Raw genomic sequence first — 137,267 nt, 5'->3', positions numbered from 1 at the left:
AATTCAATATTTTCGTAGGGACCCATAGATTTTGAGAAAAATTCAAAAAAAATAAAATTCTATTTTAATGCATAGTTGCATCCTTCACTAACATATGATGAAGGTCAAAGAGGTTTGAAACCTTTGTTGTCTCCGTTTTTCTAGAGAATAGCGATTTTATAGTGGTTAGTCAACCAATTTGGGAGTATTATGAAGTTTTACTAAATTAATTACAAAAAATTTAAACAATGCCCATGTACCATGAAAGAGAGTTTACTATACATTAATACAAATGTAGAATGTGTTTAGAAATTTTAAAACAACACTAAAGATCATAGGCTTCAGTATATAGTGCATTTACCGAAAAAATCAATATTTGCGTAGGGGTTAACCCATAGATTTTGAGAAAATTTCAAAAAAATGAAAATTCTATTTTAATGCATAGTTTCATCCTTCACTAACATATGATGAAGGTCAAACAGGTTTGAAACCTTTGTTGTCTCCGTTTTTCTAGAGAATAACAATTTTATAGTGGTTAGTCAACCAATATGGGAGTATTATGAAGTCTTACTAGATTAACTGACAAAAAAAATAATCGATACCCATGTACCATGAAAGAGAGTTTAATATACATTAATACAAATGTAGAATGTGTTTAGCAATTTTAAAACAACACTAAAAATCATAGACTTCATTATATAGAGCATTTACCGAAAATTCAATATTTTCGTAGGGGTTAGTTAACACATAGATTTTGAGAAAAATTCAAAAAAATGAAAATTCTATTTTAATGCATAGTTGCATCCTTCACTAACATATGATGAAGGTCAAAGAGGTTTGAAACCTTTGTTGTCTCCGTTTTTCTAGAAAATAACAATTTTATAGTGGTTAGTCAACCAATATGGGAGTATTATGAAGTTTTACTAAATTAACTGACAAAAAAATTAATCGTACCCATGTACCATGAAAGAGAGTTTAATATACATTAATACAGATGTAGAATGTGTTTAGCAATTTTAAAACAACACTAAAAATCTTAGGCTTTTATATAGAGCATTTACCGAAAAAATCAATATTTTCGTAGGGGTTAACCCACAGATTTTGAGAAAAATTCAAAAAAAATGAAAATTCTATTTTAATGCATAGTTGCATCCTTCACTAACATATGATGAAGTTCAAAGAGGTTTCGAACCTTTGTTGTCTCCGTTTTCTAAAGAATAGCGATTTATAGTGCTTACTTAACCAATTTAGGGAGTATTATGAAGGTTTACTAAATTAATTAACAAAAAATTTAAACGATGCCCATGTACCATGAAAGGGAGTTTAATATACATTAATACAAATGTAGAATGTGTTTAGATATTTTAAAACAATACTAAATATCATAGGCTTCATTATATAGAGCATTTCTCGAAAAATTCTATATTTTCGTAGGGGTTAACACATAGATTTTGAGAAAAATTCAAAAAAATGAAAATTATATTTTAATGCATAGTTGCATCATTCACTAACATTTGATGAACGTCAAAGAGGTTTGAAATCTTTGTTGTCTCTGTTTTTCTAGAGAATAGTGATTTTATAGTTGTTAATCAACCAATTTGGGGAGTATTATGAAGTTTTCCTAAATTAATTGGCAAAAAAATTAAACGATGCCCATGTACCATGAAAGAGAGTTTAATATACATTAATACGAATGTAGAATGTGGTTAGAAATTTTCAAACAACACTAAAGATCATAGGCTTCATTATATAGAGCATTTACCGAAAAATTCAATATTTTCGTAGGGACCCATAGATTTTGAGAAAAATTCAAAAAAAATAAAATTCTATTTTAATGCATAGTTGCATCCTTCACTAACATTTGATGAAGGTCAAAGAGGTTTGAAACCTTTGGTGTCTCCGTTTTTCTAGAGAATAGCGATTTTATAGTGGTTAGTCAACCAATTTGGGAGTATTATGAAGTTTTACTAAATTAATTTACAAAAAATTTAAACAATGCCCATGTACCATGAAAGAGAGTTTACTATACATTAATACAAATGTAGAATGTGTTTAGAAATTTTAAAACAACACTAAAGATCATAGGCTTCAGTATATAGTGCATTTACCGAAAAACTCAATATTTGCGTAGGGGTTAACCCATAGATTTTGAGAAAATTTCAAAAAAAATGAAAATTCTATTTTAATGCATAGTTTCATCCTTCACTAACATATGATGAAGGTCAAACAGGTTTGAAACCTTTGTTGTCTCCGTTTTTCTAGAGAATAACAATTTTATAGTGGTTAGTCAACCAATATGGGAGTATTATGAAGTCTTACTAGATTAACTGACAAAAAAAATAATCGATACCCATGTACCATGAAAGAGAGTTTAATATACATTAATACAAATGTAGAATGTGTTTAGCAATTTTAAAACAACACTAAAAATCATAGACTTCATTATATAGAGCATTTACCGAAAATTCAATATTTTCGTAGGGGTTAGTTAACACATAGATTTTGAGAAAAATTCAAAAAAAATGAAAATTCTATTTTAATGCATAGTTGCATCCTTCACTAACATATGATGAAGGTCAAAGAGGTTTGAAACCTTTGTTGTCTCCGTTTTTCTAGAAAATAACAATTTTATAGTGGTTAGTCAACCAATATGGGAGTATTATGAAGTTTTACTAAATTAACTGACAAAAAAATTAATCGTACCCATGTACCATGAAAGAGAGTTTAATATACATTAATACAGATGTAGAATGTGTTTAGCAATTTTAAAACAACACTAAAAATCTTAGGCTTTTATATAGAGCATTTACCGAAAAAATCAATATTTTCGTAGGGGTTAACCCACAGATTTTGAGAAAAATTCAAAAAAAATAAAAATTCTATTTTAATGCATAGTTTCATCCTTCACTAACATATGATGAAGTTCAAAGAGGTTTCGAACCTTTGTTGTCTCCGTTTTCTAAAGAATAGCGATTTATAGTGCTTACTTAACCAATTTAGGGAGTATTATGAAGGTTTACTAAATTAATTAACAAAAAATTTAAACGATGCCCATGTACCATGAAAGGGAGTTTAATATACATTAATACAAATGTAGAATGTGTTTAGATATTTTAAAACAATACTAAATATCATAGGCTTCATTATATAGAGCATTTCTCGAAAAATTCTATATTTTCGTAGGGGTTAACACATAGATTTTGAGAAAAATTCAAAAAAATGAAAATTATATTTTAATGCATAGTTGCATCATTCACTAACATTTGATGAACGTCAAAGAGGTTTGAAATCTTTGTTGTCTCTGTTTTTCTAGAGAATAGTGATTTTATAGTTGTTAGTCAACCAATTTGGGGAGTATTATGAAGTTTTCCTAAATTAATTGGCAAACAAATTAAACGATGCCCATGTACCATGAAAGAGAGTTTAATATACATTAATACAAATGTATAATGTTCTTAGAAATTTTAAAACAACACTAAAGATCATTGGCTTCAGTATATAGATCATTTACCGAAAAATTAAATATTTTCGTAGGGGTTAACCCATAGATTTTGAGAAAAATTCAAAAAAAAAATGAAAATTCTATTTTAATGCATAGTTGCTTCCTTAACTAACATATGATGAAGGTCAAAGAGGTTTGGAACCTTTGTTTCTCCGTTTTTCTAGAGAATAATGATTTTGTAGTGGTTAGTCAACCAAATATGGGAGTATTATGAAGTTTTACTAAATTAACTGACAAAAAATTTAATCGATACCCATGTACCATGAAAGAGAGTTTAATATACATAAATACAAATGTAGAATGTGTTTAGCAATTTTAAAACAACACTAAAAATCATAGACTTCATTATATAGAGCATTTACCAAAAATTCAATATTTTCGTAGGGGGGTTAACACATAGATTTTGAGAAAAATTCAAAAAAATGAAAATTCTATTTTAATGCATAGTTGCATCCTTCACTAACATATGATGAAGGTCAAAGAGGTTTGAAACCTTTGTTGTCTCCGTTTTTCTAGAGAATAGCAATTTTTTAGTGGTTAGTCAACCAATATGGGAGTATTATGAAGTTTTACTAAATTAACTGACAAAACTTTTAATCGATACCCATGTACCATGAAAGAGAGTTTAATATACATTAATACAGATGTAGAATGTGTTTAGCAATTTTAAAACAACACTAAAAATCTTAGGCTTTTATATAGAGCATTTACCGAAAAATTATATATTTTCGTAGGGGTTAACACATAGATTTTGAGAAAAATTCAAAAAAATGAAAATTAAATTTTAATGCATAGTTGCATCCTTCACTAACATATGATGAAGGTCAAAGAGGTTTGAAATCTTTTTTTGTCTCTGTTTTTCTAGAGAATAGCGATTTTATTGTTGTTAATCAACCAATTTGTGGAGTATTATGAAGTTTTCCTAAATTTATTGGCAAAAAAATTAAACGATGCCCATGTACCATGAAAGAGAGTTTAATATACATTAATACGAATGTAGAATGTGGTTAGAAATTTTAAAACAACACTAAAGATCATAGGCTTCATTATATAGAGCATTTACCGAAAAATTCAATATTTTCGTAGGGACCCATAGATTTTGAGAAAAATTCAAAAAAAATAAAAATTCTATTTTAATGCATAGTTGCATCCTTCACTAACATATGATGAAGGTCAAAGAGGTTTGAAATCTTTGTTGTCTCTGTTTTTCTTGAGAATAGCGACTTTATTGTTGTTAATCAACCAATTTGGGGAGTATTATGAAGTTTTCCTAAATTAATTGGCAAAAAAATTAAACGATGCCCATGTACCATGAAAGAGAGTTTAATATACATTAATACGAATGTAGAATGTGGTTAGAAATTTTCAAACAACACTAAAGATCATAGGCTTCATTATATAGAGCATTTACCGAAAAATTCAATATTTTCGTAGGGACCCATAGATTTTGAGAAAAATTCAAAAAAAATAAAATTCTATTTTAATGCATAGTTGCATCCTTCACTAACATTTGATGAAGGTCAAAGAGGTTTGAAACCTTTGGTGTCTCCGTTTTTCTAGAGAATAGCGATTTTATAGTGGTTAGTCAACCAATTTGGGAGTATTATGAAGTTTTACTAAATTAATTTACAAAAAATTTAAACAATGCCCATGTACCATGAAAGAGAGTTTACTATACATTAATACAAATGTAGAATGTGTTTAGAAATTTTAAAACAACACTAAAGATCATAGGCTTCAGTATATAGTGCATTTACCGAAAAAATCAATATTTGCGTAGGGGTTAACCCATAGATTTTGAGAAAATTTCAAAAAAAATGAAAATTCTATTTTAATGCATAGTTGCATCCTTCACTAACATATGATGAAGGTCAAACAGGTTTGAAACCTTTGTTGTCTCCGTTTTTCTAGAGAATAGCAATTTTATAGTGGTTAGTCAACCAATATGGGAGTATTATGAAGTCTTACAAAATTAAGTGAGAAAAAAAATAATCGATACCCATGTACCATGAAAGAGAGTTTAATATACATTAATACAAATGTAGAATGTGTTTAGCAATTTTAAAACAACACTAAAAATCATAGACTTCATTATATAGAGCATTTACCAAAAATTCAATATTTTCGTAGGGGTTAACACATAGATTTTGAGAAAAAATCAAAAAAATGAAAATTCTATTTTAATGCATAGTTGCATCCTTCACTAACATATGATGAAGGTCAAAGAGGTTTGAAACCTTTGTTGTCTCCGTTTTTCTAGAAAATAGCAATTTTATTGTGGTTAGTCAACCAATATGGGAGTATTATGAAGTTTTACTAAATTAACTGACAAAAAATTTAATCGATACCCATGTACCATGAAAGAGAGTTTAATATACATTAATACAGATGTAGAATGTGTTTAGCAATTTTAAAACAACACTAAAAATCATAGGCTTCATTATATAGAGCATTTACCTAGAAATTCAATATTTTCGTAAGGGTTAACCCACAGATTTTGAGAAAAATTCAAAAAAAATGAAAATTCTATTTTAATGCATAGTTGCATCCTTCACTAACATATGATGAAGGTCAAAGAGGTTTCGAACCTTTGTTGTCTCCGTTTTCTAAAGAATAGCGATTTATAGTGCTTACTTAACCAATTTAGGGAGTATTATGAAGTTTTATTAAATTAATTAACAAAAAAATTAAACGATGCCCATGTACCTTGAAAGGGAGTTTAATATACATTAATACAAATGTAGAATGTGTTTAGATATTTTAAAACAATACTAAATATCATAGGCTTCATTATATAGAGCATTTCTCGAAAAATTATATATTTTCGTAGAGGTTAACACATAGATTTTGAGAAAAATTCAAAAAAATGAAAATTATATTTTAATGCATAGTTTCATCATTCACTAACATTTGATGAAGGTCAAAGAGGTTTGAAATCTTTGTTGTCTCTGTTTTTCTAGAGAGTAGCGATTTTATAGTTGTTAGTCAACCAATTTGAGGAGTATTATGAAGTTTTCCTAAATTAATTGGCAAACAAATTAAACGATGCCCATGTACCATGAAAGAGAGTTTAATATACATTAATACGAATGTAGAATGTGGTTAGAAATTTTAAAACAACACTAAAGATCATAGGCTTCATTATATAGAGTATTTACTGAAAAATTTAATATTTTCGTAGGGGTTAACCCATAGATTTTGAGAAAAATTCAAAAAAAATAAAATTCTATTTTAATGGATAGTTGCATCCTTAACTAACATATGATGAAGGTCAAAGAGGTTTGGAACCTTTGTTGTCTCCGTTTTCTAAAGAATAGCGATTTATAGTGGTTACGCAACCAATTTAAGGAGTATTATGAAGTTTTACTAAATTAATTGACAAAAAATTTAAACGATGCCCATGTACCATGAAAGAGAGTTTAATATACATTAATACAAATGTATAATGTCCTTAGAAATTTTAAAACAACACTAAAGATCATTGGCTTCAGTATATAGATCATTTACCGAAAAATTAAATATTTTTGTAGGGGTTAACCCATAGATTTTGAGAAAAATTCAAAAAAAATGAAAATTCTATTTTAATGCATAGTTGCTTCCTTAACTAACATATGATGAAGGTCAAAGAGGTTTGAATCCTTTGTTTCTCTGTTTTTCTAGAGAATAACGATTTTGTAGTTGTTAGTCAACCAATTTGGGGAGTATTATGAAGTTTTACTTAATTAATTGACAAAAAATTTAAACGATGCCCATATACCATGAAAGAGAGTTTAATATACATTAATACAAATATAGAATGTGTTTAGAAATTTTTAAACAACACTAAAAATCATAGGCTTCATTATATAGAGCATTTACCTAGAAATTCAATATTTTCGTAAGGGTTAACACATAGATTTTGAGAAAATTTCAAAAAAATGAAAATTCTATTTTAATGCATAGTTGCATTTTTCACTAACATATGATGAAGGTCAAAGAGGTTTGAAACCTTTGTTGTCTCCGTTTTCTAAAGAATAGCGATTTATAGTGGTTACTCAACCAATTTAGGGAGTATTATGAAGTTTTACTAAATTAATTGAAAAAAAAATTAAACGATGCCCATGCACCATGAAGAAAGAGTTAAATATACATTAATACAAATGTAGAATGTGTTTAGAAATTTTAAAACAACACTAAAGATAATAGGTGGGGGAATATTGAATTTTTCGGTAAATATTCTATATACTATAGCCTATGATCTTTTGTGTTGTTTTAAAACTTCTAAACACATTCTATAATTTTATTAATGTATATTAAACTCTCTTTTATGGTACATAGGCGTCGTTTTAATTTTTTGTCAATTAATTTAGTAAAACTTCATAATACTCCGTAAATTGGTGGAGTAACCTTTATAAAATCGCTATTTTCTAGAGAAACAGAGACAATAAAAGTTTCAAACCTTTTTAACCTTCATCATATGTTAGTAAAGGATGCACTATGCATTAAAACAGTATTTTTATATATTTGAATTTTTCTCAAAATTGATGTGTAAAAAACATCAGTTTATATCTCTGTAAAAAACACCAGTTTATATTGGTTTGTGGACTAACCAATATTTTCGTAGGGTTCAAATATTTGTTAATTACAGAGATATAGGTTCAAATAGCAGACTCCGAAATAGTCTGGTGAAAAGTAAACTCATATTGTATTTTACATACAAGTAGTGAAGGATACATCATTCTATGAGGCTATGAGCTAATCTTCATTCACCTTTCTCTCAAAACAGTTTGTATATGTGTAGATTCATATTTTATTATGTTACGTTTATAAAATGTTGAAAAATCTAAAATTATATTTTATTCTGAATCAATTCTTTTGACATTTACTTTTATTCCGTTTATTCAAGCACACAACTTAAACTTTAAATTATAAACGTTATATATTTGAACTCCAAACTCTGCAGTCTGAAAAGTGCCATTGAACATTAGTCAGTCACAATGCTCGGGTTCGGTTCGGGTTTTCGGGTTCGGTTTATTTGCCCAGCCCTACTCGACATATATGTTCTATTGTTTACTTAAGAATTAATATCTAAAATGTAATCCTGCAAATGATAAGTAAAGTGTATAGTATGTTTATTAATTAATCAGTGATGATGTTTTTCTCATCAACTAAACAAACATAAAGAAAGACATAGACAACAGAACAAATAAATAAAAAGACCACCTCGTTTCCTACCTACACCAACTCATACCTCATTTATATAACAAACAATAATGGTACATATATTTAACAAACAAGAAAAATCTCATGCCTTACCTCTCTTGCAACTTCTTTTGTGATCACTTTGTCTACAAGGTTCTTCATGTGGCCCATTAGGCTAATATAGTCCAAATTCTCTTTCGATTTCTCTTTTTTTTCTATAATTAGATTAATGCACACCATACACTACATATTCATTGTCGATTCTTATACTCCATATATGGTTCCACTAAGGATCTGTTAATTTATATTTAATTGTATTTAATCTTAAACCGTCATATTAGTCAATTACTTTGGCTAATCATGCAAAAGATTTGGTTATGGCCCGCAATTTCTATTACAAAACTTATGAAAGAAGATGTATCCACGTCCATATAAGAACCTGAGTAGGTCAAAACTTCAGTGGAATATAAAGAGAAATATTAGAGGAGTTTTTTTCATACATCAACTTGTGAGAACATCCAATTTTTTAAACACTTATATTGATTAAGAACATCCAAGTTTGACCGTATGTATCCCTAAACTTAATGTTAAGTGCCTTAATATGTATAGGAACATAACTATCATTTGAATAAAATTTTCAAATTTTGCTCCCTAATTCAAGTCCAGTGTTAACGCTGAATATAGTTATAATATAGGAAAGCAAATAATCAGGGCTGCAGTCACTTGATCTCCAAGCAAACATATCATAATTTTCAAAAAAATTAAAATAATCAGAGAGACATTCGAATTATGACGAGATCATAATGATAACAGCGTCCTTTCCCAAAGCTTTTGAGGAAACATTCCATAAACATCATTACCATAAAATTCATAATTATCGTAGTGGGTCAAAAGCAGTGTGAGTGACCAGTCTCACGTGACAGAAGGCCCATTTCTTCTCACAAGCACGTAAGGTACACGAACATGCATCACGCGTGGAGATTGCTCAAGTAGCTTGTATACCAAGCTATGAAACCATTAATAGGATGGTTTAGACCAAACCGAACTACGCCAAGTGTCGATAGTCTAGCTCACAGATCAGAGAAGTGGCTAGTCGTTTGAAGCGCCACTAATCTCTCTCTTAATGACTACTACTACTTAAAAGCCATTTTTAATACTGTACTAATAGAAAACATAATTATGACATTTCCAAATAAAATATTGAAAAAGTTTTTACATTCTCGGAAATTTCACAATAAAAAAATGAAATCTTCCAAAATCAAAAAGGAAAGTAAGTAAAAATTTAAAATTTAAAAATGGAAAAAGCAATAAATAAGGCGTGACTATATTTAAAAAGGGATGTTACTAACGAACGGCGATTTATTCGTAGCCTTTTTGACTCTTCCTTCTTCGTAACTGTTAATCCAAAATCTACTCTCTCTCTCTCTCTCTCTCTCTCTCTCTCTCTCCCTTGTTAGTGTGTATTCTTCTTCTCCGATCTCTAAGAGAAATGAAAAGCCGAGAGAGAAATGTTAAGTACACGGTTCACCGGAAGCTTACATCACTCAGCCCAAAGGTTGTGAAAATCACAGTGACCGATCCATGCGCTACCGATTCCTCCAGCGACGAAGAAAACGACGACAGGTTCGTGTCTCCCGCCAAGAGAGTGAAACGTTACGTGGAAGTAATCAGGTTCTGCGACGCTGCAAAACGCAAGAAACCGACGAACAAGGCGGCGGAGCCAGTCAAGTACAGAGGAGTGAGACGGCGGCCGTGGGGGAAGTACGCGGCGGAGATTCGCGATCCTTCGAAACGCGCTCGAGTCTGGCTCGGAACGTTTGACACGGCGGAGGAAGCTGCCATCGGTTACGACAAGGCCGCGATTCGGATCAAAGGACGTCACGCTTTGACGAATATTCTCACTCCTCCGTCAAGTCCGCCGGCGATCGACCTCGAAACGGTCTCTCGCTGCGACGACTCGGCGGTGGAGGAGTCTCAGTCTAGTAGCATCATGCGTTCTCCTACTTCTGTTCTCCGTTTTAGCGCAGGGCCCATTAACCTCTCCTCGGCCCATCAAGAAGCTCCGGCGGGTTTCGCCTCGCCCGATCCGTTTTTCTTGCCTCCCGAACTGTTTCCCGCGAGAGACTGTTTCTGGGATTCCGAAATTGCCCCTGATCCTTTGTTTCTAGACGAGTTCCAGTTATTACCGAACAGCAGTACAGTCTCGAAGTTGTCGGAGAGTTTTCCATTAGGCGTGATCGGGGATTTGAGCTCTTGCTCGTGGGATGTGGATGAGTTTTTCAAGGATCATTTATTCTGATTAAATGAGAAAAAAAACATTTTTCGGTTTTTTCGAGTGATGAGTGTTTGGTGATGCATCTTGGTCGTCCGTTTTCCCTTTTTTTTTTCAGTTCGACCAAGGTGTACGGCTCCGATCAGTTGGAAGAAGGAGGGGAATCCCGGAGAAGCGTAACGGATTCTTAATTTATTATTCGTAATTTTTAAATTTATGTTTGCGAGTAAATATAATAGTATTAGATTTTTATGTTGCGAGTAAATATAGTACTAGATTTTAAATTGTGAGTTTTGAATTGGGGATTTTGGGGAGGTTTGTGTTGTTTTGATATTTTTATGTTTGTCACTATGCAAGGAAGCAAAATTATTAATTCTAGTAGTATATCTTATAATAAATGTAAATCTTTGTCTTTTGTTCCTTCCCATGAATCTCACCAAGTGGGGGTTGTTTGTGTGACATGTCACATTTTTCTTATTATACATGAAAACATCAAATCAAACTATTCTCCTAAGTTCTAGCAATAAATAATATCCAACATATCTAAGACCAAATCAACTAAAAATCTAATTTAAACATTCTATCAAAAGATAACAGGTTGTTTTATTTTGTATCTGCATATATACTCAAATGTAACTTTTTGGCATTGTGTCAGAGCAACAATGCCCATTAATGTGAAGAACCAACTTATTGAATCATATCTAACACAGCAAATTGTCTTCACTTTAACACCATTATCAATTTCAAAGACAACCACTTACAACACGTTTTACTTCTTGTATCCAAAATTCACGTCTATGCAAATAGTTAATTTGATTGGACATAAACAGCAAAACTAAACTATACAAAGTTTGGTATACATCAATCTTTTAAGGAGAGGAAGTGAGTAGATAAAAGCAATGAAACAGTGTTAATAAGAGAAGGACAATGTATTGGGACATGAAATTTAAAGGAAAGACCACAGAGTCTTCTGTTTTGGAAATGGAAATTTAAAGGAAAGAGTCTTCCAATGAAGATGAAGACTTCTCATGATCTTGTCGTTGACCTTAGTCCCCCACTATGATTTATTTAATTATTTTTTCCAATGTATCAAACTTTAGATTACGACGTTTCCTAATATCATTACAGAAACATCTTGTAAACTTGTCATTAATTTATTCACATGGTTTAAACCTGTCACTCTCTTCCTACTTTTGGAAATGTTTTATATTAGATTGTAGACTTTTCTTGCATTTCTACTAACTATGTTTTTTCATCATCATTTTTCTCCAATTGTGACGAGAGTGTAATCAAAATAGACATGCCAAAAAGAAAAGAAATCGTATTTGAGAAACTCAAAATAATAGAAAGGGGTCTGTGAACTGTGATGTTTTAGAAATAAAAAAGGACCATTCACCAAAAACAGCAATGACAACAACAGTATTGGTCCGTTCGAGGTTTAATTTGACCAATTGAATAGATTTGTCTCTTTCGTGTGTTTTAAAAACTGGACCAGACCATTTTCACTTCCCGAAGTACGACTAGACTACGGAGAGACCTTCTGCTCGCAATGAAGCAACGCTCCACTCATCTACTAGGAGGAATTCTATATAATTATTCTGAAATTTTAACTTAATGCGAATGGTAGGAGATGCTCTGTTAATAGTCTTTTAATCAATGACAGGCAAACAAAAAAAAGTTTTAAAACAATATCAACCAATCGTTTTTCCGCAGTAAAATTCAAAAGACTTTAATTTGTAATATATATATCTCACATAGATGAGCAATAAATAAAGTGGGTCTAAGCCCATGTAGAGAACCACGTTGGAAAAGGTAATGTCTTTATCAGACAGAGGTTGGCCCAAATCAAATTGAGAGGTGAGACAAGTTGCCTACAAAATCTCTGTACCAATGAGATTAAATTGGGTCCCATAAGATCTTCTTTTAAGTAAATACCTTCTCAAAACGCTTTACACTTAGATCTCACCTGGTTTAACGTCGGTTCTCTTGTAAATACAAAGCTGGTAAACCAAGTAAGATGCTAGTGAAATATCAGCTGTTATATCAAAGATTCAAAAGCTTGTCATCATGTTGTCAATTTAGGTAACAATGCAAAAAACAAAGAATAAAGGCACAAAGTGTTTTGTTTTCCTACAACTTGTTCACTTAAACAATATTACATTTGAATGTGAAAGAAACTTGTGTAAATTCAAATTTTATAACATAACGACTGTAATTTGTAGAGATTGATTTAGCATTTTTTGTAACTTACATCTTTCGACTCATGATTATAAGTTTTGAACGGTTTGGACAAGATTTTTCTTCCTCAGCCAACAGTATAAAACATTATGATTATAACCCACGTCAAGAGGTGTAGGTTATGGCTTGAGCTACTTTAGTTTTGTTTCTCCCTTTTTTTTCAATTCAAAACAAGTTAAATGCATATTGAATGTGGCCGGAAGTTAAACTCTTTTTTCCATGTTGCACCTACTCGAATCCGGGTCCAACATGACACTCATTTCTGCAGCTGTTTGAGCCAATAGAGGTTAGACTTGGATGCATCAACATCACTAATTCAGTGATGGATGATTTGTCTTTATAATATGCCAAAACCCTTGGTTTGTTTTCTCTAATAATAGTAAACAATAATAGTGTTAGGTATCGTAGCTATTAGTACCTAGTTGGTGAAATGCTCATAGTGATATTGGGCCAATATAAAGATACCACTTATTACTATTGGTTTCGCCAGCTTGGTTCTCAACTTATCGTGTTTTAATTGTCTTCACAAAACATTATAGCCCCTATTCTTGTTGATGAATAGACCGTTTTCAAGGAAAAAAGAGAACATTTTGTTTAAATTAATGGAATCGGACACACTGACACGAAGTTTACAACAATAAAGTAAACACATAGACGGTTTTGAATCGAAATAAACACCTTTAGGACAGGTTACGTTATTGAACAGAATCTAGTTTGGTATTGCCTTGTTACTCTCAGTCCATGAATAAGATTCTGCTTATGTAATAGACATTCTCTCCAAGATCAAACATTTGAAGTGAGCGGGTACAAGGAGAGTAATACATTTAAGGGCTATAACACAGCCTCTGTTTCTTTTGCCTCTTCTTAGGTGTACTCTTGGGAATGTGAACCAAGCTTGGAGCATAAGTGATGATATGTGGCCAATCGAAAGTAGATATCTTAGCTTCATAAACTTGTTTCTCCATATACTCGTCAGAAATGTAGATTCTGGTCACAAATTTACGACGCAATTCTGCTGCACAAGACAGTACCACCACTTTATTCTCTTCGTCGAACAAGAAACTTTCGATGCGGTTCACGGAGTAGCCAAGAAGAGGAAAGGAATCATCAAGAACCCTCCACGAATCAGAGCTAAAATCATTACATCTCACCCAACACCACTTTCTTGTCGTTTTGACTATAAAAACGCCTCAGGATTTTGTAGCTACGATGACCACCACTAGAAGAAGTGGTGTATCCTAAAGCATATGCATCGTAGTTACAGTAACAAGTCGTGGGTTCGATCTTCCTAATTTGACCGGTACATGGGTTCCAAACCACAAGTTCACTCTTCACTGAGCATAACATTAAACCATCGCACTGAAATATCTCAGAGATGTTCAAATCTTTTGAACCTTTTAGACATGTGAGTTACTGCCACTATAGTTTTATTCGAAGGCCCAACAAGTTTATTATTATCAAAGCCCATTAGTTCATTTGGCGAAAGAGGCCCATAGTGTGAACAAAGATTAGTCAAAAACGGCAAGCAGTGCGGTCAAAAGGTTTGAAAACGTCGGCATCTTGGCGTGTCTGCTTCATTTTTTTTTTTTATCATCATCAGTGGGCAACAACGTCGCAACGAATCATTTTCTTTCCTTTTTTTTGAGATTCCCCATGCAAAATTGGAAAGCCCTAGAGATCACCATAACGCAATCTGATTGAGTAACGGCAGAACCTGAGTTTGCTCAAGGATTTGAAATTGAATTGATTTCTGATGGTGGTGGAAGAAGAAGCGAAATTTGATTCAAAATCGAAACCGATGGTGGCAAATGAGAATTTGAGATTCGGAGAGAGAGCTTTGTCAGCCGGCGGCGCCGCTTTTATATCGGCGGTTATAGTGAATCCTCTCGATGTCGTCAAGGTTTCAACTTTCCACACTTTTAGTCTGTTATTGAGACAATCTGATTGAGTTTTGTTTTGTTTTGTTTGTAATAAGCAGACAAGGTTACAAGCTCAGGCTGCAGGTGTTCCGTACCAAGGCTCATGTCGTCTTGGTTGTTTCGAACCCAATTCCACGGTATGGCTTGATAAGCAGCTTTGAAATGGATTCTCGAGGCATTGGTTACATTTTCTTCTGTTTATTGCACAGGTGGCACATGATTTGAGACCTAGTAGCTCTCCGGGGGTGTGTCGTATCACTGGCTCTGCAACTGTATGTTCAGATCATCAGTACAAGGGAACACTTGATGTCTTCATCAAAATCATCCGTCAGGTTAGACCATTTTGCGTTATCTTGTCTTGGCTGGTACAGTGTGATGTGTAGATTCTTTATTCTCTAATTGTCATGTGAAGGATACTACATCTTGTGCTAGTTTCTGGTATAGTGTAACTACAATCTTGTTGTGGTGGTTCACTATTTACTCATTGGTAGAGTTTCACAGGAACGACTTTATGCAGGAAGGGTTTTCTAGGCTTTGGAGAGGTACTAACGCTAGTTTAGCCTTGGCCGTTCCAACCGTGAGTCCTCTCTTTTTTTTTGGTAAAGATGTTTGCTTTCTGCAACCTATTATTGATCATGGTTTGATTAGGTTGGGATCTACATGCCTTTTTATGATTATTTCCGCAATGTAATGGAGGATTTCACGGCGGAGAAGTCTCCATCTTTGACGCCTTATGTCCCACTTGTTGCCGGGACTATAGCACGCTCCTTAGCTTGTATCTCTATCTATCCTGTTGAGTTGGCAAGGACGCGTATGCAGGTAATAAAAATCTTACTTTGTTTCATTAGGTGTTAGACTATTAACGAGCAGAGACTAGTAGAGATAGCCAGCTGAAATTAATATCCTTATAAGTGAGATTAGACAAAGAGAACCAATGTATACTTTTGGTTTTTTTTTAGGCATTTAAGGGAACGCAAAGAGGTGTGAAACTTCCTGGCGTTTGGAAGACGTTAGTTGACGCTGTGAATCCAGTCAAAGGTTCTTCAAGTAATGGACAAAACTACAGGATGTTGTGGACTGGTCTCGGTGCTCAACTTGCTAGGGACGTTCCGTTTTCTGCAATCTGCTGGTCGATACTTGAGCCTGTGAGTAAAATTCTGTCTCTGAATAAAAAAGCATTCAGAATCTTCCATTGTGTGTTATATATACACTGGTTCCTCACGACTGTTTCTTATTAGACACGGAGAAGCATTCTCTCTTTCGTGGGTGAAGAACCAAGGGCGGGGAGTATAATAGGAGCAAACTTCACTGCTGGTTTTGTTGCTGGGGCGGTTGCTGCTGCTGCTACTTGCCCACTTGATGTTGCAAAGACTCGGCGTCAAATAGAGGTAAATTTAACTAACTAATTTCATGTTCCATTATTTACTCTAGAAATTAGAATTTATGAGCAGGTTTTGCATTCAGGTTCTTAAATGTTGTTTGGTGTTTGCAGAAGGATAGAGATAGAGCTATGAAAATGACCACAAGACAAACCTTGGCTGAGATTTGGAGGTATGCACTAGTAGAAAGAGATCCATTAGTCAGTTTCCTTGTTGATATTAGCAGAGAGTTAAGATCTGTATGTTGGGGGTTTATGTATAGGGATGGAGGAATGAGAGGGATGTTTAGTGGAGCAGGGGCTAGAGTTGGAAGGGCAGGACCATCTGTAGCCATTGTGGTTTCCTTTTACGAAGTGGTCAAGTACGGACTCCACCACTTTCACCAACAGTAGTAACACGTTTTGTAGTTACTACAAAGATTACATTTGGATGCTGGAGCTAGAGAAGTCCTTGGCATCTACACTCAATAAGAAGTGTTCTTACTACACGGCAAAAAAGAAAAATAATTCCTTTTTTTTTTCTAAGTCGAATATTATTTATTTGATTTATTTTAGGACACGAGATTCTTGTCCGAGGATAATACAATAACTCCAGGGTCAAGGAGGGTGTATGCAACATGTGAAATGTCATAAATAATTGGAGAGTGATTCAATATGATTTTGGTCAATATATTATTTCGTAAACTTTATTGACAATGGCAATTAGAAATGTGCTAATTTTAGGCTTCGAATGTTACGAACCGTTCCGTTTTGCACCGCAGTTAACAGTAATAAAAATCTCTATATATACCATATATCTATACGTTTTTATAACTGTTAAAACCGCACCACAGTTAAACCGCTTGTCCCGCACCATTTAAACCGCAGTTACGATTCGGAGCCTTAGTTTTGTTCAAAGTTAGTAATTGTCAAAGTTTCTGGTAATGTCATTTGAAAATTATACAACACAACAGACATATATGAATAAGAATAAATTAAATATAAAAGAGGATAAACAAACAAACAAACAATATGATTGATTCAATCCCCGAAAATCATCATCATCATCATCATAATAATCAAGACAGAAGAAGCACAAATCATGAGAGACTGTTTGTTATCCACAATAATAGCGCTCAAAATGAAACTAAAAAAATAATCAGAAGAAGCTGAGGGAAGAAGATGCATCGAGAGGATGGATTAGGTAAGTCAGCACGAGCGCCACCACCATCAGCAAATACGCTATCCCTTGATCTATCGATGTCCCTGTTTATCAAACCAATCAAAAAACCAAATTCAAATGTCAATTAAACCAAATTCAAATGTCAATTAAACCAAATTCAAATTAGAGATCGAGATCGGTTATTCCAGATTCCACGGGGATTCAGATCTGGAAGGGGAAATGCGATGAGAGTTACCATCACTGGTGGGAGCAGGAGCGGGAGATAGAGTTTGAGCGCCGGCGAGAGACGAGAAGACGGCGAATACGAATGTGACTAGCGCGAATCCGGCTACGGAGTTTCTCGACGCCATTGAATAAGATCGTGAGCTCTGCAGGTGAAATGAAAACTCGTGCGAGAGAGAGAGAGAGAGAGTTATCTGCAGAGACGGAGATGAAATGAGAAGGCCTGTGAAGAAGATGATGATGTATGGAGACAAGTTGTGTAGGTGTGTGTTTATATAGCAGGTGAACCCGGTTCGTGATTTCCGGTTATATCCGGTATTTCGCCCGGTCAAATCTATTTACCAGTCAACTAAGCATGATTTTTCCGAGATTGTTCCTTTTTTTTCTAGTTTCCTTCCTTGTCAAAATTGACATTTGATTATTCAATCAATGACATTTGATATGTTTCTAGAATTATTTATTTGTCACTGGTGAAAATTTCGTGAGAGAAAAATGATTTTTTTTAACAGAAATTAAAAATAATTAAAGCTTAAAAAAAATTGTAACGAAAGTAGACAAAAACAAAAATTATTTAATTAATTTTGGCGGCTAGTTTAGTAAACGTTACAGCAACGAAGGCCATGTGATGTGATTATATCTTTTTTCTGTAATTTTTTGTTTGTTAGTTATTTTGTTTAAATAATAATAAAAGTATCTCTTTTTGTTAGTGTAGTGGTGGGGCGGAATGACAGATTGGCAGCCAAACTGGACCTATAATAGGTCATGACTACACCAGTGTCTCCAATTTCTTTGTTTCTTTGCTTTTTAACCGATGATTCGATTCTCTTTCTATGCAACGTTGTTTTTCCTTTTTTCTTGATTAATTTAACGGCTAGTAGGTGGTGATCAGCTTTGATTAACGCTTCATTCATCAATGTTTATGTCACACCCGGTTTTTTCAAAAATATATAAATGCGAAAAATAACAAAATAATAAATACTGAATAATAATAATCTTCATATCATAATATAAAAGTCGATATGATACCATAAGGCCTAAAAGCCCAACATCGATAACATCCGAAATATAAAATACGACATAAACCGAAAGTCTGAAATAGGAAATAACACAAACGATAAAGTCCAAAGGCCTAAAGGCCCGATAAAGATAAAAAGCGATAAAAGCGATAGAAGCCCAAAAGCCCAATAGCACCGGTCCGATAATCACTCCTGCTCGTCGGTCTCACCTGGAAAGGAGAAAAGTGAGGGGTGAGCGACAGGTGAGTCGCCCAATGAGGTATGGGGGATGCTACCCCGAAGTCCATGGACTCGGACATAACACTCCGAATAAATATAATTTAATTCTAATACATGTCAAACACGGCACCTAAAGTACCCAAGCAACAAGCAATGATCCTAGCGAGGCGCGCACTCGCCGCCCACTAACAGGCCAAAAACATAACACAACTCGAGATAGTGCTCGGACACCGCCCGTGGACGATTTATCGACACTTCCAGGCTACAGCTCAACCGGTCGACTATAGTTGGCCATAACCTCATACAATCCGGCATACAGAAGTCCGTCTCTGTATCCGTCTCCACTCAAAAACAATCCTAGCTAAGCATTTACATTAAGTGAAGCAATCAATGTTGAATCCTCTAACAACCTAGTTCCGGTTTAAGCAAAGAACCTAATAACTAAACAAGCAATGACAGACTCGATTTCAAGCAGACGGAACATATTAGAAATAAGTTATACTTATTCGAAGTCCTAAACCGTGTAAGAGGAGTTCGGGAATAGCCCCTCACCTTAGCAATAGGGAAATGTGGTATCTATGAACTCCAGCTGCTCAAATAGACTCTAAATCTGAAATCAGGGCGAAATTCTAAGTCAGAACGGCTTTCGAATGGTTTAAAACGGGTTTAGTCAAGGTTTACGGAGAAGTCAACACGCTGGTCAAAGGTCAACCCGGTCAACTCTGACCCAAGCCGGTCAACCCTTGACCAGATTGGAATTGATTTAAACCAACCGGTTTAACTCAACCGAAATCGATTCCAATTGGACCATCCGGTTTACCTTAACCATCAATTGATTAATTAATTAAATAATCTATCTAACCGGTTTATCCTAACCGAAATCCAATTGATTTTAACCGGCGGTTTAACCTAACCAACCCTAAATCAAATTAAACCAGTCAAACCACCGGTTGACCGAGTGACCGAGTTGACTCACCGCGTCGACTCGGCCGAGTTGGCGAGTCGCCGGCGAATCACCGGCACTAGTCCCGGCGGCAACGGCGAAGGGTGGCGGCGGCTTACCGGAAAATCAGCGGCGGCGACGGCGGCGAGGCGGCGACGCGGCGGCAGCTTCACGGCGGCGGACGGACGGCGGTCGATCACGGCGGCTCCGGCGAACGGCGGTCGGAGACGGCGGCGAGTGGCCGGAATGCGCGGTGGCTCCGGCGGACGGCGACGGCGCGTGCGTTTCACGCCTGCGCAGAGGCGAAACTTCGGGAGGCTCTAGCGGCTTCGTCCGGGATCCGATTGCGGTGTGGTTGGTGTCTACGGCTTCGTCTCGACGAGAGGAACACGATGGTGGTCTAGGGTGTTGATCGGGGGTGACGAGCTGAACGTGATCACGGCACACGGTTGCTCCGGCGACGAGCTCCGGCGACCCACTCACTGCAAAATGATCACACTTCTTCTTCTTAGTTCACTCTCTCTCTAACTCTTCTTTATTTTCTGAAGTTTCTGAGAAAACAAGGTGGAGGTGATGGTTATTTAAGGCAAAATACCTTGGGCTTCTGGAAATGGTTTTGGGCTTCGCTGAATGTCAGATGGGCCTGGGTTTGGGTCATGACAACTCTCCCCCACTAATAAGGAATTCGACCCCGAATTCGAGTCACCAAACTCTCCAATGACACCCCAAAACAGGTCTGGATAATCAATCCTCATTTGGGGCTCGGACTCCCAGGTCTCCTCCTGAATCCCGTCTCTCTCCCAACGAACCTTGACCAACATTGTCATCATACCATGATCTGCTTTCACTTGGCGATCCAATATCTCTACTGGCTGGCACAACCCACGTAAACTTTTGCCAAGGTCTCTAGGTGGCTGCTGCAAAATGAGCTCTGGCTCTCTCACTACTTTCCTCAAAACGGAAACATGGAACACATCATGGAAATCTGATAACTCTCCTGATAAATCCAATCGGTAAGCAACTGCTCCAATCCGCTCCAGAATAGGATATGGTCCCATATATCTCGGTTTAAGCTTCTTTAGCTTCCGAGTCTTAGATCCTCCCTGAAATGTCCTCATTTTCAGGTATACCAGGTCGCCAACCTGGAACTCCAAATCCTTACGCCGCTTATCTGCATAACTCTTCTGACGGTCATGGGCTTCCTTAAGCCGCATCTTGAGCATCTCAACCTGCTCGACTGTCTCTTGAACCATGGCTGGTTCTATCTCACGTCGCTCTCCCACTTCCGTCCAACAAAGTGGTGTGCGACAAGGCCTACCATATAGAGCCTCATATGGTGCCATCCCAATGCTCGAATGATAGCTGTTGTTGTAGGCAAACTCGGCTAGAGGTAGATACTTCACCCAACTACCTTCCCAATCTAAAACACAAGCTCTAAGCATATCCTCCAAAGTCTGAATTGTCCTCTCTGACTGACCATCTGTCTGCGGGTGATACGCCGTACTCATATGAACCTTTATTCCAAGTGCCTTCTGGAAGGCCCTCCAAAACTCAGACGTGAACTTTGTATCCCGATCCGATACAATGCTGACAGGAACTCCATGCAATCTCACAATCTCGCTGATGAAAGTCTGTGCTAGCTGATCAGCTCTGTCTGTCTTCTTAACCGCTAGAAAATGGGCTGACTTCGTAAGTCTATCCACGATTACCCATATGGCATTCTTTCCTCCTGATGTAGTCGGCAAACCCGTCACAAAATCCATAGTTACCATGTCCCATTTCCACTCCGGTAATGGAAGGTTTTGCAATAACCCGCTAGGAACCTGATGCTCGGCCTTAACCATCTGACACGTCTGACATTGCGATACAAATGAAGCAACATCTCTCTTCATACCAGGCCAATGGTAATATCGCTTCAGATCCCTGTACATCTTGGTATTTCCTGGATGAATGGAGAAACTCGAGTGGTGTGCTTGCCGTAAGATCTCCTTTCTTAACAGCTCATCATTGGGCACACAAACCCGGTTTCGGTACATGAACATCCCGCTGGAGGCTGTATGATAACCAATACTCTCCATCTCGATCTGCTTACGCAAAGCCTCATCACCATCTTGAGATTTGCGTATCCTCCATAGTAAGTCTGCCCGCTCTAAAGCCTCAGCGCCAACTGACTCTCCTTCTACAGTAATTGCACATAATCTGAGACTAGCAAGTGTCCCAGTAAGCTCTTGGACCTCTTTGGTTCCCGATACATCGCTTCTACGCCTACTCAAGGCATCCGCCACATGATTAGCCTTTCCCAGATGATATGCGATCTCCAAGTTGTAGTCTGCTAACAACTCCATCCATCTACGCTGCCTCAAATTCAAGTCCGCCTGCGTAAATACGTACTTCAGACTCTGGTGGTCCGTGAAAATCTTCACTTTCTCTCCATACAAGTATGACCTCCAGATCTTTAATGCAAATACAACTGCTGCCAACTCCAAATCATGCGTAGGATAATTGACTTCGTGAGGCCTCAATTGTCGTGATGCATAGGCAATGACCTGACCCTCCTGCATCAGTACACATCCCAATCCGGTGCCTGAAGCATCAGTGTAAACATCATATGGTATCCCTGGCCTCGGGAGTACCAAAACTGGCGCATGGGTCAGCTGCCGCATTGCCCCTCCTCGGACAATCTCTGATGAAGTGACCTGGCTGACCACAGCCAAAACAGACCTGTGCCGCTGCTGGTGCTGCTGGTGCTGCAATCTGTCTGACTGGTGGTGTATCCAATGGCTTAACCCGACAAAACTTCGCAATGTGTCCAATCTTACCGCAAATAAGACACCTCATACACTGCCCACTGTGACTGCGATGGCAACGAGGACATATCGGTAATCCTGACGGGTCCCCTGCTCTCCTCTGAGACTCTGGAGCTTTTCCAGACTTAACATGAACTGCTTTGGTAAGTTTCTGCTCCTCTGCCAAACCTGCCTCCTGCTCGGCAGCTTTCTCCACCAAATCTCCCAATCTATGGTAAGTGACTACCCGACACCTGTTGCGAATCTCCACTCGCATCCCACTCAAAAACTTCCTGATCATGTCTTCCACTGAAATGCCCACTCCAGCAAATCTGCGAAGTTGGTTGAACACAACCTCATACTCCCTGATAGACATCTCTCCCTGGCTTACATGCTCGAACTCGCACTTCTTCCTGTCCATAGCTTCCTTCGGAAAGTATTTCCTATCAAACTCTCGAATGAAGTCAGCGAAGGTAAGCCTCTCTGGCCCAAAATGACTCAATCGTATTCCCTCCCACCATATAAGAGCATCTCCACGAAGATACTGCATAGTCAATCTGAGCGACAACTCTGGTGGACACTCAATAATCTCCAGCTTCCGCTGCAAGGCTAACTTCCAATCATGTGCAGCTACAGCATCCACTGTCCCGCTAAAATGCTCCATATCCATGTTCCTCATCTGACATGTCAGCCTGTAGAACCTCTCATCATAAACTGGGTAAACATGAGGTCGCGGTGGTGGTGGCGGTAGATCCTGAACACCATGAGCAAACTGCTGAGCTGGATCCTGCTGCAGTGGAACCTGAGGAAGGGGAACCTGCTGAACGGGATCCTGATGATCATGCTGATCCTGCTGAACCTGAACCGGTGGAACTTGCTGAACCCGAATCTGTGGACCCTGCTGCACCTGAACCTGAGGACCCTGTTGAACGGCAGCCATCTGACGAGCAACCTCCTGAGCAGCTACTCGGGCAGCCTCTTGAGCGGCCTGCCTGGCTGTCTCCTGGGCAATCTGCTGAAGTGCCTCCTGAGCTGCCTGTCTAGCGGCATCCTGAACCATCTGTCTCAATGCATCCTGATCAACTGGTGGAGCCGCGGGTGGCGGAACTGCGGGCTGCTCATGCTCATCTACATTGTCTCTAACAGCTCTGGCGGTCTGGGCACGGGTGGTTCTTCTCCTTGGCGGCATCTGAAAGGAAAGCGAAATGTTAACTTACGCTCAACTTTTGATACCAACATTTAAGGAGAAGTGATATCGAACGGAAAGGTGCTATTTATTTTCGTTTACAAAATTCCCAAATCCCCGAAAATATTTCGAAATCGTCTAAAACCGTCAAAACCGATTAAAACCGAATAAAACCAGGTCTCCAAAAATCGCCATCCCGGGTCGGAGCCGGGACGGAACCCCGCTCTGATACCAAAAATTGTCACACCCGGTTTTTTCAAAAATATATAAATGCGAAAAATAACAAAATAATAAATACTGAATAATAATAATCTTCATATCATAATATAAAAGTCGATATGATACCATAAGGCCTAAAAGCCCAACATCGATAACATCCGAAATATAAAATACGACATAAACCGAAAGTCTGAAATAGGAAATAACACAAACGATAAAGTCCAAAGGCCTAAAGGCCCGATAAAGATAAAAAGCGATAAAAGCGATAGAAGCCCAAAAGCCCAATAGCACCGGTCCGATAATCACTCCTGCTCGTCGGTCTCACCTGGAAAGGAGAAAAGTGAGGGGTGAGCGACAGGTGAGTCGCCCAATGAGGTATGGGGGATGCTACCCCGAAGTCCATGGACTCGGACATAACACTCCGAATAAATATAATTTAATTCTAATACATGTCAAACACGGCACCTAAAGTACCCAAGCAACAAGCAATGATCCTAGCGAGGCGCGCACTCGCCGCCCACTAACAGGCCAAAAACATAACACAACTCGAGATAGTGCTCGGACACCGCCCGTGGACGATTTATCGACACTTCCAGGCTACAGCTCAACCGGTCGACTATAGTTGGCCATAACCTCATACAATCCGGCATACAGAAGTCCGTCTCTGTATCCGTCTCCACTCAAAAACAATCCTAGCTAAGCATTTACATTAAGTGAAGCAATCAATGTTGAATCCTCTAACAACCTAGTTCCGGTTTAAGCAAAGAACCTAATAACTAAACAAGCAATGACAGACTCGATTTCAAGCAGACGGAACATATTAGAAATAAGTTATACTTATTCGAAGTCCTAAACCGTGTAAGAGGAGTTCGGGAATAGCCCCTCACCTTAGCAATAGGGAAATGTGGTATCTATGAACTCCAGCTGCTCAAATAGACTCTAAATCTGAAATCAGGGCGAAATTCTAAGTCAGAACGGCTTTCGAATGGTTTAAAACGGGTTTAGTCAAGGTTTACGGAGAAGTCAACACGCTGGTCAAAGGTCAACCCGGTCAACTCTGACCCAAGCCGGTCAACCCTTGACCAGATTGGAATTGATTTAAACCAACCGGTTTAACTCAACCGAAATCGATTCCAATTGGACCATCCGGTTTACCTTAACCATCAATTGATTAATTAATTAAATAATCTATCTAACCGGTTTATCCTAACCGAAATCCAATTGATTTTAACCGGCGGTTTAACCTAACCAACCCTAAATCAAATTAAACCAGTCAAACCACCGGTTGACCGAGTGACCGAGTTGACTCACCGCGTCGACTCGGCCGAGTTGGCGAGTCGCCGGCGAATCACCGGCACTAGTCCCGGCGGCAACGGCGAAGGGTGGCGGCGGCTTACCGGAAAATCAGCGGCGGCGACGGCGGCGAGGCGGCGACGCGGCGGCAGCTTCACGGCGGCGGACGGACGGCGGTCGATCACGGCGGCTCCGGCGAACGGCGGTCGGAGACGGCGGCGAGTGGCCGGAATGCGCGGTGGCTCCGGCGGACGGCGACGGCGCGTGCGTTTCACGCCTGCGCAGAGGCGAAACTTCGGGAGGCTCTAGCGGCTTCGTCCGGGATCCGATTGCGGTGTGGTTGGTGTCTACGGCTTCGTCTCGACGAGAGGAACACGATGGTGGTCTAGGGTGTTGATCGGGGGTGACGAGCTGAACGTGATCACGGCACACGGTTGCTCCGGCGACGAGCTCCGGCGACCCACTCACTGCAAAATGATCACACTTCTTCTTCTTAGTTCACTCTCTCTCTAACTCTTCTTTATTTTCTGAAGTTTCTGAGAAAACAAGGTGGAGGTGATGGTTATTTAAGGCAAAATACCTTGGGCTTCTGGAAATGGTTTTGGGCTTCGCTGAATGTCAGATGGGCCTGGGTTTGGGTCATGACAGTTTAATTGTTTAGGTAGAGCGTAGTTTCAGTTTACATAAACATAAAAATTAGTTAAGCTCGGTTTACTTGGCATTGATATAATTGTTTCGATCATTTTATTGAGTTTCTTTTATCAACTTACAATGTCACTCTATGCCACATAATTTATAATTATTTTGACGAGTATATTATTATACTTGGCTTATATTAATTTGGAGTACGTCGGCTGTTGAATGTAAAATATGAATAATCTGCTGTACAATTATAATTATTGTTTAATGATTGGTGTAATCTTTATTAGGTGACTATTTGACAAACTCGTTAGAGGTATTAGCCGTTGGATCATTAACATCAATCATTTTATATGTTTCAGATATAATAATCTTTTAAATATTAGGCGAACATGCATGTTGCAGTTGGAAATAATGTTGGGTTATTACCTTTTCAAAAACTTAGAAAATTCGAATTTGAACATCGTGAAACGTTCTGAAGTTGTATTTTTCAAGGGTAACTAAAAACATACAAAAAGCTTCATACAACATGTGATACAGTATACAGAAGGAAAGATACACACAACATGTGAGGTGAATAGTTGAATGACCCATGCCCCTCTGACTTATTCAATCATGATACTCGACTAGATTTTCGAATTGGTACTTGAAGGGTGTGGAGACAAACACATTTGCGTATTAATTTTATAGACTAATACTTGTTATTCTAAAAATAAATTATTAAAAAGCAGAGAGCTTAATTAGTGAATGTAATTAGTGGGCAACTTTAACTTGGCATAGTTGCATAGTATTTTCTTCTTTTTCTACCGTCTATAGATTTATATATGACGAGTAAACATTATATCTCGTAAGCTCTTTCATAATATGTGGCCTATAAATCAGTGTTTTACATACCAACATTTGGGTAATGAACGTAGATGCATAAATCATTTCAAGACAATAAATCATGGAATATATCTATCTTATTAAAACTCAAGTACAAATTAGGTTTGTTTGGAAACATGTATAGCAATATTTAAAAAAAGTTTGTTTGGAAAGATAGATTGTAGTTTTAAAAAAAGTTTGTTTGGAAACATGGATTGCAGTTTTAAAAATGAGGTTTGATTGGAAACATAGATTGTAGTTTAAAAAAATAGGTTTGTTTGAAAACATGGATAACAATATATTAAGAAAAAAAAAAGTAATGGGCTTATACTTTTAAAAAAATTTGGAAGTCCATTATATTGTGAGAAATTATTTATCTGGTACATAATCGGGTTCGGTTCAGGTCTGTTTGAGTTTTGGATCTCCGGGATCAAAGATTTCAGCCTCATTCTAATATTTCTAAATTTCTGTTTGGGTTCATTTAGGATTTTTGCGGGTTCGGTTCGGTTCAGATATAATTATAAATTACTTTTAAAATTATAAAATTCATTATATATTTATATACTTTAAATTTATCAAAAAGTATAAACAAAATAATATATTAAATATAAATTTGAATAACATATGTCAGAATACCTAAAGGTAACATATAAATTACTTTAGTTCAAATATTTGGATAGAGAATCAATAATTATTTTAAGTATTTTTGGTGTTTTAAGTATACTTTTACTATTTTATATATTTACTATTGATTATTTGTATATATTTTCAAGTATTTAAACCAACTTAAAAGTATCATATATATTCTATATGTTTTATATATATTAAATCTAAAAATAATTAATATATATATAAGTATATAAATCTATTTCGTATACATTCGGGTACCCGAAATACTTCGGTTCGGATCGAATTTGGTTTTGGTTCTCTAAAAACTAAAATTTTAAATAAGTCAGATATTTACTCAATTTCGGTTTGGGTTTGATACTACTTTTTCGGATCGAGATCGGTTCGGTTCTTCAGATTCGGGTATTTTGCATAGCCCTTATATTATTGACATGAAAAACAAATAGAAACATAATTTTGAAAAATATACCCGCGCGGACGCGCGGGTCAAATTCTAGTATTTTCTTATTAGAGAAAGAAATTAACGATTAGCACAAAGAGCTTGAAATAGAGGGACAATGAAAAGGATGCAGTAACGGACTTGTCAAGCAGCCATGTGCCCTGTTAACCCAACCTGCCTCTTATGGTTCCAATTCTATTACCAATGTTTGGTCACGTATTTTGCAAGATAAATAATATAATGTATATAGATACATCAGAACAAAGGTGAAAGATACAACTGCTAGTGTCATGATGAACAAGTGTCCAAAATGATATTATGCCAATTCACTGTCGAATTTATGCTGTTTCGTTTTCTATTGAATCCACAAAGCCATCCTCTTCTTTATTTTTGTTCGTCCGGACTTGTTGCAAGATGAACATTCAAAAGATTCTTACCTGGCTAATGTGAAACATGACTTGCAAGAGATGGATAGGACCAAATGGTTGTAAGATTTTGCTTCCAAGGAAAGAATAATGTTTTGAGTTTTTGGAAAGCCAACAAGAGGATGTGATTTTCTATTCTAATGTTTTTTTTTGTCTAAATTGCAAACCAAAATTATGATTTTTAACGATATATATATATTTTTGGTTTTGAATGAATTGTAACAAGGGTTTTTGCATCGTATGACTACGTTAACTTATTATATTAGGTAAATGGCTATGCTTCTGTTCACATTTTCATAATGACGAAAATAGGCCTATTATTATAAAATATTGATACTTAGGGTTTAGGCAAAAAAAGTTTTTGGGTCTGACACACCGCGGAGCTAGCCGGTAAAACTCCCTTGCAATTAATGATTATGCGCGTGACAACTGTTACTGAATAAACTTGCAGACATTTGCAAAGAATTTTATTGTTTCTTTTTCTTTTTTCATTGGCTTTTCGTCTTTCGAAGATCTTTGTGTGTTCTATTCACCTTCCCAAAAAAGTTTCACTACAAAATTCCAAGGCGATGAATCCGTCTGTTCAATTTCCTGAAGATCAAGTCGAAGAAACAAGGATGAATCTGCCTGGTATGATGTTCGCCGACGGCGAGGAGCCCGTGGGAGTTAGGGTTCTTACATACCAGTCTTCTCACGCAATTAACTCCATTTTGAGTGCTCTCGATGAAGAGGAGATTCAGTTTATCCGACAATCTTCTTTTGGTAAGCTAGTCGATATTGGTGACAAACCCGGCTTCTCAGGTAGATTTGCCCGATTCCTTCTTTCGAGGCAACTTAAAGTTGAGAAGAAATATGAAGATTGGTTCCGATTTGTTGGGAAGCCCATTAGATTTTCCCTCTGAGAGTTTGCTATCGTCACCGGGCTTCCATGTGGCGAGTTTCCCAAAAAACAGAAGCTGAAGAAGAAGAAAAAGATTAACGACAAACCCTACTGGCCTGAGCTCTTCGGAAGTGTCGAAGAGCTGCGTGTGTCGAAGGCGGTTAAGATGCTGCGAAAAAAAACCGTCACCGACAAAGATATCCGGATTAAATTGGCTTGTCTAGCAATTGTATCATCTGTAATGGAAAACGTGGACAGTGGCCTTCTCCTTTATAAATAGGATGTCATTATTAGAACCACACCTGTTGATTATATTGGAAACGAAACCTATTTAACATGTGGTGTTATATACAACCCAAACACGTATGACCTTCTCAAACTGTAAACTAGATAATTCAACTAAAACTATAACCGGTTGCAGGTTTTTGGCTACTAGATAAGATTTTCTGCCATGAGGGCAAATAAGTCATTCCACCGCTGTCGAAGTACAAGTTCACCAATTATTAAAAATAAAGCTCACTTGTGCAATTTAGAATCTCCATATGTATATTGAGCAAAATGGGCCTTGTAACAATCATTGGGAAAATGACGAAGGCCAATCCAAAACCCATGTGCGCCTCATCAACGCCATACTCTAGTACACTTGTTTTTCTAGGGACTTGATCACACTACCAAACATCGTATGCACATGGAGATGAAGTCACAAATCAATGCGATTCTCTCAACTTTCTCTATATTTAGAAACACTTTACAATTCTTGCAGAAATTAAGACAATGTCCTTACCGTTTCTATCATCAGTATTTGGAAATATTGAATTATGATTTCTCACCATTTCGTGGTCTCAGAAAATAACATTAAACAACTTTTTTTGTGAGTGCAATATAGTGTAGCTTGCGAGTGTCATCTACTTCAGCCATAAAAACATAAGACTTACGTTTGGTAAGTGGATTGTAAATTGTTTTTTTCAGATAGCATTACTAAATAAATTGATGAAATTATGAAATGAAAACGAGAAAGTAACCATGAATGAATGATTTAATCAACAGAGAAATAATAAATCAGAGACCTCTTTTCTCGCTTTATTATCTCTAGCAGTAATATCCAACAACAACAATTACATAAATAAGCTATGCGAACACACTTGTACAGATTATATACCTCTAATCATTACACATTGAGCCGAACTTGTTTGTGCAAGACCAAATCTGAGTCACTTTCCGAAGAATCTGAGAACTTTCATCTCATATACAGTTACATATGAAGAAGAATCATATATTATCAAAGACATAGACAGCTTTTTTTTTGCTTCAACTTCTCTGAGATTTGGTTGCCAACCATAACCTGTCACGGTCATATAGGGATCAACGTTTTCCAGGACAAAAACGTAGGTTCAAGTCAAACTGTTGTCTTAGATACAGACTTGAGAGATTTGTTTTCCAAAAGAACTCACTCGCCCACAAATGTCAAACCAGTTTTAGTAGCTTCATGTTTCCAGTAGAATTCGCAGCTACAAGCATATTCGATTTCTTTCTCCAACAGACGCTCGACACAAACTGTCCATTGTCATCAAAGTATTCGTTTCCAGATATGGGATCCACTGATCCAAACTTGTATGAAGTCATTGGCATTGGTAAGGATCTATAGTAACTATATACCTGAAAAGGAAACAACATCCAAGTAGAAAACGTTTTTTTAATAAGTTGAGAGGCAAACCATTAAGTATCCTAAAGGATGTGTGTTATGCTAATGTAATAAATACCTCATTGGTCTCTGAACCACAGGCAATGTATCCATCCAAGACCGATAATCCGACAAAGTTCTGTATTCCGGTAAAAGATTAAGACATCAGAACTAACTTAATAAAGGAGAAAGTTAAGGTAAAATAGAATAAAGTTTTTAGGGGTAACCTTTTGATTTGTATGTCCTTTATACGTCATTGAACAAGCACCAGTAGACAAACCAGTGGAGTTTGTCTTGTTGAGATTCCAAAGCTTGAGAGAGTTATCAGTGGAAGCAGTGACAATGGTCTCTGAATCCATGAATTTAACATAGCTAACAGCTTTCTCGTGGCCAGCCAATGTGCACCAAGGAGTTTTGACGTAACGAAGATCATAGCAATAGACCTTGTAATCAGCTGAACCAAATGCCAGTAAATGATTGGAATATGCAGAGAATTGCACGCAACACACATTTGCTGGACTCCAGATTGTTCCTAATGACCGTTTCTGCATAGCCACCAGAAAAGAATATAATTTTACTTTTTGGATAGTCATAAAGTTCCATTACTTTCTGGAGCTATATTATAATTTGGACATAAAAATAAAAATTCTAGCAGTATTATGAGATCTAAGGGAAAGAACCGTACCTCATTGACGCTCCAAAGCTTTACTGAACAGTCATCACTTCCACTGACAAATTTTGTAGGGTCAGATGGAGAAAAATCAACTGACCAGGCTCTCTTCTGGTGTTCTGTGTATTGGGAAAATCCTTGTCCAGTCCCAGCATCCCATATCTGCATTCACCACACAGTAAGAAAATGTCAGCTAAAAACCAGGACCAATGCATTTTCACGGTTACTCAGACAGCTCTTTATCTAATATTATCACATGATTAACATTTATAAAGAGTACATGAGCTTAGTCCTACAGATCCTACCGCGTAACATAGACAGGAGAAACCATAAATTTCCATACGCACCTGGACTACACCATCATAGTCAGTCGAGGCCAAGTAGTTTTTGATGTAACTATTCCAGCAAACGCAGCTTAATTTCGATTTGTTGACCATCTCTACTAGTGGATAATGAACACCGACAGATTCATTCATAAATGCGTTGAAGTCAAAAATCTTGATTTTCTTTGATATCCCAGCAGCTGCTATGTGTTCCTCATCAGGGTCAAAACTCAATGAGCAGACCACACTGGCGGAGTTTAAAAGGTCTCCACTTCTGATTGTTCCACAGGTTTCGAACTTGCTATACCGAGCAAATTTGCACAGCCCCTCGAAAAACACTTCAAGTTGATCTGACGATTTTCCTTTGGTTCTTGCATCCTGATCCTTATTTTGGTTTTCAGACCACTTGTCCTTGTCCTTTAGAAGGCTTTTGTCAGAACGGGCACTAGCCGCAGAATCCGATAACTTCATTTGTGACCTCATGAAGAAATATGCCTCTTCAAGTTGACGAATATTACTCATCAGCCTGTCTGTATTAGCAGTTGGTACAAACAAGGCGCCAGAAGTAGTTGTACAGCGCTCGCCTATGGGAGATGATTGCACTTTGCTTTCAATAATTTCATGAGATCTCACCAGCGATGCTTTTGAAGAATATCTTCGCTCGGCCTCTTTGATATCATCCTCCAAGGTTTGGATGTCTTGCAAAAGCTTAGATGCATTTTTCTTCTTCTGCTTTTCAAGTGAAGACAAAAAATGAAGTAACAGCTCAGATATCTCCTCGTCAGCCGCAGTCGATTTAACTGGATCCTCCACACATATCAACTCAGACTTCAGTATTTCTCTGTCAAAGAAAAAGAAGCGACTGAGAATATAAAAAGAAACAAGAAGATAATCACAGTGCCACGACAGTGAATCTTCACAATAATGAGGGAAAACATTGAATAAAGTTGAAGGCATCCAGGAAAGAAATCTTATAGACGGCTAAAGACTCTTTGAAAATTGAATAAATTGAATAAATCTTATATATATTTAAGGTAGTAAAAATATATATAAAAGAAAACTCAAGTAGCATTCATCTATATACCTAGCTGTTGGTCGGGAGGAGGGCTCAGGATGTAGAAGCCAAAGACAAAATCCAGCTTCCTTTGGGTATCTTGAGAGAAATGCTGGCGGGAGAATACGATGACGTAAATCTGCCATCATTGCAGCATGCATTTCACTGGACTCACAATGGCATAGAAGCTGAAACAACCATGGTCAAGCTAGAGCTATCAGTAAGCATCTTCACATGTAAGGGTCAAACAAGCAAACTAAAGACTGACAAGTTACACAGCAAATACTAGCTCCGGGGTTCAAAACGACAAGCTAGACTAAGCAATTTCACGATTACGAGAAGACTGACAAATGAAATGGAAACTACCCAAAGCCTAAACCGCTAGCACACAGACAGAAAATGAAAGAAAGTAAAACACATAAGCACTAAAATTCATATCACAACAATTATAAAACCAGTATATGTCCTTACCTCAAATAGAAGAACACCAAGAGCATATATATTCGACTTTTCTCCGATATCTTCTCCATTTATTTCCTCTGGACAAGTATACCATTGCTCTTCTAGCCAAGTGGACATGGACTGTTTTCTCGTCACTGAAGGCACGCCTAAATTTTTCATATAGCTTTGCTGTTGAAGTTCACAACTGTCTGGATTACGTACATCAACCACGTTTAAATCAATCAAGGGACTTTTCCTTTTGCAAGGTCTCCCAGTCAAAGTGGCCTGAAGAAGTTGATTCCCTGGAGCGTTCAAGTCCATTCTTCTCTTCTTCAAATCCCTACCCACAACAGATGATTCATGAACCACGTGCCTCTTCCTATTCAAATCTTCGTCAACATCCGACTCTACATTGCTCTTTCCAAAAGTACCATTATATCTAAGTTTCTTCGACGGGACCAAAGCGAAAAGCGATGGTCTCAGTTCCAGCAAAAACAATCCTTGTGAATGAGCTGAGCCAATCAGCTCCACCAGCTGCCTAAATAGAGAAAGGCTGTGTCGTTTCTCTCGTTTACCATAACTCGATCTAATAAACTCCCTCAAACTGATTCCACCAGAAGAAGAGTTATTAGTATGATTCCCTTGACCATGCGATACAATCCCATTACCTTTCGGGATTGGTTCTTGAGCAACAGGCGACTTGCTGCTATTATCAAACTCAGGAGGGGGAGCATCCTGGTGTTTACCAACCACGCCTTTCCCCTTCATAGCTCTTTTGAGTATCAGCTGAGAAAAACTGGAAGAACTCAACGGAGTCATTTTCAACTGGACACCGTCGCTGATCCACGCAGGCCCCACGCTGTTCTCTCCACCAGCTGCTCTCAGACGCTCGGAGAAAGCCTCGAGATTCTGATCGCTCCTCTTGTTCACAAAAGGCTTCACCAAGTTCTGCCTCTCGGAAGGAGCCCCCGCGAGCTGCTGCCTGATCCTCGACAACATCTGATCCACATCACGTGGCTGAGAATCAACATCTCCTCCCCTAAACGCAGAAGAGCCGAGACGGTAGAGATGCTCAAACTTGCCAGCGGGCCTAGAACTCTCCATATGATTATGACTAGTCCCTTGAACAGCAGCTCTATAAGTCAGCTCTTCAACGGAGATCTTATCCCCTGGAGGAGCTGAGCTTCCAGGACAATCGCTCCTCCCAGCATCTGATTCACTATGAAGCGCAGTGCAAGGAACATCATCAACTCTTCCTCCTTTCAATTGCACGTTGTTACTCCCTACTGTTTCTTCACCCACTCTTTCCATAACATTCATCCACACACACTCATCACCTAATCATCAACAATCGACATCAATTGCATGTTCAAATTCAAAAACGTATCATAACCTAAATCTCTAGCAGCTACCACACGAACGATTGTACAGCAAAACGTAAAACACTAATCATGAGAATCCACACGAAAATCGAAATCGGTTACCAGATACGGAGAGAGATTCACAATCAGATCATAGAGCGAATCGGTGAGGCTATGAACTTGGAGAAACCAAAATGAATCTCTCTTCTCTACAACACTAGAATCATTCCTTCTTCATCTTCTTCGTTTCGTTTATATTTTTTTAAATTATTATTTTAATGATTAATTTAGGCTTGAAGCCACATATTTTAATGATATGCTTTTCCTTTTTTCTGGCGGAGGATTTTCCCCCACATTATTTTATATTACTTTACGAGAAAAAAGAGAAAGATTTTTTTTCGTCTGGCTGCCCAATTATTTAAACAAGTGTGATTAAAGAGACTAACAACACACGGGATTACGTGTGATTAGTGACTTAAGCTAAAGAGACGGTGCTGGTTTTCGGTGTTATTTACGGGGAATGCCACTCTCGGGTTTCCTCTTTAGGAAGCATTAGGGCTGGTCGTAGGGGTAGAGTGGTAAATAGCGAGAAAAGGCGAGGGTATTAAGAATGTTTTGCATGGAGGCAGGATATTTGTTTAAGAGGAGGAGATTAAAACACGTCAACGTCGCTTAATCTATTCTCCATTTCGAGAGAGGGGTCTCACGTGAAAGGTGTGGAGATTAACAAGGCCACGATATACTACTGACGAATAAATTTGAATAAATACTCCAAGGCTAATATAGTTTTATGGGCTCTGGGCAGTTTAGACAATGAATAGGTCGATTCTCGTTGTTATAAGCAAGGCCATTCTCATGGCCCATTATATTTAGGAAAACATAACAATTTACATATATATTTGTCTATCTTTTTTTTTTTTTTTGGTCAAAATATATTTGTCTATCTACAATCTAAATTTTAATGGGAAAATGGTCATTTAAATAGACCACTTAAAACACTAGTTTATCTTGAATAACCAATTTAAACCTCAACTTAATTTGACTAAACCAAATTTACCTCGTGTAACGGATTGATTTAACAGAGTTAACCATTATTTCCAATTTCCGTTAAATCCCTGAAACAAAGTCGTTTTAGAATTTTTCTAAAAAATGTATTTGAAAATAATTGAATCCATGACCAAAGCTACACTTATTGTTGAGAAGAAAAGTTTTAACTGATTAAATTGTGAGCTTTCACGGAAAAGGAGGAGGAGAAAACTAAACAGATTTGGACAAGAAGAATAATATCTATTGGTATTTATTCAAGCTAATAAAATTGTAAGTGGTCTAGTGGTTTGAGTTTACAACAAGTGTAGCTTTGGTCATGAATTCAGTTCCTTTCAAATTTAATTTTTTTTAAAAAAATCAAAACGACGTAATTTTGAGAGATTTAACGAAAATTGGAAACGGTGGTTAACTCTGTTAAATCAGTCCCTTACACGAAGTAAATTTGGTTTAGTCAAATTAAGTTGAGGTTTAAATTGGTTATTTAAGATAAATTGGTGCTTTAAATGATTTAAGGACAAATTCATGTTTTTTTTTAAATGAGGATTTAAATGACCATTTTCCCAAATTTTAATCTAGCAGAAAAGAAGAGAGAAGGTTAAAAGAATGATGATCTCTACGAAAGTTTTACTTGCAAAGAAAAAAATATCTTCGAAAAGTTTTGGTTGTAATCATACAATAAGTAAAAGGAGGATATCCTCATCGTTTAGACCATTCACGTCGGATAAAATATTTAGCCAATGGCGTCGCGTGTTTCTTCCACGTCGGAATCGATTGGGCCTCGATGTTTATTTTGATACAGAGTTGGCCCGTAAACCCGTTACTTTACGTAAAACAGAGAGGACCTTCCTCTAGCCGTCTCGACGATCTCTAGCTTCTTCTTCTCTTGCGCAGACAACGATCTGATTCCTTCTATCCTTTCCACTTCTTCCGTTTATCGGTTCACGTCTGTTCAATCAATCCTCCATCAAATCTGCCTTAAACCTCCATTTAAAACGTACATGTATGTTGAGAAAGCATGTACGGCGTTACGTAGTTTTTTTCTTGTTGAAATTTGGTGCACGGCGTTATGTAGTTGACTGCATGATAATGAACATTAATTATACTTACAATGATAATACTATAAGGCTTTGGTGCTAAATTATAAAGTTTTCTATTTTCAAATTTTTATATAAGTTTTGGCATCTAAAAGTAGTACTTTATGAACTTTTTGGCTCATGATCAGCTCTGTAAAAAAAACATTCGGTTCTAATCGCTAGTTGCTCACCGGTCTGTTGTCTAACAAATTTTAGAAGCTTTACTTCTCTTCCATCAAATCTCCAAGGGGAAAAAATACAATAGCCACACAATAAAACTGCAAATTGATTCATGTAGTTGTGTAGCCATATATCATTAACTTAGTTACTTACTATAATAAGCCACATAAAGAGAGAAGTCTTTTGTCCTAAAGACGGCTAATCCTTGGGACGAAAAGTTCCAAAATAACTGTATTCTTTCTGTTTGACTTCTTTTCGGGTTATGGATTCATCTCGTGAAGCTAAACACGATCAGGAGGAGGAGAGAAGAGAAGATGAAGCAGCTGCTTCTTTGGTGGATGTAAATCTCATGGTGGTGCTTCTCTCTCAGCTTTGTACGAAGGACGATGAAGATGATAAGAATTTGGAGAAAGAGAGAAAAGATCATGTTGCGCATGAGATTCGTGAATCCAGAGCACGTGCAAACAAGAGGTTTATGAAGGAACCAAAGCTCATGGAGAAAAGAACACATGTGCTTCAACCCATGGCTAAGGAATTCAGGTGAATATAACTTTCTTTAGATTATTGTACAGCTCCTTTTGTTAATGTTTAACATTACCATTGTTTATGTCCATGATGCACAGGTCCAGGAGAATGTGAAAGGTCACCATGACCGGTGATCTTGTACGTGATTGCCCTAGAAGCTGAAAGCAATCATCATATTTTTTTAATTGCAATCAAAATTTTGGTATTGAGCATTATGAGAAGATGGAAAAGATGAAGAGAGTTTTCCCATCAATGTAATATTTTTAAGTATTTACTTTGTAAAGAACATATATTATTTGTATCACTACAGCTAAGATGCAATTTTCTTTTTAACCTAACATGGAAAATAGGTCACACATCACAAGTGAGAATTTGAAGAAACAAACAAAAATGTACACACCAACATATATTCAAGACATTTAAGAAATTTTTATTTCTTAATATGGTTTTCCATATATTTTGGAAAATTCATTTTTTGTTTACTTATAAAAACTAAAAAATCTAAAAATATAATATACTGAAAGTTTTGTGTTTATGAAATAATGTAAGAGACTCTTTATCTCAATACTATATTAGTATAATAAAAATTTCAATCAGTGATATGAAATAAATCCTAAAAGCATATGACATAACCTTAACTAAAAATATATGACTTATAATAAATTTAACCTTACATTTTTCTGTTAAAATACAAATTAAGTTACCAATAACTCCTTTAGGTTCATTATTGAAAAAAACATCCTACCATCCAGTTATGCAATATACTGGCCCCAAAAACCCAGTCAAATAAACCTCAGATACGAACAATAGGCCCAAACACAAGACGACTACGTGTGTAATCTTCTCCAGGGTCGGTAGGTGACCTAAAAATAACATGTAACCATGATTAACAGCCAGTAACACGTACCTAATCTCCCTTAATCAATCATTGTAAATTAATAACTTTACGTCCATAACCTAACCCACAATCTTTTTAACTTTTTTTTCTCACAACTTGAGACCATTAGTTATGTTAAACTTGAATTAATAAATAATTGAACTCACATGAGATTGTCGGATCGGCAGTTCGGCACTGACCTTGGTCGACACATCACACAAGTCGTGAGGTAAATTCGGAAATAAAACCAAAACTCGCCAGCCTACATAGTCTTTAGTATTAAAACTTTCAAAAGTAGTTTAATACGGTCGGTCGAATATTCCACACTATCATGAACATTAAAATACATGATACAGCTACATATAATTATGGTTTTAAATCTTTATAAATTTCGGCTAGCCGTCGAATGTAAAAGGTGTTCACACGATATGGGTCTTTCATCGACATGGAGAAGATTGCTTTAAAACAAACAAAAGGTGATGATAAGCGATGATTAACAAACAAAAGTGGCTGGAAACGAAATTGCATACTAAATGAGGGGTCGTTTTCGCAAAAGCCATTTTTAGTGACTGTACAAGAAAGAAGTTAGGGTTTGTCACTTAAGTGATGAGTAGTGACTATGAGCAATGGAGTCATGAGTCATGTCATGACAGGGTCTCCATTTTTTTTTTTTTTGAACTTAACCTCAAGTTACTAAAAAACTTACTTTACCTCCAAACAACTCTTTAAATAAAAAAAGGGTCTCCATTATTATGACATTCATTTGTTTAATTTTCTAGAAAATATTATGTATGCATGAGTCATATAAATCAATGTGAAATAAAGTATATAGTTTATCAAGTTATGATTCGAATTATATTTTTAAAATCTATATTTTTAAAAATCGGAGATGTTTAATATAAGTCACAATTTTAGATAACGGGGCAATAACGTTCGTAACCACTAGAATATGATCGATTGATTTTATAGAATAAAGAGGAAACTGATAAAAATGTCAATTGTCAAATATAGTGAGTGACCAATCATTTGATACGTACGTGAACTTCATGAGCTTCTTATCTTTGTTAAATGTACTTTATCGTTTAATTCATGAAACTTTTGCTTACAAACGTACGTCTCACCTTTTTCTCAGTTATTTGATTGCGTTATTGAGCTAGTACGACCATTTTTGTAATGAGTTTACGTGTAATTAGACTTTTGTAGTGTGTTTTTTTCTTCAATGTTATTGATGTCTATTTAAATTTTCTAAATTGTACATGCGAGCAATCATTTTTTTGCTTTCGATTTATTTTTTGATTTTGTAGGTTTTGGTAATTTCAAGAATTTGGTTTAATAATATCACTTTATATTAGCAGTTATATATTTATTTATTTAATTAGATAATTTATTATAAATTAATATAAAATTTTGTTTAAAGATAATAACATATTTTAAATAATAAAATATTGACATTGTTATCTAAATAATGTCTTTAAATTAATAAAATTTCAAAATTAAAAAACTGAAAGATTCAAAAAATGTTATAAATTTAGTTTTTGACTTGCAATTTTTTTATTTTTGAATTTAATAGTACATTTATTAATAAATAATTATAAAATAATTATGCTCGCATGTGCGGAAAAAACTAGTTATGCTGTTAAAGTTGATCAGTAGTTACACAATTATACTAGTACAAACCAAAATAATGGTACTGTATATTCAACTCATTTTCATAGATAATTAGGAACTAGTTTCGTTGGTTACTTGGTTGTAGCATCTAATTGTAAATAATAAGTTATAATTATATTGCTGGATCTATCCGAAATCTAATGTGTGCTTCCATTGGGTAATTGTGAAGGTAAACAAACATATAATAATATCTGCAAGTAAAGCGAGGCAACATAATATAATCCATGCCTCCTGGGACCACTATGGTCAAAAATATTCGATTAGCTAATGACAAATGAATAGAGACATCAATATGTATGGTTATTAGAATATATATCAATGCTTATTGAAGAACTGTGTGTCGTTTACTCATTCATCTTATCATGATCACTTTGTATGTTAGCCTCTTTATTGAAGAAATGTGTGTCCTTTACTCATTCGTCTTATCATAATCACTTTGTATCTAATGTATTAAAAGCGAGTATCGAGTGCGCTTACTTATTCGAACAACTCAAAATTCTGAAATACTGTAAACATAATATATAAAAAGTTACAATGTTATAATCGAACTTAATGAAGGTGAATGATAGTCATAAGACTCGCACCTTAAACAAATACAATATCTTTAAGCCAATAATGTAAGCAGCAGTAAGAAAAAGAAAACTTAAATATTTTAATGCGTCAGTGGGTCTCTGGTAATATTTGTGGTCTGTTATTGGATCTTGCTAATTTTTGTTATTTTAGGAAAAGCGTATTTAGGTCCACGTAAAACAAGGCATTTTTCGTAGAGTCTGAGTGATGACTATTATAAAAACATTAAAAATGAATAAAATAATAATAATAAAATTAGTTTTCATCAATTTTAATGAAAAATAAATTTATTCTATATTTCTACAGAACGAAAAGAATGAGAATTGATGAAAAAGAAAAACTATTTTTTATAAATGATAAAAAATGCATTATTTTCTTTCAACCTTGGTCACCGGTTACATCCGTAATTTCAACAAAAATATTTGAGGCGAAACTAAGGAAAACGTAAAGAATGAGACCCACAAAAATTAATAGGAGACGAGGCGAAATAACTGGACGGCACTTGCAACATGTAATAAGTTAAGGGAGCGCACTTTAGTCTTACTAAATGCGTTCCAGAGGGACATTTTCTTCTGGTCTATAATTATTATAATCCCTCCAAACTAATCAAATTAAAAGTGCACCAAAATATTCGATTTCTATTCAAGATTTTAATATAATTAGATGTCGTTGTAACTTATATTTTTCTGACGTGTGGAATCATTTTACCTCGTAACTTCATTGACATCTGTTATTTTAATTTCCACCTAATCATGTTCATACGTATTTTCCAACTAGTATGATTTCTTTTGTTGTGGAACCAGAACCAAAATGTAATTAAAGCATAAAAATATTTTTGTTCAGAAATACACCAGCTGTGTCATCACGCATGTATAGTATAACCAATGTATCAACATTTATTGTTGATTTGTCATGCATGTATAAACATTTTATTGTTGATTTGCCATGCATGTATAATACTCCAATGTATCAACTTCTGATTTTAGCTCTAAACATTTATTGTTGATTTGTCATGCATAATATAACCAATGTTTATATTTGTTTGCTTCTTTTTTTTTGAACATCTGATTTGTATTAGATAAAAGCTCAGTGAGCAAAGATTACAGGACGTAAAGGAACTACCCCGAAGATGGCTAACCCATACAAAGAATGACCCCATTTACAACAAAACAGCTAATATCTAAAATTATATGCAATCTAAATCATCCCATCGGAGGCATAAGATATCTCGAGTTGAAAAGAGAAGATAGCCATAAAGGAAACCCTGCTGCCACATATGAGTTCCTGTCCCTCAGATTGAGCATACTCTTAGCAATGAGAAAAGAGCCTCTATTGGATGAAGGAGATTCTGGCTGAACCATCCACGAAGGATTTTTTTTTTTGTTTGCTTATATGTTTAAACGTCTTCGAGATGATTTTTTTTTTTACAGATATTAGTCAAAGCATGATTTCTTCGTAGAAAGTATGAAAGAATTGTTGTTGAAAAGTTTAGTAAGAAAAAGTATGGAAAAACTGATAATGCAAAAATGCGATTTTCTAGTTTTAATATACTTAAAATTGGATACCTATGTTATACTATTGAGTAAACCAAACTAAACTTGTTTTTCAGCTTTGTTTTTAATTAATTTGTAAACAAAGGGAAGTTTAATTTATATCCGTGGAAACCATATAATATTGTGCTTTGAAGCACAGAAGAAAACAGAAAAACGTATGGTTCTGTCGAGATATTTAAACACTCGATGTAATATGTTGACCAAAATGCGAATATTTTTTGGTGTCTTGTAACATGAAAGTCGGAGTCCCCAAGGAAGTTATATTATAGTAGTAGTAAATAAACTAAAGAAGAATAGGTCCCAGAGAACCAGCCCGGTTAAAAAGAAAAAGTTGGCGTTACATTTTTTTTTTTTGAGCAACGAAGTTGGCGTTACATATGAATGTACTTTAATGGGATTGGACCGAAATAAAACAAAATTTTGGTCGGAAGGAAGAAAATAAAAAAAAATTAAATACCGTCGGCAAAGTGTTGGCAACACTCAGAAAAGAAAAAAAAAACGTAAGTAACGTCTTTCACTGATTCATCATCGACTTCAAATATCAAACTTCTTCTTCTTTTCCACTCTATAAATTCCACAGATTCTCTGACTTTTCTACAATCACTCTTCTCTCTCTCTCCTAAATCTTTCTTTCTCTCTCTCTGTACTCCACCAAGCTACAGAGCTCACAACAGGCAGGTAGTCTCTCTCTCTCTCTCTCTCTCTCTTTCTCTCTATCACTCCTTCATGTAATTCGTTTCTTCTCATCGGGGGAAAATAACAGTTTCTCCGGCTCCAACTCGTTGACTTTTTGCTCTCTTTCTCTCTCTACTTTTATTCAGATAGATTCCAAAGTTCTATTCTCTTTTACCAATCTAATAGATTCCGACATGGGTTCTGATTGTAAACTCTAGAAAACTACTGGGTTCCTCGATTATTGATTCCTCGTCCTTAAAGTATTGATCTTTCTCAAGATCATCATCAGAGTCCTGTGTTCATTCTGTTTTTTGATTTTTATCACAAAGAGTATCATATCGTTTAGGTTCCAGAGAACCGTTTCTCCACTTTTTTTAAAAAAGAAAATCTGCTAAAAAGTTCTTTTAATTTATCCCTTTTCTTTAAAAACTTTCCCTTTATGTATTATCAGATACATAAACAGCTTTAAAGTTTGTTCCTTCCTTAATTACTCTGTTTCTTCTCTTAGCTATCTGCAACTCTGTCAGAACCTAACCTCCCTTTGCTAAATTTTAGAATCTGCTATAGATTGTCTCTGATCATTTTATTTCCTCACTTTTTTTTTAGGATGTTGGAGAAAAAGGCTGAGACTTTCAACATGAACAGAGTCATCGACGACTTCGATGAAATGACGAGAAACGCTGACCAAGTCCAGAAACAAACCTTGAAAGAGATTCTCCACAAGAACAAATCCGCCATTTACTTGCGAAACTTCGGGATCAACGGAGACACCACGACAGACCCAGAAGAAGATTTCAAAGCATTGGTTCCGTTAGTCACTGATTCTGAGTTGGAGCCTTACATCAAGAGAATGGTCGATGGCGACACGTCACCTATCCTCACTGGCCATCCCGTTCCAGCTATCTCCTTAAGGTTTTCGTTCTTACAAAAACCCATTTCTAAAAATGATCTCTTTTGATGATTATGTTACTCAAAAGTCTCTCTGTTTGGTAATGAACAGCTCTGGAACTAGTCAAGGCCGTCCAAAGTTTGTTCCTTTCACTGATGAGCTGATGGAGAACACACTACAGCTGTTTCGTACTGCTTTTGCCTTCAGGAACAGGTATAGCTAGTGGTCATGTTCCCCACATTCTCACACCTTTTTTTTATGTATCCATCCATTTACATGAAGAACTACTAACTGTCCTAAAAACCGGTATACGCCTGTCTGAACAAAACATTTAAAAAAAAAAAAATCTGTCTACGTCCAAAATATCCATTAATATCGGTTAGGCGCCTGCCTAAACAATAATCTTCAATAAAGTGGTTAGCTATTATTTCTTGAATTGCAACTACTAATTATTAAAAAAAAAACTACTAATTGTTGTTTATATTTTGTACAGAGAGTTCCCTATTGATGACAATGGGAGAGCGTTGCAGTTTATCTTCAGCAGCAAGCAATACATATCAACAGGAGGTGTACCTATTGGAACCGCAACCACTAACGTGTACCGTAACCCCAACTTCAAAGCCGGGATGAGATCGATAATGTCTCTTTGTTGTAGTCCCGACGAAGTTATCTTCAGTCCTGATGTTCACCAAGCACTGTACTGCCATCTCTTGTCCGGGATCCTCTTCAGAGACCAGGTCCAGTACGTCTTCGCCCCCTTCGCTCACGGTCTAGTCCACGCGTTTAGGACCTTTGAACATGTTTGGGAAGAGATCGTTACCGATATTAAACACGGTGTCTTGAGTAGTCGTATCACCGTCCCTTCGGTCCGCGCCGCAATGTCGAAGCTCATCACGGCACCTAACCCTGAGCTAGCGGAGACGATACGCGACAAGTGTTTGAGTTTGAGCAACTGGTACGGGTTGATCCCTGCGCTGTTCCCGAACGCGAAGTATGTTTATGGGATCATGACTGGCTCCATGGAGCCTTATGTGAAGAAGCTGAGGCATTACGCTGGTGATCTGCCTCTTGTGAGTCATGATTACGGTAGCTCGGAGGGGTGGATTGCTGCTAACGTTACGCCGAGATTGTCTCCTGAGGAAGCTACGTTCGCTGTGATTCCTAATCTTGGTTACTTTGAGTTTTTACCTGTGTCTGAAACAGGGGAAGGAGAGCAGGAACCGGTTGGTTTAACTGAGGTTAAGGTCGGACAAGAGTACGAGGTTGTCTTAACAAACTATGCAGGTACAAAGAGTTTACGTACTGCTTAACTCATTGTTAAGTAATTATTATTTTTTTTAATTAAAAAAACTTGACACATCATCAGTTTTTTTTTTACTTGATGAGTATGTCAGATCGGAAGTTTTTTTGTGATACAAATATTACTTTAATGGTTAAAAATGTTAGTCGGAAAAATGTATGATTTAAAGTGTTAGGGAGTGTTAACTTTCAGAGATTTTTTCTATAATATATTTGAAGTGAAATATGTTCCACATTGCGCAGGATTGTATCGATACCGTCTTGGAGATGTAGTAAAGATCATGAGTTTCTACAACAAGACTCCACAACTCAAGTTCGTGTGCAGGAGAAACCTAATCCTCTCCATCAACATCGACAAGAACACTGAAAGAGACCTTCAGCTTTCAGTGGAATCAGCAGCAAAGAGACTCTCAGAAGAAAAGATCGAAGTCATAGACTTCTCGAGCCATGTAGATCTCTCTACAGAGCCAGGACATTACGTTATATTCTGGGAGATCTCAGGTGAGACAAACGAAGATGTTCTTCAAGACTGCTGCAACTGTTTAGACAAAGGGTTCATCGATGCGGGTTACATGAGTTCAAGAAAATGCAAGACTATTGGAGCTTTGGAGCTGAGAGTTCTCGAGAAAGGAACTTTCAAGAAGATTCAGGAGCATTTTCTTGGCCTTGGTTCATCTGCTGGACAGTTTAAGATGCCAAGATGTGTGAAGCCAAGTAATGCTAAGGTTCTGCAGATTCTGTGTGAGAATGTGGTGAGTAGATTCTTCAGTACAGCTTTTGAGTGAAATGTTGTGAAATTAAGAAAAGAAAAGTTGTTTGTTATTTTTATTGTTGATAGATAAGTTTTACTTTTGTTATTAAATTCAGTGTAAGGAACAAAAAAAAACTTTTTTTATCTTTATGTAGAAGAAATATGTATTAATCATAGTGGTTTTACTTTGCATTTTGTGCAATCAGAGATGTGATTGTTGAATGAATCTGATCTAGACATGTCTTTTTCAAGAACAATAATCATTTACGCAATAGAGTAAGTGCAGATAAAACTATAGTGGTGTGGTTAGCAGCTATCCGTGATTATGACATCATTGGTAGGACCTAGTAATGTTGATGTCTAAAAGCATATTGTCGTTAATGAGCTGATTAGCACTAAGCAGATTTATAATCTGAATACCTTTAGGCTTTGCATGTAAACCTTAAAGTAACTTTTGATAATTATAACTCTCCTAAGTAACGTTATCGTTTCCTGATACGTATGCTTTTTAGGATATCATATAACAATACTAGGATCGACCCGCCCTACGGACGGGATACACTTTATTTATAATTTATATTATTATTTTTTGTATGATTTTGTGGAGGCTGTTTTTAGTTTACATTTGAAAGAGATGTATATGATAATGACTTTTGTCTTTTAGAAAATTTTATGTGAGAAAAGATTATATGTGATAACATATATTTTGCTTATTTGCAATAGTTATGACAATATTATGTTGTGTGGGCTTCAAATGGTCTTTATATTGTTACCTTTTATAAAAAAAATTGATTTCGTATTTGGTGTGTTATTTGTGATTTGTAATATTTAGATTCAGAAGGATTAAGTTGTGAATGAATTTTGTATATGTTATAAAAATAATTGTCCTTTATGTTGAAATCATAGTTTTGTGTAAAATTATATAAATAAACTAATAGTACAAATTTACATTAATATTTTATTTATTTTAACTAAAACTGGGATTGACATTCAGAATTTTCTTTAAAAAATATTAACAATTTATTTTACGATACATTTTTAAAATATAGTTTAGTAAAGTGGATTTAGTAGAGTGAATTAAAATTTGTTTAATGAATTAAAATTTGTTATATATTTTTCTTAAAACTAATGATATACACGATATAAAAGAAATTATGTATTTATTATAGCTAATTATATTTTAAGAAAAATAGATAATATGAAACTTCGAACAAAAGAAAGATAGTATGAAACTATCATTATTATTTGTACATATACATGTTGTTATAGATCTAAATAATTGATTATAATTTTAACTGACTAACTTATAAAATATAATCCTTACAATAGTTTTATCACACATAGTAGATGTAGATGATGAAGACGTTTGTTAATGAATTTATATTTAGTTAAAAAGCAAATTTGGAAATATGAGAAATATAAATTTTATGAGATTTATTATTTGTTGGGATTTATGATAAAAAGGCTGTTTCAAATTTATTTAAAATATTTAATAAGCAGATTTAATTTTAAGTATAAAATAAATAATTAAATAATTTAATATATCATTATATTGAGGTAATAATTTTCACTTTTAATTATACTAGAGCTGTTCCCGGGCTTCGCCCGGGTTATTTTTGTATGAAAATGTGAAAGCAGAATATCATAAAAGTTTAATATATTTTTGTCAAAATTATTTTAAATGTAAAATAGTGTTAGGGTTAAAGTAATCATTGAATATAAGAAAAAGGCCAGTTGAGAGGGAATAGTACTAACTCTTATTAATATACATGTTTTTTCCTTATTAATACTAACTCTTATAAAATAGAAATAGTCATATATGATAATTCCAGGTTCTATTATATGTAGTTAATAAAAAGATAGTAAAATACAATGCTTTCTATAGCATACAAATAAGTCTATCGAAAATAATTTATGTTTTTTAATAATTGATTACTAATCTTACCAAGTTTTAACATATTTGTGGGGCCCAGTTGCATCCTATCTATAATTCAGTTCTAAATTTTATAGTCTATATGTAATTATACTATAATATGATTGAATTCTATTTTATTACTTTAGTAAAACTGTATCTGAGTTTTGAATTTAAGAATATTTGTGCCATTAATAGTTTTTTTCTCATTAATATGGTTTTAGTAGAACCATCTAATAATAGTATAATACACCCCAAATTCTCCAAGCTCTTTAGATTTTTTTAACAGTTTAGAAAACATTTATTTGTTTTAGAAAAAAAAAACAATTATCAAGCTTACCAACGTTAGGTTTTTTATTTAATGGCAGTTTTGTGGTAAGATTTCTGTGGCATGATTTGAATCACATAATTGATAAGTTTGGAGTTTTGATTACTCGGAGGATCTAGGCTTAGTTTGAAAGTTTTCTTCATCCTTTTGTAATCTTGATTTTAGAAAAGCTCCGATTGTGTGTTAGAGATCTAGATTATACGTACGTAGGAGAGCTTAGAAGAAGGTTCTGATATTGTGGTTTGAGTCTTGATTTTGAAGATGGGAGAGATGAAGTTGGGTTTTTTATTTAATCGTATATGCCTCAATGATTCTCTGAGCAGTATCACAATAATGGAAAATGATTAAGCTTAGCGTATATGAAGGAGAATTAGAAATTTATTGGCTTGTATATCAGAATATTTTGTTATGTTAGTGGAAGGAAACAACATTAACTTCCTCGGTTTGACTTGCCAAAACGGTGGCGTTGAAAATTATGGCCATATCTTATACTATCATTTTTTTTTAATATTTGGAATGGAGAGTAATGTACATATGCGGACAATCACGTAATAACGGTGACTATCTTATAATATTACTCATGCATTAACAGTCCAGACATTTGCGGAATTCATGCTTTGTTCCTCATACCTATATAATTGTAAACAGCATAGAATTCTAAATGAATAACTCAGCAAAGTAATCTTGAAGGAGAAAAGTAATAGTGCACAGCTCATGGTTTCATAATCATTCGAAGTAGATAAAATGTTGGAAAGAAAGAAAACTCTGAAAGTTAAACTGAAAGGAAAACATGAGTAAAAAACGAAACTGAGAAAAAAACACTTAAACTGCAATGAACCTTGCAAGTTTAGGAGACGTACTGAACCTTTAATTCCCACGTTTATGGCATTTAGCTTCTTCTATCTCATCACTGTCACAAGTCCTCTTACTCCCCTCTGCAGAATCCACACGGCTTTTGAATGTTTCCTCCGAAGTTGCAGTCGTGTTGTTTCCTTCCGAGGATACTGTTGCTGGCTGTGTCTAGAGGGAGGATCTTGGTCACAGTAAGGGACTGGGTCTTGCCTGATAAATTGTGCTCTGTCACTTTGACACAAAACTTATGTCTTTGCCCGATTGTGCTGATTAGAGCTTCCGGGACAGCCGAAGTAATCGATAGTAGGTTGGACATCGTATTTCATAACTACACGCGAGGAGGACATTGGTGCCAAGGCAAGAGTACCTATGGTATCAAGGAGAATCCAGTTAAGAACACAAACTGCAGATATGCAACTGTAAGAAACCTATATTAAAGATAAAAAATTAACCTCCGAGAGTCTTCGTGTTTACGGTCGTGACCAGTAACACGGTGGGTGTATTTTCGTATGAATTGAACTTTTTGCAGAATTTTCTTGCAGCCTGATCCCAAAGGTAAAGCTTCATCACGGGTCCACTGAAAAAAAACGATAATGAATGGTTAAGAGGAAAAAAAGAGAATTGGTGTTTAAGAAACAATTGAAACCTACTCATGTGACTGGATATGAACCAGCAGACGCCTCGCCTTTGCTATCTCCACTTCGTCAAGCACGGGGAACTTATTGATACTCTGACTATCAACCAACTTCATGTGGCCCACAACATCTATTCCATTAATCATCAAGAGTGTTAGTAAGATGACCCCAAATAAATAGTTCACTATTTTGTGACCACATAGAATCTAGAAACACATCACAATACTCAACATAAACAATTTATACAATCCTACACTATGATGATCAATAAAATCCAAGAGCCGAGAGTAATAAGTTATGATATCTAACGTTACAAATCGAACAAATGAATTTCATTTATCAGAATTTGCTTCTTTGAAGACTGACTTCAGAGAATGAGTAAGACAACCCTAAACCCTCATACTTTAACTTCACTGATCCACATATACCACTTGACCCAGTTAATTCAGACAATGATTATGAAAAACCGAAAACATTGATTCAGCTAAGTCGAGTTTTCTGTATCTAAGCAGCAACAAAGTCTATATACTACATTTAATCATCTAGCAATGCGACTAAAACATTATATGGGGAATTACAGAGCTTACCGAAGAGATCTCCCTTGAGATCAGAGTTAGCTTGAAACTCTTCATACGAATGAAACCGGAAACTGTCTTCATCAAAAGGGGTGCGACAGTCTCGAAGAACCGACAGTTTTGAGTCCCATGAGAACGACACGGTTGCGGTATGATCAGCAACCCGAAACACAGACTTGTTTCTGGATCCATAGAAGTTGTTGAGTTTGTAAACAGATCCTCACTTCATGTCAGGCAAGTATTTTTCAATACGTCATGGGGAAATAAATCCTTGAATAACAGCTCCCTGCAAAGAAAAACATAAGCAAAACAAAAATAAGTAATCGAAGAACATCTTGAAATAATTAAACTATATACAGGTACGGTAGGTTATACTGGAAACTATATAATGTCGCAACCAAACACAACATCAATCAAGTAGTTTAGGAATAAACATAACCGTGAAAATAACTGTCTCTTTGAACTTCTAAAGAAACAATGACTTAAACTTATTTCTTAAAGATTAGTGGAAATTATATCAAGCCGAAAGAAAACATATTCATCAATAAAGTAGTTTAGGGAAAAAAAAAACAAAAAAAAAAACCAAAAACAATTGTAGAACAAACCCGTAGTCAAATCTACATTTGTTGGCACCCAGATACCGTACCTGTTCATCGATGAGTAGCATCTCCAGGCCGATAAACGTCTTCTTTACTGGGTTCCAAGCCTCCCAAAAATGGATGAGGCGAAATCGCAACTGAGCTTCGTGGTGACCCAGCGAGACATCTTTGAAGAACATGACTTTCTCATCGTAACCAGAGGAGACAATTGACTTCCCATTCGGTTTCATCGCCATGAATCTAGGTTAGAGCAGATCAGGGGTTTTGATTTTTTCAAACGAAAGTAAATCAGTATATAAAGGATGAGGAATAGAGGAAACTGAAACGAAATCATTAAGAAGAAATTGATTGATTGAGAAGAAGAGGAGTTATGATTGAGAAGAAGTGGATCGATGGAGGACTCTAGGGTTTGAAGCAGAGAAGACGATAAGGTGAAAGAGAAGCTCTCGTGACTAATCCTCGTGAACAAAGCCCAGACTCTAAATAAAAAGAAAACGTGAAGCCCAGAAAAAACTTAAACCTGTATGACGTGTCCAAACGAAATATTGTGATTGGAGGAATATTTTTAGTGACGTGGACAGCTTAGAATTTCAGGATATCTGGCTTTTAGTAGTGTTAGATAACACCAAAACGGCAAAACTTACTCAACTCAATCTGTTTGACATTACCTACTAAAAATCATGAACGTAAACAATTCAATATATATTCTAACGTTTTTGAAGGTATTGATATAATTCTAGAAATTATGATTGAACATTTTTGAAAATAGGTTACTATCGTGTAAATCTATTAAGTACATCTTTATTTATATGATAACAAATATAAGTATTGTTAATAACACCTATGATACGCGCTATGTTTCCGGAACAAAAGCTAGTATAAGAAAAAAGTGTCACTACTTTTACCAAAAAAAAAGTGTCACTACTTACGATAACATCCAATGGAATTATGCTCTGTTCATCTCATGAAAACATCACCATTTCAACAATTCAATAAGAATATTCAAGGAAGACATATAAAACCAACGATGTAAGTATTGTCTCCTCCGGCTCGTGAGTCATGACCACCGTTAGAACACCCCCTGCTCAATGCTCATGCACTGCTGTTCCCTTTCGAACAATATCGAGAATCACAGTTAACTATTCTAAACCAAAGAGTAAATATCCACCACTTTCGCCACAAATTTCACAACTGGTAGCCAGATCTCGACAATCAAATGGCTTTATGTTGCGTTTCCATCACCAGATACTTTAACATATTACTTCGCTCTCAAGCTAGGCATATACTTTATTGCAGAGTATTGTGATGTGAAACATAGAACCAAATTTTAGCAAAAAAAAAAAGAGAAAACATACAATATACGATATTTAAAACTAATACATTCTATATTGTTTCACCAAAGCATTACAATTTAACCAACACCAATTTTTATATCAAATGATAAATAATATCTCATACGTCGTACTTGGCAGGTAGGATACTCTGCTCATTTGTAAATAGTTCCCAAGATCGACAAAAGTTTTGATCTTTACTAATCGGCTGAATCTGTTGCTAAAATACTTTCTCTAATACACCTATCCTTCTTTGTTATTACTCGCACGTGATCAACTATGTATTTGTAGGCTGCTTGCTTACAAAACCAGGTCATAAGACTGAATCACTTTAATATAATTCTAGAAACTCTTCTCTATCTCTGCAGCAAACAATTATTCCCAGTTAATATATGTATTAAATCTTGAAAAGCTTATTTCGGTACGGGAACGGTGTTGCTTCCTCTTTAATCTCCCCATATTCCTGCGTAAGGATTGAAAACTAATCGGAGCTTCCCCAGATCAGTTATCTTCATAAACACAGACTCAACCCAATCTAAGAATCTCAGTTGTGATGTAGTCTACTCTATTTTTTTCTTTCCTAAGCTTCCCCCGATTTTTCTCTTTCAGAGCCAAGATCCTGATATATAAAAAAAAAAATTAGGATCAGTCTTAGCCGACTGAAACCAAGTCATATATGTACAATTCAAAACTAATTCATGACACTCCTTACGAAGCAGGGAACAACGTCATGATCTGCTAAAGAGCAGAGCCATCATGGAGGCTCTCCTTTTTTTTTCTTCCCGTCAGCGGTGGAATCAGCATCCTCACAAACGAATTATTACAGTCGACTGAGATGGAACCTTGTAGCAGCGTCAACTGTCAGTAAGAACATTGCAGAAGTAGGTCAAGGTAATTTTTGCGTTTTTACCTAAAAATAAGAAGTTATTTTTGTGAGTAGTAAAGAAGAAGAAGATAAATGCGTGCCTTTCCATTAACCAAGAGTAAGTCAAACCCCATGAGTTCCACTTTTCTTGATGTTCTGCCAACCAAAAATGCAGAACCCGCGTCAAAACCATCTTAAAAGCACCCCCGATATTCAGATGGAAAACGGGATTGGAGAGGTTACCATCTTTGAAAGATCTATTGGTAAAGGAGTAGTATAAATAATACGGTGAATGTAGCAGCAAAATATTCATAGCAAAGTAACTTAGTGTAAACATATATTCTAAAGCCAATAATCGTTTGAAATTACTGATCTTATCATACTTACATATGCTAAAATAAAAAAGACGATCGAATCAGCATAGATATGAACTAAATTTTAAGTCTGAAAGTAATAAGAGTGTTTGGTTGCTGGAATTACCTTTTTCATCCAAAAGTATCATGTCGAACCCTTTAAGCGCGACGCTTTTCTTCACATCACGGGGGTCCCAAAATCTTAGTTAAGGGACTTCGACAGTGTTGCTACAACGTCCGGCTTTCAAGTCCGCGTGCAGAAAGGAGGAGGTTTCCATAGTTGTTTATGGGTGAGTGAGGATTACAATGATTGAAGGGAGAAAGTGATGAATTTCAACAAAAAGAACTCCCATATTTATAGGTGAAGATTCATAATATGGAAGGACAGGGAGATGCATTGAACGATACGTATCGGCAGGAGTGGGTTGGTGGCGTTAATTAGAGTGTTAATGAGGTTGTTTAAATGTAATCGTTTACCGTTACGGTGCCAGATCTTCAGAGATGGTTTGTTGAACATCAATCGACATTACGGTGGCTTCGTCTTAATATAGAGGTTGATTGAATGCAAACGTACACTGTAATGGCGACCAATCTTCAAAACAGGTGGTTTGAACAGCAATGGACACCATGGTGGCGTAGTCTTTCCATAGAAAATCAGAAACAGAGTCAGGTGGACGAAGAAAACAATTTTGGGCTTGGGTGTGAAAAGTTTAATTGGGTCAATTTGAAAATAGTGCAAAACATTTGGAGTTAAACTAAAAAGCCCGTAACTTATGAATTCGACTAACTTTTGGACATAGACGTGTAACAAAATAAGCCCAAATCCGAGAGATTTCCGACTTTAATGAAACGTTGCGTTTCATACGTGGCACAACAGTATCACTCGAATTTGTGACCTGTCATCCTAGGTGGATAGCTTGGGAGGGATTCAAACTGTCTTTTATATATAAAGATGTTTACGGCGAGAGATTTTCACAGGTAAATTTGTAGAGAAATGTTTCATCAGCATATATTATACATTAATGTTTTATGCATATATTCTCGTCCGATCTATCTAAGTCCATCTCTGAAAGTGAATTATTATAATATTTTGGACTAATGTGTATATTTCACGTTATCAACAAATATGTACTGACGGATATCAAATAGGCGGCCGTGTCCAAATTATTATAGATTAATATGGACACACTTATATTAGATCAAAGTTAAATGGGTTCAAATGGACAAGTCTAATTGGGATTTGGGTTCATGGGTAACCGGACAAGACCATCTCGACATTAGGTAGTCCAAATAGCTAAAATATCTAGGTCTAGAAAATTAAGAAAAAAATATAATTTTACTTTGTCTTACTAAAACATAAAATCGAGTTTTGGTCAAAACTGAAAAAATCATATTTTTCCGTAAAAATTACATTTTCTCCATCAAAACCATAAAATCGTGTTTTCCGCCAAAATTGCAAAATTATAATTTTCCGTTAAAATTTTATCTTTTTCGGCTAAAATCTCAAAATCATGTTTTCCTCAAACTGAAAGTCATATTTCTCATCAAAATCATAAAAACTTCAAAATCAAATTTTCTCGTCAAAAATTCAAATGCAAAATATAAAGTTTAAGTCTATAATATATACGAAATTTAGTATACTTCCATCTTTTACAATAAAAATTAAGTTTTAATCTTAAGTATAATAAAATGTGACAGCCTAACTTGTCCATTTGACATTCCTAACTGTATATTTCAAATCAAAACACTCATCAAACAGTTATAATCTTAAATATAATAAAAATGCGACAACCAAACTACGTTGATTCAAGCAGTAAAAAAGTTGCAGCTGGAACTTTCTCCGATCATAAAAAAAATGTGACGATATTTTAAAATGATAAACTGGTAAATAAGTTATTTTCATATATATTAGTATATTACACATGTGTTTCTTTTTCTTTTCTGCTTTATACGATAATATGATGATGAATATATTTTTTTCCAAAATAAGATGATGAATATCTTATGCCTTATCGCTTTTTCATTGGACAGCATATATACAACACACCCAGGTTCATGCATGCCCTCTTTTTTTTCCCCACACCAAACTATTTACTCTTTGGCACATTAAGTTCTCATGAACAAAATAGATGATAAATAATAATAAAGCGTACCATATCTTTTCATTTAGGAAAAATAATTATATTTTTTTAGAAAAGAATCCACAATAATACAAATGGAAGTATCAATTTTGGAATGTGGCATATTTAGATCTTTTTCCTCTATTTGTAAAATGATAGCTGGAAATTATTAATTGTACAGGAACGTTCACATACCAGCATGCAGCACATACACATATACACATATCGCTACGTCGAGTACCGAATGGTATTAAGTAAATAATAGAACCGCCTCACAATTTATTACTACGTAAAAACACACACTCAACCCACAAAATTCTATCTAGCCAGCTCAGATTTTCAATCCTTATATAAACAACACACTTCGACCGAGACACAACTCAGACAAAGCTATAGTTTATTTGTTGCTGTCAGAAAATAAGATAGCGAAGAAACTCTCAAGTCTTTCAGTTATGTCAAACACACAACTCCATGGAAGAACCTATAACTCACAAAACACAGTATTAACTGATGGTCGTGCTCACAAAATATGGGACTGTGAGAGTCCACTCTACGATTCTTACGAGCTCGCCTCTTTTGCTCACATCATCGAACGCAAACTGCTGCCTTTCTCTCCAGCTCACGTTCGGCCGCCCCGTTTGAGTCTACAAGCTGTGATGGCAAAAGATAAAGACAACAACAATGCATATGCTTCTTCTAAGACGATCACAAGTTCTAGTCAACGGAGGAAATCTTGGTGGAATAGAAAGAAGAATTACGAAATTAAGAAAGAAATCAAGAAGATAATGTTGCCTGGTTGCATTTTTAGAACTACTTTGACTAATTAAAATGTGACAAAAAAAATTCTTCTTTTTTTTTAACCTGTTTATGTTATGAAAAAAATTGTTCTAAAGATTTTCTGAAGAAAAATCACATGGTTCTCTTTATTGACCACTTCATACGTAGTTTAGAGATATCTGGGATTAATCAAGCCATCAAGGTAATGGCCCGAGCTTCACCTCGGCTATTTACCTATTGCGTAATACAATACAGGTCGTGAAGATTACGAATGAGCCCATATAGGCCCATATTCAGTGTTGGAAATTTCCTAGTTCAATAACAATTTTTTTTTTCAACAACAAATTTGATTGATTGATTCGAAGTGAGTTCGAAACTGTAAAAGATAGTTTGCTTTACCTTTAGTTTTGTACTTTAAATCTTATTCCTATGTAGGATATATATCCTTCGACCATATCTGTTTTTTTTTCCTGCTTTAATTTGTTTTTTTTTCGTTGTCTCAAATGAATTGGAATAAGTTTGGTTCCTCTCCCTCCTTCAATCTTTTGAAATTTTACTAACTGTAACTCTCTCTTTTTTTCAAAAGTTAAAAATGTTAGATAGAAAGTTCACACGGTTTGTTTATTTAACAAAAAGATATTGAAACATTCAATAAAAATGCAGTAAGGTCTTCAAAAGTCAAGTACATGATGAAAATATATACAAAAAAATCAAAATCAGTACAAGTGAATTAGAAAATTAAATGAGAAATAGACATTTAACTACTCACTTCATCAATTTAATGTTTTCTTTATTGTCTCAAAACCAGCTTTAGCTTTTGACCATTTCTCCCTCTTTGATATTTTGTGAGCTCAACTTACATACTAGTACTATATTCCAACTGTATTTTACTAATTATCTAAATATATAATGAAATTTTTTATTGTTAAGTAAAATATTAATTTGCAAATTTTAGCAGTAATAAGAAAATTTCCGGATTTCCAACAAAAAAGTTTAAAAAGCAAAAATAATCTTTAAATTTATTCCTTGGCGATTTCAAAAATAAAGAAGAAACAGAAAATGAAGAAATGGCCCACTTTGTAGACTGTCCCGCCCATAATAAATCGATTATGAGTTCACTTTATCAGTCGTTTTCTTTAATGTGTGGAAAAAAGAACCAAATATGAAATATGGACTTTTGACATAACCATCAAAGCCTAACTAAACCTTTAAATTCTTTTAAACCGTTTCTCCTAAAGAGCAAAGAGCAAAATCATTAAGCTGTTTTAATTCTTCGGTTCTGTTGCTTACTGCTGCCTGTGTAAAGGTCTAAGGAAAGAAACTACAGTCTGCAGAGCCTGTCTCTCTCTATCTCTCTGACTTACTCTTCTTCAAATTTACTTTTGTGGGGGAAAATGAAGGTTTTAGGTGAAAGAGTAACGAATAGAACCATAAGGTTCTTCACAGATTCCACCTTCCTCATCTCTCTAGAGACCTAACAAAGCTCACTAAAGAAAAAGCAAAAAGAAAAACTTCACCTCTCTGTCTTTGCTTCAAGAAGAAGCAGTCTTCTTTGGTCTTTCTTCTTATATTGTTTGTTGAGTATTTCTCTTCTCAGCTCAGTGTTTTAACTAATGGCCGAGTCTACGATAGAAGTGAAGCTAGTTCGTTGTCCAAAGTGCAAGAATCTCTTACCAGAGCCTAAAGACTGTTCCTTCTTCCAGTGCGGTGGTTGTGGAACCGTTCTTTGCGGTTAGTTTCTTGTTTTACAATCTTCTCTTTTAGATGAAGAACTGAAGATTACTGATAGTTTTTTTATTTTTTTTCTATGTAAAGCCAAAAAGAAGGACAGTGAAGCAGATCCAGCCCCGGACAAGTCAGTGAAAACCAGACTTAAAGAAACTGAAGTTAACTCTTGTTCAAGCGAAGAAGAATCTGATTCAGATGATGATTCATCAAGACACAACCAAACTGGTCAAACAGATGTTCCTTGTTCAAAACTGAATGTTGTTAGCGGTTCTCAACCTGGTTTGGATCGGTCGTTCAGATTCTCTGCTCCTAACTACTTTCAAGATTCTGTGTCTAGTGATGAAGCAATCCAGCAAGACAGAGCTGAGCTTGTGAAAAAACTGGATAAGCTAAAAGAACAGCTTCATCAACCTAAAGAGCAACAGATCCCAAGGTCATCCAAAAAGCCTCCACTGCGGTTTCCAAGCTCTGGTAAACACCTTGCAGGTCCTTATTACCATCAAACTCATCACCACTACTCTAGACAGTATACTAGCAACAACGGTCATGATTTGTTTAACACACACCAGAGAAATGGAATGATGCTTCACCACTCAACTTGCTCTTGTTCACACTGCTATGATCCATACCATAGAGCTTCAGGCTCAGTTTATCCTCCCTCAGGGCTCCCTGATGCTCTTCATAACATCGGTTTCTACCCTTACGAGAGAAGCAATGCGTTTCCTTCTCCATTGGATAGTCCTAGAGCCTTTATACCTCCTCACCCTCCTGCTTCTCAATCTCGTGGTCCCAATGAACTTGTGGACGCGTTAAAGAATGCTATATCTCGTGTCCGCCTCTCTAAAGCTGCATCATCTTCAGGTTGTTCTCGCTTAGTCCACCCTGTAGCTGGTGGTGCACCATTCATAAACTGTAAAAAGTGCTCCAAGATTCTGAAACTGCCAGACAAAACAGATTCATCTACGAGAAAGCAACAGAGAATGCGCTGCGGAGTGTGTTCTTGTTTGATAGATTTCTCCTTTGCTAATAATAAGAAACTCATCCTCTCAACTGATCATGCTTCAGCAAGAGGAGAAGAAGAAGAAGAAGAAACTCTCAGTAGGCTGCATTGGTTAACTGCTCTTGACATCTCTTCTGATGCAACGGATAGAGGACCAGACTATGTATCAACTGGTCCTGCTTCTTCTAGCTTCTCTGAAGACGAGCTAAGTTCAGACAGGAAACTCATTCCAGATTTTCCCTTTGACTACTCTTCCATCAATGCAAGGGACCGGTCTGGTGCAAGGAGCCAAAGCTCTCGTTCAGAACAGAACAGGGTGACACTAAGCAAGACAGTCAAGAGACAGAACTCTATGAAAGAAGCTTCGGTTCTAATCGAGATGGATGTTAATGACTACTCTCACAACAATGGAGTGTCTCAAGACTCTGCAGATGAATATATAGAAGAGGATGGAAGAACCAGGAAGGGTGGATTCGCGAGTATGGTGAAAAGTAGCTTCAAGGATCTAAAGAAGTCAATGCAGAACGAAGGGGGAAGTGATGTTTTGGTGAATGAGCACCTTGTAGCTGAACGTCTGGTGAAAATGGCGGAGAAGCAAGCTGGACCAATCCGGCCTGGAAACTACTGGTACACGAGGTCCCTCCAATCTCGTGAACTCTAGTCATTTACTAAGCTATCTTCTGCTCCTTGGTATCAGGTATGACTACAGAGCTGGATTCTGGGGAGTAATGGGAGGTCCATGTCTTGGAATATTACCGGTAAACATCAGTCTTCAGTCTCTCTACAGCTTCTTCTTCTTAACGTTGGCGTGACTCCTTTTCTTACAGCCTTTTATTGAAGAGCTCAACTACCCAATGCCAGAGAACTGTGCTGGAGGAAACACACGAGTGTTTGTGAACGGAAGAGAGCTTCACGAGAAAGACCTGCGCTTGCTGATTGCCAGAGGTCTCCCTAGGGACAGAGATCGATCCTACACTGTTTACATCACAGGGAGAGTCATAGACGAAGATACAGGTGAAGAGCTAAAGAGTCTTGGCAAACTCGCCCCAACGTAAGCTTTCCACAATAGTCTTATCTCTTTTGCCTTTAACTTTATATGTTATCTGAGGTTGATGCTTACATGGTCTCAGGGTTGATAAGCTAAAACGTGGGTTCGGGATGAGAGTTCCAAGAAGATATGCATGAAGAAATGTTCACAAGCATTCTAAGTTTAAAACTTTGTACTTACTCTAGAGAGCCTTGTTATCAATCAATGTGCAAAATGAATTATTATTATTATTAGCAACAAGAAACTTAAAACGGACACAAAATGATATCTGTGTGTTCAAAAGCTTACAAAAAGCATTATTGAGCTTACAACAAACACTCCATGAACTAAAAAACGTTTCAACTCACACTTGTGTAGTGTAGCGTCTTCTTCTCATTATCCATGATCTCATTTGTTTGGTGAAACGTTCTTCTTTTGCTCCCCTTTCGTAACCTAATCATTAAAAAAATCAAATCTTTGGACCAACAGAGATCAAAGGACGTTCCTTTCAATTACTAGCTAATCAAGATATAGATCTAACGGACTGTTACGGATCTCTGTTATAAAAAAAAACGATCCAAACAAAAAGAGATGGAGCAGGAATATACGTTCTGTAAGACGATGCCGACGGCGATCGCGGCAACTACAGCTCCGCCGAGGATAACCGGTGGACCGGAAAGCAAACTCCACTTTCGGTATATCATCCTTCTTCTTCTTCGTAAGTTTCGTTGTGCGTCTGTCTCCTCCGGGTATCTACCAGATTCTAACGACTTCTCTCTGTTATTAATATGAGATTGGGCTGTTATTTTTCTTATTGGGCTCAGGCCCATTGTACCTAAGATATGATCAGTTAAATTATTTATTTTTACTGTCTGAAACTCTCTTTTTTCTACTTCCTAATTGCATTTCTTTGGTTTACAAAACATTATACGACCAATTTGGTCCGCAACTTAGAGCACGTTTTTTTTTTATAACGCTGATTTATTATGATCTTACAATTATGATATAAGAAATATTACATAGACGATTCGACAACCGACAATACTACCTGCCTTATGAAGACCTACGCCTAACTGCATCACCTGAGCCGTCCTATGAAGATCCACGCCTGGCCAGATTTACTTGCACCATGTTGAAGATCCCTTGCAAGCCTTTCCTCTATAGTCTGCATAATTGTTTAATAAACCGCTCTCTCCGGGACTTGAAACCTGGATTTCCTGTAATCTGCAATAAATTGCATAGTCTGGGATTTGAACCTCAGACCTGGATGTAGAAGCCTTTAAACCTTAACCAATAGGCTACGGTGCTTCCACGACTTAGAGCACGTTTATCGGGGGATTATAAGAGAGGTTTTAACGCGTGGGTCTCACCCCAGAGGCAAAAATCGGTAACAAAAGATATGAAATAAGGATCGATAATTTGTGGGTTATTGCACTTTTCGCGGGCCTTACCGACACATGACGTTCTGCGATTGGCTCGTTTTTAATTTTTTTTTTTAATAAAGCAGATAAGACAAAAAAAAAAATTTAGAAACCGGATAAACATGGTCTTACATTATAATGAATGATTCAGTGTTTAAAACAAAACATTATAATTTTTATCTCCAAAATGATCAATTTGTAAACTTTAATAGTAACATTTTATTTATTAATTTATCATCAAGAACCATTAAACTTCAATGAGAATCAACAAACCCCTCCCTATTGATTAAAGCCAGTCTATATCCATCAGCAAAAAATATAAATCTAATCCTAATATTACACTCATCTATTTAATTACTACCACCACATTAATATCACATTCACCAATTCAAAACGTCACACGACAGCAACCAATCCGGTCCAAAGTCGATAATATTGTCCAAAGACGAGAAATACGAATCTGCAGTCTCCGAGTTCTCAACGGAAGCAGGAGCTGTTGCAACCTCGCTGGTGATTCCAGACCCTGACGTAGTCGCAGCAGGAGACAGCTGATCCTCATGGAAGAGGTTGCCTTTCCAACCACCACCAGCATTCTCAATCTCGTAGTTGGAGAAAGAAAACGTTCTGAAAATGTTCTTAGTGCTCTCGAGATCTTCAAGACTCATCATCGCTTCCTCTGTTTTCGTCGGTTTGATGTCTTCTTGTTGGAACATCGAAATAGAGAAGTTCGGTGTCTTTGGGGACGTAGTAGTGTTGTTACAAGTGTGGCTCCCGACATACTTCACTTCGAAAATGGAAGGATCTCTGTCTGATTTTTGGACTTGCTTCACTGCTAAACAGTTCTGTGTGAATCGATGCGTGCATCTGAAATATCCTCTGTAAATAACAGAAAACAGAATACGTTAGCAAATCTTCAAGAAAATACAAAAAAATAAATTAAATTTTTTTGCTAAGACAAAAAAATTTAAAATTAAATGATGATAATTGATGATTAATAATAATACCTTGGATTAATGGATCCATGAATCTCTTTTTGACCGTACTTTCTCCAGCAATAACCATCATCAATGGAACCCTTTTCTTGTCCTGCTCCGACAAAGAAACTAACTTTCTCTGTCTTCTTCTCAAACACTTGCCTGCAAATCACAAAGAAAAACACACATGAGATCTCAATTTTGAAACACAAACACATACAAAAAAAATAACTCTTTTGAACTCTGTTTACCTCTTTTTTATCACGTTCTTAGAATCTTTGTCATCGATCTCACGGCTACGTTTAAGGACCTTCTTGTCGTCTAACATGGAAATAGCATTCTGGTAGATACTGAGGATCTCAGAGATCAAGTTCTTGCTGGATTCGATTGAGGAAGTGTCTTTGAGATTGCTCATCAAACGTTGGGCAAGCTCTCTCCCTTGTTCCAGTTCGTTGATCACGAGTTTCTCTTCCATCACCATCTTTGCTTTCACTTACAAGAATCTTTTCTTTTTTTTTGAATTCTCTGTATTTCTTTTTTTGAGTGAGTTTGATGATATGTGAGTTTCGTGTGTATTTATATAAACGAATGATGATAAGAATCTATTGTGATGTGGCTTTATGTCCTTCTGCTTGCCCAATAAGTTTTGTTTTCTTTTTGTTATTTTTTTTTCTTTTTTTTGTTTTTAAGCTTAGTCAAGAAGAAGCTGTGTGGAAAAGACAAAGGATCTTGTAGAGAAATTGACAAAAAAGGTAACTACAATTATTCTCAAAATGCTAATAAAGAAAAAGAACGGATGAAGTTGTGGTTACTAGTATCTGATTTTTATTTAGAAACACAAATCATCTACTTACTAAACTTAACATATATAAGTGTAAATTTTAGATTTATAATCTTTTTGGATTCAACTATTGATCATATGAGTTACATATAATATGTAATCAATAAAGTGTCAACTATCTCTCCCTGATCACAATAGAACCCATGTTTGATGAAGTCTCACTCAATCAGTTTATCTAATTTTATTATATTTCTTTTAAAATGAATTTTTTATAATTCAATTATTTGGTTATTATTTGGTGGCTATAAATTTTCAGCCGAGTAAACCAATAAACAATCATCTTCAAAGTGATGCCAAAAAAAATCATCTTCAATAAGTCTTACCGCGTTACATATCCGGTTCAATTTATTAATTTTGGTTTCCAGTGACATAAGGACGGGTGATGTCATGCCAATTTGATCACTTATAGTCATAGTTTTACATTCTAGTTATTCGATTAATTAAAATAATATAAGACATTGTACGTATGATGTTGATTATGTAACTACTTATGCTTCTTTTTAGCCAAAAGCTAATTATGTTTTTGTAGGTGGGTCAAAGATCAAGACTATATTACCCTAAAAGTAAATTCAAGAATCTATGGAGTATGGATCAAATCTAACCATGCAGGTGTGGATTAGAGAATATACTAATGCGCCTCTCTCCCTTTCACACGATTAACAGCGACGTATTGCTTTTTGTTCTTAATGATCCATCCTCCATGTGTTATAAAAATCACCAATCTCTACCATTTGAATACATATAACTGAACAAAATGATACAAAACAAAATTAAATGCTAGGTACTTTATTGAGTATGGCTTTATGCATTTGGCATGTTCATCGTACAGTATAATATGTGTATACGATGAATAGTAGAAACTATTAATATAACCACATTACTGTATATTCTATGGTTCTCGGTTATCAACCTTGTAGCTTTCTGAGTCAAAAGTAAACTAATGATTTAGAGCGCATTGCTGGACTGGTGGGTCATCCGAAGTTTCTACACCCTATGACAGCGAACAAAACTAACTTAGAGGTCGCCAAGGTGTTCACTATCATCGATCCTAGGAAGCCCCTCCCCGAAGCAGTCAACGTACAGTTCGACTCGGGAGAAATCAGTAGGGTGCTGGTCTCCAGCCCTTGGATGCCTCCAGTATGCGACATCTGTAAAGAAATTGGGCACGCAACGAGACGTTGTCCGAAAGCTCCAAAGACCTGTACATTATGCGGCTCGACTGAGCATGTGCGTGCGAAATGTACTCAAAAATCAAAGCAAGAGAGACATGTCAGACACGACAATCAAGAGACACAGGAGCCTAAAGGTAAGAAAACAAGGAGAGGGAGGTCTAAAGACAAGATGAATTGGGTCCTGGTTAATCCACCAAATGCTGCACCGGTCCCTTCAAAGGACCTCCCTGCTGAACAGTCTTCACCAGTGATTCCTCCTCAGCCAAATCAAACGCTGACGCCGATGCGGGAGTTTCCACATCAAACCAAGCTGGGCACTACTAAGGACATAGTCAGGGGGGAGACCAGCGCCTCGGCGAGCTACCTTCTTCCTTCAATCAATAGAAGTAACTCAGGTATCTCCAGGTCCTCTCACTCAGACGTTCAGCCTGATTCATCGGATGTTGAGTCCACTGACTCAGAGTTGGAAGAGGGTGAATTCAGCAGACTCGAACCTGATTTTGAGGTTGTGCGAAACAAGAAACGTTTTTCAGGGAAGAAAGGAAACCGGGGCAGGGGCCCCAAAACAAATTAGTTTTTATGTCGACTGATCTTTTTTGCTGGAACATACGCGGTTTAAATAAATACAGTCACCGCAGCGGATTACGAAGATGGTTTAGGAAGAACTCTCCTCTTTTTGGTGCTTTGCTTGAGACGCATGTGAAGCAGCTCAAGTTAAATAAGTTTGTTTCGGATATATTCCCAGGATGGTCTGCTGATCACAACTATGATTTCTCGCCGTTGGGTAAAATTTGGATCATTTGGCATCCCTCGATTTTGGTAACTGTTATCTCCAAATCTCTTCAGATGATCACTGTCGAGATTAATTGGGCCTCCTCTCAATCAAATTTTATTATCTCTGTCATTTATGCTTCTAATGATGTTGATGAGCGTACTAATCTTTGGGCAGAAATCTCTTCCTTAGCTTCTTCGCAGGCCGTGAGCTCCAAGCCTTGGATGATCATGGGAGACTTTAACCAAATTAGAGAACCTGCAGAGCACTCTAAACCGCTGTCACTGAACCTGGATAAGAGAATGCGGGACTTCAGCCAGTGCCTGTTAAATGCTAATGTCGAAGACCTTAACTTCAGAGGCACTTCATTTACTTGGTGGAACAAGCAGAAGAATTCACCTATCGCAAAAAAGCTCGACAGATGCCTGGTGAATGACGACTGGTACTTCAATTTTCCCTCCTCGGTTGCCTTCTTCGGTAGCCCGGAGTTCTCAGATCATGCAGTCATCTCAATCTCACTCGATCCAGAGCGCGCTAGAGCTAAGAAACCTTTCAGATTTTACAACTTCCTTATAAAGAGCCCGGGGTTCAGGGAAATGGTCTGCGTCAACTGGTTCTCTTTCAGCGTCACCGGTTCTGCAATGTACAGAGTCTCCAAAAAGCTTAAACTACTCAAGAAGTGCATCAAGGATTTCAGTCGTCTAAACTACTCCGGTATTGAGAAGAAAACGGCTGAAGCTCATGAAAAGCTTATCCAAGCGCAAGAAATCTTGTTATCTTCCCCCTCAACGATGAATGCTTCTGCTGAAATTCAGGCTTTAAAAGAATGGGAGGATCTGTCTTCTGCTGAAGCAGCGTTCTTTTTCCAGAGGTCAAGGATAAATTGGTTGGCTTTTGGAGATGGAAACTCCAGGCTCTTTCACAGGTATGCAGCGACCAGACAAGCCATAAATCATATCCATTTCCTGAATTCAGACGTAGGGGAACGAATTGAGTCGCAGGAGGGTATTCAGCAGCTCTGTGTTGATTACTTCTCGAAGCTTTTGGGAAGTGAAGCCTCTCAATCGATGTTTATTCAAAGTGATCTTGATCTCCTATTCGATTTTAGATGTTCTGAGGAGCAGGTTGCTGGGTTTGATAAACAGTTTACTAAAGAGGACATCAAAGAGGCCTTCTACTCACTGCCCAGAAACAAAACCGGTGGACCCGACGGTTACTCTGCAGAATTCTTTATAGCTACGTGGGAGATAATTGGCCCGGAGGTGACTGAAGCAATTCTAGAATTCTTCAACTCTGGCTGCCTTCTTAAACAGTGGAACTCAGCAGCTCTTGCCCTTATCCCTAAGATCCCCAATGCGTCCCATCCCTCAGAATTCAGGCCCATCTCTTGCTTAAATACGGTCTATAAAGTAATCTCGAAGCTGCTCGCCTCTAGACTCAAAGAGATACTTCCCCTGATGATTTCTAAGTCGCAATCAGCTTTCCTCCCTGGAAGACTCTTGGCTGAGAATGTATTGCTTGCCACCGATTTGGTTAATGGATACAACACGCGAAACATCTCACCTCGTGGCATGTTAAAAGTCGACCTCAGGAAAGCTTTCGATTGTGTGCGATGGGATTTTATCCTTGCAACTCTTCGTGCTCTGGCCATCCCTGAAAGCTACATCAGATTAATTGAGGAATGCCTCTCCACTGCATCTTTCTCCATTTCCATAAATGGCGCTCTAGGTGGATTTTTTAACAGCACTAAAGGAATAAGACAGGGGGATCCTTTGTCCCCATATCTCTTCGTTCTTGCTATGGAATGTCTTTCAAGGCTTCTCACTGCTAGATTTGATGCTGGTAATATTGGCTACCATCCGCGAACAGAGAATGTGAAGATATCTCACCTAATGTTTGCTGATGATGTTATGATCTTCTTTGACGGAAGCAGTAACAGCCTACATGGTATAGCTGAATGCTTGGATGACTTTGCTTCATGGTCGGGCTTGTCCATGAACACTACAAAGACGGAGCTATTCACCGCGGGTTTGGACCAAAGGGAATCCTCTTCTCTAGTGGACTATGGATTCCCATCTGGTGCTTTCCCCATCCGCTATCTTGGGCTCCCGTTGATGTCACGTAAGCTTAAAATTTCGGAGTATTCTCCGCTTGTCAACAAAGTCACGAAGTGCTTCCGGGCGTGGTCTGTCAAGACCCTCTCCTTTGCGGGAAGACTACAACTGTTGAGAACGGTAATATTTGGTATCATCAACTTCTGGTGCTCAGCCTTCATGCTTCCTAAGGGTTGCATTAAGATCATTGAATCGCTTTGTTCCCGTTTCCTCTGGTCTGGAAACATTGAAAGGAGAGGCATTGCAAAGGTTGCGTGGTCAACTGTATGTTTACCTAAGCAGGAAGGCGGGTTGGGTCTTCGTAATCTCTCTGTCTGGAACCAAGTATTGTGTCTAAAATTCATCTGGATACTGCTCTCTAATTCCTCTTCGCTCTGGGCTGACTGGCACCGCGACATCCATTTATCTTCACAGTCTTTTTGGTCTATTGAAGCAGTCCAGACTGACTCATGGGCATGGAAGAGATTGCTAAAGCTCAGACCTCTCGCGATAAGATTCTGCAAACCTGTGATTGGTAACGGTCAAGCAACAAGTTTCTGGTTTGATGCGTGGACACCTTTGGGTCAGTTGATCACGCACCTAGGTCCTCTTGGTCCAAGAGCTTTAAGAGTCAGGATAGAGGCGGTAGTAGCTGATGTTGCCAGAGGCTTAACATGGTCTCTCCCTCATCCTCGATCTCAACAGGAAGTTGATCTACACTCATATCTTACTACTATAGAACTTCCTTTGTCTCATGATATTGATGATGGCTATGAATGGATTGCTGATGATTCTCCTTCTCATGTTTTCAGCTCCTCTGCCACTTGGGAAGCTTTGAGGCCACGGCAGATGATTCAAAATTGGCACGATGTCGTCTGGTTCAAGGGATCAGTTCCGAAGCATGCATTCACAATGTGGACTGCCAATTATGATAGGCTGCCAACAAAGGCAAGGCTTAGTACGTGGGGACTCCCAATCTCACCTCTATGTTCCTTCTGCTCAAAAGATCCCGAAACCAGGGAGCATTTATTTTTGACCTGCGAGTACAGTCTTGATGTGTGGAGAAACGTCTTCCATAGATGCCACCCACCTACTTCTCCATTCAGTGACTGGGCTGAGCTGCTCTCTTGGATCCGAGCCCCTGCATCAATGAGACTATCTCTGCTCAGGAAGCTAGCAACGCAAACGGTGGTATTTCATCTCTGGAAACAGCGGAATAACTTGATTCATAATCAGACTTCTCTACCCGCAGAGGCAGTCTTCAGAAGTATTGATAAGGAATTGAGAAATGTGATCTCTTCGAGGAGGGAGAACAAGAAATTCAGAGATCTTATGGCTATGTGGATTAGATGAGTCCCTAGTCTCTAGTTAGTTTGTTGAACCAGCTTGTTTTTTCTTTCTTTTTGCCAAGTTGGTTAAGACCAAAGATGATACTTTTGTAAAATCTTTTCTTCATTTATGATATTTACAGTTTAGCATAAGTAAACTAATGATTTTTTTGAAAGTTAGCGATTAGAGGCTGCTGGTAGATAGAGGCTCACTAAATAAGATTACATTTATATCTCAACTGGATGTTTAATCTATGCAACGCGTCTACTCTTTTTCCTACGCGTCTGATCAAACGAATAGATAATAATCTCATATCATTTAAGTAAACTGATCGTGGAGAGACACATATACGTGCACATGGACTAATTACTTTATTCATAATTATAAATTAACTAATCAAACACAAATGGACTATATGACTAGTGGTTTAAAGTATTCAAGCTGTGCGTTGTTGTTACTTGGGATTGATAACATCCAACGAGTATAAACAACAAGACATGATTTAAACTTAGTCTCAATGCAGTGGTTCCTAATTATATATATGCTTGTGTTCGTTTAATATTACCTTTTTAATGAATTCATCCACCAGGTTGTAGCTTACTTAACATCCATATTATATGATTGATTCATATTTATGTAATTGATTAGAAGATAGTTTCAAGTTTTAAAGTATTTTAGCCATAAATCAATGTTCATTAAATTAACTTATCTTCAACTTGAAAGGGAACGATTCGAGTATCGATATGTCGTCATGGTCAAGGACTGGCACTCATACAGAAATGATGATCCAAAGTTGGAAGACCTCAAACCAAATTTATATCTGTTAATTATGCTGCGTGCGACAATTTGGTAAACCACACAAAATGCGCCAAATTAAATGTGTAATTTTAGTGATGGTTTCTTTAAGAAAACGGAACTTCCAAACACAATATTTTCATATCAACAGAGAGGATAAGAATCAAGAGACATTTGAAATTCAGAATAGACGGAGATCCACGTAAAAATGGTATTTGATAAGGATAATATGTACAAAAAGAACTGAAATTTCAGTGAAATTTTGTAAAGTACCTGGTAATTTCCAAGAAATGCCTTATCGGTGCGTGAACCTACCCTTTTAAACCCCACACGGTCACATCACATCGATCAAAATATCATATGTACACAGTACATAAGAGCAGCTTGAACTTGTTTGATAATGGAAGATCTATAGTTTTCGTTTTTATATCTTTTGTTTTAACTTTTTAATCTTTTCCAAAACACTGCTTTATATTTTATAATGATGAAAAACGTGTTTAAGTGTGTTATGAAACAACTTTAGTTTTAGTGATTGATAAAGTAAATATGTAGATTTTTTTTTGTTTCCTTTGGTTTTTACCACGGATAAGGTTCTACTTTGGAGAAGTTTTTATTTATTTTTGCTTAAAAGTTTAAACTATGAATAATTGTTAAAAACAGTTATATCATTTCAAAAATTACAGGTCAAACCCATAGGAGAGTATTGGAACTTTATTTACAAATCAAATCCACAGATCAAATTTGTTGATTACCCAACGAGGTGACAAACTGAAATCATATATTCCGTTAGTTCACGGATTAGTCAATTTAAAATAATAGTACCAATAATACCAACAAACCACTATAATTCAGCAGTGTTAGCCACGCCAAGTGTGAACACACAGAGTCTTTTTCGATAAGCACGTGGGGAAAACATCTTAACACTTTAATTGTATTTGTCTAAAGATTAAAGGTTGTCGGGTTTTTCAGCATCGCTATGGGCAATAATCAGCATTAAATCTACACGGTCACATAATTATATAGATTTTTTAATATATAGAAGCACACTCTACTTGTAGAAAGTAATAAGATGTATGAGAATTTTCGGTATAAAATCATAAAGTACTACATTTTTATATAGTTTTGAATCATTTGACAAATCCAGTTTATACAAAAATTAGACTGATCAAAAGGAATCTTCAAAAGGAATCTTTGCATTTTTATTCGACTTATGCCACTGAATTAATGTTCTTTTTGTTAAGGGAGGCTACACCTATAATTGCTGTGAATCAAATATTCAAACGGCATGCATGTCTACTGCTGTGAAATTGCGTGTCTGAGAAGTCTTAACTGGGGAATGGGCTTCATTTCGGCCCTGAGGTATGGTTTCCTCTTTGAGACAGAGTAATGGGCTTACGAACTAGCCCATATTTTCTAGCTTATCCAAAATTTCCGTCCACTACAAATAATACGAATAGTAGTTTAAACTTTGAAGGGTGGTTCAATTAAAGAATTCGCCTATGCAGAAATGTTGTTGAAACTCATTTTAGGGATGTCAATCGATGATTAAAAAATTATTGAAGCTCCTAAGAATTTTTTTTAATATATAGAAATTAATTATACATTAAAAACTAGTGAATTAAAACAACATCTGCTTTTAGTTTTTCCTTGTCATGCGAATATTCAAAAGATGACAAATGTTTTAATTAATACAAAAATCATCTTCTAAGAAATTCTCTTCGTTTGTTGGCAAAAACAACACCGTGTTTCATAAGCCAATATCTTTCGATCTCCTCCGGCGTCCGCCCAGGAATCCTTCCGGCTATCAATTCCCACCTACACATATAGACCATCAAAAAGTTTTACAAAAACTACACAACCAAACTTTTTAATCTGGTTTAACATATCTGGACCAAACCGAAATTCTGTGGACAATCTCAATTATTTACAAACATTCCCGTTATCAAAATCAAACTGAACCAAACCAAATTTGACGAAACATTTTGAATTCCATTATAGACTATAAGTAAGAATGTGTGTTTGCTAAACAATCTGAATCAACACTGAGGCTGGACATAGTCATGTTACGATCCAATAATATAATACTAGAAGAAGTAATAAAAGATTCATATAGAAACGAACAGCTTACCTGTCTCCGACGAGTTTATACATCCGAGAAATGAGATCTTCTTCTTCCTCCGACATCTTCACAGCTTCCCATTCGATGCTACTTACTTCTGCTAACGATCAAACATCAGACTCGAACCAGAGAAAGACAGAGATATAATCAGAGAGAGAAAGATGTTCACCTTCGGAACACGAAGCTTTGGCCTTGCTGTGTCTCCGACGTCGTCTATCCATTTTCCCGTCTTGTCGGAACAACAAAGATCAAACAATATGTCGTCTTCGACACAAACACAAAGAGAGGTTATTAATAGCTCTTTCTTGTGTTCCTCGAAGGAAAGAGTGAGAGAGAGGGGATCGAAAAAGAATTGAAAACTAGACAGGTTATTTTATAACTGCGCATGTCTGATTAATTCCTAGAATAATTATTTATTACTATTACCATACTCAATTATTCAAATATACTGTTTAATAATTAATTTAATGCGATGAGTAGGAAAAAACGAATCTGTAGACTGTAGTTTTGCACTGTGTGTTGCTTCAACGGCCTCGTTCATCAGAGAGAAGAACGACAGATACAACCATAAATATTTCTAAAATATTTGTTTGTATTCAATAAACATCTTTAAACCTTTGACTTGCGGTTGTAAATTTGGTCTTTTACAGACAGTTGGATGAAGGAAGGAGCTTCCCTGTGTTTGACTTTGGAAAAGACTAATATGCATCTACCAATATGTTATTCTTATATGCTATAATAATCTTGGGTTTAAATGAATTAATATTTACAACTTACATTAAGAAATAGGCGAATACAAAGATTTTCTTATATAAATAGTGCATGAAATTGAAAAATTTAAAACAACACTTAGTTGATGATAGTTGATAATAATAACACTAGGGATTCTTGTCCAACCAAATTCTCAGACATTCCATTTGAAAGTTTGATATAAGAGGAAAGTTTGGTGGAACAAAACACCAAACTAAAGAATAGTATTATAATCAAATAAGAGAGGAAAAAGAACAGGAAAAGGGAGTAAAGAGAATTATAGCTAGTTCACGAGAACAAATCTTCTGTATTTTTCATATATTCTTTTGGTCTGATGGCATGAAAAGTGGGCACGGCACTGAATGGTTGTGACTTGTGAGTTCTTTGCGTGGTCCTATGTGATTCTGTAACGTATTTATTTTTGTTAATTAATTGAACATAATATTGATTACAAATATGCGCGTTAACCGCATCTCGAGATCGGACTAATTCTATATTTTCAAGGGTTTTATCTCTTTATTATTATGTCACATATGGAATTAGACCAAATGGAGTGAGATGCGGAGAAAAGAAGCACATTATAGTTTCTATATAAATATTTGATTCTAAAAAGGCATGAATCAGACAAGTATCTAACAACAAATATTGATCACATGTGGGGTTATATGATATCTAATCAAAATCAAAAGGTCTATTGAAGAATAGTATATGAGATAAAATGCGTTTTCATTTTTTTTTTCAGAATGCGTATAAGAGATGAAGTGTCTATAAAGATGAATAGCTGCTCTAGCTACGATCTGTCATTTTTCAATGCATGATCCAAAACATTATAGAGATGACTTGAAAACCGAAAACGAAACATGCCAAACATTGATGAGTGTATGTACCTCGTATTTAATAGTTAAACTGTTTATGGTTTGACCCAAAAAAAACTGTCTATGGTAAATGTTGTGTGTCACAACTCACAAGCATATGGTTTTTTCCTTAACGAAGTTATATGTTGGCCTTATAAATACATGGGCCAAACATTGATGAGTGTATGTACCTCGTATTTAAATGACAAGTTAAACTGTTTATGGTTTGACCCAAAAAAAAACTGTATGGTAAATGTTGTGTGTCACAAGCTATATGTTTTTTTCCTTAACGAAGTTATATGTTGGCCTTATAAATACATGGGTCTTTATGTTTGTTTAGAAGTGCTATCGACCCTTCTGTGCAGCTGAGCCCATACTAAAAAGCCCATTAGTGTTTAGGTGAAAGGAGGTCTCTCATTGAGTATGACACTGACATCTACTGGATTATGCATTATAGTGCAAGATATAAAGACATTTACATGTTTCCTTGCTTAGATTTTATATTAAAAATAAGAGTAATAATATTGGGTCCGTCCATGGGATGCCTATCAATTTGAGTTGTCTTTGTTAAGGTAAATTCTCTGTAGACAAGGACAAAACTTTAGCTAGAAGGTCCTCTCGATCGGTTCCTCCCTTTCCACTCCATTATTTTCAGGTTCCATCATGCCCATGCATGCCCTCCTTTTGTTTCGTATATAAAGCTTTAATTTATATTATATAGGTCTCCATGTGGGGAAGTAAAATTAATGTAAACACCACCTCGCAGTGTTAGCAACAAGTTCATTACGATATTATAAGACTGCTATAATATAGTTTTCTTGTATACACTACATTCATATCGTCCGATGACATATATATCAAGGTGAACTTGTTGTATATAATATTATACTATTATTAACTAATATCCCAAGTTTTGGAAAAGATACTTTATGTCTCTATAACAGGATCTTTAGGTGCTTAAACCATACACGTATCAATCAATCACTCTTTAATTATTTTTATTGGACGGTTTAAAGAAAGTGTTTACGTGGTTAGAAGAACTAACACAGACTCCGTTTACGTAAAGGAAAAAAATTATCAAAGTGTTGACTTGTCTTACCAATTTAACCCTTTAAAAAGTCTCAAATCCCAAGGCGATAAATGGTCAAGCACACTCCACGCTCTTCCTCTCCTTTACTGCCACGTGTCAGTGACCGCTCTCTTCCGAGTTTGTCAGCATATATATGCCACGCGGCGGCCAGCTTCTCCGACGTTAACTTCTCCGGCAAACGCATTACACGTGTCGTGTTATTAATGGATCATGACCTTAAGCAAAAAAAAAAACTTTCCGTGACGAAACTTAATTTTTATTTGGTGGGTCCAGCGGATTAATGGAACTGAGCGTAATTGGTGAAGCGAATGTGTCTGTTTCATTAACTTCATGCGTTTTTGTTAAACTAGTTACATTGTTTTTAATTGGGTTCACGTGGGTCAAGTGCGTGGCTCGTGACGGCTCCTTAGCCGGCGTCAGTTGTAATGCTCGAAATTATTAGAAATAATAATTCAACTTTTATTGAATAAATGCCAAAAACAATCAATACCGACTTGCTGATAACTACAAAGTCACAAGTTACAAGCGATAAGTGTCTTCAAAAGAGTACAAATTAATTTGAAACGTTTCAAAAGTTAAATACTACTGAGAAAATTAAGATATAGACAAGGTTCTAGATTTGAAATTTATCTCAATACATCTATGTTGAAAACTAAAGTCCTGCACATGTATTTTTTTATACATAAGCACATATTTAGTATCTCCAAAAGCTTTGGTATTTATAATATAACTAAATCTCTTAATAGTAATTTTATACCAAATAAGAGCACCCACTAGTGAAAAGGGGATACTTTATGATAGCATATGTATAATGACATAAAAACATAGGTGAAGACAACTATTCAAGCAGAATTATATAAGTCACTAGGAAAAATTAACATAACGTGGACATGCATGTCTGTATATCATTTACAAACAAAAAAGAAAGAAAATAATACCATAAGCTCGCAATCAAGAGATCTTGTGTATGATATGATATAATATTTCTTCTGATTCTTTTCAACATTTTCTTGTTAGAAAATTACAAAAAATAATAAAAAGTGGTCCTAAAGAGATATACAATAAAAACAGAGAAAGAAAGAGATGCTATTCCCGGAGACTGAGAGTATAGTACAGTGGGGAGGTCCATGCCATCTCGTAACATCCAACACCTCACCAGCTTAGCAATTACCTTTCACTAGCTTGTTATACATATTACATTTCTTGTACCGTTTAAACTTAACTGGAATTAGATGCATTTTAAAACATTATAGCAAAATAAATACTAACCAGGATGCATCATTTTATAAAACGCTATCTCGAGTATTGTGAGACACACTGCCTGGTGTGAAAGAGTATTGGCTACTTTTTCACCGTTACAACCAAAAATTTGTTTTCTTATAATTCATAAGCAAATTTACAAAAAAAAAAAAAAAAAAAATTCATAAGCATCGTTACAACAGTAAATTTATAATTCCATTTTTTTTGGTCAGTGAAGAAGCCGAGCCAAGCTACCCTTGGAAGCCGTAATTTTTTCTTCTATTTTTCACTGACTATTTAAAGCTTAGTTAAAAGTTAAAAAAAAGAAAGAAGACAATATGTAGTAATTAGTGGGTCGTAAGTGGTAACTAATAAAGACTATAAATGAAATTAATTATGGTGAGATTCTCTTTTCCCTTTCTCTCTCGCGGTTCTCTTCTTGTTCTACTGCTCCCTTGCCTCCTTCTTCTCCTTGAGGGTTGTTGAGTTCAGCTTATTATCTGTAATGGCGTAGAATCGAAATCTCTCGCTGTCTCTTTCTCTTTGGTGTTTCTTCTTTTATCTTCTCCCTCTCAGAAAACACGCCCAGATCTTTGCTTGAAACGAACTTCTCCAGACTCCTCTTTAAAATCAGGTTCAGATTTCGTTATCTCCTTCGAGAGAACTTCTTCCCAGTCTCAAAAACTCGTCGATAAAACCTCTGTCGGAAGTGTTACCATTTTGGTTTGAGTTCGGTCTGAATATTAAGGTGAGGAGAAGACTTTGTTGGTTCTTGTCGGATAATCTTGGTCGTGTTTCTTTGTTTTTTTCTTTTACACTTTGTTTTTTTAAGGTATCAAAACAAGAAACAAACAAAAAGCTGAGAAAATCAGCAACTCTACTAGATCTGTTTGGTTTCTTAGATTCGTTAAACTCATGCTTTTGGTAACAATCTATTAGGGTTTACATTCACACTAACTTGCAGATTGCGATTTGCTGTCTGAATAGTAAAGTTTCGTTCTTTATTAGAGTTGATGATTCCAAAAGCAAGAGACCTTTTGTTTTTGTGTGTACTTGTAGTTTGAAGCCAGTTAGGTGTATCTGTGTTTGACTGTATGAATTATTTTATTATTTTACTTAAGATTCTGTAGTGTGTGGGTGTCTAGATTCCTATTAAACAATGCTTAATTACTCACTTTTTTCCATGCTCCTTATCATTAGCAGTTTCAAAGATGCGTTTTTTAATCATTCTTTTATAAGATAACGAATTAACTATACAGTTTATAATCAGTCCAGGTTTATATTTTGCCAAAACCCATTAGAAACATCCTTGCCCAGATGTTGCTTGTTGTGAACATTGTTAAGGAGAATAGATTTTTAATTAAGGATGAGTGTGCGTTGCCTAAGTGGCATTTAGATTACTATTAAACAATGTTTAAAGAACTCACCTTTTCATGCTTTATTTTTCTAATCATTCTTTTCTTACATCTTGATATTTAACTAAACAGTTTATGTCAATACAGGTTTTGTATTTTGGTCAAGCATACATCAGAAACATGCTTGTCCAGATGGAACATTGTTAAGGAGAATAGTTGTTAGTTACTGAATAGTTTATATTCAACTCTAATGAAGAACGGTCAGGTTCGTCTACCACCTTCTTTTTCTTTATTGTTATAATGTTTTCTTTGTCTTTAGTGTATTCTCTGTTGAAAACTGTGAGTAGTTTTTGCATCTATCTCTATTTTGCTCTTTCCTTTTTTTATGAGATGTTTCCCAATTGAAAGATTATTTTTATGTCTCTAAACAGTAATAAAATCTCAGGATTAGGTCAATGCTTACATATATAGGAAGTTGGACCAACATATAAAGAAAGGTTGTAGCTAGCTACTTCAGCATTGATAAACATACTTTGGATTAAGAGAAAGGTTTTATTGGGATTTGCAGAGCACGCAGGAGATGCAGTCCTCTACACAAGTATCACATGACTCCCAAGGCGAACAGAAAAATAACCAGTCATTAGAAGCTCCTATACAAGACTCTGGCTCTGTCTCTGCCTCAAGTAATGACGGTAGGAAAGTTTCAAGGCAAGATATTGAACTCGTAAGTGAAACTTTGACTCACCTTCCTTTGCTTATAAACATACTTGTGTGTGTGTGTCTGTTCATGTGATCTTCTTCTTGTGTAGGTCCAAAATTTGATCGAGAGATGTCTTCAGCTGTACATGAACAGAGATGAGGTCGTCAAGACCCTCTTGACCCGTGCAAGAATTGACCCTGGATTCACAACTTTAGTATGGCAGAAACTGGAAGAAGAGAACGCTGATTTTTTCAGAGCTTATTACATCAGACTGAAACTGAAGAAGCAGATCATTGTGTTCAATCACTTGCTTGAGCACCAGTATCACCTCATGAAGTATCCTGTTCATCCTAAAGTCCCATTGGTCCCTATGCAGAATGGGATTCATCCTATGGCCCCTGGTAAGTCTGACTCACTTCTATCACTCACGAACATCTTTTTATTACTCCTTCTCTCTCTCTTAATGAGAGTCGTTGCACACGAATTAAGATCTATTTTACTCCTATTTAATATAATTTTTTGTTTGGTTTTACTAATCAGTGAATTAAAAATAAGAGTAAAATTTGGAAAAATTGTTTAAAATATGCATTGGAAATGTAAAACGATAAACAAAATTTAAAAGTTAAAACGACACTTAAATGTAAGAGGGAGTATTTGTGTTTCACTGTTATTTAACACTAGAGGTTTGTAGCGCAGTTAACAACATGCCAATGGGATACCCAGTACTACAACATCCTCAAATGCATGTTCCAGGCCATCCTCATATTGATGCAATGGGGATGTCAAGCTGCCACGTGGTTAATGGAGTCCCTGCACCTGGGAACTTCCAACCTATGAGGATGAACTCAGGGAATGAGTAAGAACCAACATTAACTTAGTCTTAGCAAGTCTTTGTTTCTGATTCCTTATTGTTGTGTTTTGGTGCTTGTTGTGTAGTATGGTAATAGATACAACTGCGGCTGATCCAACTCCTCCAATGATTCCACCAAACAATGGTATGTCATCAGTGTCGGAGATGCCGGTGAGTCCAGCTTCCGTGGCGTCAAGTGGACACTTCCCTTTTGCTGCTTCAGACATGTCAGGGATGGGGATGGACACGTCAGCTCTTGATTCTGCTTTCACATCTGATGTGGGGACTTCGGTGGGGTTACAGCTTGGACCTGATGGAGGAGCTGGTAATTCCAGAGACAATCTGAGGCCTTTTGATCAGATTCCTTGGAACTTTAGCCTCTCTGATCTCACTGCTGATTTGTCAAATCTTGGAGGTATGTATATGTTCTTTCTACATATAGAAACATAGTTAATGCAAGTAGCTGCATTGATGTTTAGTGTCTGATTAATGGTGATCTTGTGATTTACAGATTTAGGAGCGTTAGGAAACTATCCTGGTTCCCCATTTCTTCCATCTGATTCAGAGATTTTACTTGATTCTCCGGAACAAGAGGACATAGGTAATAACACATCAAATCTAAATCTGTTTCTTTCATTTTATATGATCATTCACTAACAAATCTTGTTCGTTTCCCCCACTGTATTGTGTAGAGGAGTTCTTTGTGGATTCGATCCCAGGGCCTTCATGTCCTCAGTCAGATGAAGACAAGCCTTAGTTACTGTAATCTCAAGTCTTAATCAAGCCATGATAATCTGATCAACTGGAAGCAAGCAAGGAAGGTGTTACTGGTTCCTAGCGTTTCAGAATATTATAGAAAACCTCCAAAAATGAATCATAGGGGTTTCATGATCTCTGTTGAAGGCTAATAAATTAGACTAAAAGATTAATTGGTTAGTAGTGGTCAGCTTTTTAAGTTGTATTTGCACCTTTTTTTTATTTTGAGAATGTGTAAGCATTGTAGAGACCATTATCATTGTATAATATGTCTCAGTTATCTATATCAATTTCCTCCATTTTCCTGTGGACCGTTCATAATGCAATTTAGTATGCAACTACGCATCACTGAGTATCTCATCTCTTTCCTCTTTACTAGTTTTGTTTTTTTAGAGGAGAAAATGACGTCTTACTTACCCCAAAAAAGATTGAAAAGTCTCCTCAAGTGTACTAAACCTCAAACCCTGAGGTTTTAAAATAATTGATTCTTTCTTGGAATATATGTAGACTAAACTAATCAACGTTTGTGGCTTCAAGAATTTAGATACAAAGTTCATAAAATTAATCCCACGACCAAGACTGAAAATGCATAACAAAAATATCCACAGAATGCAATAAAGAAAATAGAGAATTAGAGAGTACTACTATAGCCATTCTTCATCATGGCTCATGAGTGTGTGTTGTACGCCCAGAAATGATGAGTTGGTGTGTGTACAACATCCAAACAATAACTACGTAAATAATCATTGACAAAAAAAAAAAAACGTAAATAATGATCATACTATATATAGATATGATATTTAATTTTCTCTAGAAGTAGGAATACCCTTTATTCGTCTCAAGAAAAACCAATTTGGAATTGTTTTGTTATTTTTTATTTTTGTTTTTGGGGGTTGACTGACTGAGTCTTCGTCAAAAGTCATCTCATCTTTTCATTTTCCTACATTTATCACTATTATATACCTCTGTCATTTCTATGTGTTCCACATCCAGACTCGGATCTTCATCAGCTCTTTAGTTTTCAAACAATGTATAACTCTGCATAAACTCAAACTAGTACTACTATATCATCATCACCTCGACTAAATTAGAACATCATTATCCTCAACCCCTTCTCTTTACTTTCTTCCATTTCAGGAAATAGATGTAATCCTTCTTCCTTTTTTAATATTTCTGTCGGCTAATCTTTAAGCTCATCCTCCAAGAACCACATCAGTTTGGTGAATAAACACTATAGATCCCTCCTCTTAAATCAAGGTTTGCTTGCTATTATCTTGGAGTTTCTTTCTTTTGGTCAAATTACTCTGTTTATTTTACTGGGTCTTTATTAGTTACTGGAGTTTCAAAACGGAGTAATAATCAAAGAAAAATGGATAATATTTTTTATTTTTATTTTCACAGGTTTGAGAATCTTTTGAAGAAGACAAGAGTAGATGGAGATGATGAATCTCAAAAGAAACACGTTTGTAAAGTATGTATCAGTTGGATTTGTTGTTAGTCTTGTTAATTAAGAGTTAATATGTAGTAATCTTGATTTAATTTTTTTTTTCTGTAACAGGTTTACTGAAAATGAAGATTCTTGGAACAGACCTTCAGTAACTTCTGTTATTAAAAAAACAGTTAGACGTAGCTTTGAGAAAGGCTCAGAGAAGATCAGAACCTTTAAGCAGCAGCCATTAACGTTTCATTCTCAAAAGAAGAATGAGAACAAGAAAAAGATAATACGAGTGATGAATCCTAACGACTCTTATCTTCAAAACTGGAACAAGATTTTCTTGCTCCTTTGTGTTGTAGCGTTAGCATTTGATCCTCTTTTTTTCTTCATCCCCGTGGTGGATCCAGACAGATTCTGTCTTAAACTAGACAAGAAACTCGAGGCAGTGGCTTGTGTTTTCCGCACTTTCATCGACACTTTCTATTTGGTTCACATGTTGTTTCAGTTTAATACTGGCTTCATTGCTCCTTCTTCTCGTGGTTTTGGAAGAGGAGAGCTTGTTCAGAGTTCTAAAAAAATCGCTGTGAGATACCTCAAGTCATACTTTATAATCGATGTTCTTTCTATTCTCCCTATTCCTCAGGTACAGCTACTTTCTCAAATCTTACTTCTTCAAGATGTTGGTTGAATCTAAAACTTTCATTGCTTTTATAGGTAGTTGTTCTAGCTGTTGTTCCATCGATGAGTCGACCTGCGTCACTGGTAACAAAAGAGCTATTGAAATGGGCAATATTTTGTCAGTATGTTCCGAGGATTGCACGAATCTATCCGCTTTTTAAAGAAGTAACAAGAACGTCCGGTTTGGTAACTGAGACTGCATGGGCTGGAGCTGCTTTAAACCTATTCCTCTACATGTTAGCTAGCCATGTCTTTGGATCTTTCTGGTACTTGATATCGATTGAAAGGAAAGATAGATGTTGGCGTGAAACATGTGCTAAAATAGAAGGATGTGTTCATGGGAACTTATACTGTTCGGGTGGGGAAGACAATAGCCAGTATCTAATAGGTTCTTGCCCGTTGATGGACCCAGAGGAGATAAAAAACTCGACGGTTTTCAACTTTGGTATATTCGCTGAAGCATTGCAGTCTGGAGTTGTGGAGTCAATGAACTTCCCTAAAAAGTTTTTCTATTGTTTCTGGTGGGGTCTTCGCAATCTTAGGTTTGTAACATTTATACTCTCATCTATGTTTCTCTCTTAGTGAGTTTCATAAGTATATAATGACTACATTGTGGACTAGAATGTGAGCATTTTGTTCTAACAACGTTAGATATACATATCTTGTTTCTCTTTGTGTATAGTGCTGTGGGGCAAAACTTGAAGACAAGTGACTTTGAAGGAGAGATCATTTTCGCGATCATCATTTGTATCTCTGGACTAGTTTTGTTTGCTCTTCTCATAGGAAACATGCAGGTAACTCTTCTCTAAGCATCAAACAATTTTTTTTTTTGGTTGGACAACCCATTTATTTAGATTACGTTTTGGAGGGAAATAGGGTTGTTTCGAAAATTAACTATCTATCCGACCATGCATGTCTGATTAACATGAGAAAATTTTACACTTCTTGCTCTTGTCTCTTTCGTTAAGGAGCCAGCAGAGACATCTAAGCAATTAAACAATGAATCAATATTCTGAAAAATTGTTTTTCTTTTCTTTTGTGGATTTTGTAGAAATATTTGCAATCAACTACGGTAAGAATTGAGGAAATGAGGGTGAAAAGGAGAGATGCAGAGCAATGGATGTCTCACCGTATGTTGCCAGATGATCTGAGAAAACGTGTACGTGAATACGAACAGTATAAATGGCAAGAAACCAGGGGAGTTGAGGAAGAAGCTCTTCTCTCTAGCCTTCCGAAAGATCTCAGAAAGGAAATTAAACGCCATCTTTGTTTGAATCTCCTCAAAAAGGTAAACCTTAACTGGTTATAAGTTTCTATATTAGGAATTTATATAGGTAAAATATAACGGAGTTGGACTAATATTCTACTTATCGTCAATTGGTTTTAACATATGTGACGGGTATCACTATATATTGGTAATAAAACTTAGTCAACTCTTTTGTTTTCAGGTGCCGTGGTTTAAAGCCATGGATGATCGGCTACTAGACGCACTTTGTGCACGTTTGAATACAGTTCTTTACACGGAGAACAGTTACATTGTGCGTGAAGGTGAACCGGTTGAGGATATGGTGTTTATAATGAGAGGAAAACTTATAAGTACAACTACTTATGGTGGCCAAACCGGATTCTTCAATATTGCTCATTTGGAAGCTGGTGATTTCTGTGGAGATCTTCTCACTTGGGCACTGGATCCTAACACCTCTCACTTACCTATCTCTACTAGAACCGTTCAAGCTGAGACAGAAGTCGAAGGCTTTGTCCTCTCAGCTGAAGATCTCAAATTCTTCTCTACACAGTACCGTCGCCTCCATAGCAAGCAGCTACGACACACGTACAGGCAAGACTTACCTATTGGAAAAGAGTGCTTACTTAACAAATTAGAGATAACTTGTTGAGCAATATATTTAACCCTAACTAACTTGTAACTTGTGTCTCAAGTTACCTTCTTATCCTAAATAACTTTCATTGTTTTTTCGGCATTTTTCCAGGTGTTATTCAGTGCAGTGGCAGACATGGGCAGCATGTTTTATACAAGCAGCATGGAAGAGATACTGTAGAAGGAAGCTCTCAAGGGCTTTACGTGAAGAAGAAGAAAGACTACAAAACACTCTTCAGACCACCGATGATTCAGGAGGCAACAAACTTAACTTAAGTGCTGCGATTTATGCGTCTAGGTTTGCTTCTCATGCTCTGAGGAATGTAAGGGCTAATGCAGCAGCACGCAGCTCTATGCTTCCTCATATGCTATCTTTGTTGCCTCAGAAACCAGCTGATCCTGAGTTTCCTATGGATGAAACCTAATGTTGTGTGCATATAGAAGTAAAGAATGTCTATCCTTGGAGCCAAGTACTGCTTCCATAGTGATTTCAAATAATTGTGTAACCATTTGCACATGGTCCATTTAATTTGTTAACAATTATCTTTTTCTTTAGCTTTTATGGCTCCATTTTTTAATAAACAAATATTGCAAAACAAGGCCCCAATATATAGTGTTGGCATAGACAAGAACCATGCATGGAAATCTAGAGAGGATGCTGTTTTAAAGTAAAGTCTTCACTAAGAGATAGGTTCAGAAACTAAAAACAGGTACCATAAGTTGTAAGATGAATACAGACAGTAGTCAACTATTTGAAGACTAATGCAGAGAGACCGTGAGAGCAAAAGAAGATTCACTTCTTGCCTTTCGTCTTCACCATGTCAATGAACTCCCTCATAACACTTATCATGATCCTTTGCTGCTCAGAGGCCGTTACTGGATCATATGGCATCCCCAGTGCCTTTCTCAACTTTGCCACCTGCTTATCTCTACACGCTATTTGACTAAAAAGAAAAAAGAGTTTAGTGTTTTAGATTGAACAAGAAAGACAGTGTGAGAATGAGAAGAGAAGAGGGACTTACACATGTATGTATAGAGATATTTTATCTGTAATCAAGTAAATGTAGACTGCCTGCAAAAAACAAATAAACATAAAACTGAGACGCACCACAGGATTCAAGACAATGATACAGATCAAGGCTTTGAGAGCATAGCATTACTGGTTCATATTTAAATACAGCTTGGACCACAATGAAGAAAAGGCAAAACCGAGGGAGTTCCTTCATTCTGGATAAAATATTTGTCCAGCTTATGGTGGTGGCCTATCAAAAAACAACATGTCAAAGTTAGTTTGGATTATGTGTCAAACCATTTGGATTAAACATCTCTCAGACCTGTTTTGTCAGCCAATAAGTTAAGCCTGTCACCAGAGGTAAGATGTAAAAGATGTCTGGAGTTAAAAGATCAGTAAACCCTGGGATTTTCTTCGCCATGGTATTAATCTGTTTTGAAGATAAGTATAGTGAGTAAGTAGGCAAGAGTGAGAACATTATAAATAAACTCATTCTCTTTTTTTTTTTTTTACCCCACTGATGAAGCTGATTATGATGAATGGATCAATAAGTCTTAGCCGCCGGTAAGACTTGTAACATTCTCCAAATCTGATGTAAATAATTGAACCACAAGATAGAGAAAGTCAAAGAGAGACATCCATCCAATGTTAGCTTTTAAACCGGAGATTTAAGACATTTTCAGAATTAACATATAAAGCATTGTGTAAGGAAACTCACTTTTGTGTACACTCTGCTTCCCATTTTTTGTGTTTAGCCAGACCTTTAGGATCACATGTCTGCATCACTCTCCTCACCTTCTGAATACACATACGCAAAATCTAATTTACAAAAAGAAAACATAGTTAAAGGTTCAAAAGCAAAAATGAAGTCAATGAGAAAGCACACAAGAAAAGAAAAGAAAATAACTTTTAACTCCCAAACTTGTCTCTCAATCCGCAGAGAGAGTGGAGACATGAGTCCATTAACCAGAAAGGCCGTAAGAACAATCGACATGATCCACCTTTATATTACAAGAGTAGTGACCAAACAACTGTAAGAAAAATCATCAAACAGTAACAGAACATAAAAGACCAACCAAATTTAAATAAAATGGGTACCAGTTGAAGCCGGTAAGGTCATGGATTCCATTAATCACATACTGCACGCAGTTCAGAGGGAAATATAAGTTTTCAAATGCTGCAGTGCTACATCCATCAATAGCTGCTTCCACAGACTTCTCAGGGACAAGTCCCTCAACAATATCTCCTAAGGCATCAAGCGTTATGCTCGATTCTTCTGCAGGTTTGCCGGATGAAGAGGAGATGTGTCTACATAGAAACACTCCAGAAGCACCTAATGGTTGAGCAAAAGTCATTTTCTTTCTGTCTTCAAAGAAGAACACTTGCCTGTGAAAACTACGAGAAAGAAGAATACTTGAATCCGAGAAAGTGGTGGGCTTAGTATTATAAGTTTTGACATCATGATGAAGAACAAGAGAGGGAATTGTGGAGGAGGAGGTCTTGCAGAACCATTTTGGTGAAAGCTTTCTCCTTGAAAAGCTACGAAGAGCAGCAGACGCCATTTCTAGAGCTAAAAGAAGTAAAAGCAACGGCGAGGTGGTTATGCTTGGAACAGCAAAAGCAAAAGTAAGAAAGTAACACTACGAGACAAAGGAGAAGAGTAATGAGCTTTTACCAGATTTTTTTCAACTAACTAGAGTGACAAGCACTCAAACGAAATGATCTTTCACAAATTCGTAACTCTGCTTTCCGCCATATTCGTAAAGTAGTTACCATTTTTTAAGTTTTAAGTATAGAGACACTATCTTTCACAGGTTTTTATCGCTGAAACGGTGCGTTTTGGGTAGCTTCCGACTGTCAGTCAGCTCAAGTGTGTGTGGTGATTTCAAAAACCTGTGTGTACTTGTGTCTCTCAGATTTTTTTAATAGTTTTTAATCAGGTAAGTTAAGGGACAAGGTTAACGAGATTAAATTGTTTTTTTTTTATTTGTTCTTGTTAAGTGACTAGTATTTTATGCTTCACCAAGTTCTGATACAATGATTCGTAAAGTAACAAGCTTATTAGCTCTATGTTTAGGCAGAAGTAGAGCTCATAAACATAGATGGTGTTCATTCCTTTACTGGCTTGAACTGGTATGTTTATATTTACACAGTTTCTTTTAACTCATTCTACGTATTTATCCGTGATAAGTTTCTGAAATTTTATCTGCAGGTGGGCTTCAATAGTTCTGACAACTGTGATCATTCATGGTGTTACAGTTCCTTTTCCTTTTGAAGCAACTTAAGGCTACTTACAAACTCAATATACGTTTTAGTTTTTTTGTTTGTTATCATAGATTAAGATATGCTTCTTTTGCAATTTGTGCTTTTATCTATCATGTTCTTGAAGCTTCTGAGGCCACAACTTTAGGAGTTAAGACAAGAGATGGGCACTAAGGTACAACTTGTTCCATCCTTGTCTTACTTGTTTTGCATGTGCATGTGACGCTTAGTGAGTTTGTCAATGTTCAAGGCCATCAATTAAAACACCACCTTCACGTTCATATAGAAGAAGAAGTGAGAGAGATTCCTTTTTTTTTTATGTTAAAGTTGTTTTACATGAAACTGGATGAGAGATACTAATACTATAAGAAGAAGGCAACAATCAACTCATATGGAGTATTCATATCCTATTTACATTTTATAGTTGCAGATATCATTCACATGCATGTGTTATTTATGTACATAACGAGATCCTCTTCTCTTCTTCACTCCAACAGCCTGCAGCTAGAGATGTAAGGATGCTCAAGATTGGTGTACTTTGTCCAGTAAGGCTGATACTTGCTGATCCCTAGCTCTGTCCATGGCTTCGAGTGTCCATTGAAATGTATCACAGCTGATCTCTCAATCTTCTTTACATCGATCTCTCTGTTATAACCCAATCCAAGCAAGTGCCATTTCTTCTGTAGCGGCAGAGTCAGATTATAGAACGTTATGAGCCCCGGTGGCAATGTCCCAAGCTTCCACAGCGTCCTGTTCTCATTCTACAATAACCAAAACATAACCATTTCAAACTTAAATCTACATACACACTTGGAGATGAATGATAAGTCAAGAAGAAAAAAACTAACCAGGTTCTGCCAAAAGTGATACGTCTCCGTGATGTTGTGCTTTCTCCACTCTTTGAGGTCGAAGATGTTCATCCCATAAGCCCATCCGCAGTACTCCGGATCAAACTTCTCTGAAACGTGTTGATCACTGAAGTTTAAGTAAGCCTTTAAGCGATGGAAAGTGACACCACAGGTCTCTACTGCACCATTCACTTTCCCTTTGAGATCAACCGACCACAAGGGAGCTAAGTCCTTCTGAACAACCACGTCATCGTCAAGAAACAGGATCTTATCCAGCTTTGGGAAGATCTTGGGGATGTAGAACCTCAGGTGGTTGAGCATGGAGAGGTACTTAGGGTACCGGTACTTGAGATTCTCTGCTCCTGATTCAGCAGACTCTGACCTCTCCGTCTTGAAGTAAAACTTCTTCATGGCTTCTGACTCAAGCTGTCTCAGTACTGGTGAGTAAGACGAGTTGAGCCAAGAGAAATCTTCGAACCGTTGGACATGGACCGTTGCTTCTTTAGGAGGGTTTAGGAGAAACCACATGCTCATGGCTCCGAAGTTGAGTTTATCAGTCACGATGTGGAACACGTGGAGGGAAGGATCGTTTGCGTTGGTGACTGTGGAGTTGACAACAACCGATGCAGCCAAAACATTATCAGAGAAGAGAGCGTAGTGATAGAGATCTGGATTCTCCAAGTTCTCCATTCTTGGGAAGTGTCTCATTGGTGCAGGGAGGAGAGAGTACTCTAGGTTCAAGGTCATGGTGAGGCAGTGGATAGCGTGTGGGATTGATTTGGAAGCTAGCTGGTTCAAGAAAGTAGTATGAGTTTGTGTGGAGACGAGTTCTTCTTCAGCTGTTTGGAGCATGGCTCTCAGCTTGTTTGTCACCAGGTTGCAATCATATAGCTGCTTCCTTGCTCTAGCTAAAAGCTGTCCCATGTCTCTGATGGTATCAAGAACTCTGCTACAATAAACAAAAAAAGATTACTATCTTAAGAACAGTATTAGTATTACAGCTCTCATGAGTCAATGTTGGATTAAACTTGAAGTAACTTGAGTAGCAAGTTATCACTTTCCTACTGCGTTATGTAATAGGAAAGTCCATGATGATTAGGAGTTATCTAACATCATATATCTAATGTGTTTAGGACTTATATTTATCTATATATGAAAATGTCAAAGTGTGACATAACATATGAGTTTTGAGTGAATTTTCTAAAGCAATAAGAGTTTGATTAAGAGTTTGACATTATATTACCTTTGTTGTTGATCAATATTAATTGATTCCTCTTGTTCTTCCTCCATCTTAGCTAGTTTTGCTTCAAGCTCTTTGTGCAAGGCAAGATTGTTAGTCATTTTAGCAAGGCTAGTGTAAACTCGCACCATGATGATTTGGTCTTGCATGAGACGCAACAGATCTTCAAAGTTCTTGCTCTTGTGATACTCGTTTCTCCAGATGCTGTAGTTTCCTGGTGCTACGGAGTCGATGGACCTGGAACGTTGGATGGCTGCCTTCTCAAGGGCTTGGTGATTATCTTTTTTCATTAGATCTTTTGCTCGTTTCTCTCTTCTCTCCTGTCTCATCCTCTTCCAACAACACAAGGGATCAGATTAAAGCAAACGTGTCACGCAAGCTTGAAAGGTGTTAAAAGAAAGTTACCCTTTGATACAACTTCTCTGGTGTATCGTTCAACACTTGGCCTCCTCCTTCTCTAGTCCAAGTCCCATGACCGAAGTTATTAACCATTTTATCCTGGTGAGAGATACCATAAGCATGATCAGTAACTTCTTACAGGTTAAAAACATAGAGAAGTTATCATATCTACCTCAGAACTCTCAACTTCGTCCTCTACTCTCCATGACAAAGAAGGTTCTTTCTTCCGGATTGCATCTATGCTAAAAGTATCAGAATCGGATGTTGTAGCAGTACCATTGAGAGCATCAAGCATCTGTATCAAACACTTATAGTAAGTACTCTTTTAGCAAACACAAGAAACTCCAAACACAAAAAGAGACACTTGCCTCTTTCGAGAAAAGAGATGGAAAAGATTCAAGAGCTGCCTTTTCTCTCCAGCCAAGATTCTGAAACGAAGCATCCAACACATGATGATCTCATTCCAAATCTTTCATAACCGATTAAGTACAAATGTGATGATATAACGTTACCTTGTCGATGAAGTTACTCTCTTTATTATCTGAAACGTTTAATAGAGTATATGATGAATGCAAACACTCGTGCCATTAACGTCATATAATATAAAGAAGATACAAGAAACGATCAAGAGAGAACGAACCAAAGGGTGAATGGATGTGAGGAGCGTAGAAGCCGAAGATGGAGGAGGAAACGAGAACGTAGAGAAACGCCATGATGAATGCCACTGGGAGCGAGCATAGAAAGAAGTCTCTGAACCTGTTCCTTCCCTCCACTCTCCTCGCCATCCCTAAACCTCAAACCCTGAACGATGATTCTTAGAGACGATCGATCAACAAACTGAATCGTTCTTGATCTCTCTGTCTCTCCAAGAAGCCCTCTCAACGAGTTATTTAAAAATCGGTTGTTTATATGCGCGGGGACCTGAAACGTCATCGTTTTGATTTATTAGATTATTTCTTTGACGGTTGAGCCTTACTGTTTTCTTTATTTACATATGAGCCCCAATTCTTGTCAATTAAACGTCGTAGTTTCAGCTTAACACCTTAAACAGCGTCGTTTTCAATCAATTGGCTAGAAACGACATCGTTTAATCTATGCCAGGCTGGCAACCGTTGCGCCGTCGATTAATTTAATTTAGTTAAAGTAAATGAATCACGCGTAGGTTGTAATGGGCCCAATAAAGACGCGATATTTATATAATGCCCAGACACGTTGTTAGCGCTGCTTTTATTGGGCCCATTTAATAAACACGTACACGTGATAACTAACTTATTACACACAAACAAACAAACAAACAAACCTGTCTTTATTTATATAAGTTAAAAGTTAAATCTGAGTTCCGCGAAAGACTCAGATCCTTTCTTTGTTTATCTCCGCCTGGATCTCGAAGACCAAACGATGTCCGCCGCCGACGGAATATTCCGCTGCATCTTCGAAGGCTGCATCTCCGGCCTCGACTCCGCCATCGAGCGGCGTCCCTACCACAAAAACTGCGACTGCGCGCTTCACGACGGCGCCAAGAAGAGTCAGAACCAGCGGCGGAAGCCGTGCCGACGCCACGGGAGCTCGGAGAGCATCTCGTTCCCGATCCGGAGGTCGTGGAGCGAGGGCAACATCATGGCTATGAACTTCCCGGCGGCTTCTTCGTCGTCTTCTTCGAATCTGCAGTCGCTTTCTTCGTCTTCTTCTCTCGCGACGCTGGCCGATTTGCCGGCGGAGACGGCTGCGGTGGTGGATCAGAGGAGACCTCGTCAGCTGGGATGGACGATTGATGAAGGTGAAGATGTTTGATGATATTGATTGATGATGACGATCATTTTCCACGTTTAAGGTTGTTAACTGCTAATCTCCGAGATTTAATTAATTTTCGTCATAATATGTTCTATGTAGTTTCTTCCATAAACATAATCAAAACTTTGAAGATATTTTGTGGACTCTTTTTTTTTTGTTTGTTTGTTTGTTTGCGATGTTGAGTTAATTATCATGTCTTTTATGAGTTCGTGTAACTTTTGTTCAATAGCCATAGCCTCTGTTGTTCTTTAAGATCCGTTGTCATTACACAAGGGGCACCATGTGTTGACTTGACATAGTGGATTTGAAAGTAGTCACATGTATTTTGTCTGTAACAGAGTGGATCCACAATATATGAACACAAAGAAACAACGATCAAAATATCAAAAGAAACAGAGAGTGATAATCCTTCTAGATGGAGTGTTTGATCTTAGAAATGTTTTTTACAAAGTGTTGTGGAATGAACATAGTGGGGGCAGAATGATACCGATTCCTATATGCACTCTGCTTGGGTATAAACATTTTTTTAAAAAGTTATCAGTCACTAGTCTTATAATCAAGTACAACAATCTTCACTCCATAGTAAACACTCGCACATGTATATAGACAAATTAAAAAAGTGGGCATTCATTGTAACGTTTTAACAGAATCCAACAACTAAAGCATGAATGAACCAAACACTAGTCGCCATATAAATATAACCCATGGTTTCTATCTTTATGCGCGCGAGTCTCGACAAATAGGGCATGAATCATGAATCTTGAGCCACACATCAATACATTTCAAGTGGAAGCAATGGTTACATTGTGGTATGAACCGTACAGCCTAGGAATGATCTCTATGTTTGATTTCTCTGTTCTGATGACTTGTTGAGTATGGAATAACAAAATTTGATGAAAATTACAAAGAAGAGAGCTGAGAAAACTTCTCTTTTATTCAATTCAAAGCTTAAATAGAGAGAGTCTTATTACTCCACCTCAGGAGACATACTCTTGTCTACAATCCAGGAAAGTTATTAATTCCACTTAAGCCTTATACGAACTGAATCAAACTTTGAAAACAAGAGAAACTGAAGCAACACAAGCATCAATGTTCTTATTCATAACAGAAGAAAGATAAAAACAAAAAGGAAGAGACTTTAGCTCACTATTTCATTAAACAGGTGATAGAGAGAGACCCCAAAAGATGATTCCTTTTTTTGCTCAGAAGAAAAGAAACACGACGACGTCTTTGATAACGATGATCTGGAACAACCCCAGAGAGATCACCATCAGATTCCTGGTCAGCTCTTGGTGAACGTAATCCGCCAAAACCTCCTCCATCCCCGCGTTTATGTGGAACAGAACAGGGATCTTCCGTACGAGAGACGCGTTGCTGTAGCCTCGAGAAGCCGGGAGACGAGCCAGCTGAGATTGCCCGAGAGAACGATCGGCGACGAGATTAACGGAGTCCGGTTTGAGTTTCTGGGTTAGTGAAAATGGGGTCGAGGAGATTTCTCTTCCGATCACGGCGGCGGAAGGGGAGGAGATGTTGGTGATTGGGAAAGGTGAAGACTTTGAGAGAGAGAGGTTGTGGGTTTGGCGGTGGAGGCCGAGGATGGAACGACGGAGAGACATCGCGGCGAAGGAAGGGAAGTTACTTTTTGGATCTGATCGGAGAAAAAACAAAACTAAGCAAATGAGAAATGATCAGAGGAGAGGAGAAGAAGCAGTGAAGCCAAGTTGGGCTTTTTAAGGATGGGCTTTTTATAATTTTACTAGAAGCCCAAACTTTAAAATGAGGTGAAGTAATTAACATGGAACATGGAAAAAGATGAAGTATAGGTCTACTTATATATGATTGGTTTATTAATGAGTGAATAATTATCTAAGATATGAATAATCATGTGTGAGTTATATGATTTACTTTGTCATTAGCAATCTAAACCAATTCACAGTTACTTACCTAGTGAGGTGTTCTGAAACTGGTAAGAATCTTAAGGACCAATATATCATGCTTCATGCATACATTAATAAGATATTGGACAAACATATGCTTTCAGATAGACAAAACATTAGAGATATTACACTGACATGATTCACAAATGAAGGAAAATGTCAAAATATCTTTCATATTTATTTATTTGATTTGAAAAAAAATTATATTCTCAAGATACAAATATGCGACTTAACTTATTAAATAGACTGTCACTCGAAGACTGTATTACTTTCAGTCTAACAGATGATAAGGTTAGCAAATATACTATAATTTGATTACTTTTACTCTAAGTAAGAGAAAAAAAAAAGGATTTATCTATTTCTAAGTTGAACCTCAAAGTCTTCCTATACTGAACAAGATAAGAAGCTTGAAAGCTAGATATCACCAGAGACCTGTGAAGTAGAAGATGGTAGTAATAGCTGCTGCGTCAAGCCGGTTTGCGGGTAAGCCGCTGCTATAAGCTTCTCTTTCGTCATTGGATCCGATCCGTTGTTATTCTTTACTACAAAAGTGTGAAACAGTGTCTCTTCAGCTAATGAAAGCTTAGACTCCACAACACTAACAACCTCTGAGTTTCTCATTGCTTGTATGATTCTTGATGCTGGATGTGACTCCAACGGTGAGACTACTCTCACAACAACCTCCTCTTCCCCAGCTTGAATGTCAACAACTTCTTGACTTTCTTCTGTCCCAATGGTCATTACTCCTTCAGCTTCAATGATCTTTACTCTCTCTTGAAGCTCTTTGATGTAAGAGATGGCGTCTCCAAGTAAAGAAGCTTTGTCCATTTTAGATATGTTTGGAACAACAGCTCGTAAAGCGTAGAATCTCTGGTTAAGCTTCTCACGTCTCTGCCTCTCAGCTTCCACATGGTTCAACGCCTCTTCTCTCCCGTTAGCAGGCTTCCTCCCTCGCTTCCTCGGTCTCTTCTCCTCCACAACAGCCACTCCTGGTAATAAACTCGCTGGTCTTTTCTCATTACAAGAAGTCTTCATCACCTTGTGATTAGTATCCTCTACAACAACCACATTCACATTCTCTTGCACTTGATGAGCTACCTTGTCCGAGCTATTCAGTTCTTGTCCGAAAAGCTTGTGAATCTTTCCTCCGCTCATGTTTGGTGGCTTAACTCTCCTCATGAACAAAGCTTGAACAGACCTAACCAACTCTACATTCTCAGGCAAAGGCCAAACCGAACCAAGCTCAAGAACACCAGCATCAGTAGGAACCATAACAACAGTCCTTATCCCAGCTGATTTAACCATAAAAGACCTAAAACAATAATCAGAGCCAACCGCATCCGACAACCACACGTGTCTCCCCGAAGCAAAGCACCTTCCCGGACCTCCTTCACCGTGGTTAAAGAAGAAATACATCGAAGCCAAGAAGAACATCTCAGTAGCCGTAACGTTCTCTAAGCTCAAAGCGTAGTCATCTTCATCGGATCCACCGAACATCCTGTGTAGCTTCTGAAGCACTCTCTTCCTCATGTACTGCCACCTCATCTCTTCCTCTAGGTTATAACAAACGGTTGATTCCTCTTCCTTGGGCTCGCGGCAACACCCGTCTCCCCAAGCCAAGACTTGTTGTCCGGATCTAGACACGGTCTGCTGCCAGAACACGGCGTAGTTCCAGCTGAAAGTCTCGGCGTTTGGACAGTCCACGAGGCGAGAGAGCTTCTCGTTGAGACCATCGTCGGTTCCCATGACGAGAAACAGATTCTGATTTGAGTTTGAGTTTGCTGTAAGAAACTCAGAAGCTGAGTTTCCTAACACGGCGCTGACCATGGATCTAGTATCTTCATCTTCCCATCCTACTACATCAGTTGTATTCATCTTAAACAAAACTTCAGCAGAACCAAACGGTATATGAAACCAAGAGTTTGGAGAAGAAGAAAGAGAGAGAGGGGAGTTGGGTAAGTTTTGTATGAAGAAGAAGACTCTTTTTAAAAAAACCAACCGTGGTTTACTTATGCAACGTTTTAGAGTTGGGTTATGAGCTTAACCATGGTTGAGTTTCCTAATGTTTAGAGCTACAAACCTTATTAATGTGTGAATTTAAACACGTGTATGTGTAACTACGTGAGATTCAAATATTTGTATAGATCACATCCAAAAAAATAAAATAATAATAATAATTAGGAAAATATAAAAAAGTATAGATCATCATCACATGGTCGAAAGATTTTTAAATAGATTTGTGTACCAAATAGTACTGAATATAATTGTTTATATTATTTTGTCTCAACCAATAAAAAGCAATCACATGCATAAATTAAAAACCAAAAGAAAAAATATCGTTTGAATTATCTGGTGGGGTGGTTATTTATTTCAGACATCGTTATTAACGTGGGTCCATTTAATTGGACTATCTGTTATTATTATTCTCACTAAAAGTCCTTTAATTTAATACATGTCTTTAATAAAATTACGTTTTCCTTTTAATTTTAAAAATTTGAAGAGAAATTATTTGTCGCATAAGATTTGCGTGAATCTCATGCCTAACTGTAACGTTCAACAAAAGGAGTCTCGCTCCGTGAGACCACATGTGATGACTTTAACCTAACTTTTTCTTATCTTCATGTTGTTGTAGTTTTCTTAGAGCATGTCTAACTCAATCTCAAATTTTCAAATTTTGAGATTTTGTGTCATTTTAACTCAACCTTAAATCAACTCAACCTTAAATTTTCAAATTTTAAAGTTGTGAATAGTGAAACCTCAAATTTGAGGTTTAACTATTCACAACCTCAAAACTATCTTGTATTTTTCTTTTGTCCTTATAGTTATTTATTAGTAATTTTTGTTAATATCAAAGATTATAATACAAATAAATAAATTTTTAAAGATTTTTTTTGATGATTCATGGTTGGAATAATCAATCTTAAAATCCTCATTTTGAAGTTTTACTCCTCTTAAAATGAGGTCTTGGGTTGGAGATGCCTATTGCTTTGCTCCCCTTAGATTCAAATAATTAAAATATAGTATGTATTTATTACATGATTATCTGTATATAGATTTAAAGTACTAACTGCTTGAGTTTATATCGAGTTATAAGTTATAACCAAAAACATATTTATAGTAGTAGCATTTACTAACATCGTTAAGATATTGCAATATTTTATACATCAACTTTATTCCCGTGTGAAGGAATCTTGACTCACCCGGGATGAATTTACCATCTTTGTATCATATACAAAGTGGTCATGATCTTTTGCTATACCAATATTATTAGTTTACACAGAGCTATCTTCAATAAATTTAGTTAGACGGGAGTCTTGTGACATGTGGAGAAACTTATCAACGAAAACTACTAATATATATCACAGTACCAAAAGCGAATTTGAAATCTGAAAACATGCAAAGTAAAGCCAAACACATTAGCATTGGGATATAATATTATCAGTAACAATATATATATATCGTTCATGAATCATAATAGTAATTTTGAAAATTTAATCATATGTGATTGGGCAAGATCACTTGATGGATTCTATCAGTGACATAAAATGATAGTTTTTGTTTAACGAGAAGGGTTTATGGATTATATGACAGAATTCTTGAAAAGAGTAAAAACCAATGGTAGGAGATATAGTAGTATAAATATAATAGTATAAAATACATGCAGCACCATTTTGTTTTATACAAAAATAACAATGTAAAAACATATGATGATGCTTATTCGTTTTCATCGTATCATTTTCTTATAAATCGATTATTTTTGTCTTTTTTGTTTCATTAGTAGAGCATCATTTAGGTTGCAGTAAGAAAATTAAATTATAACAATTAAAAAGCTATATGTTTTTATATCGTGTCTTTGTAAAATGCTTTCAGCGATCGAATTACATAATACAGAAGCTTGGATGTGGTTGATCCATCTTGTTTTTATTCTTTTTTGCCAAGATGTGTTCAAACTTAAGATCTTGCTTGTGTAAAATCTTTCTTTTATTTATATGATATTTACAATTTAGCAAAAAAAAAAAAAGAAAAAAAAAGAATTACATAATACAGAAGCTCAAATATTGTACATGATGTATTGTGACATGTTAAAGTTGACCCTTTTTGTAGGTTATTAATTTATTATGATAACGCCATGGTTGGTGCTCTTTGAGTAATGTGGAAGTCGCACCAACTTATAAATTCTTTTATCTTTTGATAGAGCAAAAAAAAAATCATATTTAATCGAGTATTACCCTAAATACGTGCATACGTAGATTCGTCTAATCCTATTTTCTACACGTTTAAGAGTATTTTTGGCCTGGTAACATGTTCTTGCTTCTTAAGACTAGTTACCAAAACAAATGTGAACTCAATATAGATGATAAGGTTTTATATTTTTGATGGAATAAAACAAAGTAAGCATGATGGATAAGCAGTAAGAGGATAGAGCCTACTAACGTATGGTAGAGAACGAAGAGGAGAAATGTGGGGTTATGTGGAGACACTCGTGACTACGGTGGTCTTTATTACAGACAATTACTTCTCATGTCTCACATTCCTTTTTTTTTCCACAAAACAAGTGATTATAGCAATCTTTTAAACTGTTATGTATGACAGATAATAATGATATGCGTTTAAGAAAATTTTAAAAGAGAGTTAGTAAGAAGTTACGGATAAAAGTTCGATAGGCGATTGGAGCAAAGGTACTACTAGTAATCAATAAAAAAGAATCAATTGGCTTACGCAACTCCATTTTTTTCTATCCATCACGCGTTTTTCGTGATTCAATGGTGGAGCCATATGAAATCGACATTTTAACTTTATTTTCAAATTACGACAAATACATCATGCGTCACGTGTCACTTTAGTGTGCATCATTCGTAATATAGCACGTCCCACGTGTAAGAAATGCAAGCTTAAGTACTGTACTTAACTAAAAAAGTATGAGAAACCAAACTGATCATCAGATGCCATGCTTCTTCTTATCATTACTATACTATCTTCTCTTTTGTTAATTATTCTGCTACAAAATTCTATTCGTGCTCGTGTGGAGTTTGTTATTTATTACCTTTTGGATTCAAACACCACTAAAACCACTGGAATCAAGCAGCACAAACAAACAAAAAAACGTCATCAAAGTTAATTACTAGAAGTATTATTTATTTTACAGGAAATTTTCTAAGATATCAAGTTTTTGTCACAAAAATATTTTTCAATAAAAAAAATGATCAAATTTATTTTTATTAAAAAATAAAAATACATTTATACTATGAGATTAACTAATATAGACTTAGGTTTATAGTTAATATATATGGTTTTGAAGATATGGTTTCAACTTTTTTTAAATAAAAAATAAATATTAAATTTTCAAAATAAAAAAAGTTATTTTAGTCGTTTTCTTTATTAAATGTTATTTTTGTGATAAAAACTTAAAAATAGCTATTTGATAAAATTACCCTTACTTTACTGGTAAAATACTAGTATTTGTATTATTTGACCAAAAAACTCTCTTTTTGTTTAGCAAATAGCAATACTACTTTAAATGTAGAAGACCAAAGAACGTGTTATGTTTTGGACCAGCGCCACGGACGTTGACGGGCTTTACGCCATGTTCGACGAAGTATACATTTTTTTTTTATAACCGAGTGTTTTGATTTTACTGTGGTGGTTTGGATTAGAAACCGAACTTTTTAGCGGTGCGGACGCATATCTGAGGATGGGTCATGGCCATGCAACAGTCTTCAATTTTGGGCGCCAAAATAAATCTGCATGTAAATTCTTTGGTGACTAGTGCGAGTTGAACTCAAAACCGTACTTGCAGTCGCAAGCCGTTTACCACCAGACTAACCAGTCCTCGTTAAGTATACGTCCCTTTATTATCTTATTTGCATTAATCAGTTAGTTCTATTCCATGCACAAACTTTCACATACGTCACGTAATAGGCTAATACAACACGTTTTTCTACTTGCTAATTTAATTAAATAACAATCAATACTCGGGAAACGAGAAAGTCTCACCGACAGAGATTCTTGCTCAGAAACCATAGTCGTAATGCTCGCGAGGTATCCAAGTTAGGCCCATTTAAGTCATGGGCTTAAAAATTGAACAAAGGCCCAATCGTATCTGTCTCTCGGGTACAACCCGACGAGCTCATCGAACTTTTCTCCACCGTCATGTCATCTCTTTAAAAATAAAAATCATTCTGTTTCCCTCTGAAATCAGAAACCCTAGCTACTCCTCTCTTCGCCGTCTCTTTCGCGATCGATCGATTAAACTCTATCGAACAATGGAGTGGAATCCGGAGACTCTCCAGAACCTCTCGCAGTGCTTCCTCCACACACTCTCCCCGATCCCCGAGCCTCGCCGCGCCGCCGAGAGATTTCTCTCCGAAGCCGCCGATCTACCAAACTACGGTTTAGCCGTGCTCCGTCTCGTAGCGGAGCCTTCCGTCGAGGAGCAGACTCGCCACGCCGCCGCCGTCAACTTCAAGAACCACCTCCGCTCGCGGTGGCTCCCTTCTGCAGACTCCGGCGTCGCTCCGATTATGGATTCGGAGAAGGAGCAGATCAAGACGCTCATCGTCTCCCTCATGCTCTCCTCTTCCCCGAGGATCCAGAGCCAGCTCAGCGAAGCCCTAGCCGTCATCGGGAAGCACGATTTCCCGAGAAACTGGCCTGCGTTGCTCCCGGAGCTCGTCTCCAGCCTCCAGAAGGCTGCTCTCGCCGGGGACTACGCGGCCGTTAACGGTATTCTCGGGACTGCGAATTCGATTTTCAAAAACTTTAGGCATCAGTATAGAACCGATGAGCTGTTTCTTGATATTAAGTATTGCCTTGAGATTTTCGCTCCTCCGTTGCAAGAGATATTCGTTAAAACTGATTCGTTGATTGATGCCGCTGTGAGCTCTGGTGGATCGGCTGCGAACCTTAAGCCTTTGTTTGAGTCTCAGAAGCTTTGCTGCAGGATATTCTTCTCGCTGAACTTCCAGGACTTGCCTGAGTTCTTCGAGGATAATATGGAGAAGTGGATGGGAGTGTTTAAGAAGTGTTTGTCCTCGAACTACCCCGCCTTGGAGAGCACAGAAGATGGTTTGACGCTTGTGGATGATCTCCGCGCGGCTGTTTGTGAGAACATTAACTTGTACATGGAGAAGTACGAAGAAGAGTTCCAAAAGTTTTTGGAGGGTTTTGCATCAGCCGTGTGGACGTTGCTAAGGGATGTGTCGAAGTCTCCTAGTAGGGATCAGCTAGCTACTACGGCAATCAAGTTTTTGACCACTGTGAGCACGAGTGCGCACCATGCTTTGTTTGCAGGCGAGAATGTGATTAAGGAAATCTGCCAGAGCATTGTGATTCCTAATGTTTCTTTGAGGGATGAAGATGAAGAGCTTTTTGAGATGAACTATATTGAGTTTATCCGGAGGGACATGGAGGGAAGCGATGTGGACACTAGAAGGAGGATCGCTTGTGAACTGCTTAAAGGACTTGCCACAAACTACAAAGCACAGGTGACAGAAGTGGTTTCTCATGAGATACAGAAGCTTTTGAGCTCTTTTTCATCTAATCCGGCTGTACAATGGAAAGACAAGGACTGTGCAATTTACTTGGTCGTCTCGCTGGCTACGAAGAAGGCAGGGGGTGCGTCTGTATCCACAGATCTTATTGATGTTCAAAGCTTCTTTGCAAGCATTATTCTCCCCGAGTTGCAAAGCCACGACGTCAACAGCTTTCCAATGCTGAAGGCAGGGTCTTTGAAGTTCTTAACGATGTTTCGCAGTCATCTACCAAAGCCCTTTGCAATGCAGTTGTTCCCGGAGCTGGTCCGGTTCCTTAAAGCAGAGTCGAACGTGGTGCACTCATATGCTGCTAGCTGTATAGAGAAGCTCTTGCTAGTAAAGGAGGAAGGTGGAAGGAGCAGGTATGTCGCTGGTGATATAAGTCCGTTTTTGCTGCAGTTGATGACGAATCTGTTTGATGCACTGAAGTTCCCTGAATCTGAGGAGAATCAATATATTATGAAGTGTATAATGCGGGTCCTCGGTGTTGCTGAAATCAGTAGTGAGGTTGCTGGACCTTGCATCGGTGGCTTGACCTCTGTTCTTAGTGAAGTTTGCAAAAACCCGAAGAATCCTACGTTTAATCACTACATCTTTGAGTCTGTGGCTGTACTTGTTCGCAGGGCCTGTGAACGTGATATTTCTCTTATATCTGCATTTGAAACGAGTCTCTTCCCAAGCCTGCAGATGATTTTGGCCAATGATATCGCAGAGTTCTTGCCTTACGCGTTTCAGCTGCTAGCTCAGCTTGTTGAGCTGAACAGACCGCCTCTCTCGCCGAACTACATGCAGATCTTCTTGCTGCTCCTGTCGCCTGAGTCTTGGAAGAGAAGCGGCAATGTTCCAGCCCTTGTGCGTTTGCTCCAGGCTTTCCTGCAGAAAGCACCTCATGAGGTCACTCAAGAGAATCGGTTGAGTGAAGTGCTGGGAATATTTGATAAACTGGTTGCAGCTCCTAGCACAGATGAGCAAGGGTTTTATGTGCTCAATACTGTGATCGAGTATCTCGACTACGGTGCCATTGCTCCATACATGACGGGCGTATGGAATGCTCTGTTCACACGTCTTCAGAACAAGAAGACTATTAAGTTCCAGAAATCGCTAGTGGTATTCATGTCCCTCTTTTTGGTGAAGCACGGACATGCTCATCTTGTCGCCACTATGAATACTGTTCAGCCCAACATTTTCACCACCATCGTGCAGCAATTCTGGATTCCAAACGTTAAGCTGATCATGGGAAGTGTCGAGGTAAAGCTAGCTGCAGTTGCCGCAACGAGACTCATATGTGAGACTCCAGACCTTCTTCATCCAGCAGCTTCTAAGATCTGGGGAGCTATGCTGGACAGTATAGTGACGCTTGTTTCAAGGCCTGAGCAGGAAAGAGCCGTTGAAGAACCTGAAATGCCAGACGTCTTGGAGAATGTTGGATACACAGCTGCGTTTGTGAGTCTTCACAATGCTGGGAGAAGAGAAGCGGATCCTCTTCCAGACATTAGAGATCCGAAGCAGTTCGTGGTTGCTTCTTTGGCCAGGCTTTCTGCTGCTTCTCCTGGTAGATACCCTCAGTTAATTGGTGAGAATCTCGAAAAAGCAAACCAGGCAGCTTTGCTTCAGCTCTGCAGCGCTTACAACTCCATAATCATTTGAAAGTAAGTGGTCTGTTGTACTTTGAGATTGTTTTCATGTCGGTGTGACTGTCTTCTTGGCTATTGATTTAGGATTAAATCTTGATGTTGATGTGACTGTAACAGGAGAGATGAGTGTGAGGAGAAAGGAGAGCAACATGGCATTTGCGTCTGCGAAGAAAAAGTGGTGGTATAAGCATTATCATTGTTTTTTTTTTGGGGTCTTAAATCGGGAGTTTCATATCATTTGGAAAGGGACAAGAGCATTATCATACAAAACATGAGTTTCTTTGTTTGGTTTTGGCAATTTTCATGGGGGTGTTGTTGTTTATCTATTGAATGGTGGTGTTACTATGTGTTTATGTGCATTCTGTTCTGTCGTCGTAGTTGTCTCATCTTAAAATTTTACATCTAAAAAATGTTTCTGCACTATGGAAGAATAGTTTATTTGTGGGCTTATTAAATGGGCTTGTTATAAGAGCCTGACAGGTTCGATTCGGTGATGTATGGCCCATAATTTAATGAGAAATTAGGCCTACTAACCAAGAAAAAAAACAAAAATTCACTAACTACCCAAAACCATCCTCTCTCTCTCCTACTTTCTCTTCCTATCTCTCTCTACCTTCTTTCTACAAATCTAATTTCCATTTTTATTTTGGTTATTTAGCAAATAAGCCCATTAAGGATTTTCATTGTGTAGAAAATAAATTTTGTTTTGTTTTGTGCATAGCAGAATAATTATGCTTTTTCAAGATGATTAGTGGGGTGGACTGTATAAATTAGGAAAATGAGAGAAAATGGGGAACAAGAGGTTGTTAGGTTAGTGTTGGTGCTAATCATATGCACTAAACTATGTCTAATTTTATTTAACGATCTCATGAATGCACTAAATATATTGTTCTTAATCTTAGTTTATTTAGTTTGCAAACATTATTGTATAAAATCATTTGATGTGGACAAAAGTCTTGCAAAATATCCTCATTTTATTTCCAAAAACTTTATCGTTTTATAATTTGTGATATCCCTAAAATATAGACTGGTTGTATACTTTGTATAGTTCTCCTTGTTAATTAACACCGTCGGCGATATCAATTATTGACATTTATTTTATTATTATTTCTGGCAAGCATTTAGATTATTTATGTTTTAGATTGAGACCCATCCTGGCAGTGAGAGCGGAGATGGTCTCATATGATATGATCATGTGATTTATCATCTGGTCCCCTCGTTTTGCTATTTTCATCCGCATTTTATAATACTAGGAAATGACATACTTTTAGATGTAAGAAAAATTACAATATGGACCACGCATTGTTTTTTTTTTGTCAACGGACCACGCATTGTTAATACAGTACTTAATCGTAAATTCCTTTTTTAGACTTCTTTTGAAAATTTTCTTATGAGTGCAAGTTTGTGTGGATGATTGGCTAAAGTAGATCCAATGAACCCACTCGCACGTAGAGTTCAATAATTAGCTAGAGAACTAACTAATATTGTTTGTTGTTTTACTTTCCTTTTGACCTTCTATATCCGGTGATAAACTGTAGGTTTTCATATGTACTCCAAGTTAGTTAAGGATATAACATAGTTCAGTGATTTATTGTTTTGAAACGGATATTGCCCACCTTATTGTCGAAAATGTATACTAAATTTATAGATTAATAAGAGACGTTGTAGTGCAAGAATACCAGATTTCCCAATTACAAATGGAGAGCTTACTTCTTTGACTAATATTTAATGTTTCCCCCCTAAACTTTTTAAGAAGATGTGACCAATCCTTTGTGACACATGTGAGAGGTGCCTTTATCAGAATAAATGTAATAATAAACACAAACAAGTATACTTGGAATCCCTTCACTTATGTAACAAAAGTAAATGTGTGTACACATCCGACGCCGATATATCGATTTTATTAAAGTGTATAATCATGGAGTCGCCAGAAGAAAATATGTAGAGGAAAAAAATCCTCACAAAAGAAAGATCAAAACATATTTTATGAAAACTCTGGAAATTTAAGACGGGAAAATGTTTTTTTATATTATATTTGTTTGCATATCAGTATTGTGTGTTTAATGTTTGTTTCCCTATATGAAAAATATAATGCAATCCATAATATGTGTTCAGTAAGTGAATCAATAGCATACATGATTCCTTGCATTTGTATATGATTAAAACTCTCACAAACAAAACAAAACAAAAAATGAAAACCATATTTGCCGCATGTGTGTGAGATCACACTTTAGGTTGAGGTTTCAGAACATGTGCACGCAAAAGAAATTGCGCTATATCACTCGACAAGGAACATTATAAGAGGAAGAGCTAAAGAGCGATCTTTTTTTTTTTGGTAAGAGCGATCTTTAGAAATGTGCATATGTCTCCTCGTACTTATTATTCTCTTAAATAAAAATCTCTATTATTTTCATTATATATTTATGCAGCAGCATATTTAACAAGCTGGTCGGAACATGCCAATAGATGTAGTAGTACTCTCCATGTGAGATTTCTGTTAGACAATATGGCATTATCTGTATATATGTGTACCTGTGATGGTAACACTGATTAACATCTAACACAATCACCCTTTCTCAAAAAAAAAAAACATCTAACACAATCACACACGATTTCTTATAACGAAATATATATCAATATTATGTGTTATTTAGATATCCATCTCGATTAATAACTAACGATCTTGAAACAAGGAAAACTTGGTAATATATGCAGCATGGGGGCATTGGAGGTAGTGTTTCTAACTTAATTATTTGACTAAACTATAGTAAGATTCCATAAGATATCCTAAGTTTTATCGGTCCACACACATGCACTAATATAACATTTTTTTGCACTAATATATATACTTGATCATTACAATATGTTTATACTCTACTACATATATATTGATGAAAGAAAAAATACTTTTGCTCATAATGCCGATAAAAATGATCTGAAAATGTCCTTTTATGAAAAGATCGATGCATACTGGGGCACTAATATATCGATCTTGTTGAGATATGCATCTTTATTTGATTAATAGTTATGAAAATTGAAACCATAGCAAGAAAGCTTGAATCCAAGCGCATTCGTCTGATTTGTAAATTCACAAGTTGCACATTTTAGAATTACACGAATCTAATCTCTAACTTATAGCCGAATAATTGGATCAGATTCGTTGTACAGATGGTAACAAAGATAACCATATTATAATTAAACCGAATTTTAATCTTGTTTCTGATACCTTTATCAGCGAGGTCCATGAGCTTTAGTGTTTTGGAGATTCCTTACGAGTTATGACCTTACACTTTTAGTGAAGGGAAAGGGTCATTTCTCGCATATTAAATGATTGAAATAAAGTCAATTAGCTAATAAACATAGTTATGTGCTTACTCTGATCTGAAATATATGTTTACTGTATACATGTCATGCAAAATATGTGTAAAAGAATGCGTGATAAACATCTTATGTAAAGTTTATTCAAATATGAGTCGAATAGTGGAAGATATTCAAGACCAGAACATGTAATGTCCAATTAACCATTTAAGAACTTGTAAAAATATATAAAAGTCGGTATTCTTAAGTAAAAAGATGATTAGGTTAATTTGTGCAATAGTGTATTCAAGATACTAATAGATACGGCGTTGGAATCAAATCTCTTTTTCTTGATGTGTTGTTACCCTAAGCCAACCACTTGATTCTCTTCTCTTTTACTGTTGTTATATTTATTTTAAACACCAAATACTAAAAAGCCAATTAATTTATATTTAGTTATCGTATAATTTCATTTTCATTCATGGAAATTCAATTAAAAAATGAGGTCATGATGTCATTTCCCCATAACTTCGCTTTATCAAAAAAAAAAAAACAATTCGAGGACGATCTTTAGTTGAGACTTGAGACATACATATCTACAAACCGAATATTCGTAATTCTTAGTTATTGTTGTGGCGATTATGACTAAACGAATAATTAACTATAATTCTCAACAAATTAAATAGACTATTAAAAATAATATCATAACACAAATAATAGTTAAATATAGTGAAAGTATTTCCATTGCACCACCAATCAAGCAATTATACATATAAAACATATATTATAATCTTAATATTCCCATCCGTGCGTTGCCAACCACTTTGAATAATCATATTCCTAACCAACAATTTGAGGCAAACGGTCCTCAACTTTTATTGTTCGTTTTCTCTTTATATTATATTATTTATTATCTGTAAAAAGTAGCTTTCTGCATGCGTTGAAGTATTTACAACTTGAGTAAAATGTAATACTTATCGGGATCACGACATTTAATAATGCAACACTAATAAATGTATATTTGTTAAAATCAGTACTAACATCAAATATCTTACATAGACCGACTGACATATACATTGGTTGACGTAGTAGTTGCTAGGCTTGTACAGTGTACAAAGACAACCGCCATAACCGCACTTGACATGGTGCAACTATGTCGCTAACAATCAACCTGACGAAGTATGTTTAAGCTATTCCATGAAGAAATTTGCTGAGAAAATCGTGAAATTTTCTATATCATTAACAATCAGCCCTCAATTTCATCATTTTCCACACATATTAAAAAATTATTAAATTTTTTATTATACCCTTAACTAATATATTATTTTATTTTATTAGTAATAAGTTAAAAACTAGAGATAAAAATGGAAAAAAAAACATATGCATTAAATGTAAAACGGCATTTACGATGAAACAGATTTTAAAGCTTATAAGGACACTTAAAAAATAAATGGAGTTCTCTTATGATTTTGAAGGAAATATATTGTAAAAACAAACAAACATTATATAGTGAATACTATTTTTTGTTGAATTAGTTGTTAGAAAAAACAAGAAATAGTCTATACAATAATGGAAACCGAATAAATATAAAATATTTATATCCCCTCAGAAAAACACTTATCTTTATTTTGTAATATTAAACGTTATCATTGGAATCGATGTGATATGTAATGCAGAATGTTCCATGCAGATAAGAATATTAAGAAGCAAATAGTTTCTACGTGAGAGATCTCGAGTTATCTTTTCAGAATCGATTGTATTTACTATTCTATTTTGTGTTAGTATGTAGTATCGTAGAACAGAGATATATGTCTTTTGTAATCGAACTAAACATGCATTTTCGTTAATCTACGCAAAACAAGAACTCATACTAAAAATCATTATCAGTGTTGGCTTGTTGCAGCGTGAAAGCACGAAGAGACAAAAAAAGAGCGAGTGATAGAAATTCAATGAAAACTTTGACCAGAAACTGATCAAATAACACGTGAAAATAAATACAAAAAAACTGAGCACGCTTACCAACGCCTGCCCTTTGACTATAACGTTCGATGGAATGGCAAAATCTCTCTGCCGCTACGTTCACGAGCCAACACGTTTGCCTGCCACGTTCCAGACACAAGCTATGAGAAAGTAACGTCTCCGTCATATCTTAACGGGAGCCGTAACGGGATCATGCATTAAAAACCAGCTTTTGGATTCACGCGCCTTAATATTATGGTGGTAACTAAAGAAGCTAGTATTGAGAGTATTGAGTGAGTAGTAAAGAGATGAGATAATTAGATCTAAACTACTACATTTATTTATTACTACTAACCTACAACATGGACAAGAACCGTGGTCTTTAATCAAACGTTCTAGATTCGCTCTTAACAATAATTGATCATACGTTTTTGTTGTGTGATCAATTATTGTTATTGAGATTATATACAACAATAATTGATCACACAACAAAAACGTATTGATCAAATGAAAAAGAAAAAAAAAAGTTAATAATAATTGATCATACGTTTCTTCCAACAAAGGCAAAACAGCAGGACGTTTGCGACGGAATGTAAAAACGACATGTAGTGTGGTAGTGTGGAAGGCAGAAGGAGCCGTTTCGTAACTGAAACTGAAAAGCCAAAGAAGAAAACCCGGAAAAGAAAAATTAAATTAAATTAAATGTTTTTTAAATAACCAAACACCAACAGTGTTCCTGTAATGAATTTATAATGTTCTCTAATGAATACAGACATAATAACCGTCGTGTCTCTTTTTTACTTTCTTCTTACCCTTCTTTGATGACTCTTGTCTTCTTCTTCTTGTGTGTTTCTCTGATGAGTTAGTTGCTTTGAGAGTGTGTTTTAATTTAGTTTTTGGTTTTATTTACTTCCTTCGATGGAGAATGTTGTAGATGATCAGTTGTACATGGAGCTATGGAAAGCTTGTGCAGGGCCACTTGTGGAAGTTCCTCGTTATGATGAAAGAGTTTTCTACTTCCCTCAAGGTCACATGGAACAAGTAAAGCTTATGCTCAAATTCTCCAAAGTCTCTTCCTCTTCGTCTTATTTGTCCAATCTCAAGACTTCTTGTTTTGCAGTTGGTAGCTTCAACTAATCAAAGAGTCGTTGATAAAGACATACCAGTTTTTAATCTTCCTCCAAAGATACTGTGTCGAGTTCTTAATGTCATGTTAAAAGCTGAGCATGAAACAGATGAGGTTTACGCTCAGATCACATTACAACCTGAGGAAGATGTAAGTTTCTTTGACTAATGTGTGAGATTAATCAAACACACACAATCTTGATTTTAAATTTGTTTTTTTTTTGCAGCAAAGTGAACCCACAAGCCTTGATCCACCTTTAACTGAACCTGCCAAACAAACTGTTGACTCCTTTGTTAAGATTCTAACAGCTTCTGATACAAGTACTCATGGTGGCTTCTCTGTTCTTCGTAAACACGCCACTGAGTGTCTTCCTCCACTTGTAAATGCTTTTTATCCTTCATCTCGGTCAAGCCGGATTTTAAGTGCTAAAAACCGGATTTAGGTGATAGACAATTTAGTGAAAAATTATATAATTTTTTTAATATAAATTTTAGAAGTTTATAATTTTTTATATAAAAATTTGAGAACTTATATATGTAAATTTTTCTAAAATTTTGGAAGTCACATTTTAATGTTTTACTACCTTATACTCAGGACTGGCCTGACTGGCCATGATCTCCTTCTCTAGACTCCTGGCTTCTCTTTTGCTTAAATCTTTTACTTTTCTTAGGATATGACACAAGCTACACCAACTCAAGAACTGGTAGCTAGAGATCTCCATGGATATGAATGGAGGTTTAAGCATATATTCAGAGGTAATTAAACTCTCCCTTTCTAAAAGAGGGTTCTCTAGCTCAACAAGTCTAATGAGTTTGTTTCATTACATAGGGCAACCAAGGAGACATTTACTTACAACTGGTTGGAGTACATTTGTAACCTCTAAAAGACTTGTAGCTGGAGATGCATTTGTGTTCTTGAGGTAGTTTTAAAAACCTCAGAGTCTTTATAATACTTGTGAGCTTAATACTAATCTTTTATATATTATTATCTTGTTCAAGGGGTCATCAAACTGGTGATCTACGAGTTGGCGTGAGACGTTTAGCTAAGCAACAAAGCACAATGCCTGCATCGGTTATCTCGAGTCAGAGTATGCATTTGGGAGTTCTTGCTACAGCTTCTCATGCTTTTAACACAACAACTATGTTTGTTGTCTTGTATAAGCCTAGGTAAATGTTTCAAGCTTTGGATTCCAGCTAGTAAAGGGATGGTAATAAAGCTTTGATATGTTTTCAGGATAAGCCAGTTCATAATAAGTGTAAACAAGTATATGGCTGCGATGAAGAAAGGATTTGGTATTGGTATGAGGTTTAGGATGAGGTTTGAAGGAGAAGAGTCTCCAGAGAGAATGTATCTTTCTCATTTTCTCTTTTATTACCATTTTGTTTTATTACCGTTTTTTTGTTTCAGTCTTGTCTTGATTCTTGTTGTTTGAAATCTTTGTTGTTTCCTTCTTCAGATTTACGGGTACTATTGTTGGTACTGGAGATCTATCTCCTCAATGGCCAGCTTCAAAGTGGAGATCATTGCAGGTTTAGTGAATATGAAACGCTCTCTAAAGATTTTTTTTTTTTGTAACACAACTCTCTAGGGACTATATATTATATGATTCTTGTTACAAACTTTCTGTAAGCTTTACCAATTTTCTTCCTTAAGGTCCAATGGGACGAGTCATCTACAGTTCAGAGACCAAACAAGGTCTCTCCGTGGGAGATTGAGCCTTTCTTGCCATCCACGCTAACCACATCACCTACTCAACCATATTCAAAGTCCAAGCGGTCAAGACCCATTGATCCATCAGTTTCAGGTACCTTGAAAGACAAGCTTTACGTCTCGGTTTATGAATCTTGACCAGATCTTAGGTTAAACTTTCGTCTCCTGCATTGCAGAAATCACTGGGAGTCCTGTGGCTTCTAACTTCTTGAGCAGGTTCCCTAAGAGCCACGAGCCAAGTCCATCACTCAAACTGTTGTTTCAAGATCCATCAAGTGAAAGAAACTCGAACAAAACCGAGGCTCCAGCCACAAGTTGCTGTAGGTTATTCGGATTCGATCTCAAGAGCAAGCCTGCTTCTGCTCCAAACCCTAATGACAAGCAGCAACTAATAAGCGTTGATTCAAATAACACTGGTTCTGCCAAATGTCAAGATCCTAACTCATCGAAGGATCAGAAGCAGCAAACATCATCAACAAGAAGCCGAACCAAGGTAAATAAGAAACCGTTAACTCTTTACTTGGCAATCAAGAAAGAGACAAACGTTTGTGTATTTTTTTGTTCTTGAAAAGGTGCAAATGCAAGGAACAGCGGTGGGACGTGCGGTTGATTTAACGTTGTTGAGATCATACGATGAACTAATCAGAGAGTTAGAGAAAATGTTTGAGATTGAAGGAGAGCTTAGGACTAAAGACAAATGGGCTATTGTGTTTACTGATGATGAAGGAGACATGATGCTTGTAGGAGATGATCCATGGGAGTACGTAACTCTCTTGTCTCTCTCACTCTCTAAAGTGTTTATGATTGTTTCTTAAACATGATCTCTTGAAATTTGCAGTGAGTTCTGTAAGATGGCCAAGAAGTTGTTCATATATTCGAGTGATGAGGTCAAGAAAATGAGCTCAAAGTCATTGTTGGATGATGAATGTACGATGGTACATCTTGAACCGGACCAGAGGACAGTTAAACTTTAATTACCACGAAGCTCTTGGGTTGGATTCTCTCACTGAGTCACAAAGTTAGGTGGTTTGTTTTATAAGTTGAAGCCAATTAGGTGGTTTGTTATTTAACATAAAAGACTATAATACATTTTGTCGTAAACTTGTAATGACTAATGATGTGTTAGAAGAATAAAATATGATGTGTTAGAAGAATAAAATATGATGTGTTATTTAACATCATATTTTCTCTTTTCAAGAAAAATAAAATGCTTTGAAACTGATCAGAATCTCATAAAAGATGATATTTTGTATTTAAAATGTTGTTTAACCCGTAATTAATTGTTTTATTCATGTTGGATTGTATGATTAGTATTTGCTTGCTATGTTTTATAGTTTCTCGTCTTTTTTTTTTGATCAACCAGTTTCTCTCGTCTTTCAAACCCTTCTAGTTCTTATTTGTGGATGTAATGATCGTTCTTAGGCCTAATTAAAATGATTATCATGGTAGTAATGTAGGCCTATATAAGGAGCCCATAACACTGTTCTACTCGGTTTGACTAGCTAGCCTATTTATAAAAACGTGGTCATTCCAAAAACATGCAAATTTGATAAATTTTGGTATGATAAATCATTTTTTATTAAATAATAATAATTGTATTTAAGAAGACAAATGCAAATAACCTGCTCCCTTAATCTTGTGTTCCGTGTAACAAAAGACCCACCTCTCTTTTTATTTGTTTTTTTTCATTATATTATCGACTTTAATATTATAAAACAATCACCTAAGACCACATTCATCGTATTTTATTAATTTTGTTGTTAAAGTAAATCATCGTTCTGGTCTTTAGACTTGGCAAAGGCACACTAAGCTTGAGAGAGATCATAATAAGCTTGCTGTCGGTGGGAACGTTCACTGATGCATGAAACAACATTTGGGTCCAGTTTCAGCTTTCTTTACATCGTTAATCACAGATTCACAATAAAGTCATTTGTCGGCAGATTATTTTGACGTCAGTTCTATAGTCATTCACTTTATTAATTGTATACAAGTAGTTACAAATTCCCAAAAAAAAAATCTTAAATACAGAGTAGTATCACAAGCAGTATGTGTCTAGTTGCATGAACAGAAGATGATAAAAAGTTAATCACACATCATCGTTGATTAAACGAAAATATATATTGGTCAAGACGACAAAAAGATTGCTAGAACAGCAGTCTCATGCGCAAATTTTTATCAATCGGGTTAGAGTTATTATTACTATTCATTTTAGTTTTATGTATATTTTTTCAAAGCATACTATATATAGTGATGCAGACAGATACAACGTAACATTATATATTTTTAAAATAGTAAAAAAGTGAATAATAAATATTGGTGACGTGTTTCCATTTACAAGAGAGGATAGACTTTTATGAATGGTTGTCTATTTTAGTCATAGTCAAAAATTCCACCGTCCGATCAGTTAATAATCAGAAATGTTGAGACACATTTAATGCATTTATCTACTATATCTTCACTCCTAGTCTCCACTACCTAAAAAGAGATAGAGCCTTATGCTGAAGACGAAGCAAGCAAGAAAGAAACAGAGCAAACAAAAAGAATGAGAGAAGAGAAGGACAAGCTGGCTCTTGTGTTAGCTGCCAAGTCAAGATCATTGCTGTACACTTCGTCACCTGCAACTCCATCTGTGTTTGCTTCTCCTATTCACACACTTGCTTCTGTTCCGTTTTGCTGGGAAGAGCAACCAGGCAAGCCCAAGAACCCTCTTCTTCCTCTTCCTTACCCAAAATGTCTTGATCTGCCTCCACGCTTGCTCCTTCCGGGTGAATTGCCATTGCCTGAGAGGAAGCATCGGCTCTTTGGGTTCATTAGGAAGAAAGGGGGAGGGGACGTTGTCGTCAGGGGTAGTTATGTCTTTCCGTCGGAGAAGGAGAGAGCAGGTGAGATCAATAATAACAACAACATGAAGATCATGAAGTTTAACAGCTCAGGGAGTTTCCATGGTGGTGGTGGCTCTCTAAAAGGATCTCACTTTTGGGTAAAGTAACAGTTCTTTCTTTGTGACTTTGTCTTCCCAAAAGTCATGTCTCTTACTTGTAGGGTCTGGTTGGGTAATTGCAGGGAGGTTTATGTAAGGGATTGAAGCAAGCAATGCCATGGAAGAAGAAGAAGCTGAGAAGAGAAAGTCTTTGAGCAATATTTTCAAATGCATTACAAGACAAAAACTGATCTTCTGATCTACCTATTGAGGATCAGAAGAGCTACTAAAAGAATGCTCTTATAAGACTAGTAAAACTAATATCTTTGTGATGTGTGTATGTATAAATATATATATAATTTCAAGACTCATGAGCCATGGCAAACAAAAACTTTCAAGCTTTTCCATTACATCTGATAAAAAGATGAAAAGAGTGTACAAACACACATGCCTTTTATGTAAGTTTCAGAACAAATAAAAACATGGAGTCTTGGCTTATTTGATTTGCAAATAGAAAGAGTTAAAGACAAAAAGGAATAATGATGATCTGAATGTAAGAAAACAGAGGAAATCATTGCTTGTATTAGGTCTGTTTCTTCCCTGTAACTCCAGCAATAACCTGCAAAAAAAGCAAAATTGGATCTGAGTAAACACTTAAAGCATTGTGTTTGCCTATGCATATTTCAAATACTGAGTTATTAAACAAGTTGTTAACTAACAAGTCTCTATCCTTGTTTGTGAAATCAACAAAACGTGATCATGACATGACGAAAAGCATAGAATGTAACAGAGACACATACATGAACTAATAAGAGAATGACAACAATATGCAGCAAAGTGAAGAGAAGCAAAACATTGAAATGATGTTATATTACAACACACAACAACAAGAACACAAAACTCGCAATCATCCAAACATTCAGCTACGCAACTGGTGAAATCATCAGATTCCGGATCATCAAAATAATATAAACCATATAACACAGACTTGGCACATAGATGAATGTGTTATAAATACTTACATCGGTAAGAGGAGGCGCTTTAACTTGCTTAGATGCCTCGAGTGAGTCTAGAATAGGCCTCACAACAGCAGGCAGAAAGAGTCCTACAAGAAGCATCAGAAAAAAAATGCTAACACTCACAATCTCAAAGACATGGTCTTTCTACAAACTAATACAAAATGAAAGAAGCCCGCATCATCTGATTCTTGTAAAGATTCAAACTTTCGATCCCCCCCTCTTTGAAAAAACCCTAGATATGGCAAATCTCAGATCCCTCAGAGGCATTTCTATATCCTCAGACCAAAATTGAACACATTAGACAATCAATTCAACGCGAAGCTAGACAATCCCCCGATTCTTAGATCAGGGGAGCAACGAATCGAATAGAGAGATTGGATTAGGGTTGCATTACCAACACCGCCGATTAAGCAGGAGGCGGCGACGACAGGCTCCTGCGCGACGAACATCCTCAGTTTCTCCATCACCGGCATCTTTTCTCGCACGCACTATCTGATCTCAGTCTCTTCCGAGCTCGTCGTCGTCGATTGTGACTCGTCTCTTTCGATTCGTTTGATAGATAGTCTTTGATTCCGGACTATCCATCTAAAGGATCCATTCCTCTCAAGTCGGGTCGAGTCATTAGGCCCGAATGTTCGCTGTTATGACTTTTGCCACGTAGTACTAGTAGTAGTAGTAGTGGTGGGGGTGGTGGTAAAAAACCTTTTTGCTTTTTCACCTGCGTTACACGGAAGCTTCATCGGACGTCTGTTTCCCGCTTCGGAACCAGAATCGGAATCGGAACCTTGTGGAAGCTTGCGGAATCTCGCTTCCAAAACGTTTCTAAAATATTCTCTTTAAAAACCTGTTGGAAGCTTATGATTCCGTTTTGGAATCACGCTTCCATTTTTTCTAAAAATACAATGTATATCAATAAAATATAAAACCATAGTTTTAATCTATATAAAATAAAAAAAATTAATAGTAATGAATATTGAATTATAAATATATATAAATATCAAAAATAATACTATAAATTATCTTTATGCATTGAGATTTTTTATTAAAAATATAGCACATATTGAAACATATTGTGTCAATTATTTATGAAGTATTAAAAATAATTAATATAATATTTTTTGTAAACATAATTTATGTGTATTTTTACAGTTTTAATATAAAATCATTTCAAAATTATTATAAATAAATAAATGTTTTATTTCAAATTTAAATCATATAATTTTAGTCCTAATTATTAAAAAAAATTGCATATATATATATATATATATATATATATGGATATACGCTTCCAATACGTACCCGCTTCCTAATATATTAAAAAATCTCGCTTCTGCGCTTCCTTACGCTTCTGCTTCCACGTACCCGCTTCCGTTTCCATGTAACATAGTTTTTCACTAATGTAACTTTCCATGTAAAGAATGATCTATAAGTCCATATAGCTATTTATTTTGCTCTTAATAACTTAATTAAATGAAATTTTCGGTCTCATATTATTAGATGATGTCTTATATCGATGTTATATATTAAGAAAAATCTAAAATTTTCTATAGATAACATAAAAATATAATATAAATTAAAACTATTAGTTACACAGTTTTTAAATATTTAAATAACTAAAATTATCAAAGATATGTAAAAGATATTTTATACTGTGAAGCAACAAATAGCATCTTAAACAACAACAAAAATTACCCAAAACATCATGTATATTCAAAAGGACAAAGTAAATTTTAGTCACCAGAGAACAAAATTTATGTAAATTCACACAAACATTTTTTACATTTATGTAAATTTCCTACAAAAAGTCTTTCAAATTTCAATAACTCCACAAAACATAAGCAAATCCACAAAACATAAGCTACTTTGTGTACATGAAAGAAAGATCATATAGCTAACAACTTAACATATGCATATGTTACATGAAAGATCATTTCATTTTAAGATCAAACTAGAAACACAATATTAACAAAATTCTTACAACAGATTACATACTCAAAGCTGCTCAGTGAGAAAAAAAAAAAGAGAGTGGAATTTGAACGTCTCTTCTTCTCTTCTCAGACTAGAAAGAAAACATCTGCATCCATCCAACAGTCCACCCCAGAAGCAACCCAGCACCAACCAGACTCATCCCCAACGCTAAACCAACAAACCCATTCGGTTTACTCCTTTTGCTCCTTCTCTTTCTCCCCGGTTTTCTCCCTTTGGTATTGCTCCAAGGGATGGAAACAGGTGGGGGCTCCTTGTTGTCCTCAATCTTCTTGCTCTTGATTTGGTGGTACAAAGATTCAAGCTGAAGAAGTTGCAGCAGCTGCTTATACCCAAAAAGCTCTGAGGCTTGCTTCAACAAGAGCTTCACCAAGTGCTCTTTCTCCGCGCACGCTTCTTTAGCCATGTTTTCAGCTTCCCTAGCTCGCGTTTGAGAGCGTCTCAGCGCTTCTAGCAGCTCGGATTTGCTCAAGCCAGACTCAGAGGAAGCCTCCTCGGTTCTGTTCTTGAAGCTGTTTCCTCTGTTGGTCACGCGCTCGTGGATGGTTCGGTTAGAGAAAGAGTGATCAGAGTCGAAAGAGCGTGGGCTACCGTAATAAGAGCGGTTCATCTTCTGCGGTGTTGGCAGGTCACAGTTCTCAACAAAGTCAAGAGACCTCTGTGCAACTAAAGAAGCTAACTCATCTTTGTCTGTAGTTCTCCACCATGGTGCAGCTTTCTCGCTAGAGAGAGGGTTCCATGGAGAGGTGGGATCGAAAGGTAACTCATTTAGTAGCTTGTTCTCAGAGGAGGATTCATCTTTCCCAAAAGAAACATAACTTTCCCTTGTCTCCATCAACTCTATAAACTCTTGAAAGCTTTCAGACTTAAAAGACTTGGCTCCCAATTCAGGTTTCTTCTCAGAGATATCAACCTCAGCTTCCAATGGAGTGTTCACTGGTTCCTTGTGGTCTTGCTGAATGTGATGATGATGTCCCCACAAACTGGTGTTGTTTGGTGACAGATGAGGGAAGTTCGGGTTTGGATGACGAGGCATGAAACTTGGACAAATTGATGATTGGTTGTGTGGATCAACAACGGGACGAGAAGATCCAGAATCTTCAACCTGTTTAGATGAAACAGTTGATGAAGAAGATTGGCAAGAAGAGGTTGTTAACTTGGGAGCTCTTTTAGCGTCTTCTTGGACAAAGTAACGGTTAACTGTTCTTTGCCACACAGCTCTTGCTTCTCCTGCTGCCATCATTTCACCATAACTCTCTGAAGATACAAAAGCAGAACCAATCAATTGAAAGATCAAATCTTGATTCCACTTATAGAAGAAAATGAATCTTTTTTTTTTTTTTAAAGTTGGAATCTTTTTGTCTGAAAATGGACAAATAAAGACAGATCTCATCACCCAATAACAGAGAATCTGATGTTTTGCTTTAACGGAAACTGAAGATTGAGTTCCTAATTTTGTCTGAAGCAAACAAAAACAGAAAGCAAACTTAATTGTTAAACTTAAGACACGAAATTAGCGGCAGATTCTAACAAAACATCAAAACCCGATCATTACCTATACTGTCGGCATCATAATCATCGTCTAAAAACTAATAAATATCTCAGAGAAACAACAATAATTTGCATATTTAAAAACAAAAACTAACCAGAGGAAAGAGTAAGCAATCGGGAGCGGAAAAGGAAAAGAATCAATCGGATTTAGCGAAACTGAGAAGTCACTCTCGTGAAAGAGAGGAAACAAAGAAAAAAAAACGAAGAAGAAGATAGAATTGTCAGATATTTTTTTGTTTGCTTCTGATTAAGCTTTTGAATCTCTTGCAGTTTATCGTTTTCTTCCTGGGTTATTCAGCACGCAAACTTCCACTAAAACGACACCGTTACGTTTTTAGTAAGAAGTTAAGAACCCATAGTTATGTTTCTGTGTCGGAACCACAGATTTTGCCCCATAGATTTTACACGAGAGCCGTTCGATTAGATATTTATTACACGTGTCGTAATACATGAAGATAGAGTGGGGCTTCGTTTTTTTCTAATAAATCTTCTTTTTTTTTACGGATAAGACCTTTTATCCTACATTATTATTTGGAGGGAACTCTGGATAATTGTGTCCTGATTAACAGTAAAAAAAAAACAAAATGACTTGTAATAGTGATGAGATGAGTTAAAGTAAACTAACTCGAACGAATTTAACATCTAGCACGGTATAAATTAACGTATTTTTTTTTCTAACATGACGACGCTAACATTTTCTAAAGCATTGAATAATTTTTTACTTTTAGTAAAACCTGTCTAAAGCATTGATTTGATTTCGTTTAACATGATAATTTGGTTTACGATGGATTTGAAAATTAGGTACACAGAATGTAAATATTGTGGGCGTCGTTCTAGTAAATAGAACGTTAGGTGAAGCAAAGTTCCTTCAAGTCATTATGGTTAATTGTCTATGTCCACTATGCTCCATTTGATAGTTACACTATACATTTTTTAGTTTATTAAGTGATCCAATAGAAGTTAAACAAATAAGATTTTTCTAATAAGATGCTTAATGTCAGCATTAATATATTCGGTCATAATTAGCACCATATAAGAAATACAACCAACTTCTTTTGAATATTTATTTAATGAAATGGACCCTTGATGATTATGAAATAATACGTGCTAATATAATCAAGACATTGATGATTCAAATCGTTTTATCTGCTTAATATATAACCACAAGATAACATAATCCACTACGTAATACAATGGTCGCCAGGGATTTCATAATCTTATTAAACTGTTGGACAAGTACTTATTTACAAAATATGAGCTTATAAAATATTTATTCAGGCTTATTTGGTTTTATTCTAGTCTATAAAAATGTTTAAAAAACATTTCTACAAAACTGAATCCGCACTCAACATCAATCAAAAAGTATTATTGGTTGAACCTGGATTTTTATATGCTTGCTGAACAAAAACAAAACTTAAAACTCGACATGTACACACTGCAAATTAACCACACAAAGAAAAGAATATTCAGCTGAAAAATAACAGTTAAGCGGATCCTAACAATTGACAGCCTAAATCTTTTATTCAACTTTAAAATCTCCAATCTGATTGGAACCAGTCCGATTAATCCGGTCAAAAATCCGATGCAACCAAGTCAATGCAAACCAGGTCAAAGATAAATAGGTGATGATGATATGGATTTTGAAGTCAAGTCAAATAAAAGTTTAAAAATCTGGATTAAGGTCAATTCAACATTTCTTGGCAATTCTTCGTAATTATCTTATATGTGCGTGTATGTGAACACACAAAATATACCATAGGTGGGAAAAAATAATACATTACAAAAAAAAATTAACGAATCTGAAATATACCTTTTGAGAAGAAATCACGTATTCAATAGAAACATTCAAGGCTAAGCTCGTTTTCCGGCAATAGCAGTTAGGAATTTCTGAGGCTGACGACCTTCACAGTGCCATCACCACCACAAGTGATGAATCCATTCGGACAAACTTGTATGTCTGTCACCCCAGCCTGCACCACATTTTTTTAACACGAGAAACTCAAACTTGAACCATGTGATACAAATATTTAATTCAATAGGGACTACAAGAACTGCTCTGAACTAATCCCAAAAAGTATCCAATCTTATTTGATAAGCAGTAAACGAAAAGCCAAACCAAAAGGTTTCAGTTTTACTTACGCGGATGATTCCACCGTAGCCTCTAGAGTTTGGTTGAAGGAAAGTGTGCCTTTCGTGTAGTTTAGGCCAGTGATGAATCATCTTTGCTGCTTTTGCATCCCAAAGTTTCACATCTCCGTCTTTGCTTCCTGTCAAGAACAGACTTGTCCGTGGTATTGTCGATATCTTGGTCACACTCCCTGGATTTTGCATGTATCAATCAATGTCAGTCGAATTTCTCAGAAATAGAAAAGGAAGGGTATAAACTTTTTTCACCTAAGTGAGCCTTTGGTATATACCAAAGCATCCCATTCTTGTTCTGATCTCCGTCAGTAGAAGATCTTCCGTCAGCGTTCCTCTGCTTCTTCATCTTACCGGTTGCGATATACCGGAAATCGTGCAATCCAACATCACCGTTTTTGCCACCAGTTACAATCATTGGAGAAATCGAGCCACTACCAATGTCATTATCAAACACCGAGATTGAGCGTGCACCACCTTCATGAAAGAGAAAGTTGTTAAGAGTTAGACCTATGTGAAAATGATAGTAATGATGATTTGATTTGTCTGCAGTTTTCAAATGAAAGCGACCTTCATGACAACTGATAGATGCCTGGGAGGTTGAAGGGGGAGCTAGAGTATCCCATACAACTACGTTGGCACCACTTGAGCTATATCCTGAAGCTGCAACTATAGATCCACTCGAACTAATATATTTCACATCTCTGCAACCATAATAATAGAAAAAGGTGACTTTCATGATTGATTGCAATAACCCCAATTGGGAGTATTTTTTGGCATACTAGGGAACGAGAACGTAAAGATTTAAGGATCATGAAACGTACGATGCAAAGCCATTGAAGCAAATAGATGACTCAACAGGATAGACATTGCTTCTTCCTCCAACTTCTGATTGCCAGGTGCATACCGTTCCATCAAGTGCAGCGCTAGCAAATCTGTGTCCGCATGGACCGATTTGAACTGCTGATATTGACGCCAAAGCATATGGAGGAGGAACATTTGCAGCAGGCAGGACACCGTAAGTTGCAGTAGCTCTGTCTTTTCCAAACTGCAAGATTCAATGTTTGCATTATAAGATCCACAAGGATATTTAAGAGATGCCATCCTGTCAAAATGCTTCATTTTATCATCGTTAACATTCAGTAGACACTAGTTAAAGTGACTTGATTAAAAACGAAATTAAACAGATGAAGCAAATGTTTGGGTTCATACCTCCCACAAGTAAATGTGAGTGTTGCTTGAGCCAACCAAGAAGAGAGGCATTGTTGGGTGACTAGAGAATGCGCTTGCAATAACAGTTTCAACTGTTGGGGGAGGATCAATAAACTGCTCAAAATCTTCTTGAGTTTGCCAACCTAGACCAGAGACTCCTAACCCAGTGTAAGCCGGAACCCTGTGAGATTTCCATGGCTTGGAAAGAGAAAAATCACCAACAGTGGCCCCACCTAACCCAAGGTGTGCTCCTTTTTTGTCCCCAAGACCAACACCGAGTGAGACACATGTTGGAACAGGGGTTGACTCAGAGTTAGCCCAACCATTACGTGGCCAATCAGCATCTGACCAAATATAGTTTGACTGATCATAGCAAGGACCACCATCTTCTTGGTTAAAGAAAATTATACCCTGCATGTAACAGAATCCACAGTTAGGGATGTGTTTGTCTCTGATGCCATATTTATACAACCCGTAGAAAAACACTGCAACAACAAACATAAACTCGGTGTTGCTACGGCAACATGCAATATCATCAGAAACCTTTATCTCGACATACATATGCCGGATAAAGATGATTAGAGGTTTTCCAGGATTTAGACTCAATTTATGCATGGCTAATGTTTTTACGCATAGTCTATAGAAAGTTACCACAACTTATAAAATTCACAAGAAAGTAAAGACAGAACAAGTGCTAAGTCAGACTGTAACAATAACTGACCTTGCGGTTGCTAGCTAGTGCAGCTTGCCGATGGTTGATGGCATTGATACAAATGGCCTGTTAGAAAGATAAGAATACTCGATCACACAAGATGACAAATGTTAATCAGTAACTAGTTCGTTTATGTAAGAATTACAATTACCTGTATAAGCTCCCCGGTCCTCTTATGGATTTCTTTGGGGTCCTGGAAAGCAGAATTTTCACTGGCAGTTGCAGCTTTCTGCGAAGAATTAGAAGCGTGGTTTGCAAGTGAAGCCACTTCATTACTACTCAGATCATCTTGATTGCATGGCACATTGAGCTCATTCTTCCCCTTTATTTCTCTGTACATATTGCTCCAATCTTCCAATGGTTTAAGTTTTGACCATTCAGATATGTCAAAATTTTCTAGCAAGAAAGCTTCGAGTACTAAATGAGGATCAACGCAAAGTGTCCAAAACCTCACAGAAACTGCAAGGTCGCTGTTGTCTTCATTCTCTGTACTTGAATCTGGGATAGCTCGATTAATAAAATTTGCCTGAGATTCCCGACATCCGTGCAACCATAACAAGGTAGGAACCTGAATTCTCTTCTCTAATTTCTGTTTCAAGGACAGTACAAGTTGTTTTACATGGTAGGAAGACAGTTGAGCTATGGTGCTAACCAGTGTTTTTCCCAGAACGGACATGATCTTCTCAGTTACACATACAATGTCACCACTAGAATCGAACGATGTCTGAGCATCAAATTTCTCTGAGGATTCACTATTCGAGATACCATCATCTAGATCAATCGAAGTCGATACCATCTTATGTTTCACAAAGTCCGAAACATGCCTCCAGAAACATGCTTGTGTTACAAGACGCCTTTCATCTCCTGGAATTGAGCTCACTGGGTATCCAACTTCGTTGTTCTCAACAATAGAATTAAGTCCTGCATCTGACGCATCTGGAACACTAACAGAAACTTCTTGGTGGTACACTCTCTTCAGGCTTTCCAGGTCGACCTCGTAAGGCATATGTCCATGAAAATATGATATCGTCAAAGGCTGCACCATTCGAAAGAGACAGTCTACATCCCCTAGGATCCAAGCCATTGCGAGTCTTGAGCAATATTCGACTAAATCAAGAACAACGGCGAGTCTTGTTTTCAGGTCTTCCAAAGAGGAGTTCAAGCACAGCCTTATAGTAGTTTCAAAACTAGAGAAGGATTGCAGAATGCCCTGAAAGTAAAATCGTAAAGCATTAGACAACTTTGGCTCAGGTCCAGATGACACCTTGTTTTCCTCTAAGCATGGCACTGAGTGAAAGCAAGTGACACTGCATGCAGCAATGATACGTGACAATATAAACGAGTTCTCTTCGGTCGCTTTTAGAATCAATTTACACAAAGCTGAATATTGGAGGAGATCTTCATTTGTCTGGGACTTATTTAGTGAGCGTCCTGAGGAACTATTTTCCTGAAATACATTGTATCCCATGGATAGTAGTAACCCACTGTTGTATGCTGACATAATCATCTGCCGATAGAAAACAAAGTACCAGATTACGCATGGCAGTCAAAAGTACATGAGTTGTCAAATTAGATTAAGTGAGAAAAGGAATATGATGTGCAAGTATTATTAGTGGAAACTGCGTACCGTATTACGTAGGAAAGATGAAGATAAAGAAAACCTCTGGTAAAATAGCTCCAAAGATGTTTGTAGCTTATGTTGAAATCCAGAGAGTTTCTCACACAAAACAATTTCAGAACTCCTTAATAGTGCAGTTGCTTCCCTTAATAGCTTTGAGAGGGAATGGGCGGCTAGACTCAGTTTAAAACGAGTGTCCACAGTAGATGAAACACCGCTTGATACCCAATTAGAATTAGGATCAGAAAGCTCAAGAACACCACGTGGAGTACCCAAATGTCCATTACTTTGACCGCTAGCCTGATGCGTACCACCATGACCGCTGGCAGATGCTGAAAGACATTCTAACGCCTCGAGCTAGCAACACTCAAAAAGAAGACAAAATTAGATTTGACAGGACGGACGACCAAACACAATCTCAGAAACTATAAAAAAAGATGAAATAGAGCCTAATCACAATTTGTTCGTTTGGTATTTTGGTAGAAAAATGCAAATTTTGGAAGAAATACCCAAGTCCTTTTTCATTTGTAAGCAAGCAAATTCTAGTTTCTGTTGCAACTTACCGGAAGCCCACATCTGCTGAAGGCGGTAGCAGTCATCAAGGTTGCCCATCTACTAAGGTTTGAAGCATTTCTTTCCCCCACTGCATTCTTCAGACTATTTTTTGTAGTCAACATGAGACAGTATAATCCAATACTAGGATCCACAAAAGAGATGTGATTTGAAGTAACAGTAGAGCTCCCATTAGCAGGGTTCTCTAGACTTCCAGCCATAGCAAGAATTGACTGATGATACTCTCCTAATTCCCACTGTATAAAACAGGGACAGCTTCATAGTCATAATTTGAAACGCCAACAAAGAAAGGTGAATTCACAAGATAACAATATTTGCAAACAATTATAATTACCTTAAGTATGCTTGCCAGCCAAAAGTCTCCTCTCCGAACAGCAGATGGGAGTATGTATTTATTTATAAGATTACTTTCCAGTGCCCCACCCTGCCCATCAACAAGCCGGCAAATTACGAGCGCAAGCTGCTCATCTTGAAGATTTTTCACACAGACATTTATCGCCGATGAAGCTTCACCTCCAAGGAGAAAGAAACCTATAGCCAGCTCCAGTTGGTGTTTACCCATTAGCACATACGCATTTTTCAAGGCTGCTGCCTTATTTTTCTCTTCCTGTAAAACGATGCATCAAATTAGGAGATATGTCACACAATGTGATATATTAGATGCCAGAAGTCGTACAGAAAAAAACAATACGGCTTGCAGCAAATACCTGAAAATTGCGTGAAAGAAAACCCACCAAGGGTTTATCTTTCTCATCCTTGCTTATTTTAAAAAGACCAGCCAAAACTTGAATTCTATTTAAAGCTATATAGAGAAGCGCACAATCTTTAGGTTTCTTGTTCTTCAGGTATTGCTGCCGGGCCAGTTTCTCCATCTACAGAAAAGAAATAGCATCAAAATAAGAGATGCACATCTATTTATTTTACCCTAAGTCTCTCTTTGTTGGTATCAAAAGAAAATATTATTAAAGAACGAAAGCAAGCACAAATAGGAGTTTTGATACATGGGTTCTTGCATAGCTAGTTTGGACCCAAGCATCGAATTTTAAAACTTACTCGTGGCCGCAACTGTGCTACATCTGAACACCAAAATCCAAAACCCAGTGAGCGCATTTGTTGCCATGATGATTCAATGGGTAAAAGAGAACCAGACAGATTTTCTTGAGACTCTGAGTGAAAAGCACATCCTATCATACTAGAGTCAATATCCAACTCTTCTACAGATGCTGGTTTGCCAGAACTTCGAGCTAAGTACAGCTGCTTAAACCTAAGTGTGATCCAAAATCTACACAGCAGACAGAACACAATAAATCCATGAATACAAATCAGCATAAAGTGTTATTAATGAAGCAAAGCAAAAAAAAACTGCCCCAGTACTAAAAGAAACATCTGATCAATTTTTGGCAACTGATGTAACTTATAAGGCCCACAAACCAGCTAGAGTTTTTTTTTTTTCTGAATAAGGGATAAATCTGCCGTTGCGAGTTAAATAAATGTGATCTTTTAATCTTTACAGGTTAACGGAGAAACAAACATACATGATGGAACATATTTCTTAAGTGGTCCGTAGTCAATTAAAATTAAAAAAATTACAGAATTAGCGTACCTTCTCCCAGCTTCATCAAGACTTGCATAGACAGAAGTCGAATGTGGATTACCAATTTCACGAAGAAGATCAACAATTGCAAAGTATTGTATCTTTTCTGTCCTGGAAATATTTCCTTCATCTGATAACTTCTCCAGCTGCTCGCAGAAGCCAGTAAATTCCAAGTCTGTTGCAGGAGAACTGTGACTACCATTGGGACTATAAGAATCCATACTGAAATTTGACTGCAACCCTGCCTGAAACTGAGAATTCTGTAGCATTGAACCAGATGTCCCACCCCAATGGAAATCCTTACGATTTGGGCCATTGGAGACAGACCCTTCATAATATTTTGACAAAAGGATATCCTGACAAAGATCTGACTTTACACCGTGATCCTTCACGGAGGCATCACCTGAAGTAATATTCTCAGCAAGATGCCTTAAAGCTGCGCTTGCTCGTTTCCAGTTGCCTGAATACATTAGAGGTAACAATCTTTAGCTTAGGTGAAATTAACCGCATGACACATGTAATGCTCCTGCACGAAGGAAATATAACAAGGGAAGCTAAATAAAAGCTAAACAGCTTAGTTTCAGAACTGACTGAAGTATGGAAAAAAAAATACTTGCAGCATATCACCTGAACGTATAGCGACAAGGAGGGCATGAGGATGATAGAGTGGCAAGGCGCCTCCTAACTTTTCCACAATATGCAACATGCTTGTCGTGTCCTTAAGAGTATCTGAACCATATGCGGTCGCAGTTAAAGGCATACTATTAGATAACAATTCAGAGTCTCTGCCTTCTGTAGTATTCACTAGTTTCGGAAGATTGGCTGCAAAAATTTCTGGATTGTTATCAGTCTTTTGCTTCTTGTCAGTAACGGCCAGCCATTGACCATGTAGGCTAACATAATCATTATGAGCCAGTGCAGTCATGGCTTTGGATCCCCACCATAAATCATGAATAGCAGAAAATGTACGAGTAACAGCGAAGCATTGCCAAATTTGTGTCTCTGAAGAATAATCAGAGACAGCGAAACTGGTACTTCTGCAGGGTTGCCGAGCAATACCATATACCCGCATCTCATTCTGTGTGCAAACTCCAAGAATTAGCTGATCATTTCCCACAGTTGACCATCTTACAGCAACAACCTCTGCATCAACATGTAACTTATCCTCTAGTATGAAAACCCCTGAATCGAGAAGGTGTACAATCTCCCATACGCTAATTGTTCGAACAGCTTTTGAATGATTCTCTGTGCAGAGGGCTGCGATCTTGTGTCCCGACTCAGTTAGAGATATAGCACTGACAGGACTTTTGCCAATGGTAAGCATGCCAACAAGCTCCCACATAATGGAAGGTGTTGAACTTTCCTGAAGGCTACTTCTCCACAGTTTTAAAGAGCCATTATCATGACCAGTTGCCATAGTATAAGCTTGACTTTCAATGTTCATGTCCTTCTCTAGGGCCCTGCCGCTCGGATTGACCACAGCAAAACTAGTTACTTCATCATAACGATGAGATTCAGGTAATTCTGAAGAGCATGATCTAACAGCAATGCAATTTTTCTTACCAGCAAAAGTATCTTCGAACAACCACTTGCCCGATTCCATGCTATCAAAATCATGAAAATGACAGTCGCAGGTGCTTCCTGCTGCATCAAAATGATGCAGGGTCACTTTCCATGACAGAGCATCAAACCGTTTATCTTTCATCCATACACTTAGAAGCAAAAAACTGTTAGTTTTGAATGTCTTTCCACAAGAATCTGGAAGAGGTCTTGCAAATATGCTGGTCGGACCATCCTCAAAAGGCTGGCTAACTGCTAACGGTATGGTACATATGTAATGGGTAAGAAAACCACCATAACCGCTCCCGCCTTTCCTCACACTATAACAATCAATGCCTTGTACATGTCCCGCAAGTAGAAAGCTCTCATCATTCAATGATGAAGGTGCCCAGCATATACTCGTGTACTTCAATCTTAACTCTTGATTTTGAAGCCGTCCACAATGTTTCCAGGAAGAAACTGATATAGGATGGTCAATAGCACGGTTCAAATAATCACAAGAGGACCAGATTATTATCAAACCATTATAATCCAGAGAAGCAGTGTATCCCGCCTCACTTATGATAGGAGTAAAGGCAACCTGTAGGATTTTCCCACCATGACCATCAAGATCTAATACTTTTTCCGTGATGCACTGCAATACGCTGGATTTATCTGGAGGTGAATCTTCTAAGGCATGTGATTTTACTGTGTGCAAGGAGGACCAACATATGGTATTGCGTGAAGATAAATAAATGGAAGAGCAGATATCTGGCGTGCCATAAAGGTTATTTCTCAATACATAAACTTTCTTAAGGGGTAATCGATCAGAAAAACCAGTAGCATCAGTTATAGAGAGTGGTTCCAGAGCAGTTCCATTTGTTTCTTGTCTCGCCCACAATGTAATCCTCGGAAACCTCATAGGAGAGATGTCATCCAGACAATGGACAGCCCACAAAGAAGCCGATTTCCCAGGGCCTTGCCCTACTAACCACTCACAGTTGCCAACATTCTCATGATCATACTTCTCAGTAGTAAACAATTGATTAGTACCTTCAATGGTTTTCAATATACCCCCTGACCGAGTTCCCCAAAAAACAAACAAATCTCTTCCCAAACAACCATCCAAAACCTGATTTATCTCTATCACAGCTGCCACGCAAAACGACTTTTTATGCCCATGGACATCTTTCAAGCCCTTTTTAGCCTTTCCACCATCTACCTCACACCATAACCTTACAGCCCCATCCAAACAACACGTCATCAGCACATTCCTCACTGATTTCCCCGCGCATTCTACAGACTGCTCTGCAGCCACCGGTCTCCACTGAATCGTGGATATCCTCTGAGGATGAGGCAATTCAACTTTACGATATATCTCCCCGTCACTGTAATAGGCCAAGACACCTCTACCTGCCTCATCACACTCCGACGGAAACTTGCTCCAAGAAGCTGCCGACGCAAAAGGACCCTCGATTGACCAGGTGGAGGAAACCAGATCTTGAAGGTAATCCCCTGGGAACTTCCAAGCTATTTCCCAGGATTGGTTCCTTCTCTTCCACAAAACAATATCAGTTCCACCAACTATCATCCCATCCCCGGATCCAGTCCACTCAATCGCTTCAACTTTTGTTTCTTGCAGCAATACAGCACTCTGACTCCAACAAAATGAACCTGAATATAAATAAAAGACATACAAATTTAACATATCCATTCTCTAGTAGTCCAATGGCATCACAGTTCAACATCCATCACTGACTATTCAACTACACACTTGAAAATGTTCAATAGCTCTACGAACGATTTAACCACTAAAGCTCAAAGAATCTACCAAGGCTTCTTCAAATCGAGGCTTACCGTTCAGATCGCTAAGATCACGCGCGAAGAGGCGAACGTAGCTCCCAGACCCAACCGCGAGCTCGCCTACAGACGGCGTAACAGGAGACCACGAAACGGCGGTAACTGGAGACGAAACGTCGCCGGAAACCTCGAGAATCTGACGGAAAAGCGGTCCGTTGGCAGAGTCTTCGCCGCGGAGAGGGGAAGGGAGGTGGGAGATGACGAGGAGAGAGGAAGCTCCGTAAGCAAGCCATGAGTAGCCGGCGAAGTCGGAGAGCCAGTCGATTGAAGAGTTGGATCGAGACGGAGCCGGCGGGACGATCTCCGATCGTAGTAGCCGGAGAGGTAACTGATCGATCGGATCTGTGAGTGAGATCGGGTCCTGACTCGTCTCCGGCATCTTTCACGCCGTTTAACGGAAAACAAACAACTCTGTGACGAAAATGTGTGTTTCCGTTTGAGTTCGACGTGATTATCACTAACCGGGAACATTAAACCCTCTTCCGGAGCCAGAAGGTTACGACTGTTGCTGTATTTTAACTCCATTTGGGCCTTGCTTATTAATGGTTTTTTTAAGTGTACGTAACACCCCCTTTTTTTTTTAAACACATGCGTATTGTCAAGATAGACTGGTATATGAATCTTGATTATACTACAAAACAAAATGTATGTTATCACGTTTTGCTTGGTAAAATACATCAGTCAGAATTTAAAGCAATCATCATGTCTTTCAATCGGAAAAATCGGAATCCCAAAAAATTCGATTTTACAAGTAAGAAGAGTTTCTTTTGACAAGTTAAGGCGTGCACGAACATTTGATGATGACTCATACCAATAAAGAATTTACACTACAAGAAAACACAAGTTTTACGAGGGCAGTTTTCCTCGTGATTTCGTCGTAAAAGCAGTGTTACGAGAAATTAGCGAGGAAACCCGTTTCGTCGTTATACGTTTGTCGTAACACATATATCCTCGCTAATTCGTCGTAACATAGCGAGGAAATAATTTCGTCGTAAAAGCGAAGAGGAATATTTCGTCGTAAAGACCACGTAAAGCTTCCACGTAAGGACGTCGCTAAATTTCCTCGTAAATACCACGAAAGACGTTCCTCGTAAAACCCACGTAAATAACTCGAAAGTAAATACTCGTAAAGTAAACGTAAATACCTTGATAGCTTTCCTCGTAAAGACCACGTGAACTTTCCACGTCATTTCCTTGTAAACAATTCCTCGTAAAAACCTCGTTAAGCTTCCACGTAAATAAGTCGCAAAATTAGCTACGAATTTACTTCGTTTCGTTATTTTACAGAAATATAAAAAATTATAATTAAAAAAATAATTTAAATTATTTAAATTATTAATAAAATTAAAATTCTAAAAAAATCAAAACCAAAATATTTTATATATAAATAAGTTTTGAATTCATAATACAAGAACCGAAATTAAAAATAACTAAGGGTCGTGAATCGCCCGATAGAATTCATCACTCCTCGCCGTTACATCCGCCTCGGCATGTGTGTCGGATGTTGACTCGCCTGGAATAGGATTTCGTTGTCGCATGGTCATCGGGGGAGGAGGAACCGATGGTCCTCTAGAAGAAGGAGACCCAAAGACTCTCTGAGTGTACTGAGTCTCGGGGACAGTCTCTTGTCCCGAAGAACCGGGAGCTGATGAAGACGACGGGTCTAAACGATTACCCGGCTCACCGAACATCTCTATGTAATGGGCAGTAAGTCTACCTTTTCGAACCTGAGAAAAAAATTTAGTTTTTTAAATTTTCGTCAACAGTATATTTTCCAACATTATCCACCTAATCAACACTAAATAACATAAGATCCGTAAACTTATCTAAATTCCCTATACTAACCACCTAATCTACCTAAACTAACCAAATTAGAGAGGAATTAGAGAGGCTTACCATTGCAACGAAACAGGGAGGAAGTGGAGAGGAAGTAGAGAGGAAAGAAAGAGTGAGCGCTTGGGGTGTATATATAAGATTACATTCCGTCGCAAATTCCTCGTAATTTTACGACGAATTACAGAGGCCCGTGTTTTTTTTTACGACGAAACAGCGAGAGATTACAAAGGCCCGTGTTTTATTATACGAGGAAGTTACGAGGAATTACAAAGGCCCGTGTTTTTAGGTACGAGGACGTTACGACGATTTTGCTTACGTGGAATTACCGAGGAAAGCTTCCCTATAAATATACCTGTAACTCTCCTTCTCAACCCACACCCAAACTCCCAAATCACACCCTATCTCACATCATACTCTCAAATCCAATCCTATTCAAATTATAAAAATTTGAGAAAAAAGGAAGAGAAGATGATATTGGAATTTATGTTGGTGAGACTTAAGTAATATAATTGCTGGAAGTCTTGCCACATGTAAATCCAGTATATTTATTCTTTTTCTTTTTTTTCTAGTTTTTACAGTACGAGGTGTTTACGACGATTTTGGTTACGTGGTATTTACGACGAATTTGTCCTACGTGGTATTTACGACGAATCTCTCTTACGTGGAATAAACGAGGAATTTGTCCTACGTGGTATTTACGACGAATTTGTCCTACGTGGTATTTACGACGAATCTCTCCTACGTGGAATAAACGAGGAATTCGTCGTAAGTTCGACGTCAACATACGAGGAATTAACGAGTATTCCGTTTAAATTCCTAAAATCCGAAACCCCAAACCCCAAACCCCATATTCCTTATCTTCTACTTCATATATTCCAAACCCTATCTTTATTTTCATTCCAAACCACAATTCCTTATCTTCTAATTCATATATTCCAAACCACAATTCCCACTTTTACTTATTCATAAAACAAACTCCCACATTTTCTTATTCACAAAACAAACTCCCACATTACCTTATTCATAAAAAAAACTCTCACATTACCTTATTCATAAAACAAACTACACAAAATCGAGTATATTTCTTCTTTTTCTTTTTTTTTCTAGTTTTTACAGTACGAGGTGTTTACGACGATTTTGGTTACGTGGTTTTTACGACGATTCCGTCCTACGTGGAATTAAAGTGGGCCGCGTTCATCATTTATTTTACGTGGTATTTACGACGAATCTCTCCTACGTGGTATTTACGACGAATTTGTCCTACGTGGTATTTACGACGAATCTCCTACGTGGAATAAACGAGGAATTCGTCGTAAGTTCGACGTCAACATACGAGGAATTAACGAGTATTCCGTTTAAATCCCTAAAATCCGAAACCCCAAACCCCAAACCCCATATTCCTTATCTTCTACTTCATATATTCCAAACCCTATCTTTATTTTCATTCCAAACCACAATTCCTTATCTTCTAATTCATATATTCCAAACCACAATTCCCACTTTTACTTATTCATAAAACAAACTCCCACATTTTCTTATTCACAAAACAAACTCCCACATTACCTTATTCATAAAACAAACTCTCACATTACCTTATTCATAAAACAAACTACACAAAATCGAAAATACATCAATCGGATTCATCGACATTCTCGTCATCACTAGAAATGTCTTCATTTTCATTAAACTCGTCTTCAACAGCTTCGTCTGTGGCATCATCGGTAAGATCTTCGTACTCGTGATTATGCGGATCAATGAGAAGGATGTCATCTATTTCTTGTTCAGGTTCCCCGACTTCATTTATCTGTTCTTCTTGCAATGGTGGTTCTTCTCCACTGATGATTCGTCTTCGAGGTGTTACTTTGATCACTGCTAACCAATTTATACCTGAATCTCTCATCCGAGGGTATGGAAGGAAGCTAACTTGGTCTGCTTGTGAAGCTAAGATGAAAGGCTCGAATTTGTTGTACCGTCGTCCACCGTTGACATCAACTACACCGAATTTGTTAGACCGAACACCTCTGTTGACGACGGGGTCGAACCATTCACATTTCAAGAGGACGCATTTCAGCTTCAGTATCCCTGGAAATTCGACTTCAATAATCTCTGTGTGTCACTTACAAAGTTGGTGGATTCAAAATTAATTAGGTGCAAAAAAAAACGTGTGTCACTTACAAAGTTTGTGGATTCAAAATTTCCTCGCTAAATCCACGTAAATAGTTTCCTCGTAAATAAGACGCGAAGTTTACGTCCACTTTACGAGGAACGTACGTGAAACATGATATCATCGTTATTTCCTCGTAAATGACACGTCACATTACATCGACTTTACGACGAACGGTTTTTGTCGTTAGTTTACGAGGAAATAACGATGATACCGTTATTCACGTAAAATCCTCGTAAAGTTGACGTAAACTTACGAGGTTTTTTTTTCCTCGTTAATATTCCTCGTTAAGCTTGAGTTTTCTTGTAGTGTTAAGTCCATCCAAAACACCGACCAGGAGACGATCTTTCCTTTTTATAACACACTCTACAGTAATCAAACACCCCAAACAACATCATTGAGTAATGTCCATAAACCCAATACGACCCTACTAGTATACTCTCTAATCATGCTAAATCATGCACCTCATCTAATCATAAAACTCGTGTGTATACTTATACAGTAACTCAAACGAGATCATTACAAGCTTACACCAGATTGATGATCATCAGGTCGGTTCTACCGGGTTGAAGAAGAAGAACATGGTAACAACTAAGGTAGTGAATCCTGCATGGTAATGTATAAAGCTTTAACTGAAAGTGGCAATGCTCTTAATCATCTAACCTTTTTTCTATCGAAAATCATCTATAGTGGCAGGGCTCTAGAGAAGCTTTAACTGAAAGTGGCAATGCAATTTTATAGTGGTTAAATAGGGAGTATTATGAAGTTTTACTAAATTAATTGACAAAAAGTTAAAACGATGTTCATGTACCATGAAAGAGAGTTTAATATATATTAATACAAATGAAGAATTTATTTAGAAATTTTAAAACAACACTAAAGATCATTGGCTTCAGTATATAGAACATTTACCAAAAAATTCAATATTTTCGTAGGGGTTAACACATAGATTTTGAGAAAATTTCAAAAATATGAAAATTTTGTTTTAATGCATAGTTGCATCCTCCACTAACATATGATGAAAGTCAAAGAGGTTTGGAACTTTTATTATCTCCGTTTCTCTAGAAAATAGCAATTTTATAGTGGTTAAATCTACCAATTTAAGGAGTATTATAAAATTTTACTAAATTAATTGACAAAAAATTAAAACGGTACCCATGTACCATGAAAAATAGTTTAATATACATTAATAAGAATGTAAAATGTGTTTAGAAATTTTAAAACAACCCAAAAGATCATATGCTTCAGTATATAGAAAATTTACCGAAAAATTCAATATTTTCGTAAAGGTTAACCCATAGATTCTGAGAAAAAATTCAAAAAAATAAAAATTCTATTTTAATGCATAGTTGCATCATTCAATAACATATGATAAAGGTCAAATAGGTTTGGAACTTTTGTTGTCTCCGTTTTTCTAGATAATAGCGATTTTATAGTGCTTAGTCAACCAATTTATGGAGTATTATGAAGTTTTACTAAATTAATTGACAATAAATTTAAACGATACCCATGTACCATGAAAGAGAGTTTAATATACCTTAATACAATTGTAAAATATGTTTAGAAATTTTAAAACAACAGTAAAGAGGATAGGCTTCAGTATATACAACATTTACCGAAAAATTAAATATTTTCGTAGGGGTTAACCCATAGATTTTGAGAAAAATAAAAAAAAAAAAAATTATTTTAATGCATAGTTGCATCCTTCACTAACATATGATGAAGGTCAAAGATGTTTGGAATCTTTTTTGTCTTCGTTTTTTTATAGAATAGCAATTTTATAGTGGTTAGTCAACCAATTTAGAGAATATTATGAAGTTTTATTAAATTAAATGACAAAATATTTTAACGATGCCCATGTACCATGAACGAGAGTTTAATATACATTAATACAAATGTAGAATGCGTTTATAAATTTTAAAACAACACTAAAGATCATAGGTTTCAGTATATAGAGCATTTACCGAAAAATTAAAAATTTCGTAAGGGTTAACCCATAGATTTTGAGAAAAATTCAAAAAATGAAAAATTATATTTTAATGTATAGTTGCATCCTTCACTAATATATGATGAATGTCAAAGATGTTTGGAACCTTTGTTGTCTTCGTTTGTCTAGAGAATAAGGATTTTATCGTGGTTAGTCAATCAATTTAGGGAGTATTATGAAGTTTTACTAAATTAATTGACAAAAAATTTTAACGATGTCCATGTACCATGAAAGAGAGTTTTATATACATTAATACAAATATAGTATGCTTTTAGAAATTTTAAAACAACACTAAAGATCATAGGCTTCAGTAAATAGAGCATTTACCAAAAAATTAAAAAAATTGTAGGGATTTTGAGAAAAATTCAAATAAATGAAAATTCAAAGAGGATTAGAACCTTTGTTGTCTCCGTTTTTCTAGAGAATAGCGATTTTATAGTGGGTATTCAACCAATTTAAAGAGTATTATGAAGTTTTACTAAATTAATTGATAAAAAAATTTAAACGATGCCCATGTACCATGAAAGAAAGTTTAAATATACATTGATACAAATGTAGAATGTATTTAGAAAATTTAAAACAACAGTAAAGATCATAGGTTTTAGTATATAGAGCATTTCCAAAAAAAATTCAATATTTTCGGGGTTTAACCCATAGATTTTGAGAAAAATTCAAAAAAATGAAAATTCAATTTTAATGCATAGTTTCATCCTTCAATAACATATGATGAATGCCAAAGAGGATTAGAACATTTGTTGTCTCCGTTTTTTTAGAGAATAACGATTTTATAGTGGTTAGTCAACAAATTTCGTGAGTATTATAAAGTTTTAGTAAATTAATTGACAAAAAATTCAAATGATGCCAATGTACCATGAAAGAGAGTTTAATATACATTAATACAAATGTATAATGGGTTTTGAAATTTTAAAACAACAGTAAAGATCATAGGCTTCAGTATATATAGCATTTACCGAAAAATTAAATATTTAGTTAGGGGTTAACCCATAGATTTTGAGAAAAATTTCAAAAATATAAAAATTCTATTTTAATGCATAATTTCATCCTTCACTAAAATATGATGAAGGTCAAAGACGTTTGGAACCTTTGTTGTCTCCGTTTTTCTTGAAAAATAGTGATTTTATAATGGTTAGTCAACAAATTTAGGGAGTATTATAAAGTTTTAGTAAATTAATTGACAAAAAATTCAAATGATGCCCATGTACCATGAAAGAGAGTTTAGTATATATTGATACAAATGTAGAATGTTTTTAGAAATTTTAAAACAACAGTAAAGATCATAGGTTTTAGTATATAGAGCATTTACCGAAAAATTCAATATTTTCGTAGGGGTTAACCCATAGATTTTGAAAAAAAATAAAAAAAAATAAAAATTCTTTTTTAATGCATAGTTGCATCCTTCAATAACATATAATGAAGGTCAAAGAGGTTTGGAACCTTTTTTCTCCGTTTTTCTAGAGAATAGCGATCTTATAGTTGTAAGTCAACCAATTTAGGGAGTATTATGAAGTTTTACTAAATTGATTGACAACAAATTTAAATGATGTCCATGTACCATGAAAGAGAGTTTAGTATACATTGATACAAATGTAGAATGTGTTTAGATATTAAAAAAAACAGTAAAGTTCATAGGTTTTAGTATATAGAGCATTTACCGAAAAATTCAATATTTTCGTAGGGGTTAACCCACAGATTTTGAGAAAAATTCAAAAAAACAAAAATTATATTTTAATGCATAGTTGCATCATTTAATAACATATGATGAAGGTCAAAGAGGTTTGGAACTTTTGTTGTCTCCGTTTTTCTGATAATAGCGATTTTATAGTGCTTAGACAACCAATTTAGGGAGTATTATGAAGTTTTACTAAATTAATTGACAATAAATTTAAACGATACCTATGTACCATGAAAGATAGTTTAATATACCTTAATACAATTGTAAAATGTGTTTAGAAATTTTAAAACAACAGTAAAGAGCATAGGCTTCAGTAAATACAGCATTTACCGAAAAATTAAATATTTCCGTAGGGGTTAACCCATAGATTTTGAGAAAAATTCAAAAAAAAAAATCTATTTTAATGCGTAGTTGCATCATTCACTAACATATGATGAAGGTCAAAGAGGTTTGGAACCTTTTTTGTCTTCGTTTTTCAAGAGAATAACAATTTTATAGTAGTTAGTCAACCAATTTAGGGAGTATTACGAAGTTTTATTAAATTAAATGACAAAATATTTTAACGATGCCCATGTACCATGAACGAGAGTTTAATATACATTAATACAAATGTAGAATGCGTTTATAAATTTTAAAACAAGACTAAAGATCATAGGTTTCAGTATATAGAGCATTTACCGAAAAATTAAAAATTTCGTAGGGGTTAACCCATAAATTTTGAGAAAAATTCAAAAAATGAAAAATTCTATTTTAATGCATAGTTGCATCCTTCACTAACATATGATGAAGGTCAAAGATGTTTGGAACCTTTGTTGTCTTCGTTTGCCTAGAGAATAGCGATTTTATATTGGTTAGTCAACCAATTTAGGGAGTATTATGAAGTTTTACTA

At 36.5% G+C, this 137,267-nt stretch overlaps 23 protein-coding genes and 2 long non-coding RNA genes across 36 annotated transcripts; 11 read left to right on the top strand and 14 right to left on the bottom strand.

Moving 5' to 3' along the window:
- The first annotated feature begins 9,642 nt into the window (after positions 1-9,642).
- Positions 9,643-11,331, top strand: LOC106454431 (ethylene-responsive transcription factor CRF5). Its single transcript, XM_013896551.3, has one exon. It carries the CDS (start codon positions 10,152-10,154, stop codon positions 10,959-10,961), a length of 810 nt encoding a protein of 269 aa, XP_013752005.2. The 5' UTR covers positions 9,643-10,151; the 3' UTR covers positions 10,962-11,331.
- A 3,462-nt stretch (positions 11,332-14,793) lies between these two features.
- LOC106450517 (mitochondrial carrier protein MTM1) lies at positions 14,794-17,158 on the top strand. Of its 2 annotated transcripts, none has more exons than XM_013892190.3 (9): positions 14,794-15,072; positions 15,151-15,228; positions 15,301-15,423; positions 15,609-15,668; positions 15,740-15,910; positions 16,051-16,236; positions 16,330-16,479; positions 16,584-16,642; positions 16,733-17,158. In XM_013892190.3, exons 1-9 carry the CDS (start codon positions 14,926-14,928, stop codon positions 16,860-16,862), a joined length of 1,104 nt encoding a protein of 367 aa, XP_013747644.2. In that variant the 5' UTR covers positions 14,794-14,925; the 3' UTR covers positions 16,863-17,158. The 2 variants fall into 2 exon arrangements, with proteins under 2 accessions (XP_013747644.2, XP_048635436.1); XM_048779479.1 differs by having other exon boundaries at positions 14,906-15,072; positions 15,593-15,668.
- Positions 17,159-17,425: 267 nt separating this feature from the next.
- On the bottom strand, positions 17,426-18,276 carry LOC106454430 (arabinogalactan protein 16). Its single transcript, XM_013896550.3, has 2 exons — positions 17,867-18,276; positions 17,426-17,714 (listed from the first exon to the last, which is right to left on the bottom strand). Exons 1-2 carry the CDS (start codon positions 17,979-17,981, stop codon positions 17,608-17,610), a joined length of 222 nt encoding a protein of 73 aa, XP_013752004.2. The 5' UTR covers positions 17,982-18,276; the 3' UTR covers positions 17,426-17,607.
- Positions 18,277-30,441: 12,165 nt separating this feature from the next.
- Positions 30,442-35,301, bottom strand: LOC106450516 (protein SUPPRESSOR OF PHYA-105 1). Its single transcript, XM_048779478.1, has 8 exons — positions 35,043-35,301; positions 33,589-34,895; positions 33,148-33,305; positions 32,088-32,904; positions 31,756-31,902; positions 31,298-31,615; positions 31,150-31,209; positions 30,442-31,045 (listed from the first exon to the last, which is right to left on the bottom strand). Exons 2-8 carry the CDS (start codon positions 34,876-34,878, stop codon positions 30,854-30,856), a joined length of 2,982 nt encoding a protein of 993 aa, XP_048635435.1. The 5' UTR covers positions 34,879-34,895; positions 35,043-35,301; the 3' UTR covers positions 30,442-30,853.
- Positions 35,302-37,377: 2,076 nt separating this feature from the next.
- BNAA05G01460D lies at positions 37,378-37,936 on the top strand. Its single transcript, XM_013896549.3, has 2 exons — positions 37,378-37,759; positions 37,843-37,936. Exons 1-2 carry the CDS (start codon positions 37,482-37,484, stop codon positions 37,856-37,858), a joined length of 294 nt encoding a protein of 97 aa, XP_013752003.2. The 5' UTR covers positions 37,378-37,481; the 3' UTR covers positions 37,859-37,936.
- Positions 37,937-42,850: 4,914 nt separating this feature from the next.
- LOC106446159 (jasmonoyl--L-amino acid synthetase JAR1) lies at positions 42,851-46,218 on the top strand. Of its 3 annotated transcripts, none has more exons than XM_013887842.3 (5): positions 42,851-43,090; positions 43,694-43,999; positions 44,088-44,189; positions 44,470-45,260; positions 45,519-46,218. In XM_013887842.3, the coding sequence occupies exons 2-5, from the start codon at positions 43,695-43,697 to the stop codon at positions 46,058-46,060; spliced, it is 1,740 nt and encodes a 579-aa protein (XP_013743296.2). In that variant the 5' UTR covers positions 42,851-43,090; position 43,694; the 3' UTR covers positions 46,061-46,218. The 3 variants fall into 3 exon arrangements, with proteins under 3 accessions (XP_013743296.2, XP_013743313.2, XP_048635434.1); XM_013887859.3 differs by having other exon boundaries at positions 42,853-43,086; XM_048779477.1 differs by lacking the exon at positions 42,851-43,090 and adding an exon at positions 43,330-43,347.
- Positions 46,219-48,919: 2,701 nt separating this feature from the next.
- Positions 48,920-51,535, bottom strand: LOC106399508. The gene is made up of 5 exons (XR_001280036.3): positions 50,975-51,535; positions 50,341-50,614; positions 49,769-49,883; positions 49,571-49,695; positions 48,920-49,485 (listed from the first exon to the last, which is right to left on the bottom strand). It is a non-coding gene; the product is annotated as an uncharacterized LOC106399508 (long non-coding RNA).
- A 749-nt stretch (positions 51,536-52,284) lies between these two features.
- LOC111215987 lies at positions 52,285-57,242 on the bottom strand. The gene is made up of 3 exons (XR_002664694.2): positions 53,604-57,242; positions 52,971-53,279; positions 52,285-52,877 (listed from the first exon to the last, which is right to left on the bottom strand). It is a non-coding gene; the product is annotated as an uncharacterized LOC111215987 (long non-coding RNA).
- Positions 57,243-57,576: 334 nt separating this feature from the next.
- On the top strand, positions 57,577-60,411 carry LOC111215541 (protein ENHANCED DISEASE RESISTANCE 4-like). The gene is made up of 5 exons (XM_022719143.2): positions 57,577-58,104; positions 58,189-59,728; positions 59,799-59,859; positions 59,929-60,152; positions 60,232-60,411. Exons 1-5 carry the CDS (start codon positions 57,987-57,989, stop codon positions 60,284-60,286), a joined length of 1,998 nt encoding a protein of 665 aa, XP_022574864.2. The 5' UTR covers positions 57,577-57,986; the 3' UTR covers positions 60,287-60,411.
- LOC111215542 (succinate dehydrogenase subunit 8, mitochondrial) lies at positions 60,355-60,903 on the bottom strand. Its single transcript, XM_022719145.2, has 2 exons — positions 60,737-60,903; positions 60,355-60,581 (listed from the first exon to the last, which is right to left on the bottom strand). The coding sequence occupies exons 1-2, from the start codon at positions 60,830-60,832 to the stop codon at positions 60,537-60,539; spliced, it is 141 nt and encodes a 46-aa protein (XP_022574866.1). The 5' UTR covers positions 60,833-60,903; the 3' UTR covers positions 60,355-60,536.
- Positions 60,904-61,722: 819 nt separating this feature from the next.
- Positions 61,723-63,116, bottom strand: LOC106413960 (probable WRKY transcription factor 46). The gene is made up of 3 exons (XM_013854680.3): positions 62,775-63,116; positions 62,554-62,685; positions 61,723-62,425 (listed from the first exon to the last, which is right to left on the bottom strand). The coding sequence occupies exons 1-3, from the start codon at positions 63,002-63,004 to the stop codon at positions 61,930-61,932; spliced, it is 858 nt and encodes a 285-aa protein (XP_013710134.1). The 5' UTR covers positions 63,005-63,116; the 3' UTR covers positions 61,723-61,929.
- Positions 63,117-71,086: 7,970 nt separating this feature from the next.
- LOC111215986 (transcription factor CPC) lies at positions 71,087-72,255 on the bottom strand. Of its 2 annotated transcripts, none has more exons than XM_022720247.2 (3): positions 71,814-72,255; positions 71,654-71,744; positions 71,087-71,340 (listed from the first exon to the last, which is right to left on the bottom strand). In XM_022720247.2, exons 1-3 carry the CDS (start codon positions 71,863-71,865, stop codon positions 71,223-71,225), a joined length of 261 nt encoding a protein of 86 aa, XP_022575968.1. In that variant the 5' UTR covers positions 71,866-72,255; the 3' UTR covers positions 71,087-71,222. The 2 variants fall into 2 exon arrangements, with proteins under 2 accessions (XP_022575968.1, XP_022575969.1); XM_022720248.2 differs by having other exon boundaries at positions 71,654-71,741; positions 71,814-72,187.
- Positions 72,256-75,969: 3,714 nt separating this feature from the next.
- Positions 75,970-79,537, top strand: LOC111215540. Of its 3 annotated transcripts, none has more exons than XM_048779475.1 (9): positions 75,970-76,325; positions 77,080-77,197; positions 77,378-77,429; positions 77,501-77,656; positions 77,742-78,033; positions 78,329-78,488; positions 78,569-78,897; positions 78,994-79,083; positions 79,175-79,537. In XM_048779475.1, the coding sequence occupies exons 4-9, from the start codon at positions 77,513-77,515 to the stop codon at positions 79,237-79,239; spliced, it is 1,080 nt and encodes a 359-aa protein (XP_048635432.1). In that variant the 5' UTR covers positions 75,970-76,325; positions 77,080-77,197; positions 77,378-77,429; positions 77,501-77,512; the 3' UTR covers positions 79,240-79,537. The 3 variants fall into 3 exon arrangements, with proteins under 3 accessions (XP_048635432.1, XP_048635433.1, XP_022574859.1); XM_048779476.1 differs by having other exon boundaries at positions 75,980-76,325; positions 77,364-77,429; XM_022719138.2 differs by lacking the exon at positions 77,378-77,429 and having other exon boundaries at positions 75,980-76,325.
- Positions 79,538-80,185: 648 nt separating this feature from the next.
- On the top strand, positions 80,186-83,782 carry LOC111215538 (probable cyclic nucleotide-gated ion channel 3). Its single transcript, XM_048779474.1, has 9 exons — positions 80,186-80,268; positions 80,376-80,495; positions 80,640-80,709; positions 80,797-81,316; positions 81,388-81,893; positions 82,034-82,145; positions 82,403-82,639; positions 82,800-83,188; positions 83,340-83,782. Exons 3-9 carry the CDS (start codon positions 80,672-80,674, stop codon positions 83,650-83,652), a joined length of 2,115 nt encoding a protein of 704 aa, XP_048635431.1. The 5' UTR covers positions 80,186-80,268; positions 80,376-80,495; positions 80,640-80,671; the 3' UTR covers positions 83,653-83,782.
- Positions 83,783-85,008: 1,226 nt separating this feature from the next.
- Positions 85,009-85,801, bottom strand: LOC106450510 (mitochondrial inner membrane protein OXA1-like). The gene is made up of 2 exons (XM_048779473.1): positions 85,338-85,801; positions 85,009-85,240 (listed from the first exon to the last, which is right to left on the bottom strand). Exons 1-2 carry the CDS (start codon positions 85,799-85,801, stop codon positions 85,009-85,011), a joined length of 696 nt encoding a protein of 231 aa, XP_048635430.1.
- Positions 85,802-86,722: 921 nt separating this feature from the next.
- On the bottom strand, positions 86,723-89,283 carry LOC111215537 (putative galacturonosyltransferase 2). 2 transcript variants are annotated; one of them, XM_022719134.2, is made up of 5 exons: positions 89,161-89,283; positions 88,995-89,087; positions 88,593-88,921; positions 87,350-88,298; positions 86,723-87,262 (listed from the first exon to the last, which is right to left on the bottom strand). In XM_022719134.2, the coding sequence occupies exons 1-5, from the start codon at positions 89,281-89,283 to the stop codon at positions 86,987-86,989; spliced, it is 1,770 nt and encodes a 589-aa protein (XP_022574855.2). In that variant the 3' UTR covers positions 86,723-86,986. The 2 variants fall into 2 exon arrangements, with proteins under 2 accessions (XP_022574855.2, XP_022574856.2); XM_022719135.2 differs by having other exon boundaries at positions 87,350-88,295; positions 89,161-89,279.
- A 988-nt stretch (positions 89,284-90,271) lies between these two features.
- LOC111215536 lies at positions 90,272-90,913 on the top strand. The gene has a single exon (XM_022719133.2). It carries the CDS (start codon positions 90,387-90,389, stop codon positions 90,777-90,779), a length of 393 nt encoding a protein of 130 aa, XP_022574854.1. The 5' UTR covers positions 90,272-90,386; the 3' UTR covers positions 90,780-90,913.
- A 782-nt stretch (positions 90,914-91,695) lies between these two features.
- LOC106450504 (succinate dehydrogenase subunit 4, mitochondrial-like) lies at positions 91,696-92,474 on the bottom strand. The gene has a single exon (XM_013892176.3). The coding sequence runs from the start codon at positions 92,393-92,395 to the stop codon at positions 91,982-91,984; it is 414 nt and encodes a 137-aa protein (XP_013747630.1). The 5' UTR covers positions 92,396-92,474; the 3' UTR covers positions 91,696-91,981.
- Positions 92,475-92,873: 399 nt separating this feature from the next.
- Positions 92,874-94,814, bottom strand: LOC111215534 (transcription factor ABA-INDUCIBLE bHLH-TYPE-like). Its single transcript, XM_022719131.2, has one exon. The coding sequence runs from the start codon at positions 94,589-94,591 to the stop codon at positions 93,131-93,133; it is 1,461 nt and encodes a 486-aa protein (XP_022574852.2). The 5' UTR covers positions 94,592-94,814; the 3' UTR covers positions 92,874-93,130.
- Positions 94,815-98,868: 4,054 nt separating this feature from the next.
- LOC106412500 (exportin-2) lies at positions 98,869-102,302 on the top strand. The gene is made up of 2 exons (XM_013853409.3): positions 98,869-101,897; positions 102,000-102,302. The coding sequence occupies exon 1, from the start codon at positions 98,980-98,982 to the stop codon at positions 101,893-101,895; it is 2,916 nt and encodes a 971-aa protein (XP_013708863.3). The 5' UTR covers positions 98,869-98,979; the 3' UTR covers positions 101,896-101,897; positions 102,000-102,302.
- A 5,632-nt stretch (positions 102,303-107,934) lies between these two features.
- On the top strand, positions 107,935-111,196 carry LOC106450494 (auxin response factor 11). Its single transcript, XM_013892165.3, has 12 exons — positions 107,935-108,179; positions 108,259-108,414; positions 108,491-108,643; positions 108,935-109,019; positions 109,093-109,183; positions 109,263-109,430; positions 109,498-109,611; positions 109,721-109,793; positions 109,918-110,068; positions 110,151-110,467; positions 110,547-110,734; positions 110,813-111,196. The coding sequence occupies exons 1-12, from the start codon at positions 108,057-108,059 to the stop codon at positions 110,946-110,948; spliced, it is 1,755 nt and encodes a 584-aa protein (XP_013747619.2). The 5' UTR covers positions 107,935-108,056; the 3' UTR covers positions 110,949-111,196.
- Positions 111,197-112,351: 1,155 nt separating this feature from the next.
- BNAA05G01300D (uncharacterized protein At4g00950) lies at positions 112,352-113,265 on the top strand. The gene is made up of 2 exons (XM_013892171.3): positions 112,352-112,954; positions 113,038-113,265. Exons 1-2 carry the CDS (start codon positions 112,517-112,519, stop codon positions 113,107-113,109), a joined length of 510 nt encoding a protein of 169 aa, XP_013747625.2. The 5' UTR covers positions 112,352-112,516; the 3' UTR covers positions 113,110-113,265.
- A 2-nt stretch (positions 113,266-113,267) lies between these two features.
- LOC106450500 lies at positions 113,268-114,536 on the bottom strand. The gene is made up of 3 exons (XM_013892173.3): positions 114,308-114,536; positions 113,917-113,999; positions 113,268-113,513 (listed from the first exon to the last, which is right to left on the bottom strand). The coding sequence occupies exons 1-3, from the start codon at positions 114,384-114,386 to the stop codon at positions 113,478-113,480; spliced, it is 198 nt and encodes a 65-aa protein (XP_013747627.1). The 5' UTR covers positions 114,387-114,536; the 3' UTR covers positions 113,268-113,477.
- A 1,292-nt stretch (positions 114,537-115,828) lies between these two features.
- On the bottom strand, positions 115,829-117,784 carry LOC106450495. Of its 4 annotated transcripts, none has more exons than XM_048779472.1 (3): positions 117,546-117,770; positions 117,296-117,358; positions 115,829-117,154 (listed from the first exon to the last, which is right to left on the bottom strand). In XM_048779472.1, the coding sequence occupies exon 3, from the start codon at positions 117,140-117,142 to the stop codon at positions 115,973-115,975; it is 1,170 nt and encodes a 389-aa protein (XP_048635429.1). In that variant the 5' UTR covers positions 117,143-117,154; positions 117,296-117,358; positions 117,546-117,770; the 3' UTR covers positions 115,829-115,972. The 4 variants fall into 4 exon arrangements, with proteins under 4 accessions (XP_048635429.1, XP_048635428.1, XP_013747620.3 ...); XM_048779471.1 differs by having other exon boundaries at positions 117,455-117,716; XM_013892166.3 differs by lacking the exon at positions 117,296-117,358 and having other exon boundaries at positions 115,829-117,156; positions 117,546-117,784.
- Positions 117,785-118,644: 860 nt separating this feature from the next.
- On the bottom strand, positions 118,645-129,185 carry LOC106450493. Of its 2 annotated transcripts, XR_007339472.1 has the most exons (17): positions 128,695-129,185; positions 125,926-128,511; positions 125,308-125,758; positions 124,758-124,986; positions 124,412-124,576; positions 124,039-124,311; positions 123,695-123,940; positions 123,141-123,488; positions 121,665-123,020; positions 121,523-121,579; positions 120,802-121,212; positions 120,414-120,637; positions 120,160-120,293; positions 119,845-120,066; positions 119,590-119,768; positions 119,261-119,420; positions 118,645-118,885 (listed from the first exon to the last, which is right to left on the bottom strand). XR_007339472.1 is itself a non-coding variant. In XM_048779470.1 (16 exons), exons 1-16 carry the CDS (start codon positions 129,074-129,076, stop codon positions 119,328-119,330), a joined length of 7,356 nt encoding a protein of 2,451 aa, XP_048635427.1. In that variant the 5' UTR covers positions 129,077-129,185; the 3' UTR covers positions 119,107-119,327. The 2 variants fall into 2 exon arrangements, 1 of the variants encoding a protein (XP_048635427.1); XM_048779470.1 differs by lacking the exon at positions 118,645-118,885 and having other exon boundaries at positions 119,107-119,420.
- Between the last annotated feature and the right edge of the window lie 8,082 nt (positions 129,186-137,267).

Source organism: Brassica napus, chromosome A5, assembly GCF_020379485.1.
Source record: "Brassica napus cultivar Da-Ae chromosome A5, Da-Ae, whole genome shotgun sequence".
NCBI classification, from domain to species: domain Eukaryota; kingdom Viridiplantae; phylum Streptophyta; class Magnoliopsida; order Brassicales; family Brassicaceae; genus Brassica; species Brassica napus.
The sequence above is the reverse complement of the archived record's forward strand: the minus strand, read 5'-3'. Positions and strand labels throughout refer to the sequence as shown.

Coding starts and splice junctions, on each gene's coding strand:
- LOC106454431 (XM_013896551.3), top strand. CDS start 10,152: ATGAAAAGCCGAGAGAGAAATGTTAAGTACACGGTTCACCGGAAGCTT.
- LOC106450517 (XM_013892190.3), top strand. CDS start 14,926: ATGGTGGTGGAAGAAGAAGCGAAATTTGATTCAAAATCGAAACCGATG. Junction 15,911..16,050: donor TGGCAAGGACGCGTATGCAG/GTAATAAAAATC, acceptor GTTTTTTTTTAG/GCATTTAAGGGAACGCAAAG. Junction 16,237..16,329: donor GCTGGTCGATACTTGAGCCT/GTGAGTAAAATT, acceptor GTTTCTTATTAG/ACACGGAGAAGCATTCTCTC.
- LOC106454430 (XM_013896550.3), bottom strand. CDS start 17,981: ATGGCGTCGAGAAACTCCGTAGCCGGATTCGCGCTAGTCACATTCGTA. Junction 17,715..17,866: donor TCCTGCTCCCACCAGTGATG/GTAACTCTCATC, acceptor TTTGATAAACAG/GGACATCGATAGATCAAGGG.
- LOC106450516 (XM_048779478.1), bottom strand. CDS start 34,878: ATGAATGTTATGGAAAGAGTGGGTGAAGAAACAGTAGGGAGTAACAAC. Junction 33,306..33,588: donor TTGGTGTTCTTCTATTTGAG/GTAAGGACATAT, acceptor TGGTTGTTTCAG/CTTCTATGCCATTGTGAGTC. Junction 31,210..31,297: donor AAGGACATACAAATCAAAAG/GTTACCCCTAAA, acceptor ACCGGAATACAG/AACTTTGTCGGATTATCGGT.
- BNAA05G01460D (XM_013896549.3), top strand. CDS start 37,482: ATGGATTCATCTCGTGAAGCTAAACACGATCAGGAGGAGGAGAGAAGA.
- LOC106446159 (XM_013887842.3), top strand. CDS start 43,695: ATGTTGGAGAAAAAGGCTGAGACTTTCAACATGAACAGAGTCATCGAC. Junction 44,000..44,087: donor GTTCCAGCTATCTCCTTAAG/GTTTTCGTTCTT, acceptor GGTAATGAACAG/CTCTGGAACTAGTCAAGGCC. Junction 44,190..44,469: donor GCTTTTGCCTTCAGGAACAG/GTATAGCTAGTG, acceptor TATTTTGTACAG/AGAGTTCCCTATTGATGACA.
- LOC111215541 (XM_022719143.2), top strand. CDS start 57,987: ATGGCCGAGTCTACGATAGAAGTGAAGCTAGTTCGTTGTCCAAAGTGC. Junction 59,729..59,798: donor ATCCGGCCTGGAAACTACTG/GTACACGAGGTC, acceptor CCTTGGTATCAG/GTATGACTACAGAGCTGGAT. Junction 59,860..59,928: donor CATGTCTTGGAATATTACCG/GTAAACATCAGT, acceptor CTTTTCTTACAG/CCTTTTATTGAAGAGCTCAA.
- LOC111215542 (XM_022719145.2), bottom strand. CDS start 60,832: ATGATATACCGAAAGTGGAGTTTGCTTTCCGGTCCACCGGTTATCCTC. Junction 60,582..60,736: donor TCGGCATCGTCTTACAGAAC/GTATATTCCTGC, acceptor TTTAATGATTAG/GTTACGAAAGGGGAGCAAAA.
- LOC106413960 (XM_013854680.3), bottom strand. CDS start 63,004: ATGGTGATGGAAGAGAAACTCGTGATCAACGAACTGGAACAAGGGAGA. Junction 62,686..62,774: donor AAGAACGTGATAAAAAAGAG/GTAAACAGAGTT, acceptor TGTGATTTGCAG/GCAAGTGTTTGAGAAGAAGA. Junction 62,426..62,553: donor CATGGATCCATTAATCCAAG/GTATTATTATTA, acceptor TGTTATTTACAG/AGGATATTTCAGATGCACGC.
- LOC111215986 (XM_022720247.2), bottom strand. CDS start 71,865: ATGGATAGACGACGTCGGAGACACAGCAAGGCCAAAGCTTCGTGTTCC. Junction 71,745..71,813: donor CAAAGCTTCGTGTTCCGAAG/GTGAACATCTTT, acceptor TTTGATCGTTAG/CAGAAGTAAGTAGCATCGAA. Junction 71,341..71,653: donor TATAAACTCGTCGGAGACAG/GTAAGCTGTTCG, acceptor CTATATGTGTAG/GTGGGAATTGATAGCCGGAA.
- LOC111215540 (XM_022719138.2), top strand. Junction 78,898..78,993: donor TGATTTGTCAAATCTTGGAG/GTATGTATATGT, acceptor TGTGATTTACAG/ATTTAGGAGCGTTAGGAAAC. Junction 79,084..79,174: donor TCCGGAACAAGAGGACATAG/GTAATAACACAT, acceptor TGTATTGTGTAG/AGGAGTTCTTTGTGGATTCG.
- LOC111215538 (XM_048779474.1), top strand. CDS start 80,672: ATGGAGATGATGAATCTCAAAAGAAACACGTTTGTAAA. Junction 82,640..82,799: donor GTTTGAATCTCCTCAAAAAG/GTAAACCTTAAC, acceptor TTTTGTTTTCAG/GTGCCGTGGTTTAAAGCCAT. Junction 83,189..83,339: donor CAGCTACGACACACGTACAG/GCAAGACTTACC, acceptor GCATTTTTCCAG/GTGTTATTCAGTGCAGTGGC.
- LOC106450510 (XM_048779473.1), bottom strand. CDS start 85,801: ATGGCGTCTGCTGCTCTTCGTAGCTTTTCAAGGAGAAAGCTTTCACCA. Junction 85,241..85,337: donor GACCTTACCGGCTTCAACTG/GTACCCATTTTA, acceptor TGTAATATAAAG/GTGGATCATGTCGATTGTTC.
- LOC111215537 (XM_022719134.2), bottom strand. CDS start 89,283: ATGCTTGATGCTCTCAATGGTACTGCTACAACATCCGATTCTGATACT. Junction 89,088..89,160: donor ACGAAGTTGAGAGTTCTGAG/GTAGATATGATA, acceptor ATCTCTCACCAG/GATAAAATGGTTAATAACTT. Junction 87,263..87,349: donor ATCACTTTTGGCAGAACCTG/GTTAGTTTTTTT, acceptor TGGTTATTGTAG/AATGAGAACAGGACGCTGTG.
- LOC111215536 (XM_022719133.2), top strand. CDS start 90,387: ATGTCCGCCGCCGACGGAATATTCCGCTGCATCTTCGAAGGCTGCATC.
- LOC106450504 (XM_013892176.3), bottom strand. CDS start 92,395: ATGTCTCTCCGTCGTTCCATCCTCGGCCTCCACCGCCAAACCCACAAC.
- LOC111215534 (XM_022719131.2), bottom strand. CDS start 94,591: ATGAATACAACTGATGTAGTAGGATGGGAAGATGAAGATACTAGATCC.
- LOC106412500 (XM_013853409.3), top strand. CDS start 98,980: ATGGAGTGGAATCCGGAGACTCTCCAGAACCTCTCGCAGTGCTTCCTC.
- LOC106450494 (XM_013892165.3), top strand. CDS start 108,057: ATGGAGAATGTTGTAGATGATCAGTTGTACATGGAGCTATGGAAAGCT. Junction 108,644..108,934: donor CTGAGTGTCTTCCTCCACTT/GTAAATGCTTTT, acceptor TACTTTTCTTAG/GATATGACACAAGCTACACC. Junction 109,184..109,262: donor GATGCATTTGTGTTCTTGAG/GTAGTTTTAAAA, acceptor ATCTTGTTCAAG/GGGTCATCAAACTGGTGATC.
- BNAA05G01300D (XM_013892171.3), top strand. CDS start 112,517: ATGAGAGAAGAGAAGGACAAGCTGGCTCTTGTGTTAGCTGCCAAGTCA. Junction 112,955..113,037: donor TAAAAGGATCTCACTTTTGG/GTAAAGTAACAG, acceptor GGGTAATTGCAG/GGAGGTTTATGTAAGGGATT.
- LOC106450500 (XM_013892173.3), bottom strand. CDS start 114,386: ATGCCGGTGATGGAGAAACTGAGGATGTTCGTCGCGCAGGAGCCTGTC. Junction 114,000..114,307: donor CTGCTTAATCGGCGGTGTTG/GTAATGCAACCC, acceptor TGCTTCTTGTAG/GACTCTTTCTGCCTGCTGTT. Junction 113,514..113,916: donor AAGCGCCTCCTCTTACCGAT/GTAAGTATTTAT, acceptor CTTTTTTTGCAG/GTTATTGCTGGAGTTACAGG.
- LOC106450495 (XM_013892166.3), bottom strand. CDS start 117,142: ATGATGGCAGCAGGAGAAGCAAGAGCTGTGTGGCAAAGAACAGTTAAC.
- LOC106450493 (XM_048779470.1), bottom strand. CDS start 129,076: ATGCCGGAGACGAGTCAGGACCCGATCTCACTCACAGATCCGATCGAT. Junction 125,759..125,925: donor CCTTGTCGCTATACGTTCAG/GTGATATGCTGC, acceptor TAATGTATTCAG/GCAACTGGAAACGAGCAAGC. Junction 119,421..119,589: donor GCTACGGTGGAATCATCCGC/GTAAGTAAAACT, acceptor AATGTGGTGCAG/GCTGGGGTGACAGACATACA.